The sequence below is a fragment of the Halichoeres trimaculatus genome, unplaced genomic scaffold, assembly GCF_033239565.1.
Source record: "Halichoeres trimaculatus isolate MK-OKI-2021-1 unplaced genomic scaffold, fHalTri1.1 fHalTri1_scaffold_7, whole genome shotgun sequence".
Classification (NCBI taxonomy): domain Eukaryota; kingdom Metazoa; phylum Chordata; class Actinopteri; order Labriformes; family Labridae; genus Halichoeres; species Halichoeres trimaculatus.
This window is the reverse complement of record NW_027437185.1, coordinates 12,336,242-12,479,833: the sequence shown is the minus strand read 5'-3', so window position 1 is coordinate 12,479,833 and position 143,592 is coordinate 12,336,242. Positions and strand designations below refer to the sequence as shown.

At 41.1% G+C, this 143,592-nt stretch overlaps 7 protein-coding genes across 9 annotated transcripts in view; 4 read left to right on the top strand and 3 right to left on the bottom strand.

The window, feature by feature from the left end:
* cysltr1 (cysteinyl leukotriene receptor 1) overlaps positions 1-5,872 on the top strand; it is an 11,815-nt gene extending 5,943 nt beyond the window's left edge. The window contains exons 2-3 of the mRNA XM_074674452.1: positions 3,601-3,817; positions 4,795-5,872. Coding sequence (XP_074530553.1) covers positions 4,816-5,853 — 1,038 coding nt within the window. The 5' untranslated portion in view covers positions 3,601-3,817; positions 4,795-4,815 and the 3' untranslated portion in view covers positions 5,854-5,872. The remainder of the gene's footprint in view (positions 1-3,600; positions 3,818-4,794) is intronic.
* A 47,305-nt stretch (positions 5,873-53,177) lies between these two features.
* Positions 53,178-68,901, top strand: LOC141793729 (endothelin receptor type B-like). The gene is made up of 8 exons (XM_074674570.1): positions 53,178-53,346; positions 56,935-57,487; positions 59,744-59,856; positions 59,933-60,137; positions 64,345-64,494; positions 64,579-64,712; positions 64,832-64,940; positions 65,028-68,901. Exons 2-8 carry the CDS (start codon positions 57,101-57,103, stop codon positions 65,166-65,168), a joined length of 1,239 nt encoding a protein of 412 aa, XP_074530671.1. The 5' UTR covers positions 53,178-53,346; positions 56,935-57,100; the 3' UTR covers positions 65,169-68,901.
* Positions 68,902-71,789: 2,888 nt separating this feature from the next.
* On the bottom strand, positions 71,790-77,655 carry polr1d (RNA polymerase I and III subunit D). The gene is made up of 5 exons (XM_074674298.1): positions 77,541-77,655; positions 76,884-76,981; positions 76,538-76,614; positions 75,468-75,550; positions 71,790-72,017 (listed from the first exon to the last, which is right to left on the bottom strand). Exons 1-5 carry the CDS (start codon positions 77,577-77,579, stop codon positions 71,970-71,972), a joined length of 345 nt encoding a protein of 114 aa, XP_074530399.1. The 5' UTR covers positions 77,580-77,655; the 3' UTR covers positions 71,790-71,969.
* Positions 77,656-78,573: 918 nt separating this feature from the next.
* On the top strand, positions 78,574-83,113 carry sybl1 (synaptobrevin-like 1). The gene is made up of 8 exons (XM_074674231.1): positions 78,574-78,712; positions 79,097-79,273; positions 80,399-80,456; positions 80,544-80,681; positions 80,820-80,910; positions 81,221-81,288; positions 81,408-81,500; positions 82,089-83,113. The coding sequence occupies exons 2-8, from the start codon at positions 79,128-79,130 to the stop codon at positions 82,152-82,154; spliced, it is 660 nt and encodes a 219-aa protein (XP_074530332.1). The 5' UTR covers positions 78,574-78,712; positions 79,097-79,127; the 3' UTR covers positions 82,155-83,113.
* Positions 83,114-83,432: 319 nt separating this feature from the next.
* On the top strand, positions 83,433-115,882 carry mtus1a (microtubule associated tumor suppressor 1a). Of its 2 annotated transcripts, none has more exons than XM_074673789.1 (15): positions 83,433-83,563; positions 90,194-92,186; positions 92,279-92,525; positions 94,536-94,769; positions 96,456-96,545; positions 97,059-97,175; positions 103,442-103,662; positions 109,045-109,111; positions 112,063-112,277; positions 112,540-112,645; positions 112,760-112,833; positions 112,962-113,057; positions 113,619-113,735; positions 113,822-113,919; positions 114,483-115,881. In XM_074673789.1, exons 2-15 carry the CDS (start codon positions 90,261-90,263, stop codon positions 114,709-114,711), a joined length of 3,837 nt encoding a protein of 1,278 aa, XP_074529890.1. In that variant the 5' UTR covers positions 83,433-83,563; positions 90,194-90,260; the 3' UTR covers positions 114,712-115,881. The 2 variants fall into 2 exon arrangements, with proteins under 2 accessions (XP_074529890.1, XP_074529891.1); XM_074673790.1 differs by lacking the exon at positions 83,433-83,563 and adding an exon at positions 86,722-87,215 and having other exon boundaries at positions 114,483-115,882.
* Positions 115,883-116,346: 464 nt separating this feature from the next.
* pdgfrl (platelet-derived growth factor receptor-like) lies at positions 116,347-123,334 on the bottom strand. Its single transcript, XM_074673791.1, has 6 exons — positions 123,099-123,334; positions 122,095-122,371; positions 121,855-122,006; positions 119,475-119,768; positions 119,087-119,223; positions 116,347-116,662 (listed from the first exon to the last, which is right to left on the bottom strand). The coding sequence occupies exons 1-6, from the start codon at positions 123,151-123,153 to the stop codon at positions 116,474-116,476; spliced, it is 1,104 nt and encodes a 367-aa protein (XP_074529892.1). The 5' UTR covers positions 123,154-123,334; the 3' UTR covers positions 116,347-116,473.
* Positions 123,335-125,425: 2,091 nt separating this feature from the next.
* slc7a2 (solute carrier family 7 member 2) lies at positions 125,426-139,755 on the bottom strand. 2 transcript variants are annotated; one of them, XM_074674803.1, is made up of 12 exons: positions 139,487-139,755; positions 137,810-138,190; positions 137,582-137,737; positions 135,180-135,345; positions 134,971-135,107; positions 134,663-134,885; positions 132,563-132,702; positions 130,211-130,313; positions 129,545-129,756; positions 129,303-129,469; positions 129,096-129,204; positions 125,426-127,002 (listed from the first exon to the last, which is right to left on the bottom strand). In XM_074674803.1, exons 2-12 carry the CDS (start codon positions 138,177-138,179, stop codon positions 126,833-126,835), a joined length of 1,953 nt encoding a protein of 650 aa, XP_074530904.1. In that variant the 5' UTR covers positions 138,180-138,190; positions 139,487-139,755; the 3' UTR covers positions 125,426-126,832. The 2 variants fall into 2 exon arrangements, with proteins under 2 accessions (XP_074530904.1, XP_074530905.1); XM_074674804.1 differs by having other exon boundaries at positions 137,810-138,187.
* Positions 139,756-143,592: the final 3,837 nt, after the last annotated feature.

Here is a 143,592-nt window from a genome sequence, read left to right as displayed (position 1 = left end):
CAGCAGCAGCAGCAGCAGAGTAGCTTGGTGACAGCTGTGGGAGAGTCACAGTGGTGAGGATTCACTAACAGGTTTCAAGTGTTACTCTATTACATCAGTGCTGCCTTTACTCATCCATTTGACATAAACAGTGATCAGATGATTGTTTCTGATGAAGGAAGACGTCACTTAATTCCACTCAGAGTCATTACCGATTCTGAGTGATTCTCCACTCAAACGTTGGTGTTTCTTTGATCATCGATAAGGTCTGATAACATTCATGGAGCTGTTCTGGTTCATTTTCTCATCTTCCACTAAACTTTTTTCAGCCTGCTGCAGAGAGCTGGTTTCTGTGATGACACATTAACTTTGACTCCAGTTTCTGCACATTGCATTTAATAGACGGTAAACTTGAACACTGCACACTGACTTCATTGTCTCTGTTGTTTGTTCTTTTGCACAGAACCAGAGACAGACTTTGAGTTGTGTTAGCAGTGTTTATTCAAAGCCCTGAGAGGAACTTTTTGTGTGGGTTGTTTTTGTTGCTCCCTGTAGTCAAAGTGATAAGTCTCATCTCTCTGATGTCCTTGTCCAATCTCATCCTGCCTTCTCATGAAGTCAGAAATAGCACTCACTGTGACTATTTGTTGTGGAAGAAATCTAAAAAAAAGTTTTGGCGTGTCAATAACCCTTTGGTCTGATACCAAACCTCTCAGGGCATATACAGGCAGCTAGCATGAACATCACAGTAAGTGGAAATCCTTTTGGAGATGTTTTTTTTTTTTTTTTAGGATATAACAAGGAATCATTGTTGTCATAAGTCTGTTTTATAATCCTTAAAATTGTCCTCACACAGGTGCCATTACTCTCTGTAGCCGCATTTCCACCAAGCAGACCGGTTCAGTTTGTCTCAGCACAGCACGCATTTTGTTTTCCATTGACTTATCCAGGTACAGATCCCCAATAAACGATGAGTCGTCCCACTTTTTGGGGCCTTTTCGCATGGGTGCCAGACTGAACCGGTCTTGGAAGGTGGAGCTACAACACTGCAGACCGTTTATTGGTCAAAAGAATCATCACTTACCCCGACAGCTGCTGCATTGCTCCTGGCGGCACACAGACTTCTCTGAAACAAAGTTTGATTGAACTGTGTATCAAAGAGCTACATGCCAATCACAGAAAGGACTAAATGCTGCATGTCTTCCATCTATGCTCTTTGTTACTGTGTCGCGTTTTTCTTCTTCGTTGGATTTATTAGCGGGGTAAACTGTGTTGCACTGCTACGGCGTCATGCTATTGCTGTGGAAACGCAAACAGGATCAGGCTTAACTGTACCAAACCGTGCCAAACTGCACTGAACCGAACCAGACTGCTTGGTGGAGACGCGGCTTTTGTCCCTCCTCTGTCCAAGGAGCATCCTTTAAAACAACACTCAGCATGGCCTTCGGTAGGCTACCTGTGGTTTGACCAGGGACACAGGAGACTCCAGTCAGGGGCTTTGAAATCCAGGGTTTGTCTGGAGTAACTTAAGCTTAGTTTGAGCAAAGACCACTACAAGGTGGCATTAAGACCTTTTTCAAAAACCAAACATCAGAGACCCCATTCATGCCTCATAGACCTGCTGATGGCTGATCTTTACTTTTCCTCAATCAATAGTTTCACAGGAAACAAACCTATTACCAACAGGATGTAGTCTAAAAATAACTTACTGATTCCAGTGAATTTCATATTAAATTTAGCTTCTGTTGCTCTGAGTTGGGAAACTGGGGGAAGAGATAGAAGAGGTTCAGTCTACTTGACGCAGGCCACACAGGAAGTATGGTGTATGTGACTACACTGAGATCACTTAAACCATTTTTCACAGGTATTCCACTGGAGACAACCTGGAAAACGTTGGTATCAGATACAACCTTAGGTCACCTAATGGAACAATGTGACTAACTCTTTGCCAATATGTTGAAACTGGCCTGTGTCGCCCTTTTGCTCTGTATTATCTTTGTGTTGTAATCTGTGTTTGATTTCCTTTTCCTCTTTGTGGATGAATCTTGTGTTACTCAGCTTTTCGTGTGTGTGGTACCTTGGTACCTGTGCTTGCTTATGTTTCACCTCCTGCTCTTGCATGTTTCCTTCAATTTTTATTCTGTTTTGGGTTATTCTCACCTGGGTCTTGTGTCACATCTGTGTATAAGTCTCTGTAGTTACCTTACCTCTGTGTTCCTCTAATTTTTCCACGGGGATATTCTTTCCAACATGTTTTTTATGTTTGGTAGTGGTTCTCTTCTTAATTTTACTCTTTGTTTTTCTTTAGTCATCCTCCTCTCTTTTGTTTAACACAAAGTAACAGCAAGCAAACTAACTCAATATTGATGCAAAAGAAGCAGATGTGGGTTTCTTTAGTTTTTTTTTTCAATTGTTTGATCAAATAAAACCACAGTCTAGTCTTTACAGATTGCACCAACAAACTCAAGGAGGAAGATGCACTTTCTCTGTTGGCCTTTTCACAATCCACCATGTAATACAGTTTTCAGATCCCCATAGAAACTATCAACAACACCCGCCACCTGCAGATAAGATCGTCACAGCTCATTTCTAGTTTGTTGTTTGGAGTTTTGGTCAATTTCCTAAGATCAAAACCACGGCTCGGTGGATAAAAGCTTAACTCAAACTGCGAAGCTGTGAAATGTACTTTTGAAGTGTGGCTCCAGAAAATACAAGTGCACTAGTAACATCTATTAGAAGTGTCAAAGCACTCTCTGCTCTCTGCCCTCTTGCTCCTCTGTGTGGTACTTTCTGCACCATCGATCTAATTAAGATATCATTCTCTAAGCATGTGGAGTAAGTGGTCTTGATGCTGGCTCATTGCAGACTGAAAGTTTGCATCTACTGCTGCCAAACCACTAAGTGCACTCAATGCACCATCAAGCCAAAAGCAAGTTCCTTTTGTGATCATGTAAAGTAAATGGTGATGACGCAGGCGGCTCCTGAATGCAGAGATTTTGTCTTTGCTGCTGTACAATGACTAAATAAATTACAAAGAAATTATCCAGCCTTTCCGCCACACTGGCCTTTTAACTGCAGATATATAAAAAAGGCCATTTCCACTGCAGCATTAGCTCTCAATTAACTCAGTGTGAATCAGACTCATTAGAAGCAAACAAAGGAAATGCAGAGACATGAAGAGGAGTGAAGAGGAGTCGACTCTTCTCCCTGTGTCTCTGCCTCATCACCTCTCGTTTCTACAAACTCAACAAATTACTTTACAAAGCTGTGACATGATGACACGTTGAGTGCTGGGAATCAACAAGTCTGACCCTGTAGAAAGTTGATCTGAGTTACGTAAAGACTTTCATTTGTAAACATGTCAACCGCTACAAGATCCCTGAGGAGGTTTTGGCAGAGCGCAACAGGTCAGGCGAGGTAATACATGAAAGTTGTGCGTGTAGGGAAGAAAATACATGTTTCAGCACAATTTCTTTGGAAAATCAAGATTCTGCCAAGATAAAAACACAGAGAGGATGGATCCAACGTGGTGAATGAAGACAACCAAATAACAAAAGCACAACTTCCTGTGTTAATGAACCCATTTATTGACTGCATTTTCTTTGATTCACCATAATTCAGCATAAATTAGGGTTGATGATATTGGACTGGATGCTGTATGTAGAAGAGAAAACCAGTCCCACTTCCAGATAACTGAGGGCGTGAAGAAGAAACCACCTGCAGCTCATTCTCCTCCCACTGCCTTGAGTATCTGGCAGACGAGAGTCAGAGGAGGCACACAGTGAGGCAGCGCCACCAGGGAAGGAGACTGACCATAACGGCAGACAGGAATTCAACAGTAAGGAAAACTTTATGGAGATTTTATTACAACCAGATACTAACGGTTTGAAGTGAAAACATAATGTTAAATTTTAGATATAGTTCCTGTAATTTCAGCACCCATTTTTGTAAGCAGGGTTTATCCATTTTTCTCAACCATTAAGAAAGTAAAGAAGTTAGTGATGTTCATTAATATAAACTTATGTCACACAATGCAGAGTGTGATAGATACAACTCAGCTTCTGATGCAAACAAGATCAGAGTGAAATGAGAGGTCATGTTGACTGGGAAATCCAAAATTGAATGCATGCATTTTAGTAAGAAAACTGATCTTTTTTATTATTATTATTATTCTGGCAGTCATTGCATGTAAGTTATTTTTTTATCACCATTTTGCACATGGATGTATGATCACAGGTTCTAGCTTTCAAAAGTTATCCTTTTAAGGACAGTCTGCCAAATCTGCAGAACTGTTCATCATAGACAATACAGCCGCATTGTTTAGAGGTTGTTTTTAACTGCATTCCCGTGTTAACCTCTTGGAGCCTTTTCCTGCAGATCAAATATGTGATACAATGAGGAGTACAAAAGTAAACTGATCTCTAAATGGTCTTTCAGCGGATAAAATGTTAAAAAATAAAAGTGAATTCTGGATGTCCTTCCATGCATAATGCAATAACCAGCCATCCTTGGTTGCTCTCAAATGTATCAAACATGCTTAAGTGTCCTTCTGGTAATTTGACCTGTTAATATTGATCTGTCTTAAATTTGAGTCCATGCAGATTAGAAGGAGTTCTTCTATGAGGGTTTTATGCAGGAAGCAGAGTGCATTTCATGTTTTCATAGTTTTCGCAAATACATCAGTTTTCTTATCTGAGTTTTGGGTTTTCTGCAAAGCCGACAAAGCTCAAAGTAATCTCAGAGACTATCTGCCATGTGATTCTGCAAACCTTTTTTCTTGTTAAGTGATGTTATCTGTGTTTCACATATCTGCAGCAGCTCCGGGCGCCACCACAAATGGACCAAGTGAATCTGACAGATGGCGTAGAGAGCAACTCTACTGAATGTGCATCCATCGATGACTTCCGTAACCAGGTGTACTCCACCTCCTACTCCATCATCACCGTGTTGGGCCTGGCTGGAAACGGCTTCGCCCTGGTGGTCCTGATCAAAACCTACCGCCACAGGACACCGTTTCACATCTACATGCTGAACCTGGCTGTGTCTGACCTGCTGTGTGTCATGACGCTGCCTCTGCGAGTCCTCTACTATGTGAACAAAGGCCAGTGGAACCTGGGAGATTTCCTGTGTCGCGTCAGCTCATACGCACTCTATGTTAACCTCTACTGCAGCATCTACTTCATGGCTGCTATGTCTTTCACACGCTTCTTGGCCATCGTGTACCCCGTCCAGAACCTGCAGCTGGTGACAGAGAACCGTGCTCGTCTGGTGTGTGCTGGTGTCTGGGTGTTCATCTGTCTCCTATCTTCACCCTTCCTGATATCTGGCCAGGAGTTTGACCCCATCACAAACAAAACAAAGTGCTTTGAGCCTCCACAAGGCCAGGATGTGAGTAAACTAGTCATTCTGAACTATCTGTCTCTGATGGCGGGTTTCGTCCTGCCCTTTCTGGTCATACTAGTTTGCTATGCAGGCATAGTTCGCACCCTGCTGTTGCGTACCCATGCTGCCAGACGCCAGCAGGACACGGGTGCCAGAGCCATCCGAATGATCGTCATCGTCCTGCTGACATTCCTCGTGTGCTTCATGCCATACCACGTGCAGCGCTCCATTCACATCACCTTTCTGGCCCGTAGAGACACCACCTGCTCAGAGAAGATTTCCATGCAGAAGTCTGTTGTGGTGACGCTGTGCCTGGCTGCTGCCAACTCGTGTTTTGACCCACTGCTTTATTTTTTCTCCGGCGAGGGTTTCCGCAGGCGTTTGTCCACCATGCGCAAGCCAGGGAAGGGCAGCACCGTGCACCGGCTGGACAGAGTAAAAGCTACGACAGACTCTGAGGCCAAAGAAGTCTGCCAGATGAAGGAAGGGTAATCTGGATGTGATGAAGAGAAAAGTACGGTGGCTGGTGGGTGTTAGACACCAACAGCTACAACACAGTGTTAGTACAGCCACAACGAAAGTTTAAAAAGTTAGTTATCCCAACCAACACAGAAAAGTTGCTACAGTAAGTAAATGATAATCTTTTTTTAACTGCATCTGTGATACATAAAGCTCCATAGTGGTCTCAAAAATACTTGTCTTATATAGTGTTTGCACTGACATCACAACTTGGGTAGTTAGCCAGATGTGCGGCCATATTGGAGGTAAACAAACGTGAATATTGAATGGACGGAGATAGAAGTGTGCAGTAAAATACGATTTGAAGATGTCTTGGTAGCACTTTATTTTGATAGTCCACCTGTTAACACTCAACAAGCTATCAGTAGATATGCAGTTGAATATCAACTGTGTGTCAGCTGATATTCAACAAGACTGTTCAACAGACAGTCAACTAACTTGACAATCAACAGAGAGTCAACTACTAGTTAATATCTTATCTTTTGATAGTCAATTCATCTAATCAGTAGTTGACAACCAACAGAGTATCAACAGACTCAGTCATTTAATGAGTGAGAAACCTTGGATATGTTGACATCATACTTTCAACTGACCAATTGATTCAGAGTAGTTGAGTGTCAACCTACAAGAAGTTGTCAAACCACAGATAATTTCATGTCAATTAATAACCTGTTTAAGACAACAAGCGAGTTTGAAGACACTTTTTGTAAAATGTTGTAACACCCTGAGATAAATCTTTATGGCCTACTAATAGTTAGTTGAATGTATGTTACTTGCCTTCTGGCGAGTCTCGTTAAATATCTACTAATAGCTTCTTGAGTGTTAACAGACAGACTATCAAATTAAAGTGTTACCGGTGACTTATCTCCCAACTAATGTGGAAAACCTAAAGTAAAACCTACAGTGAAAGACTCAGCCAGCATAAAAAGAGAGATTGTGAAAAATTACACCTAATAAGCGGGAGAGAGCCATACAAGGAGCTAGTATCTTTATCAACATTTACCTAAAGGTATGAAAACAAAGATGTTACTACTGTATTTTTTATGGGAGAGGAGGTCCAAAGAATTGATTCAGTTCTTCTGGGAGAGACTCACTTTCTGGCACTTGAAATAAAACATTGAAAAACGCTGATTTTTACTAATAAACTATTTATTTCCATGTATAACCACTCATTCAAAGTTACGCTATCATAATATGTTTACTTTTACTAAAGTGTGTTTTTAAGATGCTATTGCCTCTGGATAGTGAACGTCACCTACCTGACATGAAAAGCTGTGAACAGACTCAAATGTTGAGATTAATGACAGATTATTACCTTGGAAATCCTTTTGGAGCTTAGCTAGCCACAATATTCTACCTTCTTCAGGCAACTGGTTGCACCCCTCACCACCATCTGCAATGGTAACTTACCATTTTGTGGGACAATAATCCCATGAGGTAAATTCCATTCTGTTTGGGATGTGCTGTGAGAGTGCCTCCAAAATGGTCGACCTCCAACTGATTACATCATGTGAAAACACTCTTTAGCTTTGTTGGAGTCTCACTTTGTACTATCTTTCATAATACTTATCTATTTTTATCTTATATTTAGCTTTATAAATTGATAACGTTGGCATTAAAGCTAAATTTAGCATGGCTGAAGGTAAAAAAAAAAAAAAAAAAAAAAAAGAGAAACAATCATTTACTTACTTTCACAACTTTTCTGTGTCCCCTTAACCTCTGTTGTGGCTGCACTTTTGTTGTGCTGCAAGTGTTGCATTTGTGTTGTTTCTTTAGCCAATTAGCTGACAGCTTCCGGCCACCGTAGAAAAGGAAAGACGAGGGTGAAAAAAAATAGAAGATTAAAGCAAAAATCAAAGTCAAAAGATGTAAACTATAAAGGTATATGTTTCATCTCTCAGGATCTTATTATTTATTTATTTCAAAGAGTGCATGTTGTCCAGTAGTTTTACCAAAAAAAATTTGGTAACAAAATACCAATAAAGATATCCAATAATCAGTATGTGAAGGCAATGTTGTGATGTTAATTGTTTTTCTTCTGTGTTGCCTTTAAGCACTTCAAGTGCTTTGTTGGACAACCTGCATGTACATTTTTTTACAAAATAGTTTTTTTTTTCCCAATCTTTGCTACTTTTAAATGTTGTGGCATTATTAATGTTTTTATTGATATTTTTGATTGTGATATATTTTAACTGTTATTATCAATAATATGTTTTCCTGTTTTTTTTCATCAGTTATCTGGCATGCCTGATATGATCTCTGCATTATAGTCTTGACGTACATTTCCAGTGTTTGTTGTCAATGTTTTCTTTTCCCAATCTTGTCAATAATGATGATGATGATGATCTTTTGCCTTAAACCTAAAAAATACATGTTCTGTATTTTTGCACTGAGGTCCAAAACCACAAACATTTGTTGGAAGAACATTCTGGGATTGAGAAGTCTGCTTTCACTGAACAAAGTAAATGTGAATCTGAGCATAACGAGGTTAGCTTAGCCCAAACAATGTAAATACACAGTATTTAAAAAAAAAAGAGAAACTGCAAGCTGTAAAGATAACAAACGATCTCTTTTTGTATCAGCTGTTTGTTTTGTGCTGTTTGCTCATGTTGTGATGGGAAGCTAAGATGACTTTGTTGCAGGAGTTTTAGTTTCATATTGACTGAGGTTTGAGTTTCCTTATCTTCTCTGTGCAAGTAGGACAAGATAACCCTGTGAAAGTGTGCTGCTGAATTTGTGCTGTTGCAAACAATATGCCATGATATGCATGATGACTGAATAAATGAATGATTGAAGGGATTCTGAATGTTCAGTCTGTCTGTGTGAAGTTACACACTCTGTCCACTAGGTGTCATACAAACACACATGTTGTTGGTGTAACTTTGTCTTAAAATTTCCCTAAAAATGAGACTCAGTTTTGCCAAGGTGGGAAGAAAAAATGGATATAAACAAAAAAAACTGTTTTATCTTTGTGTCGGAAGCATACTTGCTGTTTTAGTGAACCAACCCATGACCTGAACCTAAAGGCCGTGTCAAGTTTAAAGTTCATTTCCAATTTTATCTCTTAAATCACAGTTATGTACGCTCAGTTTCAGTGAGTGGTTTTTTAAAACACACCCAAGCATTTCTCTTCTCTGCATGAATAATGAGCTTTATTGGGTGATTCAGCACTCAAAATGTTGTTAGTTCATTTATTTCCTGGACTTTTTTCATAATCACACACTACTCAGAGCAGATCTCTTTCTCTTTTTAGGCCATAAACTCATTAAGACATTACTTCAGTGTTCCTGTTAATCAGAAATAAAAAAAAAACAACGGTTAGAGAGCAGACATCCGCTGCTGACCCTGCTGCGTGGAGCATAGTAGGCCACTGTATTGCCGCTTCATAAACAGATTATATCAAGCACATGATGCCTCCTCTGTTTGCACAAAAAGATGTTTGTTTCAGTCAGCAGAGCAGGATAATCCTCAAGATGAAGATTCTCAGTGTCAGTGAACCTCACAGCAGAGAAACCAGTACAAGAAGAAAGGAAAGTCCCTCTGCAGCTCCATCTGATTTGTTGTACACCCCGTTTCGCACAACATGGTCTCGGGGCTGTGTCCCAGTTTTTACTCCTCTGTAAGTGACTTCATTTAACAGTGATTTGTGTTTGGGAAATGTTCAGACTTAAACATGTTTGCCTTCAAGGGGGAGCGGACTTGGTTTTGTAGTGTTAATGCCCTCCATGTGAGTTAAGAGCCTGAGCTGCTTTTAGTGTGGTCCGGATCAGCCTCTCTGTCACGCTTTCCTACCCATGCTCCTTCACACGGTGTTTCATTTAATCTAAATGGATGTCTCTCTTAGGCAACTCAGATTCTTACATTAACAGGAAACACTTGAAGGGCACTTTCAAGGCCTTTGATACATGTTATCAATCATAGCTTTATACTTAAAGCTATGGTGTACGATTTGGAAGCTTTGTACATCTTAATAACACCATTTATAGGGCTGTTATGGTCCTATGGTCCAATCTTCACAATATAAAGACCAAAAAGAACAAAAAAAAATCCATTCAGTATATCTGCTGCAAAGCTGCAATCTAGTTGCGTGGTTCGGATTGGTCTGTGAGTCCATCCAATCCCCTGTCTCTCCTGTTCCGCACCGTCCTGCCCATGGTCCCACCTCATCCTTCCCCACTACCCCTCTCACGTCAGCTAGCTGCTCAGCTACCAAAGCGTCATGGAGGCGAAGAAGACAGAAACCAGGAAGCTGTTACTGTTACCCTCCACAGGGAAGAAAACGAAAAAGTTTCAAGGAAAAGGCTGAAGCAAGGAAGAATTATGAGCAATGCATGTGCCAATAGAGACTGCATATTGGAAAAATGTACGACCAGTGGAAAAAGCTGCAGAGGGATTTGGGACTGAAGACTGACGCGAGACAGCTGAGTTTCTGTTGAACAGGTAATGACTTTGTTTACCACAGTGGGAGATGTCAGCTGAATAACTCTGGTTAGTCTGTGCCTGTACTGGCTAATGACTGAACGCTGCTGGTTGGAACGGGTCGGCTCTGTCAATAGATTTTTGCATAAGTTAGCCACACATCTTTAGCATTGTAAACTGAGCTGATGAAGAAAGGTAAAGCCTCGCCCACAGTCGGCTCTGCTCTGATCAGCTGGCAGTGGTGTTGTGCCAAGGTAACTACCCCCCACCAGGATTCCTGTTATTCCATGACTGTCTTGTTTCTTACATTTTCTGCCGGCCGGCTTCTTGCTCTGTTGGAGGGGGCGTGTTGTTAGGAGGCGAAGAAGGGCCATACGAGCTGGGGGGCGGGATCTTGGAACACAGAGGGGAGGGGTGAGTGAGGCTTTGTTTTACAAATGTGTCTCATCAGCCAAACTGGGGTTTAGATTGTAGACCATAGCTTTAACGATCAAATCATTTATCGTTAAAGACACATCTCAACATTTTAACCCTCAATTTATTACAGTTTTAAGACATGAGAGGCAAATTACAAACGGTTCAAGTCAGTCGTGTGCCATGGACTGACTTCAAAATGCTTGATTTGTTTGTTTGCACTTGTGAGCCGAGGGAAACCTGTAGACACAAACCAGACATTTAACCACAGCGAGCTGTTGATATTGTGCATAGTAACGAGCAGCTGTGTCGTAAAACATCCAACAGACACAAAACCAATTAAGCATCTATTTGAGTTCCAGTATTCACTCTGTTCTTCATCTTCTATTTGATCTCCGACAGCAGCCGATGAAAATGTCTGGTGCTTTAACTGCTTTTTAGGATCACAGTATTTAGACCAGCTGCTTTTTAGTTCTGTCTGTCAGCCTGTTGGTTTTGTTCAGATCATATGGCAAGCTACAAATGAAAGTAATTAGAGCGTTAAGCGGACACCATAATGTTTAAAGCAGCTAAAGCATAAAAACAAAACAATGTGGTGCCTAAACTCTCTGTGATGCTGGGAGAAAGTGCACAGGGATGATTGTGTTTTTGTTTCCTCACTTTAGAAAAATGGCTCACCAGCTGTTGTAAAACAGCTTTGAAGGTCCCATATTCTGCTCCTTTTCTGCAGTTTAATATGGATCATTGATGTCTTCGTGAAATGGTAGTAACATGTTTTGGTCCAAAAAGCCAATAAATCAAGCACAGCAGCATTGTTTCCAGGCTCTCATAGCTCCTCTGTTCAGAACGGTCTGATTTAGTGGGCTTGACCTTCATATGTAAATGAGCCACCACTGACACCGCCCTGCTCTTCTGCGTCACTGAGAGCGGCACCACGAGCTCCGAGTGCACATTGATTAGAAAACAGCAAAGCTCGTTTACCGTAACATTACAGGCTAAAACAACAGGCTAACCGCAGCTGAAGTTAGCATCATGAAGCTAACAGAGGGACAGGGGGACACTGAGGAAAAGCTCTTACATCTGCTCCACAGCACACAGCATTTAAAATACTCACATTTCAAGGGTCAGAGGTTTGTTGGTGGATGGTTGGTAATGTGCCTGAAATCAGGACCAGTCTATTCGCTAGCCCTCTGTTGTACTGTCCAAAGTTGGAAAAGCAGTCGGCCGTGAAGTGACTAGCACACATGCACAGTTTTACTGAGTGTAGCTGGCACATTCCATTGATAAATGAACTCTAGCCACTTAGTCTTGTCTTCTTCTGAGATGGGAAGCTTGTGCATGGAACTATGTGGCTGTTTACAGCCCAAAAACAAAGCAGTGATGGCCCTCTAACATCAGCAGGGCGGGCAGGGGTATCTGCCCCGGTGGTCAAAAAAGGGAATCACTGACGTCGGCAAATCCCCCAAACCCAAACAGCTCGTTTTAGGTCAGGATTTTACATTCACAAGCACTACTAAGTACAGGTTTTGTTATTAAATATCACATTTTTGTGGGCTGGGAGGAAATCCAAAGACCCACAAATTTCACTAAAAGACTTAATAAAGTGATTTTGGCTTAACATAGGACCTTTAACACCAATACAGGTTGAGTCGAAGGGAACAGAGGAAACTGAAGAATGCTGGACCTTGTTTCTTCCTCACGCTTGTCACAGTCAAGCTCAGCTGCAAGCCTGATATTTGGTGTAACCACGCTTCAGCCAACGCACTTTGGCTGCTCGTGTGTTTGAGGGAAACAGCAAACAAACCATGAATTCAATTTCCAGGCAAGGTCTGAAACAAGTTTGCTGATGTCAGAAACATCCAAATTTTCAACAGAAAGAATGTTGAGTATTTGATGTTTAGTCTGCTCTTCTTCAAGCTGAATGTAGACAGCAGGAAAAAAAAGACTGTAATTCATCTTATTAGTTCACTGACATCACCTCACATGATTCAGCTACCGACGCATAACATTTAGAAAATGTGTGAAGTCACCTGCAGCTTAACGTACACAGAGTCCGTGTGTGTGTGTGTGAGTGTGTGTGTGTGTGTGTGTGTGTGTGTGTGTGTGTGTGTGTGTGTGTGTGTGTGTGTGTGCATTCCTACATGAGATTTCTACACATCCAGAGAAGCTGCTCAGACCACATCAAAGGCCTCGTGCAGTTTTGTGGTGTGTTTGGTTTCATTATGTAGGAGTGGAGGTTGAGGGACATGCTGGTGGGTCATGGTCATGGTTGAGTTCAAGTGGGGAGAAAGTGAAGCAGGCTAAGAGCTCACAGACACTTAACTAGAAACTATGGAGCCTGAAGAGCAGCTGGAGTCAAACTATGTTAGACTATTACAAGTCTCTTATTGAAAACAGACAACAACACCCGTCATGCTGCCCAATCTATCACATAATGTGTCACTAAACACACCAGCTCCCTGCTGTTTTATCCTGACCTTGACCTTATGAACCAGAGCTCTCTTCTGGCTGTGTTTTCTTTACACTTTGTCATTTCTTTAAGGAGAAGCTTGTTGAGAGAGAGCGTGTTGTCAATTCAAAGTGTTTATTTCGAGAAGTCATTGTAGGCCTGTAATTATCTGCGCTGTGACGCACACACAGAGAAAGGCCCCTCAGTTTTCTCAACTTTTAAAATGTTATCTGTACATCACTGCTCTAAATTGTGTGAAGCCTTCGGTCATTTGGATAAAAATACGTGTTTTTGATTAGCTAAATGTGAAGGCGTCTTCCAAATATGCATGCAGCTTTTTTTTATTTTTTTAGTACAATCACTTTGAAGATTTGGTTTGTTATGTGACTGGAATAAAAACTTCAGTTGCGCAAAAAACAAATATAGACACCAACAGTATTTCAAAGTTTTGTCTCTTACTGGCATCCAAAGACAACAAAAGCCACTATGCAAGAAAATTATTTCTGTTCCTTTTTTGACAGGGATTACTAAAACACAATCATAAAGCAATAAGTTTATGTGTTTGAGAAAACAGCTGCAAAAGTTTGCAATCCAAATTTCAGGAAATATCCCACCAACTTCTGGACTCACACAAGCTTCCAATCAAATCGTTGCATGGTGGGTTACCAATATATCCTGCAGACGTGTTCTTCTCCTTGTTGTGTTAGTGGACTCCATGTTGATTTAAAACAACTAATCTGATGAATTAGGGCTTCATACTACAGTATCAGCGCCAAAATGCAATCTTTTGAGTCCTGATTTTTTATTATGAATACTCATGTGTAAAAAAAATTGTACCTTAAAAAAGTTGCACTGTTTTGACAGAGGAAGCCTATCTGACAGGTCATGACATATTTCAGTCCAAGTCTTGGACAGGAAAAAAAAAGGAGCGCAACAAATGAAAGATGAGGAAGAGGATAAGCTCCATTGTTCCCTGAGGGGAATTTACCTTGAACCACACAAGGCTGCACTCACAATCTATACGTCCATCAGACTCTTGAACAAGCCCAATCCAACAATAAACAAAGAGCCGAGGAACCCTGGTGTTTAAAACAGTGAAGACTTTTTAGAAAATATTTCATATGGTTGGAGAGATAATTGAAGCTTTTTTTTAAATTCATTTTTGTTGTATTTAACCCCTTGATGACGGTTGTTTTGAATGAATAACGTACTGCGTCAGGTCTTGATGCAGCTGACATGGTCTTTGTTTCCCATTACCGCCTATTGATTCATATTCTACACATAACAAGGAATATATTGAATGCACTATGTCACAATACATTGGTCAGGGGGTGAACGTATTACTCCTTTATCTTTAATTTAACTTATCTATATCTATTGTACTTGTTCCCAGTCAGGGTTGGACTCTGCCAGGACTGCCCTTAGTCACCGGTTCTGGTCATTACTTCCATGGACAGGATTTCTAGGCACAGTCAAGTGATGGGGAAGTCAGGTTCAGGGGTCTCAGGATCCATCTCTGCTTTTTGCAGACGATGTGGTCCTGTTGGCCTCATCGAATACTGACCTCCAGCTCAGGCTGGGGCGGTTGGGTGCCCACTCCAGGTCAGTAGAAAGTCTTTACCCCAAGTTGAGTAGCTGAAGCATAACGGTGTCTTGTTCACCAGTGAGGGGAAAATGGAGCAAGAGATAGACAGACGGATTGGGGCATTGACAGTGATGCTGCTCTGTTGTGGTGAAGAGAGCTGGGCCAGAACACAAGGCTCTCAATTTACCGGTCAATCTACGTTCCAACCCTCTCCTATGGCCACGAGCTGTGGGTCGTGACCAAAAGAACAAGATGGCGGATACAAGCGAATGAAATGAGTTTCCTCCACAGGGTGTCTGGGCTCAGCTTTGGGGATAGGGTTCGTAGCTTGGACAACCGGGAGAGGCTCAGAGTAGAGCTGCTGCCCCTCCACATCGAGAGGAGCCAGATGAGGTGGTTCGGGCATCTGGTGAGGATGTCTCCCTCGGGAGGTGTTTTGGGCATGTCCAACGGGGAGGAGACCCCTGGGTTGACCCAGGATATGATGGAGGGATTATATCTCTCCACCATGTCCTGGGAACTACTCAGTATCCCCCCAGAGGAGCTGGTGGAAGTGGCCAGGGACAGGGGCCATTGGTCTTTGCTGATGGCACTGCTGCCCTCGCAACCCGGACCAGGATAAGCGGAAGAAAATGAGATGATATTAGATATGTGCTATATTCAAATTAAAACTCCACTCGCACTTAAGCATCTGTAAGAATGCAAAAAACTTTTTTTTTAGTAATCATAAATAAATTCCGGGGTTATTCAGGGGCAAGGGATTAAATTGTTTGACGTTGATCTGAAAGCTGCAAAGTGAAATCTGACAATTTGGACCTGTTCCTCCAGTCTGCACCCATGTACAGCAGCTAACATCACCACATACAAAATTAAACCAGCACCAATCAAAAACTACACAAAATCCAGATCTCCAAAAAGGACTGTAACAATAAAAAATCACAAACTCAGTGAAGATGTGTAAAGAAATACTCTGCATATCCAGTCATCACACCGGAGGTCTGCTTCAGGAACAAGGAGTGGACTGTTTCTGTCGGAGAAAATCACAACTCCCTGTCTTTGGTGGTTTTAAGCCTCAAACCGTCTCCATTAAGTCTCACTCAAAGATCAGATAACTTCCTAAAAACAGTTTTCCTGTCAGTGAGGTACAAAGACAGCGTCTCTCGTCACTGTTTTATTTTTCATTCAGCCGCCCAAGCCAGTTTGATCCAGCTGTTTTCATTAAATAAGAATTTATAGGTGTGATGTTAATCTTTTCAGGTACTGATGTCAAAGAAGAAGAGGAAAATGGGTATTTGCCAAAATTTCAGTTTGGGGATGAGCCGTTCAGAGGAAAAGAAACGCCAAGCAGCTGCAGATCTGAGTGTTTAAATAACAAACAGAGGAAGAGCACTTGTTTTTAAACCACTGAGGTTTCAATTTAGGGTTGCCAAAGTGGGAATTAAGGAGATGAACGCTGATTTAAAAAAAAAATCCCTAACACCTTAACTTGCCGTGTTCAGAGCAGTCAAACTGGGTCAGTCTGATAAAGCCTGTCAGGCTGGGTCAGCTCCTCGTCTCGGGGGCACTCCTCGCTGCCTGCAGTGAAATGAACTTCAGTTCATTTGAAGCCTGAGCTTGTCCCTTAGTAAAGTGGTTAAGGAGCCGAGCATACACACAGTGTTTGAGCAGGCTGTTACAGTTTGTACAGACCAAACAGACTTCTGTCCACAAATATTGGCTCCTGAGGGAATTTAACTGAGGTTTGACTCTGAAAAGTGCCACCACATGGCGAAAAAATAAAACAGAACAAGCTCACTGTAAACATTGGGAGGCACAATTTGCCTTCATGCTGAGTGGATTCCTACTTAAACCAGTTTTTTCAGGATATTTTTCCTTTGTGTATGATGAATAAATCTGAGTTATGTGCCATTTGAAAATTGAAGCATGAGTTTCCAGTTAAATTTTGCTCGTCAAAGAAAAGCAGCCTTGTTTAGAGCCCTGTGGCCGGCCCAGGCACATGTAGCGCTGTGTGTTTTTGGTCATTAAAGTGTTTTAATACCAGTCAGCTTATTGACTCCTGCCAGCCTCCCAGTCTGCAAACAATCACAGTTCAACACTGTCATTACCTCTACTTCATTTGTCCTGTGTGTCTCTTCCACACACTTTTGCTTGTTTAAGAGTAAAAACAGTTCAGGGGACCGTCAGAAGATGAACTAAAACATTTCTACAAGAGCACTGTGGGGACTGATATGAACGTTAGACAGGCCGTGCAGTTGATGGCTTTGAGCCAGATTTGGGGCCTGATTTACCTTCCTCAGTGATCATGAGACCTGACCCATTTCTAGGTTTGTCGTAACCAAATATTTGTCCAAATAATCTTCAAGTCTGTGATTTCAATGCAACTCTTTATCCCTCTGGCCCACATCAAACATGTTTCATAGTTTTGGTTCCTGATCAGTCGGCCTCTGACCTGCCATAACTAATCAGAGGAGCAGAGTGTGAAGTGTTATCAACCACATCTTACAGCTCACAAGCATGGTAGTGATAGTAAACAAAACGTTACAGAGCTTGATAGAGAAAACAAGCTTGTAGTATTTTTCACTCACAGTCTCATGGAATCGTTCGGTGTGTTTGATCCGAGATTGTCGTGTTAAAAACAGTTCATAACTGTCCTCATGTCTGCTCTCTCCCAAGATTTTAAATTAAAGAGACGTAAGGCGGTCAGCAGATGCTAGCACTTATCAGCATTTACCGGTCTGTGGCTGATGTGAGCCTCCAGTGTTAGCACACCCTTCAATCTTCTTGTCAGGTCTGCTTTGGTTGTTGTGATCAGCTGTTGTTCCACTGTACCTCTTACTACAGCGTTACACCACTGTGTGGTCGATGTCCAGTGTCACAAGCTGACAGGAAACACTTCCAGAGATTTTAAAGTCACATTAACATGAAATAAAGCACAGGCTTCATTGTCTGTACATCAGTGTTTTTCTCAATCTTTGACCAATCTAAAAGCTTTTATTGACATAACTGTTTCTTTGCCAGTGTTTCCCATGAGGTGTAAAAATTGAAAACAGTGAACCAGGAGAGGAATCACGACAGATATTTACAAAACGCAAAAAAGATTACTGCATGTGTTGATAAGAAGTTGGAGCTATTTGACTCAAGCTGGGTGAAAACTGGATGAATTATATAAAGCTGCTCAGGCCAGATGCTATTTTATTTTTTTAATTTTTGATTTTCCTGTTAAAGACATGATCTTTCCCCACCTTTTGTTTCCTTTGTTCTATCTATTGTTTTTGTGTCTTTTAAGTTTTTTAAAAAAGAAAAATTAATGTGACATTTAAGACAAGTGAATAGATGACGTTTATATGTGTTTGTTTACAAGTGTCAATAAAAAGTTTGTTTTTTTAAAAAGAAAGAAAAACTGACCGGACTCATGTCTTTAAAGTCTCTCTTGTGCTCCAGCAGACACCTGGACCGTGTTTTCAGTCAGCTGTGTTGCTGTCGGGTTTCCTGTCCACAGCCCTGCTTGCACTGGATCCTAATCCTCATCAAAACAGAAACCAGTTCTGGTTTCTGTCAGCTGTCCTTCCCAAAGTGCTGCTGGAGGACCTGTCAGGATTCTCCCCACAAATCCTGCATGAAGTCAGCTCTTTTTGCTGTGGCCTGGACTTGGCCTGAGCCTGCTTCTCAGCACAAACTCTCTGACACGCTGTAAACTCTGCCAGTTGTTGAAAATCTGCCTACAAAAACATTTTTATTCCCTTTTCAAACCACAGCGTTCCCTTCTTTCTGGGCCTTCGTTGTCCTGAGCTATGGTAGACATAAAGTCCTCTGTTAAATTGATCTTACTTTCCTCAAGTGCAGCGGCTGAATTTTCTCTTTCTGCGTTGGTCTCCTGTTCCTCCTGTGAAGATCTTCTGTTCCCGCACTGCAGATATAAAATCTACCTGAGCCTTCAATCACTGAGTTTGACCTGCAGCACTCAGCCACTCCTATCTTTCATGAGCTGTTTACATCTGTATGATTTCAGAAAGAGTCAGAGTGAGACGATGTGAAAACACAGCAGGAAAAGTCATCACGTGTGAGTGAGCTATGGTTATGAAATTCATTTCATGTGGACTGATGTGGACCCTGAGGGCGAAGGCAGAAAGACACTTTTAAGTATGAAGCTATGAAGACGTCAACACAACAGCCTGTTTACACATACTGTTGACTTACAGTACATGCAAAAACCACCACTACAGTGTAGGTCCCCGCTGTTTGAGCAGCCATCATGTTTTAAACATTACACTGTGGCTTTTGTGGTGGGCTTTTGATGTCATGTTCTGCCTACTGAGACTCAACCCTCTGCCCACCACCCACTCCTCTGAGAGGGAGACGTCACGTTGTGTGGGACATGTTTGATTTTTGTTTTAATAATCCTGCTCATCCTCTTTTATTCCTGCCAATGGTTCTCTAAAATCATGTGGGAAACTGGATTCTTGTTTACTCTTTGTAAAGTTGTGGTTTTGGAGATAAAAAAAGCTTCTACCTGATGTAGTTAATGTAGTTAAAAGAGGCTCCAGTTTGCCTCAGTTTTCTCCGGATCCATCAGCTCACAAGCCGGCCTCCAGCCCTGTATCCTGACTGCCAGCTCCTGCTCAGCATCTTTCTTAGTGAAATTGACAAACTCATTTGGCATTTCTGGCTCTGGTGTGCTGCTCAGTTTCTTTGCCCAGATCCAGACATGTACCACCCACAAAGCAGAAACCCAAATCTGACAATCAGCCAGCACAGCTCCATTCTCATAGTCATTCTCCTTTCCTGTCTCTGAGACTGTTTCCCCATCAACAACATCTTGTGGCCTGCTCCCCTAACACATCCCCAAGAAACACCACGCCACTTTGCACTTTGTGTTATTGGCAGATGCAACATTTGTGTTTTTGCTTCCAGGATGCCATCTCCAGTGATGTTGCCTTTTGCTTGGGCCCTTTTCATTTTGTATTATATGACTGTGGAGTAGCAAAGGATTGGTTATCTGATCAAAATGTGTCACTGCAATGAAAGTCAGTTGGTTATGCTTCCTTCAATCTCCACTCTGGTATCTTGAAAACAGGTGTGGTGTATTATGGAAAAATTGTCATACCCTTTCCCAGTTTGTCTTCATTTCAAGGGCTGTGCAGCTCTCCCTCTCAACTAACAGAGAACTGGGACACCCCTTCACTAAGCGTGAGCACACAAACCCAATGTTTAAAGAGTAAAAATGGTACTTGCTGTAACGGTGAGGTCATCACATAAAGATCCCCCAACTGGTTTATGACACAATGGAGGGACGGGCAAGACTAGGGCTGGCCAATCAGAGGGAAAGGGGGTTTGTGGATATGGAGCCTCAAAGAGACAGAAGCTAAATCAGAGTGTTTCAGACAGAGGCTGAAAGAAGGGTTTCCTAAAACATTGGGGTTAAAAAAATAGGAGTTCTTTTGAAACTGAAAATCATGTGAAGTTACTACACAAGTACCTGAGGGACAGAGTAAAGACAAGAAAAAGTCCCTCTTTAAAGGTACAGGTTGGTTTACAGTTGGCTGGAGGTGTCAAAAGTATTCACCTTCATTACTCAAGTAGAAGTATAGATATTAGGATTTACTGGACACTGACGGGCAAACTTCAATTGCATTGAGAGAAGCACACTGCACGGACATAAATACTCGAGAAGTTATTTGACTTTGACCTGGAAGAAAAGCTAAGTCCCGTCTTTCACTGTAACTCCATCTATTCCACTTACTGAAGCCTTTATTTAGCATAAATCCATCCATTGATCAGCTTAGCAAAGAGGTACGTGCTGACAAGCGGAGGCGTGTCCAGAACCGCTTATCCTGTTCAGGGTCGTGGGTGGCTGGAGCCTGTCCCAGCTGTTATTGGGCGAGAGGCGGGGTACACCCTGGACTGGTCGCCAGTTTTAACACAAAATAATGATAATAATAATAATAATAATAATAATAATAATAATAAATATAATAATAAATATAATGATTTACTTGACGCTGCACACTTTTCAATATAATAATATTATTCCCTACAATTACTAACAATGATTTACACAACAATGGTGGTAGGAAAAGAAATATATTTGAAAATGCAACATTTATTTATCTGTTCCAACTAGTGCTGCACAATTTGGCAAACCAGTAGCCCTTTGTATCCCTCAGTTTCCTTCAGGTATCCCTCAGTTTCCAAAAGGTTGGTGACCCCTGCTCTTAACCCATGCACGAAAACAGGGCCTTCAGTGTTAACCTTGTAAAGTGAACAAATTTTTTATTTATTTATTATTTTTTTTTTTTAGAAAAAGGAGCACATTTTAAGTTTGCTATGAAAAAGCACATTTTCTGTCAACTTTGTAAACAATACTGTTTTCAGCCGAATACATGGATAATTTACAATTAGTAGGTGTACTGCCTGAATTTGCTTTTTGGTTTTAATTTTACTTTTTTAAAATGTGGTATATGGACATTATTTCAGTCTACGTGTTCAACTGAAACAGCATTTCCTGTCTGCAGTGTAAAAGGAGATTTTATCGTTCTATGTTTCTCTGAAAACACACCAAGCAGATGACACATCTTTTATACCCCTTTGTCTTTATGTGCATGTTTTGCATTAAAGTGATCAAAAAGTAACTAAAAGAAATCAGTTACATGACTTTAACTTTGTGAAACTTAGAGTAAGTTACTGATTACATTTTTTTTTTGGATCACATTTTTAAAGTAACCACCCCAGTCCTAAAAGTAAAAGTAACTCAAATGAGGGGAAATGCCATTAATGTCAAAAGCTGGTGCCTGAGTGTCTGACACGGACATCTTCATACTATGCTTCATACATCTGTTACGTCCTTCCCAAAGCGTGGCCTGATTTGTTACATGTACAGCTGTGATAAATCTCATGTAAACCAGCAGGGTGTTGGAATGGTTTTACGTTTATACATCTCTTCAAACCCCCAATCAAATTGACTCTTTCCAGATGACGCAATTTCAGCAATTTTAGGATAGGTTTTTTACTTATTTTGGTGTGTGTCTGTTTCAACAATGACATGCTGAAATTAAACAGGAGTAGTGCGGCTATTTTTAAAATGTGCGGAGTAGAAAGTACAGATATTTGCCTGAGAATGAAAGGAGTAGAAGTAAAAAGTCAGCAAAAAAATAATTACTCAAGTAACACCGCCTTGTAGCACTCGTCCTGAGAACTCTGAAGATAAATATCTGGATCTTTGAGTGCTTGGGGCCCTGTGGGGTTGGGATGTGGGTCTGGAGGTTTACTTTAGTTTAAACTGAGTGTGTGTGGACTTCTGAGATCCTAAACAAGCTACTTACACGTAAACTTAATTTCATACGTCTTCCTCAATAAACTTCACTCATTCTTTTTCCTCTCTTCTGAGCAGCTCAAGGCGACTTAACAGAGAGGAAACCACAGCTTAAACAACTCACTAACACGTAAATACAGTTTTAAAGCTATAAACATCCAAAATCCATTTCAATTGTTCTGCCCACAGACTTGTGTGGACACCAAGAAGTATGGAATTACCTTCCCGCTGTGTGTTTACTGCTGTCAGGATTTGGAGTGATGAATAAAAAAGCTGCTTGTTTCTGTTTGTGTTAAATGTGGGCTTCTTCTAAACCCTCCACAGCAGGCGAAAGAAATCACACAAAAACAAATTTACCATCTTTGCTTCATAATGAAGTCAGAAATGAAAAACACAAACCAAAGAGGAAATCTCTAGGACGCAATCCAAAGTAAAACTGACAAAACTTTAACAGGACAACACCAATTTAAGGAGGAATGTGACACACAATAACAAAATATCCCCTTCTCTCCCACTGATGTTTTCTGTGCTGCTGGCTTTTATTTCTCTGTGTTGGGCTGTTGGATCATGGAAAAACACAGGACAGGTTCCCATGAAACTGGGCTCAAGGCTGAAGAATTAAACTCTGGACTCAATCCTGTGAGCTAACGAGTGAATTATTGGTTCTGACTCACAAACAAGCCATAAAAATGAGAAACGGTTCAAGAATAGTTCTCAGTTTCTTCCTCATGAATCCACATCTGAGTTCTTTTTTCCTGTTCATGATGTTATTATGATCAGAGCACTCATGTTCATGTTAATTCAGTACATGTGTGAGTTAGTGCTTTCTAGCTCTCTCAAATATGTTAGGGATGTGAAGAATTTCTAGATCAGACTCATAGAATAAAAATATGGCTGAGGTGATGACGTTAACACAACCTGGCATGAAGAGATGTAGAAATGAAGTCAGACACATAAACACATCAAAGAAGAATGCACTATTTGTGGATTTAAACTGAAGTATGCATGAATGTATCCTCCAGTGAATGAACTACTTTTTGTACATAAATGTAACGCAACAGAAATGTTTCCGTTATATCTATATCTATCTTGATTGCAAACTGACTTCATACATAAAGGCTCTTGATCTAACCTTTTCTTTTGGCACCTTGGGTTGCTTTACAGAGCTAGTTTCAGAAAACTCCATACCACTGAATTAATGTTGGACGTACATCATGTTCAGGGAATATGGTGTTGTTTGTCACTGTATTTGTTGTGTCTTTTGGATTGTATTACATGTTTTGTTGGCCCTCCTCTTAAAAGCTTTTGGATTTTTTTTAAGAGCGCCCTTTTCACGTCTTTGTTTTATCATTTAGTTTGATTTGGAGTTGATATGTCTTTTTCAACGTATGTAATGTGACGTGAGCAGAAAGAATGTAAAAGTTGTGTGGACACCAGACACCAGCCTGAGCTAATGAGAGAATTTCTTTTGATCATAAGATAATACTGCATGCTCACAGAAAAACTTCTAATGTGCACACCATAATATGATGTGCAAGCAAAGCTGTAATGTCTGTATAATGGAGTCCAAGGTTGAAATACAGCTTAAAGCCATGGTCTACGATTTGGAAGCTTTGTACATCTTAATTATACCATTTATAGGGCTGTAATGGTCCTATGGTCCAATCTACACAATATAAAGCTCAAAAGAACGAAAAAAAATCCATTCCGTATATCCGCTGCAAAGCTGCATACTAGTTGACCAATCCGAACCATGCATGACATGGGTGGTTCGGATTGGTACGTGAGTCCATCCAATCCATCTCCCTCGCTTCGCACCGTCATGCCCATGGTCCCACCTCATCCTTCCCCACTACCCCTCTCACGTCAGCTAACTGCTCAGCTACCGAAGCGTCATGGAGCTGGAGAAGACCGAAACCAGGAAGCTGTTACTGATACCCTCCACAGGGAAGGGGAGAAAACGAAAAAGTTTAAAGGAAAAGGCTGAAGCAAGGAAGAATTATGAGCCATACAGGTGCCAACAGAGACTTAATATTGGAGAAATGGATGATTGGTGGAAAAAGCTGCAGAGGGATTTGGAACTGACGACGCAGAGACAGCTGAGTTTCTGTTGAACAGTGAAACACTCAGTTTGACCCTGCTCTGGTGAGTGCCTCCTTAAAAACCACAGAAATCTTAGACGGAGTTTGGCTGTGTGTTGTGCGCGTCACATATCAGCTGGCAAACAGCTGTTCACCGCAACAGGTAATGACTTTGTTTACCACAGTGGGAGATGTCAGGAGAATAACTGGTTAGTCTGAGCCTATACTGGCTAATGACTGAACGCTGCTGGTCGGAATGGGTCGGCTCTGTCAATAGATTTTAGCATAAGTTAGCCACACATCTTTAGCATTGTAAACTGAGCTAGTGAATCCACGCTGAGAAAGGTAAAGCCCCGCCCACAGTCGGCTCTGCTCTGATCAGCTGGCAGTGGCAACGCCAGACCTGCTTCGCCGGCTAATTCATGGTTTTGATCGCACCGGTCCAATTGAAAAAGCTACCACTGTGTGTTACAAGAAGGGTGACTGTCTTGTTTGTTACATTTTCTGCCGGCCGGCTTCTTGCTCTGTTGGAGGGGGCGTGTTGTTAGGAGGCGAAGAAGGGCGATACGAGCTGGGGGGCGGGATCTTGGAACACAGAGGGGAGGGGTGAGTGAGGCTGCGTTTTTCAAATGTGTTTCATCAGCCAAACTGGGTTTCAGATCATAGACCATAGCTTTAACTAAATCCTCTACGGTCATATTTAGATCAGAAAGATAAGCAGTTAAGGTAGTGGTTGGTCTCAGGTTTGCACCTGGTAGACTGTCTAGTGTACAGGGAAAAATCTCTAGTGGGAATGAGAATCTTTCCTTTGTGTAAGAGAAACTTTCTCATGCATGAAAATCTTGTGGTCATCAGAAATTTTCATATGAGCATGGTTTGGTATTTGGTGCACACTGGAAGCCAGAACTTTTTTCTATCCATGTCACTTGAGGGACTCTGTAGTTTTTTTTTTTGTTGTTGTTGTTTTTTTGACATATAAAGAAATGGATATCCTGTGCAAGCTATTGGCCTAGTTATTGCTTTTACTATGATACACAGCTTAAGGCCTCAGATAAAAAATTTTTTCACATATAATTAGTCCATTGAGTAATACATCTGACTCCTGGGAAATCAGGATTACATATTTCTGTAGAAAATATTTACAGCAGTAATCATCCATCCAAAGCAGAGACAGAAAACCATTCACTTACACTCACACCAACAGGATATTTTGGGTGAAGCTGATTAGAAATGGGCTCGAGAAGCTACACAGAGAGGAGTCACAAACACACAGGGAAAACATGTCAACTCCAACTAGAAAGACACCTTTCCCACTGAGGAACCAAACCAGGAATCTTCTTGCTTAAAGGTAACAGCACCAACCACAGCAATGCACTGGAGACTGTACAGAGTCATTCAATCAACGGTACAGGAGATGACACCTTGTCCACAGTGGGGCTAAAATTGACACAAAAGATCATCACAGGAGCTTTATGTCAGAGGACTTACCATCCAGTTTCCATCCATCCATCTACCACTGCTTGTTCAATGCAGCAATGTCATCAGCCAAGACCAATGACCTCTGACCCCCGACCCAACACCAAGGGGACGGCGTTTTCGGTGGAAACGCTGACGTGAGATGTGCATCTGTTGCTCCACTTCTACACTTAGTATTTGCCAATAAACCAGGGGCCAGTTGTTCAAAGAATTTAATCGGGATGAAATTGATCTGGATTTGGAAATCCCGTTTCTTGCTATCCAGGATCAGGTAATCCATTTTAGTTTCATGCTGGTTTTTCGAAGCAACATTGGGTTGGATCGCCCTGATCCAGATACACAGTTTTGAAGATCACAAAATCTGGATTACTAGTGCTCCAAATGGGACAACATGTCATAATGTGGGCTGCCAGCTTTGTAAAGAACAACAAGTAAAGGGCCAACATGGGGTGATAATAGGTATTTTTTTGTTATTATTATTTTGAGAGAAAACAAAAATAACATAAACAGCCACTTCCATTTTTAATGTTTTTTATGGCCCCTTATCTAAGCCACAACAAATAAATAACAAATATACATTAAAAAAATAAAAAGTGGATATTTTGAAAATGTCTGAAATGTTTAAAATATAAAGAGGCTAAATGTTAAATAGTAACCAAATTAAAAAAAAAAAAAAAAAAAAAGTTTCAGGTTCTTCTTCATCCGTGAACGATGTGACGTAGAATCCAGCATTTTTAAGCTCTGCTTTCAAAAGGAGGCTCTAAATTTTTTCTCTGGTTTGCTGCAGTTTGGTCAGCTTGACTTGTTTCTCTGTCAGGAGTCTCTCTGCTTCTGCTTTTTCAGTTTCTCTTTGTTTTTACTCTACGATACTGAAAGGCTTCAAAGGAAGTCTAAGTTAACTTTATCTACTTTATCACTGTAATAGTTAAACAAGTCAAGTGCAAAATACAAATTAAAAGTATCAACTCTAAATTGTAAAAGTATTGTATTATTTGACCAATTTTAAAGTTTTACGACATCTTCTTCCCGAAACCCACCTTGAAATCCTACCCCCCGTTGGGATCAGGATAATCCTGTTTTTGGGGATCAAAGTTCTGAATAGCACAAACTGAAGGTTTGATACAGATTAAAACTTGGATTGGGTTACGTTATCTAATCCGATTTTGAAATCCTTCTTTCCCTTTTGAGCAACCCCTTTTCAGGATTTTATCCAATCCGATAACCAAAATCTGGTTGGATTACCTACCAACAACTGGCCCCAGATGATCAGCTCAACTTTCCTTCAGTGGAGATCTTCCAAAAGCGGCTTTTGGACAAGACATTTATAGCGCCACCTACAGGCCTGGTATGCTTGCTTTTCAGTCCCTCAGAGTTTCAGTGTAAACGCAGATTTTTTTCACTGCGTTCTAGCGTTTTCTGATGCAACGTTGTTGTGTATACGGGCTTAAGAGGGCAGACTGACCGGTAAATTCAGAGCCCAGCCTTCTGGCTCAGCTCTCTCTCTGGATCAGTCCAACGTTCCCATCACCGCCAACGCCACCTCGATCCATCTGTGAATCTTTTGCTCCGTTTTCCCACAACTCATGAGCAAGACCCTGAGATATTTAAGTGCTTTTGCTTGGGGCAAAGACTCAAAGACTCTGTCCTGACCCAGAGTAGGCAGTCCACCCTATTCAGGCTTAGAACCATGGCCTCAGACTTAGAGGTGCTGATCTTCATCCTGACTGCTTCACACTCTGCTGTAAATCACCTCAGTGTTTGATGAGCCAGTAAGACCACATCATCAGCAAAAAGCAGAGATGGGATCCTAGACCCCTAAACCTAACTCCCTTCACCACTTGGCTGAGCCCAGAGATCCTGTTCATACAAGTGATGAACAGAACGGGTCACAAAGTCCAACCCTAATCAAATTTCCTCACAATCAAGTAGCCAGCAGGTCGTTTCCTACACCAAACTTTGTTCTGATCAAATTTTGAGACTTGCTGAACAAAGTATGTTGACAAGTCCTTCATCTGTTTTCAGGTCACTGGATTTTGATTCCTCTGCAGAACAAATGCTGTGCTGGCTTGTTTTGTTTTTATTCAACCAGGAAAACCTCAGTGAGATTCAAAGTTTTATTTACAAAGTGACCTGGCCAAGAAATACAGAAGGCATTGTTCAAAAAAAAAACACAGGATTTAAGAAGTACAGATGAAACCACAGCATAACCAAACATTCTCATGCACAGAAATCTCTATCTGTAAATTTAAAGGAAAGCCAAAGTTTCTCCAGTACCTAACATGTCAAAAAGCGTTTTGTAAGGTTTGCATATCTTACTTTTCATGAACTTACCAAATCTTCATTGAGAATGATATTAAAGGGATAAAGACCTCGTTAAAGAAATGCTGAAGATGTGGTTACACGGCCTAATAGGGGATTAAAGCAAGTTGTTAATGAGAATGTGATTACTCTGTCGTTCTGAGGGTCAGGCTGGTGTTCTCCGTGCTCGGTGGGGTGTAAATGGAATGTCAACACTGCAGACCTAAAGAAAAAGGTCATTTTATGGCTGTAGAGAGCTTCATTAGAAACGTGTGACTGTGTCGGTGGGTCAGGGGTCACTGCAGAGACCAGATGCAGAAGATACAAACAGGGATTCATGTTGCTTACTTTCTCCTTCAAGTGGCCATTGTGTCCGCTTCCACCCATCACATGACACCTGGTCACAGTCCCCTAATCAGGGTTGACCACGAACCTCCACTTCCACCACCACACACACACTCGCACACAAACACACACACTTGCACACAGTCATGCTCCCAGGGAGACACAATGGGTCACTTGTTGTCCTCTTGGAGTGTACAGGAAGCCTTCCTTCCAGAAATGAGTTGACTAAAGAATGCTCCAAACATGGGGCTGGCATGGTCCTGCATGAGACCCCGGTGTGCCTTGTTTCATCAGCAGCACAGACATTTCATTCAGCACTCATTTCCGATGATTAATTGATAACATCGCCTCATCCCCATCCCTCTCGTCAAACCAGGCAAAACTGAAAGTAAACAGTAATTTGACAACAGAGTCACAACAAGCCAGTTGCCTCTGCTGACCTTTTCTTCTGTATACTGGAGAGATTAATCTGTACCCACTTCTGCTGCAACATGACAAACAACTGTTTGGCTTTGGTTGAGAGCTTCCATCAATAAAGTACCATAAAAGAGCAGATTAAACTCAGGAAGTACCAGGCTTTAAAAATTCAGTCCAGTTTTCAAGGTTCAGTGTCCCTTGTTGAACTCTTGTCAATTGATTCAACTGGTGTCTAACAAAACCTTAGTAGCTGCTCAACAATATCATAAATAGTGCTCCCGGTGTGACATCTAATTAAAACACATCAATTTTTATTAAACCACAGCATAACATGTCACTTTGAGCTACTATGTGCCCTTTTTTTTCTACAGTGAAAAAACTGAAATCCAAGGGAGTGTTTCAGGGGGCTATCCGGAAAAGCTAGAGTTTTTCCAGAATATAGACTTTGTTTCCCATGAACACTTGCACCCACTGTTATGACTCTTACCAAGAGCCACATTTATTTAATAAAAAAAACGTATTGCAAGATATTGAACGACAAGAAAGACATCTGAATTCACTTCTCAACTTACTTATAATCTGAATAATGTCTTAATAAAAGAAATAAACAGAGTACATTTATAAGCCCATTATGAGCAATGTAGGCATCATTTTTTGTCTTTTGATACTTTGAATTCAGACATTTTTCTCGGCATGTCCAGTGAATGTGGCTCATTAAAGGTGCCGTAGGCAGGATTTAGCGAGTCAATGCTAACTTTTTTGTGTTTTCTTTGGATTTAATGTTAGAGTATCCATTGATAACCCTTTATGAGTGTAGTATATTTGCACTACCGTGAGGTCGCAGCATTTCCATCTGTCTGTGTTAAAGGCTGACAAGGATTCTCGACCACTCCAGGTATCTTTGACCAATCAGAAGAGCCCCTGAGGCTCTATCCTGATTGGTCGAGGGGCGGTGCTTTGTCCTTCATCGCGATTGGTTGTAAAGCTCTTCGTTCTAGTGGACGCCCATGAGGAAGTCCTGGCTCGCATATTTACCTGCCTTGCCGGACTTCCAACCCCCAAAACACCAAGGAGTTAAACAAGGACAGCACGAAGAAGAAGAAGAGGGAGAAGAAGAAGAAGAAGAGCAAAAAGAAGAACCATACCGGCAGGTATTGTGTCGCGTTCGCGCACATTCTTGTGGGAGGGGCTAAACATGCATAAGGGCGTGATGTCAGAGAACACAGGACGGGAGGGGCTGTGCTGGGTTTTTTTAAATCGCCATCTTACCTGGGTAATCTTGCCTATGGCACTTTTAAGTCTGAAAACAGAATTTCTACTGTAAGTAAGACATTAGTTTTTGCTTGGATTTCAGGTTCTGAAGTCACCAGCTGCAGGTGAGCATATTTTGCTGGAATGAAACTCTAACATATCAAACTGGAAAATCCCTCAGAGAGCGCAGACCTCTGCCAAGCAACCCTTTAGTCTTACTTTAATGTTATACTCCCTTTCAGCAGACTGTCTGCTACAATTTGGTGTTAGTTGAAGGTTTGTACGATAATTTTTCTCCTGACAGTGTTGAAAATTATGATGACCCAGCACATGTTTCATATCCCAGATCTTAGTATCCAGAATATTGCCAGGATCTGGATTGTACTTTTAAATCTGTCAGAAATTATGATGACCTTTTCTTGTATTTTTGCAAAGCAATCCGACCATTTATCGTGGAGTTATATACACATATGGTGAAAACGGCCCTATCTCACAATGATAAAGAATCCTTTAAAGAAAATCCTGGATCCAGACGGTGATCTAGATCACCTCCAAATTTTAATCACTTCTTCCTTATCCCATTTTGAACATTACCTGAAAATTTCATCAAGATCTGTTCGTTACTTTTTGAGTTATGCTGTTCACAGAGAAACAGACAAACTCTCCCAAACTCCTTGGCGGAGGTAATAATAATAATGTTGTCATAACCTGGCTCAAGGGCAATGACAAAAACTGAAAGTACTCTAGAGTTAAATGAAATAATCATAATTTCTTGTGCAGAAAACAAGATCGAAAGAAGTAGCTTGAAATATGTGCTGTGTTAGTCAGTGGTGTAAATGTGGGTGTGCGAGGCGATGGAGTTTGGAGTGCTGTCACGCAAAGGGAAGAAAAAGTTACAGCTGATAGCAGGGGGTTGATCTGACTCCAGCATCTCTGAGCAAAGAGGAATGAGTCAGTGAAGTCCAACAGAGACTGTTGCAATGTTCTTCACAAAATGAGTATAAGATTTATGTTACTTTTGCTGCTCAGACTATCAGTACAAAGCAGGTATTAGCTTTCGATACCAGATACTGATTTAATTCAAATGTAACCAAACAACTCAGCAGTAAAATAAACTTGTGACAGATGTGAGGTCTTAGATTTTGGAAATAAAACAAAAAAATAAACAAATAAATAAATAAAAACCATGAGATTTGGAGAAAAATTTCAGACCTGGAGACAGAGAGTCTGAAAGTTTATGACATCTTAATGTTGTTGCTTCAGCAAAATGCCCCACAGCAGTGAGCTCTTTGTTAGTGTCGAATCAGAAGACTTCTGATCTACGGGAGGATCTTTCCGTCCAAGAGGTCAAGACGTTTAACTTATATCATAAAAATTTTGTCAGCTAATGAGGACCAAATTGAATCATTCACTATATTAATTTAAAAATCCTGTGAGAAGTAGGCATATGATTTATGCCTGGCCCTTCCGGGTCGCCTCCTCCTCCTCTGACAGCCCTGGTGATGGATCTGATGCTTCACACTGTTTTGACAGACCTTCAGTCAGCTGAGCGGGGGAGACAGAAACTCAAAGCAGATGTCGATCTTGGTAAGCACATCCAGAAAACCAGACCGCAGCAGCCACATTGACGAGTGAGAACATAAATTTTACAGACATGTTGCAGGTCTGCTGGCAGCCGAGGAGGACAGGGATGTTGTAACCATATTTTCACACATGGAGCGGTCAAAGCACTTCACTCATGGCAGATATTTCTCAAGCTCCCACCTGAGTCCAGGAGGTTCTCTACTCTGCGGACAAATGAACATCCTGGGACAACTTCTTGACTGGCCTTTGGGTGAATGAGTAATCAGATGAGACATGAGTTAACCAGACTCAGATGTGCAAAGACACATTCTTCTGTAATTTCTCCTCTTCTTTCCTTCTGCCCTTCTTGTGGTATCAAACAATCACTCTCTATAAGATGTCCTTGTTGGTTCTGCTTAACCTATACTTATGTGGCTGAACAACAACAGGCAGCTTTGTGTCCCCAATTACGCCGTCTGCCAAGCAGTAATGGGACACATGACACAGACGGTGAGCTCCTCTGCTGCTGGAACAACTCACAGATTTGCATTTGTACACAAACACTCTGCAAACACACTTGAAAGCCACCACAAGACCAACCACTTCTGTGTGGATAGATGCTCCACATTCCTGCGAGGCTATCACACACGAGCATTTACACACCAGTGTGACCTTTTGTCCAAAGGGCAGATGACTCTGATGCGTCTTTGTTGCAGAGAATGTCCCTGAGCGACACATCTGTCCTCTGATAGAGCTGTGCGTGCTGTCTGATAGCGTTCCCACACTCCGATGTCTGTGTGGAGGGGGTGTGGGGCACATAGGAGCTCAGAAAAATCTCTACGTTTGTCACATATACCAGGACAAAGGGAGTCTTTGAAGAACACTTCAGTGTTTTAGTCTCATCCTCATGAGTTGGGCTACTTAAAGAGTTGGATTTATGCTTTTTTGTATCTATCTTGTATCTTATATTAGCAGATATTTTTTTTAACTCTTATTTGAAGAAAGTTATAGAGCTCTGTTTCAAAATGACTGCTGGCCATAGCCTCATTAAGTGCCCTTTTGGATTAGATCAAATGCGGTAGATAATGCATTAAAACATCTCCCACTGATGCTCTTCTAGGGAGAAAAACAAAGAAAATTATTATTGTAGCTGCTCTCAGTGGATAATATTTTGAACTCTTCCCTCTGAATGCCCTTTCTGTGAATTAACAGTGAAGAAGATCCATCTGGATGCCTCACTGTTAGATAAAGTCCTGAAGAAAAAAAAAAAGTGGTATCTGGGTGCTCTTTATTGAGAATATAAAATATGAATCAGTGCCGTTTGGGTGACTAATTCTTTATTTACTTGTTTGGTTGTCATGCAAGGTTTGTAAGGTCGATTTATCATCCCACAAAGAGGTTTTCATGTAGTGTTCAATAAGGTTACTTAGCTGTTCCATTCATGATGAACAAATCACTTTTAAAGTAATTCTGTGAAATAAAACAGAAATCTGACAAGAACTTAAATTTCATGCAGGGAGATATATTAATTTGATTTTTTTTGATTATGTATCGTAAAATTCATTCATTTATTCATTTTCTTAACCGCTTGTCCCGCTCAGGGTCACGGGTGGCTGGAGCCTATCTCAGCTGTCATTGGGTAAGAGGCTGGGTACACCCTGGACTCGTCGCCAGTCAATCACAGGGCTGACACACAGAGACAGACAACCATTCACACACACACTCACAACTAGGGACAATTTAGAGTGTTCAGTTAACCTGATGAGCACGTTTTTGGACTGTGGGAGGAAGCCGATTACCTGGAGAGAACCCACACATGCATGGGGAGAACATGCAAACTCCACACAGAAAGGCCCATCGGCCAAGCTGGGAATCAAACCAGTGACCTTCTTGCTGTGAGGCTGCAGCGCTAACTGTTGCACCACTGTGCAGCCCGTATCATAAAATTGATTTCCCATTCTGAATGGTCAAAGGGATTCACCAAAATGCAGTGAACTCAAACTCCTGACCCCCTCTTCTTTACTTTGTCTCAGTTTGTTTGAAGCAGCCCTTAAACTCTGAGTTCTGGGGACTTTAAGAGGAAGTGCCCTTTTTATTGTTTTTCGCCAGGGCCCCCAAGCAGCTTGAGCTCCTCGCTGGCCATGATCACACAGCTAATTTATGAATTTAACCAAGCAAAAAAAAAGTTACCTAAATCAGATCAGCAGTATAATGGCTATAATTTTGGTTTTAAAGAGGGGATATTCAGCTGTACAATGTTCTCAAACATGGAAGTAAAGTAACAGTACTGGATGTCTTTACTAATCAACTGAACTATCATCCAGATGTAACACTTCTCAGTTTGAGAAATTGTCAAAAGGAGGTGTTGATGTTTAGTCTCAGGTTTTACAAATGCTCGGATAGATTTATAAATAAGAACTAAAGCGACTCTTACCAAGTTAAGCAGGTACCAAAGCTGAGTGTGTCTAAAAATACAGAAATGGGACCAATCACAAGTCTACAGGATGTCATAGTTTAAGCAGAAGAAATCATGATTAAGAAATGTTTTACTCCAGACTGAAATCAACACAGATGCATTTTAAAATTACAAAAAGACCAACATGTTGAGCGCGAATGCACGTCAAAATGCATGACAGATTTAATGTTTAAACTCCCTTTTGGTCCACTGAATCAGTTTTGCTGAGAGATGAATTTATTTGTTGTTTGTGAATCAGTATGAATAAAACAGATTGTTCAAGTGGCCAAATGGCTTGTGTTCAAATCACATGCCGAGTATAGAGCATGTGCAAATAGAATAGAATAGAATAGAATAGAATATTCTTTATTGATCCCCCATGGGGGAAATTTTCTTGTCACAGCAGCTCACGGACAAAGTGCAAAAATGCAATAATAAAAATAAAAGTAATAAGAAGAATACAAAATTAGAAATTCAAAGAAATATAGAAAAGTAGAAAAAAAAAGTATTACTATTTACACAACTGTATATCTTATCTCTATATTATTTTATTCATGTTGTATCTTTTTCAATATGTTCCCTGTTTCACTTTGCTACCAGTTATTTCTATCCTATGGCAGGGTTTTATTCACTGTACAGTCATCTCTTATGTGGTCTCACAGGGGTCTTTTGTGGGTCCCCTCTGACTCACTGTTCCCTTAGAGCAGGTCCTGTGTAGACAGTACAGACTTCAGCTGATAGTCAGATGACCCTCTGCTCTTTGCCCACTGAAGCCTGGCAGCCCTGATGACTCCCATCTTTTGTGCTGTCTCACTGAAATCAAACTTGGATTTCTGGAAATTTCTGATGATTCATAATCTGGAGTTGGTGTCATTTCTCCGCTCTGTTCTCAGTTTGTTAGCTACTCTCCAGCCTGGGTGCCCTAGTTCTGTAATTCTGTTCACGACGATGCCTTGAATATAGGAGTTGTTTTGGACTCCAACCTGTCCAATGAGACTCAGGGGATCAAAGTTAGGCAGTCTTGTTTTGCTCAGCTGAAAGAAAGGTAAAATCAGTGCCTTCTCTTCTCGTGTCCACTTCACTTATGATTCAAACATATAATGGGCTGTCATAAAACACCCAAAGATAAATGCACACATGCCTCACTGCTTCCTGTGGATATGAGTAGGTTTTTGAATTGGTTTAAAGATTTTACTGATTGTTTTGTTAAGATCCTGACATGGTCTGGCCCTGGTTTATATCTGTGACTTGTTAACTCTCTTTGAACCTGAGGTCTCCCAGCAGGACCCTTCCCATGATTCCTCATTATTCACGAAAGATAATTCAGCATTTGTAGTTTGGGCTTTCCAGCTGAGCAACCCCCGGCCTGTGGCTGTGGCAGACAAACTCAGAGTCCTCCTTAAATCTCTTTTCAAAAACACTTCTTTCGTTTGCCTTTGAACTTATTTAGTTGCTATTTGTTTTGGATGTTATTTACATGTTGCCTATTGTTGTTTAAAGTGTGTTTTTGTTGTTGTTGTTGTTTTGTTTTTTGTTGTTTTTTGTTTGTTTTTTATCGATTTGTTTTTGTTATTTTATTGTATGATTTATTTATTTATTTATTTATTTTTACAAAAGGCATCTTGTAACTTGCTTTTAAAAATTGCCGTGAGATTAAAGTTTGATATTAAAAAAAAATAAATAAATAACAAACAAAAAAAATACTCAACAAACATGTGAAATTATGAATTTGAACAGTACAGATCATTTGTACTTCTGATAATATCCTTCTGAAATGACATTCAGGGAGCATCGTTGCTCTGCTAAACTTACTAGTTGTAGTCTGTAGAAGGGGACATTTGTTAAACAATGGCCTTAAAGGGACTTGGAGGTTGTGACCTGAATTTTTCATTTCAGATGTATCCTGATTTGTCATCTGGCTCTGCACTCTTCTCCTGTTCACAGATACTTGTTGAAATTCTGTTGCATAACTCAGAGAAAATTATCTTTTCAGCCTTTTTAGGAATCATTTCTGAAAAAGTTACATTGAGTTACTTCCTGAATAAGCCAGTAGAGCTGTTTCTCGACGCTTGTGTGGCCGAAAACAAACAATTTGAAGCTATACTGAATGAAAGAGGGGAAAGAGTCTTGTGGTTTGACGCCAGCAAGAGTACTTTTCTTGAATCTCACCAGAGGGGAAAAAATAAAAAAGAGGCAAGCTTCATCAAACAATTCTTCCACTTATGAAGAAACAGAGAAAGAACTCATCTCTGTGAGACCGTAGGGCGTAAAGTGTGGAGTATGTAGAAGATAATTACGACTACTCCACAGAATGTGGTCCATTGAGGAGATAATTACGACTACTCCACAGAATGTGGTCCATTGAGGAGAGCCAGCAGTCGACTGAGAAAGGTAATGAATAAAGATTAAATGATGAATAGGCGAGCCAGGTGCTCACAGTTGGACTGAAACAGTCTCCTCTGGAGGAGCGCGCAAAATAAAACCCCGGGCCAGACCCAGACTGAGCCAGGGTGCTGCCACAAACACTCTCTTTGTTTACTTTAAGTTGGACCAGAAAACAAGCTTTTGATGTAGAAATGAAGTTTGTTTGGAAAGTCTCAGGGGGCTCCTGCTTCCTGCCCTGTTATGTAGTATGTGGTTTTACTGGAGGTACTGAAAACTTAGAAGCTCATTCATTAGAATTATCACAAGATTTAAGGGATTTTCTTTTCAGACATCACCAGCAACTCCTCCATACGTTTGTATTTACAACAACATAAACAAAGCTTTCTATGATTCACAGAACATTCAATGCAGTGACAGTGTTATGGTCCATAGATCACTTTGGTAAACATATTTCTGAGTCAGGAAAACTTCAGCAGGGCTCAATCAGAGTAAAGCTTTTAACACAAACCAGAGCAGTCCCTGACTGAAGAAGATGGATGGATGTAGAAAGCCTGCTGGTGAATGCATGATTTGCAGTGAAAACAGAAATATGAGGATGTCTGGCTGCAGGACATCTTGGATTGAAATGAATGAAGCTGTGGAATGACTTTGTGGGAAGAAAAGGAGTGAATTCATAGAAAAGTGAGCAAAAATTAATCTTAACATCAGTTTTACACAAATACAACATCTAATGATTCTTCACAGTTAAAAAGCTGATAATGGGACTGAAAGCTGCTTACATGTTCAGTGGACTGTGAGGTTTCACCTTCCTCCCCTCTCCCTCCCAGCCACCCATGCTGCGGTCTTTGTGTGTCGGGGGTTTTCCTGCACAGAGGAAGTACCCACCTATCCTCACTGTTGCTCTTTCGGTCTTTTACTTCCATATTCTGAACTGAGAAAAAAGACCCTTTGCCCTCATTTCAACATTGTGCTCTGTGCAAACTCTGCTCAGCTAATAATAAACTGGATGTATGCTGCAGGTTTCCCAGTTGTTGATGTCAGCTAGGAGTCACAGTTCCTGTTCTCAGGGTAGAACCGGGTGGGAATTGTCACGGTGTCAAGGGGGTTGAAGTGTGAGTGTATATGTGTGTGTGTTTGGTGCTCATATGTTTGAAGGATATGTGTCACGGGGTTATCACAGGACAGATAAAAGCCTGTCAAAGAAGTCACAATGTGGGGTCACTTTCTTTCTGCATCCCTGAGAATGGAGCCCCTCAGCAGGCAGCAAACCTGAAAACACTTCTTCAACATAAGCAGAGGAAAAAAAAAAAGGATGGGCAGACTCATTTTCAGCATCCTGTTAAGTGCTCTTTTTGTTCTACAGTTGAGTAATGCTGCCAAGAAAACTGAAACAACAAGTAAATGCAACATCTGCCTCTCTCTGGGTCTCACACAAACATATACATAAAACCCATATATACAGAAGACGGAGCCAGTCATGAGATTGCTTCAAGATGCAGTGAAGGATAATTTTACGGCATTATTCAGTTATCCTGGACTGCAGCTCTGATAAACATTCAAACAGACATACCATTCACTAACTTTTTTCCATACTGGAAGGAGAGCAAAAGGGCAACCCTGAACCTGCGTCAGTCCTATAATAAGATGCATCCATGTGTACATCAAAAGATAACATTTAAAGGCCCCTGGTTGGCATCTGCCCTGGTGAAAAACTCAAAATAACTGTCACATTGTAACTCTTCTTCACTGAGGACCGTAGAGCTTCTGGAGACAGTGTATTAAGCCTTCCTTCATGACACAACACAGGAAGACCAGGATATGCTGTTTTAAAGGTTAGCACTGAATGAGACACTTGTGTCTTTCATACCCAGCAGCAAAGTCCTGAGAGAGTTCAACAATGCTGAAAAACAAGAACCTCCTGATGTCATCTGATTCAATTCACTCTGTTTGATAGGGAAAAATGAAGAGCTTACCTCACGACACAGCGTGGCAGGATACCAGGATCTGCTGAACAATCTGACAAATGCTACACATCATCTCTGAAGTCTCATAACAAATCTGAGTGAAGTATGAAACGAGGGGACATGTCATTGATATAAATGGCTGATGTCACAGATATTGAGTGATAATGTGTGTGTGTGACATCACCCATTTACTTCTGATGCAGAGTTTTGAAGACAGTCATTGATCTGGGCCTGATAGAGATGCTGAACTTAACCTAGTTTTGTCTGAGTTTGATTGAGCCTCTTTGCAGACCATTACAGCAGGGGCGGCCAACCTGAGCCACAGTCATTTTTATGGCGCTTGATCTCTGACTGGTTGGCCACCCCTGCACTACAGGGTTCTTGTCAGTCAACCCAGCTAAGCTCATATATGGGCAAAACTCATTATGAAGTAATGAATCCCACCCCACCCCCCACAGTGTGCACCAATACAGAGATAAGCTATTTGGACCCAGACTGGTTTTTGAACTAGGCTGTAGTTTACTTTTGACTTGGTGTGTTTCTGATGGTTTCTAGTGATTTCTTGTGGTCCTGCAGCCAGCCTCAAGTGGACCCTTGAAGAACTGCACTTTTGTTGTACTTCTGCATGGGCTTTCATACTTTCAAGTCCAAGGTTGACTTGTGTCCCAATACCATTGGTAGATTTCTCACTTCCCTCAAAGTTAGTCAGCTCAGCTCTGATCAGAGAGGCCAGTTATAGTCAGACCTTTCTACCTCTGTGGATAAATTAATGCTAACATTGAGCATGCTAATGCTGTATTTTGAGGAAATCATAAAAATCATGAACTGGATTGTTAGTGTAGTTCACTCCAGAGACTAGAAACCACTGTTCACATCCAGAAACAAAGTCAAGAGTCATCGGGCGTTGTGTTTTACAGCAGCCAAATAACCAGGAAGGATCCAATAGACTAAAAACTTGCATGGTTTTAGACAGGTGGACTTTTTTTGAGGTCATATGTATTTATTCAGAGTTACCTTTTTTATTTGAGGAACTGTCATTCAAGAGGCTCATGTGTGTTTGGGTGTAAATATGGGAATCCTCAGCCAAATATTCAGCCAACAAATTATACTCATGTGTGTCTTTCCACATTGTCAAAGCTGCAGATTTTCAGATGTTTTATTTGGATTTCCTTGTATTTTAAACTTGATATTGAAAGTTATTCTTTTAGTTTCAGGAATGCTTGTAGTTGTGGTCTGGGGACAAAGGCGGACTGGCCATCGGGAGCACCGGGAGGTTTCCCGGTGGACCGCTACCTCAGTGGGCTGGTACGGCCACAGTGGGCTGGTACGGCCACAGTGGGCTGGTACGGCCACAGTGGGCTGGTACGGCCACAGTGGGCTGGTACGGCCACAGTGGGCTGGTACGGCCACAGTGGGCTGGTACGGCCAAGACTGAGGAAAAGAAAAGGACTCCACCGCTGGTTTACCATTTCTCTAGTGTCTGTCTAATCAACATTGGCCCACATGGTGTATCAATCACCATGTGGGCTAATCACAGCCAAAGGCAGAGGGCCGTGGCCCCTCCTCCCTCTGCATGTGTCAATCAATCAATCTGCAAACATGGATAAGAAAAGGAAAGGTGGAGCAATGAAGAAGAGGGAGAAAAAGAGACAGGTGCTACAAGCAGATGCTGCCAAGAACAAAAAAATGGCGAATATATTCGTTAGTACTGCTGCAGCAGGACCGTCAACATTTACAGCAGCACCTGCAGCTCTCGAGGCGGTGGCATCGCCAATGACGTTTGGAGGAGGAGGACACCATGACCGGGGGGATGCTAGTGAGCAGGGGAGGACTGGCCATTTGGACGTTATGGAGAAGTCCAGAACGCAAAGAAAAATGCATGACAACAGCGTCCCATTGTTATGGGCTGGGCCGAGTTAAACTCCAGGGCTGTTTTTCAGTCCCAGTCCACCACTGTCTGGGGACTTAAGTATAGCAGACTCTAGTACAATAGAGTAATGCAGCTTTTTTTTAAGTGACCTGATTATAAACTTTAAAACTAAAAACTTTAAACATGAGCTGCTTCATTTAAATCAGCTTCTTAACTTCAGGCTTGCCCACTTTTAATATGAACTTGCACAACACTGCAGTATTCATGCTTCATCATGTTTCTCTTGGGGTTAAATCCCTGAGAGTTTACGCCTCACAGGTCATTTATCATCTGTGGACAATGATCACAGTAATATGTCTGAAGTTAGCTAAAGATAAGTCATGTTGGGTCACAGGCTACTGGCAGTCCGCCATATGTGAATCTCTACAGCAATAGAGAGAGCTATGACAGAAGAGAAAGAAGGAGTGCTAACAAACGTGTATAGTTTTGACTCCTCAGCCCACATGCAGTGAAGGACTGTCCAGAGAAACGGCCCCACACAGGCTTTCTGAAGCATTGAACCACAGCTATTGTTGAGAGCTGGCCTGCTCACAATGCCTCCACAGTCCAATTGTTCAAATGTTTGTTTCTTCTTCATGGTTTGAAGTCCAGCAGGATGAAAAAGTGAGTTCATTTCCAGTTGACCTACGTAGTGCTGCACCTCAGCTTCAACAAATCATGGGTGGATATCCTCGAGATGTCCCCAGTGCATGAGGCGTTATATGCCAAACCTTTTTTCTATCTTTTTTCTATGTCTCATGATTTAACACATGAAGCCCCTAGCTTGTACCTGGCCTTGCCTGTGCATTGACTAAGAACTGTAAAAAGATCAAAAACATCCATAACATCTGTGATATATCAAAGCTCCCTGCTGCCAAAGGGAATGCGCCTGGAACATGGAGGCAAATATCCAGTTTTATGATAGAGAGCAAATACCTTTGGTGAACCACTGTTGAAAGCTCATGTAGCAAAATTTTGCAAAATGGTCCATGCACAATTTCTTCATTTCATGGGAACAGATGCAGAGGAGGTTTCAGCTGTTTTCTTGGGCACTTGAAAGTAGGCATAAGGAGCATCAGGGCTCAAGTGAGGCATGGACCATCTCCTGGGAGTGTAATGTCTCTGGTTTGGTACCATGTCAGGAACATGAGCTGCATGACATTTGCCCTTTTTTTACTCTAGAGGGGAGTTACAAAAGCACAAAAAAAGTAAAAAAAAAAAAAAAAAAAAAAAAAAATGAAAGACATACTTCAATTTTAACCTTTTGTCCTGAGAAGGACTGATTTAATAATTTGATAATTTATTTTTTAACGAGAAAGCCCCTTGAGATTAATCATCTTGTTAAGCGGTCCAAAGCTTGTTGAAGAATGGTTTATTAAAGAGGGTGTATTGTGCTTTTTTAGATTTTATTCTGTCCCCCTGGTTCCTTAGTTGTAGCTTCACATGATTTCCTGCTACAAAAAAAATCCCTGTTTTTCCTCAAGATTGTGTCTCAGAAAACTTTTATTTCAGCCTCTGCCAGAGGGACCCTTTAAGGCTCCCTGCTCCACAAACACTAAATTCAAAAGCATCTTTGAGAGCAGAAGTTTGCTGCTGTGACTACCTTTGTACCATTTCACTAAAACGCCTTTCCACATATCCTGCTGAAAGAGGCATCTCTTTGAACTGTATCTTTTTTATTTGCCGATCGATCAGATAAAAGCCTCCTCTATGTATTCACCATCAGCAAATGGTTTTCCATGCTTGTCCGTGAGAAGTGGTATAACTTCCCTCTGTTGCCTGGCTTTTAACAGTGCAGAACGTTTTGAACGCACTGCTCTGTTTAGCATACTTTGCTAACACTGTTTTTACTTACTCCAGATCCATCTGTCTCATCTCTGGAGTTTTTTTCATGTTTGGTCTCAAAAAGACGCAGCACACTTGATGTCCCACATACCACACTTTCATAGCAAAGGGTGCATATTGGCTGATCTCCTCTGGCTATAAATTCATATTACCTTGTCCAACCATGTTGGAAAATGTTTGCCATGTTACACCAATAAATGGACGCCAACGGGATCTAGTGGACTGAACTCCCAAAAGATTTGTGGTAATGCATTTTGCAAGCCACATTTTTGCGCCATGATTTGGATGTATTTTTTGATGTTGTTTGTCAAATTTTTATGTGAGAACATTTATAGTGTGCTCCGTTTCTTGTGAAGTGTTGAACAGGATACCATATAATATTTTTGTTTTCATTTATTTATTTATTTATTTATTTATTTATTTATTTTGTCCTCTGCCTTATTGTAATTATTTTTGGTGTGACAACATAAATACCCTCACATGCCAGCTATGGCACCTGCCCTAGGTTGCCTACCCCTGATGTAGAGGTTTGAAAATTTTCATCAATTTAGTTTAAACATCCAGCACTCTTGCTTTATGTCCACACTACAAATATGGTAGATCAAAATCCCCCTCTTTAAGTGTGTATCCAAGTCTTGTTAAGGTGCCACCAGAAGCTTGCTTTCCCCAGTCACAGTCTAATCACAACAATCAGCAGCAGGAAAACATTACACCTACTAAAATTCATCAGTATACACACTCACTAAGAAAAAGTATTGAGGACAATCACCTGCTCTGTTCACTATGCAGCTAAATTAGATCTGACAGAATCCATGTAATGTGTTGTGCAAACCGAACAGACATTAGTTTTCACATGCAGCCTCTGGCTAATATCTGGACATGTTCTGGACAACAGATCAAAAGACATCCTCTGTCTTCGCCCTTGGCTTGAACGAGCTGTCATTACTTTCACTTTGTGATCAAACTGTCCAGTCACGGAATAATCAATGCTTCAGGTCACTGAAGCTCTAGAAAGTTGTCTATGGTGGAGCAGGTTTGGTTATAACTATGGTCCGTAGACACACTGAGTCCGTGTTTGTGTGTGTAGTGCACAACTGGAATCTATCAGGTATTTCTGTTCAAAGTCAGAAAGAGAAAGGGCAGGCCAGGTTTTCAGCTCCCGTTTCACCATCTGCTTCATCTACACAGAGAAACAAAGAAGATGGGACAACTTAAAGGAGATTGGATAAAGCAGAAGGGACTGAAGAGAACACTGTGTCTTTCAGTGACGGCCACAGTTGAGGGAGGTTTGGGGGCTGGAAAGTGTACAAACACTTAAACAGCTTCATACTGTTAGTTGTAGAAATCCTTGAATCTGTAAACTGTTTATAATGGTCCATTCTGAAAGTGGCACAAGATCTTCACAAGACTTAATGAGAACATGAAGTCGTCACATAAGGATCTCCTAACTGGTTCATGACAGGCTGGAGGGCCTCAAACACCGAGCTCTGTCTATAGAGGACTGGCCGATCAGAGTGAAGGGGGTTTGTAGAGTGGGGCGTCTACTCTCTAAATCATGTGAAGCTACTGTGTGAGTATCAGAAGAACAGAGTCTAGAAAGCACAGTACCTCCTCTTGAATGACTGCAGTTCCATGGTGTTTATTTTAACACATGCTGCTCACTGTGGTTAGTTGTTTGTGCAGGACCAGCCTTTGAAACCCTGAAATACTCTGGTTTCTTTTGATGGTGGCTACAGCATGTCTTAGGTATACAGTGGGAAAAATAAGTGATGAACGTGTCAACTTTTTTCTCATCGCATTTATTTCCAAAGGCAATCCAAACAAAATGTTTACCAGACATTGGTATTAACTCAAATAATCCACACATGAAAAGAAATCATAATGTTCATGTCCATAAATAATGATTATGTGGAATTAAGTGCGAAAACACAGGAAAAAAGTATTGAACACACTAACTGAGACTCATCTAATACTTAGTGGAGAAGCCTTTGTTTGCAATGACAGCTTCCAGACGCTTCTTGTATGTTTTAACTAATGGCCCACACTGCTCAGGTGTGATTCTGGTGAACCCTTTTCTTTAGTTCTTTTCACAAATGTTCAATTGGATTTAAGTCAGGTAATTGATTAGGCCATTTTCTTTTTTTGAAACCATTTGAGAGTCAACTTTGCCGTGTGCTTTGGATCGTTGTCCTGCTGGAAGGTCCAGCCACGTCTCATCTTCATCATCCTGGTGGATGGCAGCAGATTCATATCAAGAACTTCCCCATACATGGCTCCGTTCATTGCTCCATCAATTATATGCAGTTTGCTAATACCATGAGATGAGAAACAACCACATGCCATGATGCTTCCACCTCCAAACTTCACTGTTGGTTTAGTGTTTTTGGGTGATGTGCAGTGCCATTTCTCCTTCAAACATGGTATGTAGAATGACAGCCGAAAAATTCAATTTTGGTCTCATCTGACCAGACAACATTCTCCCAGTATTCTACAGGCTTGTCAAGATGTTGTTTAGCAAACTTTAAACCAGCTTCAACATGCCTTTTCTTGAGGAATGGAGTCTTGCGGGCTGAGCGTCCATTAAGACCATGGCGGAGGAGTGCATTGCCTATTGTTTTCTCTGTAACAATTACACCTGCTGCCTCCAAGTCTTTCTGGAGCACTTTAAGGGTGGTCCTTGTCTCGTTAAGTACTCTTCTGACTATCTTTCTGACTCCCTGGTCAGAAATCTTCAAGGAGCTCCTGTGTGTGGCCTGTTGATGGTAAGGTGGTGCTTCTTCCACTTGCGAATGATGGCCCCAACGGTGCTGACTAGAATATTCAGGTGTTTTGATATAAGTCTGTAACCAGTTCCATTCTGATGTTGAGCAACAGTCAGGTTGTGAATGTCTTCAGAGAGCTCTTTGCCTTTATCCATCATGAGGTGTGTCATATTTAACTGCTTGGTGAAAAAAATGACCTTTTTCATATGACCATCAATTTGCTCTAGCCCAGCTGATGTTGGTTTGCACTGATTCGTTTCGACGTTCAAGTAATAATTACTGACAGATTTCAGGTGGTGTGGTGCATTTCCTTGCTGAAGTATACAGCCTTTCCATGGTGTGTTAAATACTTTTTCCTGTGTTATCGCACTTAATTCCACATATTCATTATTTCTCTACTTGAATGTCTCTTTTCATGTGTGGATTATCTGAGTTAATACCAATCGTTTGAATTGCAGTTTAGGAAATAAATGTAATGTGAAAAAAAGTTGACTCATTCAATACTTATTCCCCCCACTATATGAACCCTCAACATCTTGTCCCTTGCCCACTCATGTGGTTAATGTTTCTGACCATTCCATGCTTCCCTATCACTGTGGCTTATCCTAACTTCACTTAAGAACAGGCATAGAGATAGAGAAAACAAATACAGCTGTTTGGGCTCACACATGCAGCTGAGTGGAAAAGGCTTCCCAAACCTGAGCAGATACCCATGCTTTAATGTTAAACATGATAGTTTAAAATAGAGTCAAAGTTATGATGAAAAATGAATCACTCATCTAGTCTTCACGACATCAGAAGGTAAGCATAGCGAGATCAACACACAGGGACTCCTGTGGGGCTGCTCAGTGTACTTCCACCTGTGCCTTTAGTCTGACAGAGGAGAAGTCTGCCCACTCCTCAAAGAGAGCTGATCAGGATGTTGTATCCAAGATTTCTCCCTCAGTGCTGATTTTAGCTAGGAGACAGGATGTTTTAATCAGCTGTGCCAACTTCCAAACCCGGAAAAAAGTCACCACACAGAGAAAGAGAGGAGGGACAGGAGGATTCAGGAAGTCTTTCAGAAGACCTGCTGTTGTAAAAACACTCCCCTACCATCCCACAGGAAACCAGTTGGTCAGCGTCTGCATCGCTTAAGATGGTAGAGAGTAAAAGTGGCCTCAACATATCTTTATGATGCTGCTTGTTAAATATGACATGTCGTAAAAAAAATAAAATAAAGTGACGCTGCAGGGTCATGTTTTAGTACCCATGCATGTGGTTGGTTAACAGTCCCTTTTTAAACAACATTAAACAGTTCATATTGAAAGCGGCATGTTACAACTTCCAGACTTTATCCTGAGGGATCTCCAGAGGAAAAAAAACATCCACATCTGCAGAGTGTGTGTTTGGCGTGTGTTGCATGAGACAACTTAATAACTGTTTCCCCGCTGTGTTGAGTCCTCTGTTTTCAGAGTTCATGACTTGTGCTACAAAAACTAACAGGAGATCTTTGTGTTTGTGAGCTAATAAAGCTTTGTCTCATTAACAGAATGTATATTTGAGATTAACTTGAACCCCACAGTTCTTTATCGTTCAGATTACAGTTAAATTAAGGCACTTATCTTCTGTGACTTTTCGACCACAGAATTAGGACATGCTCAACCATCCTTGCAAAAAATGTCCACGTATCTGTAACCCTCTCGTTAAAACGTTTGTGCATACCGAGGTGACAGCCTAAGTTATTGGTTCGATAGTGTGTGATGTGCAGCCAACATGAATAATGTCCTCAGATTTATTTTAGAGAGACAGAAAGACATCTTCATCCGGTGCAGCTCATCTGAATTATGTCCATGTTTGCATTTTAGTGTCTGATTTAGTGTTGGCCTACTTCTGCAGACACACCCAGTCTGCAGTATCTGATGACCAGTGATTTGTTGAACATCTCTTTCATTCCACACCTCAAGGCTGCACTTCATAATCCTTTGCTTAAGGTTTTTTTTTTTTTTTTGTTAAATGTTTATTTTATTATCCTGGACTCACTAAGACCAAAGGGTGCCCTACAGCAACACATCTTAAAAGCAGAATCCAAACTTTACAGATTCATTAACACAGTCCTACTCCTCCACTTTTCATGTTTTAAAACAGTTACAATCACTTTCTTTTGTTTGATCGTACTCAAGCTCTGCAGTAGCAATTCTAAAAGTGGTGATCCCTCATCCTGTTCAAAACCTTGATATGTTTATAAGGTAGCATGAAATCTGCTTGTTTGGCTCAAAACATTTAAAGACGAGAGACCATTAGTGTGACTGGTTAACAGTTTACAGAGCGATGTATGTCACAACGTTTAAAGTTGTTACACATGATGAAGCAAAGAGCTCTGTGAGAAATGGCATCAAACTCCCCATCTTTTCCTCTTTTTTATCCTGTTATGTCAGCACTTCTCCTAAAGAAAACTAAAACAAACTCTTAGATTTTCAGTTACACTTGAAATGTTGGACCTAAAAGCCAGATACCCAAGTACTTAAATAGTTCAATGTGGGTTAGTTTTCAACAAAGAGTAACAGACTTCTTTATTCTTTATGCCTATGTTCAGTCAAAATGAAACAAGTATGTTGCATGTAAATCAGCCCCTGTACCACCCACCATAAAGCATTTAAAGTCGTATTTCAAAGGCTCCCGATGAGCCTTTAAATACATCAAAAGCATACAGTTTTCCATATGGTATGCTGCACAGTGTGGTCTGGTGGGTTTGAGACTGAAACAAGATTCTCATTAATTCAGAGAATTATAATTATTATCATTTTATTTTTTTATTTATTTTTTTATTTTTAAAAACAATAACGGCAGCAGGAGACAACTAAACAAATACACATCCCGAAAATCATAACATATCACAAATACGAAAAAAGCAAACAACAAAAATCAAACAAAAAAAGTAAGCATGACAGGTAGACAACACTAAAATCGATATTCAGCCATGAAGCAGCCCGTGATGTATAGCTAGCAGAGGTAGTGTAACACACCCACTTTATCAAAAGATATCTATCAAATTGAAACATACTACTTTGTCATACTTTTCCCCAAGAGGAGTAAAATAGGTTTTGACAAATATGCACCAAAACGAAAAAAGGAAATTAATACACAAAAATAGTAAACAGGAGAGTTAAATGGTAAGTTCACATATTTTGAGAGAATTATATCAGTGCATAAATGAGCTGATGCTGCTTCTTTTTTTTTTTAAAGGGCTTTGAGGCCTGGATGGAAAAGCAGATGTCTTTCTGGGATGAAGACTCCATTTCCCATGAGCACGTGCACTAACTGTCGTAAGAACTTGATAAAACATGCTTATGAGCCTGGGAGCTATTTAATAAACTTATGTTTAAAGGTATTTGAATGAAGTTAAGTGTTGGGGTTGATCTTGTTCAAAATTTTGACACAAATATTTTCACTTTGACTGCAAATCAATATCAACTACAAATAATAGGAAAAATCCATATTGGTCTATCTCTGGTATCTATACGTGAGACTTTTTCAAGATCACTTTGAAAGTCCTCACAGGGAATTTACTAATTTCTATATTTTATGATAGACAATGAAATGATTTAGTTGAACTTCCACCTGATACAAACAGCTGCTGTAACTACTGCTTTGGGTATAGAGATTAAAGTAATGGCTTGATTATAACTTCTGTGTTAAAAAAATAAAATAAAAAATAACAAAGAGCTCGAGAAAATATAGGACAACACATACAGTTACAGTAGTGGTCTGATAAAAGAAATACTAGAAGGTAAGTATTTACAGCAACGATCTCATTAAACTGTTGGTGATCATTATAAATTTGTTAAAAACACTCACATCTGATGTTTCTTAGGCCACATTTTACCACTTTTGTTAAACATGGTGATCCAGCTGTGTATTTTATTTCTGTTAGCAGTCTGTTTCACATCTAAGAAGCTTTTCTGGAATAAGCTGACTGCCCCAGGGAAGCCTGTCGTGAGACTTTATAACCGCTATTAGTACACAACTAAGAAAACTGCATGGTCCACTTTACTGGGTTCAGAAAAGATGTCCTAGTTATTTATTTTTTTAGGAAGCCTTCACCTCACCAAGAAGCTCTCACCAGCTATAGGTCAAACACACACACACACACACACACACACACACACACACACACACACACACACACACACACACACACACACACACACACACACACACATCTGACAGGCTGAAAGGAAATGAAAATGGTATATTATGTGATGTGTAACATAGAGACTAAAATATGATATATTGTATTGATCATATCACACACATACACAAAGGACACAAAGACAAATGTGTTTTGAGCTGGTGCCAGTCTGCCCTGATGTGTCTGAAGGTTGTGTTGTCTCCTGAAGCATCACGTGTTTGATAAAGCTAACGCTGTGCTGCATGAATGAGTGTTTTTTAGGAACACCCTTATTATGAAAGGATTCCAAACAGCAAGAAAACATTAGTCGAAAAACTTTAAATGTGAAATGTCACAAAATGTTCAAGTGTTTCAAATCAGTGACATAGAGCAGCTTTTGTCTTAATGTGATGAAGTGTTGATGTAGTTTCTAAAATGAAGCAGCAGAGAAGTTCAAGAGGTCTCCCTGGTTTGGCACATGAAAGATTCTGTCTGTGTCTTGAACAGTGACTTGATTGAAAGAAAAAAATCATGGTGCACTCATTTGTATGACTGAATTGTGTGCTCATATGTTGTCCTGAAAAAAACAGCCCTGATGGGTAAGTCCCGGAGAAAGAAGCTAATTGACAGAAAAGTTCAGATAATGTCAGCCCTTTAGAAAGCATTCCAAGAAAAACTTCAGCGTTTCACACAACCACAATGAGGGCCTCATGATAAGTTAAGGACACGTTTGTATGTGTTCAGTGTCCCTGAGGCAGAGAGACACACTCTTTTAAAAGTGTTAGATAGATAATCTAATAGATGAAGCCCTGTCTTGTTTTGCAGCAATAAATCTGAATTAAATATAAATAAAGGGACAACTTTTGCACTTCTCCTCTTGCTGTCTCTAGCCTCTGTACAAGCCACTCTTTTGGGTACCAAAAAACGAAAATCTTCACTTCCACACTTAATAAAGACCAGCAGTGCAAGATGGGAAGTTCAAAGTGAGCTAGTTTCCTTCAAAAGAGGATGATGAGTGTTTACAGATCGTGATGAGGTTTATATCAGCTATCCAAGTGTGTCTCTCTGCCAAGGTCACTCAGACTACAGAGGGACAGGGACATCGGCACGTCCTCTCGCAATATGCACATGTTCACAAACACATGCACTCACACACACAAGTGCAGGGCAACGCAGTGTTTTGTTGGGTGGACATGATGTGCATTGCCATGTGTATAATGGTGATAATGTCTGTTAATGGTTTAATGATGTGACTATGCTAATGGCAATAATGATGCACCGAGAATAGTCGGCTCCTAAAATAGGGACGAGGATGGATGTCATTAAACTCCAAAGAAAAGACCTTTGTTTGTGTGTTTTGTGTGTGTGTGTGTGTGTGTGTGTGTGTGTGTGCGTGTGTGTGCGTGTGTGTGTGTGTGTGTGTGTGTGTGTGTGTACACCCACTGCCTTAATAGCAGCAGGGTGATGAAGATGGTATGAGGGGGTTTTAAGGATCACTTCTGTTTCCGTGTTTGGTGTCTTTGTTTGAACATGTGCTCGCCAGTGTGTGTGTGTGTGTGTGTGTGTGTGTGTGTGTGTGTGTGTGTGTGTGTGTGTGTGTGTGTGTGTGGTGTGAGTGTGTGCATGTGTTTGTCACAAGTACTGAGAGCTTGTGAGACTTGATTTTTTTTCTATTTTATGATGTTTTCATCTATGTTAAAAATGTTGTTGTCTTGTGTTTAATGACCAACTGATCTGAGGTCTCAGCAGATCGATATTAAAGTTTTTCTCAGTTGCTTTGGTACATTTCTCGAATCATCCTCGCCATTTGCAAAACATTAAGTGTATTTCTCAGAACAGTTTGTACAAATGGCAAAACACTATGGATTACCTGCTAAATCCAGTCTCTCTCTCAAAATCCTTAGTTCATCCCTCAAAAGGAAGTATCTGTGTCAGTGAATGTGTCAGTGCGTCAGAATGACGAGTCCTGGTGTCAGTGTGTATGGATAGGACAGTCAAAGTGCTGAGTCATGTTGTCAGTAAAACAGTTTACTCTAAAAGGACGTTCTGATGTTAACTTTGGCAAAAGTTTTGATGACAGTTATTGTAAATAATAAGTTACGTCTTAGTGTATGTGGGAGATTGATTACAAGAGACTGGACAAAAATCACATTTTATCTTTAACTGTTTGTGCTGTAATTTGTTGACTAACCCCGTCATTACGATACAGAATGGAGAAGAAGGGGCTGCATAGCAGAGTTGACACAGTTGTTTTCCCAGCTTCTGGATGCATCCTTCAACCAACCTGGGCCATTGTGAGCTGATGATTGAGAACATGGTCCACAGGTGTGATAGATGTTTCCACTGTCTGTACAGAGGAAAGTACACACACATACTTACCAGTTGATGGTTCATGAGATGAACCTTTGAGCTGTTTCAGTAAACTGGTTGATCATTGGTTGATCTGATGCCTCACACATTTCCATTTGTTAGAGAAAGTCCAGATTGACCAGGGAGCAATTTAACAATCCAGACAGATTTAGAAAAACAGTCTAATGGGATTGTGTGGAAAGATGTTTGACATGTTATGATAACTTTTTCGACCTTTTTGCACGTAAAGACTTGTGCGATGAACTCATGACAAAATGTTGTGGGGGGTGAGACTCCTTAACAGAGACCCATGATAATCCATTTTGATCAACATGAACAGCCGATAATGTAGGAAACAGCAGAGGATTGTACACAATCATTTGCATGGATGTCCCAAACTATCTGCAACTTGTTCAAAAAAAATGAGAAACTGCTTTTTTGATGTGCACAAGTGACACAATGATGTGAAGATTAAACAAATAGTTTTGAGCATTTCAATTCTGATCTGAGAAGTGAACCAAAGCAACTGAGAAAAACTGTAACATGAGTCTGGTCTTGTCTGAGGTTTCTGCCTGTTAAAGAAAGATTGTTACATATGTAACTTAAATGCTGTAAAGGACTGTACTCATTCCAGGTTAGGATCAGACTCCCTAACTTGTCTTGATGTGGGGTCTTTGTTAGTGATATAACATTGGCAGGTCAAGGCCTGCAGATAGATAGATAGATAGATAGATAGATAGATAGATAGATAGATAGATAGATAGATAGATAGATAGATAGATAGATAGATAGATAGATAGAAAGCATTTGTTTTTTAGCAAAGTAAATCCATTGGACATTTATGATTTTAAACCTCATCTTAAACTTCAAGATAAAAACTGCCTTAAGTCATCTTAATGCAATGGTGCTGTACTGTCTCCATGGGTACGCAGGCTAACGCAGTGTTTTACAAGTTACAAAAAGCTAATTTAGGTTTATTTTCTGCTGTTTAAAATCATAGCAGGTTTGACTCTTAAGCAAAATTAGGGTTGTATGAGAAAGAAAGTGATCAAACATAAACTACTTGAGGCAGACATGTTCAGCACTACAGCTCAACAAAGTAAGCTCATTCAGCATCAACTCATAAAAGTGTCAAAAATAGCTTTTCTGCACTAAAAACAACCTGCCCATAAGAGTACCTTCTTCTCCTGGAGAAGAATGAGGTGGCTTGTTGTAAGAGGTGGTATAATTGTGATTTAACACACGAGGCAAACATTTGATTTCCAGCAAAGTGGCTCCATAATCGCCGTTAAATCTGAAGGAGTGGATGACAAATCTCACAGCAGGGTTTTATAATTCTTCTGCTCACATACTCACGTCACATCCACAGGAGGCAGTTCGGGGTCAAGTGTCTTGCCAGAGGTTTCATGGGCATGGGGACAGTTGGATCAAACTTGCGACCATCCAGTTGAAAGAAAACTGAGTCTACCACAGAGCCACAGCCTTTCCTTACACAAGCCTCTGTGTGTGCAGTGGGAGCTGCAGGGAGAGCCTGGAGGCTGAACCATTCTCATGACAGCAGTGCTTTTATTGAAGTTATACAGTTCGTTAGAGGGAACAACTCCTCTTTCATCTCTTGATAGTACCTACACTGTGTGTGCGTCAGCAGATAAAAAAAAATCAAGGGTGATTAAACGGGTGGAAGAGCTGGAAAACCTGAAATTAGCACATTTCAGGAAACGTAATTCAAAAGTTCGTGCGCGCGAGTTTGGACGGGTGCTTCGTGACAGCGCGAGGGAGATGCTTGGTGTGTGATTGGTTGACTGCGCAGCCTCCTGGCTCGTGCTTATAAAGGCTGCTCCGTCCTGTAGAGAGTCAGAGCGCGATCAGAGGAGGGACCGGAGGACCCTGACTCACAGCGGGACACACCGTTCACACGGTGCACCTTAACTGCTGCAAGACACAGAGATTAGTTAGGAGGACAACGGGTATATGGTGGAGCCCAGCTGGATTATTGTACGGAAAACTTTGGCCTGGACCACAACACAACTCTGCGGTCAGGTAGGTCTGAAGTGATAACTTCATCGCCTGTAAGCTAATTAAATAACGAGTGTGAGCCAATTGTGGTTTTATCATGTGCACTTCAGGTTAACCACAAAGACATGCTGTCTGCTCTTTGTGCTACTTATTATACCAAGGTGCTGGCAGAATGAAAAAAACTTCTTTCTTTCTTTCTTTCGTTCTTTATTTATTTATTTATTCATTTATTTATTTCCGGTAGAAAGGCTTGGATGATAAAATTGTTATTTTACCTCTTGACACTGCTTATAGATTCAGACTTGTTGGAGTTTTGATATTCTACACCATGACAGCACTGTCATCACGGGTCATAGATGTGAGGAGATCGACTTGCTTTCTTGTAGTGTCACAGTCTGACAGTGCTGATTTATTGGTGTAATCAGTCACAGGATTATCACACTTTGATTCCCTGACCTGCACATGTGCTGCTGGCTTCTTGCTGCGCTCTGACGGCTTTGTACGGTCTGGCACATGATGGATGTGTATCGCTGCCCTCATAATGTTCAAATCAAGAGAATAAGGCTGTGCACAGTTCACAGACTCTCCTGCTGTCTTGGATTTATTGGATCTTTTTAAGTGAGGAGACCGATAAACTCCAGGGATCTGGCAGTAAAACGATTTTCCTCACCTTGAGAAAGATTGGAAACAAGTCCATAAACCCTATCACATTTGTGTATTTAGATAGGGTGGAGCAAAAAAAAATCAGCTTTTCTTCATTTGGAGTAATTTTCCAGTCTCATATTGGAAAACCAGCTCACCGGACATGTGCAACGATGTTTGCATTTTCACACGCATGCGGCATTCCTGTTATGCTGTTTGAGCAACGTCTGCTAATTCAAAGTGGACAGAACTACGGGAAACGAAATAAAAACATCAACATCAAAAAAATAATCACATAATTAAATCAACAGCTCTGTGATGCAGATTCACCAGACACATTGTAAACTCCTAAGTGAGGCTGCTTTGAAGTCCATGGCTGTTTGTGCATTTTGTTGTGGTCTGCAGTCCTTCAATGCACCAGATGAATACTTATTGTGTTTTTTAAGGGGATAATAAGTGGTAAAAATGTGTTTTCTATTGCATTTTTTGCCATTGCAGTGAAATTTGAGGAGCAATCAACAAATGAAAAATCTTTCCTAAATTCCAAATAAATTCATCTAATCAGTAAATGGCTAAGTGAGAAAGCTTTGATTGTTTTCAGTAAATAACAGTGTAATCAAGTCAGACTTTGACAGTCTGTGTATTTTACATAGTCATACAGTCACCTTCTTTGCTGTAGTTAGCTAAGAAGTACAGTCACTTTTATCTATTTTGTCTTAAACTACTTTTTCCTCCTCAGTCCAGTGTGATGAAATAGAGTGCAAAAAAGTAAAGTACTGTTTGCATCTCCTTCCTCTTGCTCCCATTCAGTACACCCTGGCCTCATTGATTTATTGTGTGACCCTTTGGATTTGCTAACCATTGTGTGAAAACATCTGGACTGAGCAGATCAACTGAATATGAAGTACTCCAAATAAGCTCCTCCTCCTGCAGCGACTGAACTCTACTCACACATTCATGCATCAGTTGCTAACACTGTGATCGTAAACTGTAACCTATTCTCCACATTTATGTCATAATACATAAACTATCCATATTCTGAGTGTAGTTTCCTGGTGGTGTGTCTTTAACCCACAGCTGCAACCAAAAAAAGCAATATGTGAAACTTTTCAACACAAAGGATTTGCTCCGTAAAATATGTGATTTTATAGCCAGCTTGATTTATTAAAGCTGACTTAAGACAATAAGCATTCATATTGAGAAATTCCACTCAACAAAATGAGGATTAAATACATATTTTTAATGATATGTAGTGTTCAGTTCATTTGAAAGGTCATTGTTTGAGAAATAATTTTTGCACTGTATTTTATCATCCCTCCCCTCTCCTTCCTGTTATCTCTGTGTTTTACTGCCTCATCTTCCTCCAGGTCACTCTCGTGACTTATCAGGCATTGTGCATCAGCTCTCACTGTTTCCTCTCGCCTGGCTTTGCCTTTTAAGTTTGTTTTGTTTTTCACTCCCTTTGTTCCTCAAAGAGGAGCAGTAAACTTTTACTTATCTCTGTCTTTTTTATTGCAATCCTGTTCCGGTATTTCTAGGACGCTCCTGCCTCTGCTTCTCCTGCTTTTTCCCCCCACCCATCCTGGCCTCTCCTCACATCTCGTCTCAGACTCAAACACTCTATGTCTGACTGTTGTGAATACTCCGATCAGACAGTGTGACCGTCTGAGCCAACTTTCCACATCCGTCCTTCGAGGATGTGAGGCGCACAGAGATAACCGCCTCAGGTGGTTTCCAAAGCAAAATGTATTAGATTAAGAGGATCAGCCCAATTAAAAGGCAGAATTCTGATCAGGTCTTTCAGATAGACCCGCTTTAACGTGGACTAATGAGGTTCTGACCATGTTACAGCACAAAGACATGATTCATGTAACGGACAGAGCATGTATGGACCTCGGCCAAATTTTTCAAAATGGATTCTTGTGACAAGTCTGTGAGTTCATCCATGTGATCCTGTTTCTTTGTGTGGAGACAGGACAAGCCTCTGGTGAAGCCTGATGAGCATGGATGTGTGTGCTATTTAAGCCCAATTATGATTCTATATGTGGTGCCATGAAAGACCATAATCTTTTGCTTTTCATGGTGCTTGGCACATGTACTGTGTGTGTGTGTGTGTGTGTGTGTGTGTGTGTGTGTGTGTGTGTGTGTGTGTGTGTGTGTGTGTGTGTGTGTGTGTGTGTGTGTGTGTGTGCCCTGTTAGCATGTCTGTGCAGATATTGCAGAGTTTATCAATAAGCCCTTTTATCCCAAGAGATGCCCCAGGGCATTCTGGGGAGCACACATGACTCTCAAGAGGCCCAGGGACGAGCTTGTGTCCTCTGTGAGAGCCGTAAAACATCTCTGACACACACACACACACACACACATACGAAGGACAGCTCTTTTCCTTATCTAACCTCGGGTGTTGTCTGTTTTACACTCCACTGCTCTCCTCTCCTTTCATCTTGAACATGCTTCCATTAAATGCTGGATTAAATTTAATTTATTTTTAGAAACTATAAACCAATTCAATTTTGAATACTTCTCAGTCACCGATTCTTTGCACTGCCTTTCCACTCCAAGCTTTAATGTGGCTGCCTTACAAAAAGCAGGATTGCTGCTGATGCTGATGAGAGTGTGATTTATTTTTTAGATCAACTATCAGACCTGATGAGGTCTTGTTTTGAAGCAAAAAATGAAGATGGGTTCACAGACTGTCATCAAAGACAAGATGAGGGATCACTTTAAGTCACTATAATCTATCCTCTTTCAGATGTTATTGTCACAGCTTGAATCATTTTTCACAAAATAAGGAAAACTAAGACCAACTAGTGTACAGTTAAAATCTTAGACTGAAGTCCTGAAGGTTCATCCTTAAGGGACAATGAATTTCTGAAACACTGCAAACTTTTCCCTCAGGTAGTTGTTGGAACACACTAGCTGTTATTTTTGCACTGGCATGTTTTTGATGGTTGTTTTCTCTCTTTGCAGGGCAAGCACTTTGGACTCAAACAGACACTGCCAAGGCCAGAGCCAGTCCCTCTGTGCGGACGTGTGTGAGTGTGTGAATATGTCTGTCTGAGCGCCGACAAGTGTGCATTGCTACACTGCTGGGTGCTTTACCTGAGAGAGTACATCTTGCTGTGTGAGTGAAAGGATGAGGGCCATCGCTCTGCTGTGTCTCCTGATGCTCGTGGGGGTCAGAGCCTCTCGGTTCGCCCGTGACTCCCAGAGTAACCCCGAACCTTCAGAACTCTCCAAGAACAACGGGTCGGCCCCGCTCCCACCCCTGCAGCCTGCACGGCCGAGGGGGCCCTACCCTCCCATGTGCATAAAGCCCACAGAGATCAAACACGCCTTCAAGTATGTGAACACCATCGTTTCCTGTCTGATCTTTGTGGTGGGTATCATCGGCAACTCTTCGCTGCTCAGGATCATTTATAAGAACAAGTGCATGAGGAACGGGCCGAACGTCTTGATCGGCAGCTTGGCTCTGGGGGACCTGCTGTATATCATCATCGCTATCCCTATCAACGTGTTTAAGGTGACCACACAGCTTTTCTGCCTGTTTCTGAGCTTCTTCTGATTGTTATTATGAAGTCTGCCTATCCTATGATACTTGACTTGTTTGATTCCTGTTAAATGATTTATTTCAAGCTTGTATGAAGCCATTACATCAGCTTAAACGTTAGAGAGTATGCAACAACAACAAAGTAATAGTAATTTAGCGTAATACCTTTGTTCTCAGTTTTCTTGTTTGAGTTTTGTCTGTTCTGACTTGAATCTGTTTGCCTGCTTTGTTCTGCCCCATGCTTCGTGCACACAGTTTGAAACGTTTTTCTTGGCACTGCTCGAGTGTCTGTGGTGTTTTTCTAACAAGTTTACCACTGCGGGTATCCTTTTTAATCCAGTATACCCTTTGTGGTTTCCTTCATCTCCTTTTATAAGACTTTTATAAGAACAAATTGTTGAAGCTCAGTCACCGGTGTAACAAGATATAATTTACATCAAACAAATTCATTAAAAGCAGTTGTGAGGGATAATGTGGAACTCCAGCCTGGGATTTTTAAGAACAACTATTGTTATTGTTTCCCAAACTTGTCCCATGAGCTAGCCATAAAAAATCCAAAATAAAGCTTCTTCCAAACCTGAAACCCAGCCCGTCACAGCAACCTCATGTCAACAAGGAAAAATTAAAAACAGTATGTGAAGCTTGCCTGTTTCCCAAATCTGATAACAAAATAAACCGGACTGTTGCATTTCATCACGGCCAAATAAAGCAATCATCTCCCTGATTCATATCTCCCTGCTTCAAACAGACTTCAGATCTTTGTGACAACAACACGCTGTAATCAAAGACACAACGAGATGATGGGATACAAAGAAAAATAATAAAACATAATGAGTAACAGCATGTGCTGTATTGATGACAGGCATTGTTTTGACAACTGGAACTTCACAGCACCTGGCATTGATAACAACAGAGTCACACTTTCCCAAGAGTGGATGATCATCATCAAACACTCCTTTTTCAAATTTGTTGTCAGTTTTATTGTTGGATTCATAAAGTTGAGCTCAGATGATAGCTGGGAGCTGGAGTGTGGGGGGATATGGATTATATTTATGCTAGTGCTGTCAGGCGATTCAAAAAAATTAATCTAATTAATTACAGGATTTGTAATTAATTAATCTAATTAATCCCATTTTAATCTCATATCTGCTTAAGGTCCCAAAATAAAGAATTTGAATTCCAGGACATTAAAATTACATTAAAAGACATTAAAAAAACATTTAAAAATAAGGTGGGAATAAATACAACACATTTTAAGGTACCCTGAGGCATAAGGAAGAAATGAAAAACGTGTTATGGTTCTATCTTTACAAAATCTACACAGTCCTGCACCTAAGATAAGCTAATTTGATTTTTAGGACGGTTTTTGCTTCTGTTCACATTTTTACTCGATGTGGACTCAATTTTCACTGCAATATGAACTTCTATACTTCTATGAGGTCAGGAGAACCAGGGCTAAAGGCTAAAAACTGTGAGGAACTATGTACAAAACACTTTATTCAAGTCTTGGATCAAAGAAAAGTGAAGTATTTTCAGTTTAACATGCTCTGAACACACAAACTGTTGCTCATTGGTGCAGAGCAGCCCCAAGCTGAAACATGACACCAGGAAGATGGAAGCAAATTTTTAAAGAATTCTTTAGATTTAAATACAGGACATTTATCGATCATTCAGGGCTTGTTTGATGCAGTAAAGAGTGTAGAATTATCTGTTTTTTACAGAATTGAGCTAGAGCAAACGGTTGATTTTCTGTAGATTTTCAAAAAGGACGTGTGAATAAACGAGATGTGGATGGCAGTCCCCGTGACAGAGCTCTCTCTTCTCCCCGGTTCAAAGCATGTTGCTGACGTCAGGTGTGATATGAATGTGAATGATCATTCAGGGACCGTCGGAAATTTGAAAATCTGACGAGAGCACCACTTTTTCCATGTAGGACAAACGGTTTGTAAATGCTAGACATTTGAAAATAAGTGCGTCTTCGAACGCCTCGCAGGTTTGGGATCCAGATCAATCTGCGTTAATTTTTGTGACGCGTTAATTTGCGGTGTAATTAATTAATCGAATTAACGCGTTAAAATGACAGCCCTAATTTATGCTGTACTTGATGCAGTGATAATAAAACAACCTTGTGGGAGTCAAACAGGGCTGACTTTAAAGCTCGACAGTTGATGCATCCTGTCGTCCTCTCAGTGGAAAAAACTTTCCTCTTGGTTTTCCTCTTCTCTGTAGCTTATCGCTGAAGACTGGCCGTTTGGCGTGTACATCTGCAAGTTGTTTCCATTCATCCAGAAAGCGTCTGTGGGAATCACCGTCCTCAGCCTGTGCGCTCTCAGTATTGACCGGTAAGTGGACGCTTCTCCTAAAGATGTGACGAGCACACGCTCTGAAAGCTGCTAACATTAGCGTGTGTTTGTGCAGCTATCACGCAGTGACGTCATGGAGCAGGGTGAAGGGCATGGGGATCCCTCTGTGGAAAGCAGTGGAGGTGACTCTGATCTGGCTGGTTGCTGTGGTGCTGGCGGTCCCTGAGGCGCTGGCATTCGACATGTTGGAGATACCGTACAGAGGCAACAAGCTGCGTGTCTGTATGCTTCCTCCACAACAGACCCCCGGGTTTATGCAGGTACAAATTAAATTATAACATCACTATGCAAAACATTCTTTACCTATTAAATGTATTGGTTCATGATTTTAACAAACTGATTAGGGCTGCAACTGACGATTATTTTAGAGATCGATTACTCTGACTATTATATATACAACTAATCGATGAATCAGGGAAAAAAAGGATGAGAATGCATAACAATGCAGGAACCCTCAGTATGGGCAAAATAACAGAAAATATATTATGTCATCAGATTAAGAACTTAGTGGGCCAAAAAGGCAAATAAATAAAAATGTGTCCTCGATCTTTTCACCTGCAGGTCAAACAATTCACCCCTTCTGCCTTACCACTCTCTGTAGCAGCTAATGCTAATGCTAACGTTGGTTTAGTGAACTCCTTGTGGTTTTCAAACGGGGTGAGAATTTAATAAAAAGACAAAACGAGTCCTAAGAGACATCCCATGCATTTCACAACATATTAAAGGAGTGTATGTGGGATTTTGTAGCTTCTCACCTCGCTGTGAGCTCCCTGGCTCATCATCAATGAGCTTAACATGTTTGCGTTCTAAGCAGTCGTACTGCCGTGACATCCAAGGTCATTTTTGCAAACGTTGCAATTAACAGGCTGTGTGCTTTTACTCAGCGTGAATTACTCCCAAACTCTGAAACTTTTTGGACAAACTGCTTTCTCCTGCTCTGCCATCATTTGCGTTTCCCTTACCTGCCAGCTGGGTTTCTCCTCCTCCGTGCTGATCAGTTTACATGTGATGCATTCAGCCCCCGCATCCCAGGTAATCTACACTCCAGTCAAGTAGGTGGCGTTAATGCACCTTCAGCTAGTTTCCAACTACTAAATAATCCCACAAAAAAAGGAAGAAGACAAACTAATACAGTAATGGTGCAGCACAGTGCATTGATTATGGAAAAACATTGTCAACGCTTGTTCTGATCGATTTTTACCGATTTTATTGATTCGTCATCGCAGCCCTAAACTGATGTGTGCTGGGAACTTTTCAGCTCTCCTTCCTCAACATTACAGCCAACCACAGACTGTTCGTTCCCATGCTACTTAAAGTGGTTTGATGTTGCTGTCATCAGGGTGAAAGCACTAATGAGCCAATATAAAACAGATATTATGGCAACATTAAAAAAGTAAAACAGATGCATTGTTTGGTAATTCTAACAGGGCTAGAGGCAGAATACAAGTTATCTTCACCAGTGAGTGTGTGAAACTATGAGGACTTAATTTGGCTGGTCTGAAGAAAATAAGCCTGCACCTGCACATGTGTCTGTTTTTCCAGTGCTTTGTAAATTAACCTGCAGCACCTTTTTATTCCTGTTCATTCATGGAAAAAAACTGGAATGTGTTGTTCCCTTAAAGGTGGTAAGGGAAAAGAAAGTACAGCAAAAAAAATATTAACCCATGATAAGAAGAAAATAAACTTAGTCTAAGCTCAGGAAAATAGTTTTCAAACTGAAATTCAAAACAGCTTAAAAAGGAAGCCAGACTACCACCAAAAAAATAATTTAAAAAAAAAACAGTTTATTAAACCACCTTACGTTACTTGTTCCTCTGTCCTGCTCATATAGTTCCTCCTGATTGGTGCAGGTGTGCCAAATAACCTGCTGCAGTAAAGCAGCTGCTTCTGTAAAACTCACAGGGGAATGGAGGGGGGGTACAAACTATAGCATAAAACAAAATTATTATTTATAGAATATGTAGTTTTAAATTGTGAAAACATTTGGCTGCTGTTACAATGCCTGTAGTGACCTCCTGGAGGGTCCCCACCCCCACTTTGGGAACCGCTTCCCTTGGTGGTTGAGTTAATTTGGTTAAGATTGTCATCAACTTTGGAGCTACACGTAGCTCAGCTTCTGGCTGAAACACCAGGACAAACAAGCTTTATTTTAAAGAAAAGATTGAGTCTAACGTCAGAGATCAACAACACCATTCCTCCATCAGAACGCAGAATAACAGATCATAAATCTAAACATTTAGGAAGATAAAGATGCTTGAAATTCCAATGGTGGCACGTGGAGTATATCAACAAACCTAATGACGAACAGCTTTACAAATTTTCACAGCTGAATACTTTCATGTTCCTCCCAGGAAAACATGATCAAACAGTGATCTTGGCATCGACTGCAGTCATATATCAGTTCAGTATGTCTAATGTGGATTACATGTAGCATTAGTGCATTCTCATATGGTCAAAGTATCTTACACAACAGGCCTTTATATAAAGATCCCATCAGGCTGATGGACGTTGTTCATCCTGTACCTGGTTTTATTTTCAACATTGTTTGGATGTTTGGCTGTAAAACTCAAGACCTCAACATGTTGTTTCTTTAATGAGGATCACATTTTTTCCCTGTGAAAATGTGCAAAAAGTAACCACTGATTCCAAATCATCTCAACACATCTGCATATCATATTTTTGATATACAGCTGCACAGCAAGACTGCAATTCAAAGAGAAAACTTCAGATTTTGGAACAAATGAGCTTAATGGCATCACTAACAGACTAAACCAGAGGTAGTGGACTGCTCTGAGAATAATTTAAAAGTTATTCATAAAAGTTCTTGATTCTTCAGAAACCAAATCACACTTGCAAACTCTTCCCTTCACAAACTAAATGAGTTTTTGGGGGCATTAGTCACAGGAAGGCACAGCATCACTTCTTGTGTATTTCTTATAAGGGTCAGTAAGTGGATTGTTGTTGGCTCTAGAGGGCCATCTAAGAGTGGGGCTTCACACGGCTTACACACACCTGATGGAAATTTTACACCAGTTGAAATATTGCTCAAATTTACACGTTGCAGTGTTAAATCTTAAGAAGGTTCGAAGTACAATTTCAAAATGCAAAAAGGAGAAATGGGAGTCAGACAAATAAAAAAATAACTGAGTAAGCAATTTATTGCAAATAATCAAAGTGAAACAGGCATCAGCTGATCAGAGGTTTAATACCACAGCCTTCAAAGGACAAAATATGCAAAAAAAAAAAGTGGATTCAATGTCCTCTCCTGTCAGGTATTCACACTTTCATGACCTCCTGGTAGCAAAGGCAAAAAGTCTTTCTCTCTTTGAACATGGTCAGATTGTTGAGCTGCACAAGCAAGGCCTCTCCTGAGGTGTCATCACTGAGGGTTAGAGATCCTGAGGGTTATGGAACAACAAAGTCATGTGGTAGACCCCAAAAATTTCATGGAACCAGGGGATCTGTTTGGCTGTCCGTTAAGACCTTGATCCTTGACCTCTTACTGCCATTACTGGTGCTGACTGCTGCCCAATAACCATCCGACGGCCTCTGAGAGAGAAGAGCTATAAGAATAAAACACGTCTTCAAAGGCCTCGTCTCCTTCAACGCCACAAAGCTGAACACTTTGACTTTACAGAGAGCACCAAACATGGGACACTGAAAGGTGGAGGAAAGTTTGATTCTCTGATGAGGAAAATCTTAACCTAGATGGTCCTGATGGCTTCAACATTAAAGACATGACAAGGAGATCACAGCAGCACAGTGGAGGAGGTGCCATCATGATCTGGGGCTTTTTCCTTCAATGGAGCAATGGAGCTTCAGGTTGGTCGGCGTCACACTGCGGTGGAGATGTTACAGGGGGCCTCCTTCATGACTGAGGGCCCTGGTCTGTGTGGTAATTACTGGGTTTTACAATAGGACAATGCTGCAGGTCACAATGGACTGACAAAGGACTTCTTCTAGAGTAAAAACCGCACTCTTTGGACCATCCTGCATGTTCCCCTGATTTAAATCACACTGAGAACATTTGGGGATGGATGGAGAGGGAAGTTTATAAAAATAGACATCAGTTCTAGACCGTGAATGATCCTCATCGAAGACATCTTCACCACTTGGAGCAATGTTCCCACTACCCTCCTGGAAACACTCACATCAAGCTTGAAACAAGATTTTGAAGTGATCAGCAACAACAGTGGAGCTCTTCATTACTGAGTCCTTTTTTGAAGCTTTTATTTTTATTCCTATTTTAGGGGGGGGTTCAGCTTTTTAACCCTACTTTAAAACTTTCTAGGATTCCAAAAGTCCGAAACGTAAAACTCTTGGAGTTTTTAAACTGGTCTTAAAATTTTGATCAGGTGTGTACCGTACATGTTCTGACAGAAACGTTTGTGTTGATCACTGTACCATGAATTTTTATAACTCTGTTTATTGTTTCAGTTTCTCTGACTGAGTCATTTTCTCTTCCAGTTTTACCACGATGTGAAAGACTGGTGGCTGTTTGGCTTCTACTTCTGTCTGCCGCTGGCCTGTACAGGAATCTTCTACACACTCATGTCCTGTGAGATGCTCAGTCGCAAAAAAGGCATGCGCATCGCGCTCAACGACCACATGAAGCAGGTACACAGCTGGATGACTGGAGTGCTTTTTGAAATAATAACCAGGAGCACAAACAGTGATGTGAATTTTTCTCTGTGTGTGCAGAGGAGGGAAGTAGCAAAGACGGTGTTCTGCCTGGTGTTGATATTTGCTCTCTGCTGGCTGCCACTTCATCTTAGCCGAATTCTGAAGAAAACAATCTACGACGAGTACGACCCTAACCGCTGTGAACTGCTCAGGTAGGCACATGGACGTAGCAAACGACGCAAATGAACTGCATACGTCATGAGGACCCATTGTTCTCCGAGCTGTGACTTCCTGTAGTCTTCACTACAAACTTTGCCCTTTTCCCTGCCAGCTTCCTGTTAGTGATGGATTACATCGGCATCAACATGGCCTCACTTAACTCCTGCATCAACCCGATTGCCCTCTACTTTGTCAGCCAGAAGTTTAAAAACTGCTTCCAGGTAAGGGGGCACAATCTGTCAGAAACAGCAAAGAGTTGATAGCAGAGCACAAACAATAACTATGTGTGTGTGTTTTTGGTTTCTCAGTCTTGCCTGTGCTGCTGGTGCTACAGAACATCTCCCCTGGATGGACCAGGTTCAGGGGGACGCTGGAAAGGCTCCTGTCATGGCAACGGACTAGATCGCTCCAGCTCCCGCTCCAGTCAGAAATACACAAGCTCTTCATAAACACACAGACACATTCACATCACACTCATCTTCTGCCAAAACTCATGTTCTCAACAGTTTCCGACATGGATAAACGGCTGTGTCACTGCCAAATAAATGCTGACGAGACCAGGGGGGGAATGGAAAGTCTCATGTGAAGGATGCAGAGCAGACTGACAGAGCAAACCTGATCAATACACACAGATAAATGAAAGAACAGGACTGCCTCTGGACACTTACTGAAAACAGCACAAAGCTACGGAAATGTGTTGATATTCTGGCTCTGAAGCCGACGCAGAGAGAACTGAGGGTCTGCCACGGTCAATGCATTTATGAGGAATGTTAATCAAAGCCACAAGAAAACATATTGATTAGTAGAGCTATGGTCATAATCTGAGTGCTTGGTGTGTGGGAACAGATGATAGCTGATTAATTGGCTGCATGATGTCATCAAGCCCCTTCCCGTCCTCTGGTGACATCATATCAGGGTAAAATGGGCCTCACTGTGTCTAACAGCCATAAGAGAGGCAAACATCGCACATCTGTTGTCTGGAAATCGTTGCTGCTCCAAGTGGTCACATGGAGGGCAGCTGTTGTCCAAAAAAGCAGAAAGACACCAGATGATTCCCATCATCCAACAGAAAAGGTCATTATTAGAAATTGCACTATTGCAGTGTTGATGCTGTCATGAGTGGTCTCTGTTTCCACTTTCTGTGACGACGTAGCTTCTATTTTTCTACAGAAAATATCACATAACACTTAAAAAGTCTGTTTGCTCTTCCAACATGAGGTATCTATTTGTGATTCCCAAACATTTCACCTCTACAGCTCCGTGGTTCTGTTTCTGTGGCAGGAAATTACTCTAAAATGACTCCCAAGAGCTGCTTAAGGAATATATTTTCTAAAACAGATTCACAGAAAAGCTTTAAGACAGGAAGGAAGGCAAAATCCTGTACAGGTGGTTGTTTTTAAGAGAGTTGAATGTTTTTACTGGAGATTTTAAGAAAATCCTTTTTCTACCATAATAGAAATTATTGGGATATATTTTTTTGTTTTGAATATAGTATATGATCTTTTGCTAATAATGTGTTTAAGCAGCATTTGTGAATAAGTCAGGATTTCATACTGACTAAACAAATAAAACATGTAGAGTGAAAACACTTGGAAACATGCTCCCAGTACTTTTTTGAAAACTAGGATTTTGAGGTCTGCAGCTGTAGTTAGCTGCAAGTCAACAGCTCATTCATCATGTACTTGTGACAAATCTTGTGATACCACTACAACGAAACAGCTTTTACTGTTCCCGGCCCTATAAAAGGCCTATGAGGAGAAACTGCTGGTCTGGGCCTGATAGGAAGTGTGTGGGTGTAACATCATAAGACAGAAAACTCATATAATGTGATATTTGTTTCATCTGGCTGGAAAAATTCGCATTCACTGGCTGTGGGGTGAAGAAATGAAATTCACATTTTCTTGTAAAACCAGGCAAATGTGAGGCTCCAGATCTGAGTTGGAGAGTATGATGAGGCATGTCATGTGGTTTGAAAGCAGTTCATTAAAACACTTATTTCTTTGATGGTGCAGCACGCAGACTGAGCGCTTGTGAAGGCTGCAGCAGATGAGGTCTCTCGAGGAAAAGGGTCAACTTTACTCAGCCAATACTAGGGATGGGTGTCGATAAGATTGTATCAATACTAATGCTCTAATGCTCTAATCAATTCTGCTTATCAATCTGATTCCTTATCGATTGTGTCAATTCCTCCTGTTCATTTTCTGTGCACAAAAATTAGGCTTTACAGGTTTTTCTGTGTCAACGTTTTAGCAAGTTTTGAAGTACATAGATGCATAGACAAATGTTTTGAGATGTTAGTGGTGTCGCCACCCTTGCATGATATTATAGTATTGGGAAAATTGCACTTTGCGTTGTAGGTATTCTTTTTGATAACTTGGAGACAAGCTTTTGACCGCCTCCATCTCTCCGCCTCTGTCTCTTAGGGGCCGTTTAATACGACAACGGTTTTCGGCTGTAACGCAAAATTTTTGTTGCGTTTCAGCCTCTCATTCACATGGAAACAGCGTGTTAGCCAACCTAACCTTTTGAAAAGTGAGATTTTTCTGGAATGCTGCCGACACCGTTGCCGTGTTTTCAGTGGAAACGCTAACGTCACATTCCGCTTCACGCAAGCGCATACAGCAGGACGACAGTACCGTTGATACGATCGTCGCGAACTACCATGTTGTGCTTGCGCTGGTCATAGACTGTAAAAAAAATGGACGTCTGCTTGCTCTGCTCAAAGTGAGGTCTCCACAAAAACTGCTCCCCCTGGTGGCTGGCTGCAGTATAGGTTAAAAAATCTGGCTTTCCAGTCATTCCAGATGGGCTGTGGTCAGACTTTAAAAAATTATTACACCTCGTAGAAATATTTCTCACGTCTGATTGTTGTGGTGATTTGAAGACATCATTTGGCTGGCTTGTATCCAAGTCCTTTTTTTTCTGAAAAGTTTTGTTTACATTAGTTCTATGAGGTTAAAAACAAGGCTTTACGTAAGGTTAACGATGATTGACAGCTGCCGTTCTCGTGAATTTTTTTCGGGATTATAAAATATGTCAGGAGGTAGAGTCATGGAGTGATTAGACTCTTGAAAGAAAAAAAAAATATTATTTTTGTCACCCACTGCGCTCTACTGCACAGAATCTGGCTGCAAACTGCTACAATGGTGGCGCCTGTGACGGGGGAAGTTTGCTTCAAAACTGTACGATGATAAATGGCGGAGCCACGCTGTCCACTCTATATACAGTCTATGGTGCTGCTCAACCTGCTGAATCTGCTGACTTTCTTTCAACAAAATTGGCATCTGTTACTCCACTTTTGCACTTAGTATTCCCCAATACACCAGATGATCGGCTCATCTCTACTTCAGTGGAGATCTCCCAAACGTGGCTTTCGGACAAGGCAGTTATAGCGCCGACTACAGACCTGGCATGCTTACTACAGCGTTTTCAGTCCCTCAGCGTTTCTGTGTAAATGCTGATTTGTTTTACTGCATTTACACGGCGTTCTACCATTTTCAAATGAAACGTCTTGTTAACGGGGCCTGAATGTGATTGACGTAAGGCACATCACATGATGTCTACGTAAGATCCAGCCACTCCGACGTGATACAAAGAATTGACAAGAGAATGGTTAAGCATTAAGGCTAATGCAGTCAGTGGATTGAACATTTATAACCGATTCTTAACAGGAAGTGGTTATCGATACCCATCCCGAGCACATTCCCCATTAACAAGGTCAAACTATCTTTTACTGTGTAGCAGTTATTGTTTACTGTCTTTACAGTCTAGGTTTCTGGATTGCCTCAGCCTCTTCAGCTGCCAGCTCTCACTACCCATGTATACAAAGTCTCCTCAAAGATAATAACTCACTACTACACACTAGGAAACCAGAAACAGAAATGACGCAAAAAACTTACTGACAACTCACACACCATCAGTCCCTGTGTGTCATCATCAGAGGCCTTTTTAAGTAGCTGTGTGTACTGAAAGGTGCAGGCAGCTTTGTGCCTTTATAAGATCTGAAATGAATTTTAATGTGAACATTGAATCTGATTTTTTAAATCACATACTATACTGTACTTTGTGGGAGTATGGATTAATAAATATTATTTTGTAGCATTTGTTTGAGAAGTCTGCATATAGTCAATGTATTTAGGGTCATTTCTGGCCTCTAACAATGTATTCTTATAGTTGCTGACAAAATATCTACTTTTGTACAATAAATCTGTATATATTAGACAATCCTTGTTCAGGTTTTTATTATGTCTTCTTCACATGGCTGAATACTAATGTGAACGTGATGTAGCAGCCTCTGCTATTTGTGCTTGAATGTGGAGTAAATGAGTGAACTGACGTCATATTGGAGCACTTTGAGGGTTCACAAACAAGATAAAGTGTTTTTCCATGCAGTAACGTCCAAATGTATCCAGAAGTGCAGAAAAATTAAGGATGGACATTTTTGTGTTAGAACGTTAAAAATAATATAAATGGATGATTTCCCGGGATTGTAAAAGGAGACTTTTCATGCAAACGGTTCATAGTCTACTTGGAATTTTTTTATCACTTTTGAGATTCCCTTTACAAATTCTCAAAACTCCTTTGACAGCCCTTAAAATCAGAAAACATCTGAGGTATGAAAGAGGAAAAAATTGACAGCAGAGACTTTAAACAATCTTTTGTTATTTACAGAAGCCAACTATGATATCACATACATCATGTCTCCACTATTTTTCAGAGCAAAGGTTGTATTTGGATAGCATCTCATTTCATGGAAAGATTTGTAAAAGGAGCACACATGATATGACGATTTCACAAGAGTTTTCCTGTTTCAAATGACCTCCAAGACACCGTTTGTTTCCAGAGCCAGTTCCAAGAAGTGAGTTTCCAGAATAACTGTAGGTGAATTATCAGAAAGATCTTTAACATTGATTACCGTGAAAATTTTTGAAAACCTCTTTTGGTTTCTCTCCTTTACTGGGTAACTTGTTTCCTGGAAGTGGCCTCGAGTCTCACAGGGTGGAGGAACTCTCACAAAGTGGCAACTTTATTTTCTCAACTGGTTTCAGAGTGACTCAGAGAGGCCTGCTTCTGAGATTCTCGCCAATGGTTCAGACCATTAGCACTGCCAGAGACAGCCATGTGTAGTTTTTTTTTTTTTTTTTAAACAACTCATAAACCACATAAACTGGCTGCAATCAATCTGCACAGTGGTCCTGGGGTCAAACGTACGCTGCATCAGAGCCGCTGTGGGGGGGTTTTCAGCTGGTTATGAAACAGTCTAAGTTTATTACAGGCGACTGGAAATTACCCTTAAAAACAATTTCAAGCATCAGCAGAAGGTCTGATATTTATGTATGGTTATGTCAAATGCCTGTCACTAGAGTCATCAGACCAAATCCAGCTGAGAGCAGTTACACTCTCTTGGAAAACATGCAGATTTCCACCAAGAGGAGAACATGAGCTGGTCAAAGGGAAGCAGAGGAGGAGTGTGCTTCACATGTACTAAAGCAGAGGTTTTCAACAGGGGGTCAGCGGCCCCTAGGGGGTCAGCGGAGGTACTGCTGGGGGTCCATTACATTTTCGGTTGATTGGGCAATTTTTTGTCTTTTCAAGTAACTATTCCTAAATATTTCAATTTTTACGCATGTTGTCTTTGGGTCAAAGATTTTATCTTTCCGTCAGAAATTAACATGTTCATCCACAGCAGCTCTCTCAAACTGCACACAGGTTCACTCAGCATTCACTTCTAGCTCCTCAGGACAGAGGAAGACTCACCTCTGGAGTTGCTCTGACGATCACACACAATCCCTCAGCTCAGTCAGGTTCCCCAGAACAGCTTAATACATGTGTACTTTATTCATAGTACTGAGCCCAGTTTAATATAACATACAGGATAATCAAATTTGTTAACAGGTATGACACAGACACACATCCAATGAAAAGTAGCTTTAAAGTATTTTTACTAAAAACTAAAAACTGATGCATGATTTTGATGAAACAATGACATTGACAACAGTTGTTACGTACTAAAATGAAAAATTCTGCAGAAAAGGAAAAACTTTTTGAAACTCACTAATTGATTTTTCCTTCAACTTAGGGAACCAAACATACAATTAAGAGTTATCATGTGTTTCAAATAAACTATTATGAGCTAGTACTTAATCATTCACAAAATAAACTCTGTGCTTCACGGCAGGGGACCATTTGGAAAACAAACATCAGGCATGGCGCAATACTCAAAATTATCCCTGGTTAATTTAATCGCAGTGGGGCTTCAGTTTCTCTGCCACTGTGGATAAATCACTTTCTGCACACAAGTATTTAAACCTTGTGCTTTCAGATTTTGTTTTCCTCAAAAGATCACAATGTCTCCCTTTCTTCAGACACTGAAAGTAAACATGGCAGCTCCTTTGGAAACATGTTGCTGTGCTTGGGATGATCTGATTTCTCTGAGCCTCTGCCACACGTACCTTTATGAGGTTCACTACTCCCAATAAGCCCCCAATTAAAACCAAGCAACCAGTTTCATAGCACACAAAAGCCTCTTTTTGCACTCTTGAAGAAACCCTATTAGCCGTAATGAACCCATTCTGTAGTTAGTTAAATTAGAGTGAAGGTAAAGGTCTGTTTCTTTCCAACACTGTGCTCATAATCACTGACGTGGCAAAGCAGGAGCATGTGACTGACAGAGAGACGACTGACCTCAAATAACTTGAACCTCATTATTTACACTTGACTCCCCTCATCTTTCCTCTCCATCTTCCTGGCACTGTACGAAGCCCCTCACACCACATTCCTCCGCTAATAAAGACTTTCTAGATTACACTCCTTTCTTCTTTTAATCTTCAAGTGCAGCTTGAGATGACAGATGAGAGCAATTTGGTGCTTGAGAGTGATCTCCTTAGGTTTGGACATCCTTCAAACAAAGTTATAGGAGTTGTTGTAGGAATAAAGGCAGTGCGTTTTCTCTAGAAGTCTTCCAATGACATTAAAAAAGGAGAAGGAAATGAAAGTTGTGTTTGCCAAGCTGAATGTCTTGAATGTCTGTTACTTATCTTTTCAGAGATTTGGGAATGATCAACACAGGACTGGTTCACATTGTATACACACTTTAATGAAACATCAATTTAACACAAAACAATAAAAAACTGTACAAATCCCGCCAACGAGTGTATATCCATGAAGTGAGATATTTCTCTCATGTTTTCACAGCTGGTGTTTGGAAACTGTGTCTCAACGGCCTCACTGGCACACATACGTCCTGCTCTTCATTCCATGGGTTGCTCTTGCCCCTCTTTGTATTCACCAACTCTCGCCTGGAACAAAATAAAAGGACGTGTAGTTAGAAGTAGAGTTGTGACAGTGTGGGAACTATAAATTAAATCAATGCTGGATGATTTCCCTTTCGGCAGGGTGCTCATATCGTCAGCCAAGCAGCGAATCCAAGGTTCTTCCTGTCCCACAGGGAAATAAAATCCTTGTGTGGAAATTATGGTTGCTTGCTTTTCCTACTCGTGGGACTTTTTAGAATGGCAAAGCTGCTGACAGCTGGCAAAAGACTATGCCTTGCTCACAACTGAGACGTTCGCTACTGCCAAGGATCTGTTCGAGTTTAAAAGGTTAATTTAACAGAAAATATGGATTTGTGAGCTGCCTGTAAAAGGGACAAATTTGACTAGGGATGTGTGACCCATGTGTACCACTTTATGAGTGCTGCAATGATTAGTTGACATAATCGATGATGTGAACTATGAAAATTCATAAATCCAGAACTAAAATAGTCGACGCATCATGTTATCAATTGTTTTCTATTGTTGTTGTCACAGTAAAATCAAATGCCAGGCGGTAAATACTCATCATAACTTCAGTTCACTGCATGAGGTGCTGTGTCATTCGATACTCTTATGGAAAAATATTGATAAATTCATACATGTGGATCATTAATGAGGAATTATCTCTGAGGCACCGACAGCACTGTGCACTGATGGAGGCACTGCATCTCTAGCTTGGACAGCCTGACAGCTCCCAGGGCCTTTACTACTACCTAAGGAGGATTAACATATACAGGATCTCTCTCTGTTCTCTGGATTGACTTAACCAGACATTCACAATCCTGATAAGCAACACTTCAAAGCTGGATATCAACTCAGCAAGTGGATCCGGGGTTTTCCAGACTTGATCAGTGCAAGCTCACATAAAAAGGGTGGTACTTGCAGCAGCTGAACAATCACAAACATGGAGAAACAGGGGACACCCTGCTTTACCCTGAATGAGCAGTGATACTTCAAAAATACAAAGCATTCAAACTCGTCATCCAGGCCAAAAGCAACACTGCTGCAGCAAGAGCCAGGAAGGAATGCTGCCAGAAAACTGCTGAATCTGTAAATGTGTAAATCTGTGAGATTGTACAATCTTAATTCATCGGACAATATAAACAGAGAACATCAAAACAACTCAGTTTCACTTTATTGTGGCACAGTGCCTCCTCAGGCACCTCAGTGCCCTTCCTTTGGTTTATATTTTCCACTGAGAGGTTTTGATGCTCAGACCCCCCTGTGTGAGTGCTTTTAGTGTTGGAATATTAATTCCTCAGCCCAAAGGCACGAGTAGTTGTGCCTTCCACAAATTCATGTTTCTGCAGTTGTGCCATTTTCCTACAAGATGTCATCAGGGGCATCAGGGACAAAATGATTGAATCTTACTCTAAAAACACTTTTTTGTTGAAGCGCTCCTCATGATCCAGACACCAGTGCTGGCAGGACCTTCAAAGCAGGGGAAGGGGAATTAAAAGAGAGGTGACTGGTCAGGAGTTGGTGCTTTTATACTCCATCTCTTATCCAAAACCTAACCTGCTCCAGAGCAGGTTAGCCACTCAGCACATGTCACCATGGTGATTTATCTCGGTAGGAAGTGAACTAGCGTTGTAGGACAGGAAATCCTGGGTGACGCCTGAAGTTACTTGATAATAGAAAATTTAGCCTGTAGCACAGGCCTCTGGTGTTTAGTGCCTGATAACATGATTTAGAGAAAGAGAATTTCCCTCGCCTCTTCCTTGCTCTCCGTTGTAAACAGTTCTTCAGAATTTGAGTCACAAACTAGTGTCAAAACTTTTTTAAAAGAGAGGTCATGTATCAGTGGAACTCACTGAACTCACACTGCACCAGTTTAACAAAAACTGCACTTCCTTGTTACCTGCTCACATGACACAGAGATGACCAATCAGAGGCCAGAACCTACATCAAACTCGATTCAATGAAAACTAGGAAAGCACATTTAACAGATGTTGGCCACAGATATGTGGTCTTGTAGGAAAAAATATTTAAACCTAATCAGAGAAACACAGATCAGAGTTAGATGTATATAGTTCTCTCTGGAAATACCGTCAATATAGTTTAACTAAAGTGTACGACTTAACCCAAATATATTAACTGACTTTACTGCTAAAGCTCTTACATAGAACAGCAACTATGGGAAGTAAAGCATTAATACCCTGTGGAGTATTTATACTCAGTTATTGACCATTTTGTGTTTTAAACAACCAACAATAATTGATAAACTTATCATGTTGGTCTTCAGGTTAAATCTCATGGGCATGCACTCTTTAACAACTGAGGTAAAATGCCGTCCAAACTAGGTATATACACAAAATAATCGTGATTAATAGACTAATCTGAAAAATAATTGGTAGATTCGTCAACATCAAAAATAATCATCATTCGCAGCCCTACACTTAACACATCATGTCAAGTTTTCACACAGACTCTTTTCAGAGAAGTCCTTTCTTCTTTTTCGAATGCAGGACTATAAGTAAATATGACATCAAACGCATGGGGCTTGATTCAAGGTAACACTTTTAGTTTCTTCTTTTATTAGGAGACTTCCTTAGTTAAAAAACAGGTTTATTCAAACTAGTCTGTAACTATTTACATTGAAAACCTGTTTTTTTAATTAGATCAGAGGAAAAGTCCAAAGCTCAGGGCTTAACATTAGGAGTTAAGTATGTTTATGTTTGGGGTGTCACTGGTGCGCTTCAGTCACAGCAGAACATACTCAAATGGCCAAGTGCTTTATCATGGTTACTTTCCCACCCATTGGAAACATACTGGAGCTTTTTCGTCTTCGACACATTGTCTAACCAAACAAACAACTTAGTGACCAAAAGTGATAGTTGTTGTTTTTGCATTTGACACATTTATTCGATTAACGGTAAGATGGAGTTTCAGCGCTGTTTCCAAATGGTCACAATGACACATCTTTTTCATTTAAGAGCACACCACAGAAATAAATACTTACCATGTTGAACCAAAACTGGGGATTTTTTGTACTTGAAATGAACTACAATACCCATCAGGGATTGAAGGGGTGCATGATGGGGCAGTTATTGATATGGCATTTTTAAACCATTAAGACTGAATTGTGACATCCTGTTTAGACATCAGAAAACACTCTCTGCCTCTGACTCACAATTTGACATGATTAATGCAGCAGTTTGCTCAGTAGCTACCTGAGTGGGCCTCTAAACTTCAAATTCTGACATTTTAATATTTCTCAGATTCATAAGTTTTCAACAAACTAGGTGAAAGTCTTTCTCTTTCATTCTACTTCTACTGAGTGTGTTTTGAGTAGTGACTCCAATCCTGCTGAGATCTGTCTGTCTTAATGAACTCGTGAAAAGGTTGGCCAGACATCAATACTGAACCATCACTGCTTTATTGTAGTTATTAGGAGACCAGAGGTAAGTGAATCAAAGAGATGGTGAGTTTTACCTGGAAGGTGTTGAGCACATGCTGACAAACATCCATGAGCTCATTCAGGCCCCTCCGCAGCGGCTCTGTTGCTGGAAGTCCATCTAAAACCAAGGAACAGGCACAGAGCATCTGAAACAATATGTCCTGAGCTATCAGCCTGTATTACTCCAGCATCATCACTCATGATGTTAGTGGCTCTGAGAGGGCTCACAGGGTAACAAGAGGACAGCAAAATGCAATAAAGACTTCTGGACATCTTCAAATTATCTGTTAAATTGTTTCCATTTTCTCTGGATCACAGATCAAAGAAGCAAATTATTTTAAACCCTCACAGAAGAATGCAATAAGACAGAATGTCCCCAAAAACAACATCTTATATTTCAACCCACAAAGAACTTTTATGAGAAACATTTCTGGTTTGATGAAAAAGGATCAATCAATTTAAGTGATATCAGAACATCTAAGATCTGTCTGACATTCATTCAACAAATCATTGATCATAACCACATCTATATTTGAGCATCTATATTAATAAAAAATGCAATACTAATTACATATGAATTCAAATGATTGTTCGTTTAATCTCTTTTCCCTATGGACATGAATTTACACTTTCGTCATGGAAGTATACATAAACTACAAAGACAAAAATAAAGCCCAACATGTGAAAACACAGTTGAAACCAGGGATTTTCCTGGTGCCTCAAAGGTAATTTTGTCTTACTGCAATAAAACTATGATGAAAAATCCTACTGGCAGCTAAAACTAAGTTTAAACAACAAAAACAAGTTGTTTTCTCAGTCTTTCACGTGATGTAGCTGCTGGTCTTTGAAAACTAATTTTGCAAAGCTGATAACAGATTGTTGTGAGCCTTTTCTGTCAACATAGCAAAGAGGAGATGTTGCAAGTGAAAATGAGTGACCCACAGTCACCAGCTTTTCTTCTTTTTGATTGGATAAATTAAAATCACCCGACTCCAATCAGCATGTTTTTTTCCTTCAAATAACTTTCCCAGAATGTGCACTCTGCTGCTGCTTAAATGCATGAATACACAGATGAACTAAGTTAGATTCAAACAGCGCCTCTCACCTCGGGTCTGAATGCGAAAGTTGATCTTACTCTCAGAGGGATGGGTGATGGTGTAGCCGCAGAACTCCACATCACCGCTGATGGAAACAGAAGAATGAAAGCAACATCTGAGACCAATGTTTAGACTAAACGGGTGGAGATGTGTTAGCATTAGTACGCTTTTCAATCTCAACCGGTCCCTGCAGACATTTACAGATGGAGAAGGAAAACACTAGGAGAGGAATGAGCTTAGGGCTGAGCGGCCTTTTTGGACATGATTATTGAAACTGTAGGAAATGTATTAAAGAGCCTTGAGGAAAAGATGGTCTGCTCCTTCTGAGGTTTATGGAGACAACATAGCACTGACCTCTTCATAATCATGTATCTGAGGGAGTTGCCCAGTGTATGGTCTTCATCATTCAGCACAAATGTCACACATCCCTCATCAGCACCATCTGCCTGGACCTAAAACACAATGCACGCAGATATCAAACACCACATCAAGTCTTCAAAGAGACTTCATTTAAAAAAAAAAAAAAAATTAAAAAAAAGATCAGTAAGAGAGGTCTGATTTACTTTGAGAGGAAACTGTTTTACTGCCAACACTTTATATGCTTCTTTCTCAGAGATAGGGTGAGCAACAGTTAGACATCTTTATCAGCACACGACAACACTCCTGTCTGCCTGAATGCTGCTGCCCTCATGTGTTGATGGTAAAACCATCAAGCAACTGCATAGAGTAAATCAGGTGAATGAATCCGACTATGGTGTTCACCTCAGCTTTCTATCAGGCCTTTCATGAGTTCATCAACCAGATTACAACAGAGAGTAGAGCTCGTTAATTGAATTGAGTTTCACGTGGAACAGTGTTGTGCTAGCCGGTGAGGCTAAGCTACCTTCACGAGGGACTAATATGTGGTCAAAAAGCTATCACTACCCTGAATATGTTTTTAACAAACAACCTAAACAATGATGAATATATGACGCTCTAAACTGCATTAGCACAAACCATTTAAAAACTCACCATTTCCAAGACAGCTTTCTTTTCTCCTTCTCCGGCCATGCTTCACATTCTCAGTGTCCGTCAATATGGAACACAGGGTTCAGTGCTTCCTCGACGCTGTCTGACAGGCAAAAGGGCTAGCCCATCCACGTTTTATTTTAACTTTAACTCGGAAGTATTCAAATCGACTGTACTTCTAGCCATTTCAGTCAGTGAATATTCTTTAAAAAATTGGCCACAGACCTCAATGGCTTATTTTTCATCACAACCACATTTTTTTTATTCATTTAAAAGAAATTTAAAAGATTCTAAGGCTGCTCTTGATTCACTGACTTCCAGGTTTTCCCTTAGCTTTTTATTTCATCAATAGATAAATAAATAAATTAAATAATAATAATAATAATAATCTGGAAAGCATATGAAATGCCAATAGAGCCTATAGCACATTACAAATGACAACAAATTACCCAGAGACATGCTTATATATATATATATATAAATATATATATATATATATATATATATATATATATATATATATATATATATATATATATATATATATATATATATATATATATATATATATATATATATATATGCAGCATGTCATCGCAGTTTGGCATGGGAAAAGACATGTTTTGATTTTCGAATTTTTGAATTTATTTTCGAAAAGGGAGAATTAATTGTATTTATAACGTGCATCAAGCAGCTTGGCAGGATGATAAACACTGTTCATAATAAATAATCATCAAATAATTCTTTTGTTTTGGATGGTAAAGGGAAATGTAAGATACATTGTTCTTGACTTTTTCAACTGATTTTCAAATGTGTGAAATATCATTTATGTTTCTTCTGTTACCTGCAAGACACACATGTGGGCTACATTCCTCAGTGCTCCGCCGCTTTACCATGACGTATGGAAACCTGACAAAAACATGTGACGAAAACACTAAATGACAGGAAGTTAAAAAATGTAGTTCAAAATGAAACATTACACATAGGCGCCAACGCGAGGGACTGTGTTAAGAACTACATTACCCAGAGAGCAAGTGAATTTATTTCCGGTCTTGGGTTATTTGCAAAGCAGAAGTCACTCGAAAAGGATTAGCTAGCTTGCTAGCAGAGGGAATCTCTTCAGATGTTGGAATTTGTGCCAAATGAGCTACTTTGAGCACCGCTGACACACCGAGGTATTTAAATTTATTTCGTAAATAACCTTTTTTCCCATAACTGCGTTGCTTAAGATAATAAATTAAATTTTAACGAAACGTCAGCCCGTACATTAACAACTCTCGTTGTTGTGAAATTTGGTTAACAACATTATTAGCCTACAAGCTAGCCTGCTGTACAGCAACCGTTAATCTGGCTTCGTTTTCACGTCCCGTGACAACTGGGTGTTTTTACCAGAGACCGTTATGCTGTATGTGTGGATACTATTGGAACATCCTCACCGCATTATTCGAATCGAGCCAGACGTACCATCATCTGCCAATGTAGTCTGTCATGTTCAAGCGTCTTTGTCATATCATAAGCTCTGTCAGTGACATGTTTTTGTCTTCTCTGTGGGTTTTCAGTGAGTGAAAAGCTAAAACATCTGCTGTTGCTATGGCAATTCTTTTTGCTGTGGTGGCTCGTGGGACCACCATCCTGGCAAAGCATGCGTGGTGTGGCGGCAACTTCCTGGAGGTCACTGAACAGATTCTGGCCAAAATCCCATCAGAAAACAACAAACTGACCTACAGCCATGGAAGGCAAGTCTCTCTCTCCCTCACACACACACACACACACACACACACACACACACACACACACACACACACACACACACACACACACACACACACATTTGGGTCAGTGTCAACCACCCCTGGCTGCATGGGTCTGCATGACCGACCTAGATTAAAAATAGGGCACACTTTACTACTTAATACAAGTGATTATTGTATTCAGCATCACAACCCAAAACATGAACAAGAGTAGAGTGAAAAGGTGATATATTACCTTTTCACTCAGAGAAATATATTTGTCTGGTTTATTGAAAGCTGAGACAGACTTGTGCCTATTGATTATCATGTCTTTTTTTTTGGTTCAGAATATAAATGTGTTCTTATGTTTTAGTTTAATTTTTTAGAAACAATCATCTCATATGCCGAATGTTAAAGTTTTCCACTTCACCCTGTGAAGTGGTGCAATAGTTTAGACTAAGAGCAATTACTTGTGTGTAGATCAGCCCAACTAAAAAAACAGAACTTTACTTGTCCAGGAGCATTACATTTTTTAGTGAAAAGTCACATCAAAACAATAAACTCTTTTGATTTTCTTGGCTTATAATCCACAAACTCAAAGCTTTAGATGGTCAAGCAGATTTGCAGCTTTTTCAACTTACTTGCTTTTAAATTGTTTGTTTTAAAGAACTAGATACTCTCAAACAAAAACACTTCAAAACATAAAAAAACAATCTTTTTAAGTTTGCCGTATTTTCCCATAGAAAACACATTTATTTATGGGATTTTTATGTATAAAAGATCAAGTTATTCTTAAGATGCATTCAAGACTTTATGACTCCTCTTATAATGAATATTTCAGATAAGTACACAGAATTGGCTCCACTTGACGTAAAGTTCAGACTAACAATGTAACCTTATACCATGAAGAGGTGTCACATGCCAAAAGGCACAAGACAATGTGTCCTAGTTCAAAGATCTCAGCAGTAAACAAGTGAGAGGGTCATAGTGTCACAGAATGAAAGCCCATTAAACTGCATTTTATATGTTGTTAATTCATCTATAAACATTTCCTTTACATGTTGTGTGCTCTATGATACTGTATGCTTTCCACCTGGATTGAATAGTAGTTTTTTTTTTCTTCTCTTTCAGCTATCTTTTTCATTACATCTGCCACGACAGAATCATATACCTGTGTATCACGGATGATGTAAGTGTTTAAGCAGCTGTTTTTGGTTTATTTGTCATACTGGGACCGAGGGATTGACACTCAAAACTTCTTTTTCCTTCTGTTAAGGACTTCGAGAGGTCCCGTGCATTCAGCTTCCTCAGTGAAGTCAAGAAGCGCTTCCAGACAACATATGGGTCCCGAGCGCAAACAGCCCTGCCTTACGCCATGAACAGTGAGTTCTCCTCTACACTGGCTGCTCAGATGGTGAGTCCTATATGATTATGAGCAACACTTACATGTGAAGGCTCTGTGTATTTTTCAACTTTAAATCAGGCTCACACACTGCTTTAGTTATCACCACATACAATAATTCCTTTTGATTTCTTCTTTTTCTCTTTGTAGAAACATCACTCAGACCCACGAGGGTCAGATCGTGTCACTGAGACGCAGATGCAGGTGGATGACCTGAAGGGCATCATGGTCCGTAACATAGGTGAGTTTGTCATGACTTAACTCATAGAGGCTAGTTATGCTCCATTTGACCTCCTTTAGATACAGAGCTTTGAGATGGAGGTGCATCTAAATTTCCATTTAATTAAATCAAAAGTGTGTGGAGTTAATTGAATGCAGTATGTTATGGTTGCTGCTACTTTCACGTTATGTTGTTCCTGGTCAATGGCCATTTTTTTTCAGAGCTGGTATAAAATGAATGAAAGTCTCACAAAATCAATCAAGGAATATTGCGATATTTGAGTTTTTGTGTCTCAGGAGTTAACTTTGACTTTCTTTGTGTTATGTGACAGACTTGGTTGCTCAGAGAGGAGAGAAACTAGAGTTACTGATTGACAAGACAGAAAATCTGGTTGATTCTGTGAGTATTCATAGCATGATGTATGATCTTTGGAACATTACATGCTTTGGAAATTGATTTAGTAAGTTTTTTTTAATATTATGCCTCTGACATAACAACTGTATTTTTTCCATATTTAGTCGGTCACATTTAAGACTACAAGTCGTAACCTGGCACGAGCTATGTGTATGAAAAACCTCAAGCTGACCTTCCTCATTGCACTGGTTTGCCTGGTAAGTAAAGGCACACAACAGTGTAACTATGCAACAGCACCAGAATGAAGTTTCAACATCATTGTGCATTTCTACATGCACATTGCATCTTAAATGGTGTAACATGGATGTCCTAGTTTGTCATTTCACATCACATCACAGCACTGTGAAAGCACAAGAGGTACGGCTTGTATATACACACTGGGAGCACCACTGCCTCACACCTCTGTGTTAAACACATTGTACTCAAGTAACAACGGAGTTGTAAATATCCTTCCTTGACATTGTAGTATGTAGAAGCCAATAATTTTGTAATTTTAGTGAATTTGGTGTAATGGGGGGGGTTCCTTGGTTTAAAAAAGTCCTTTTCACATTTACACTGGAAGCACATGACCACTAATGCTTAGACACAGCCATCCTGTAAAACCTGAGTAACTTACACATAGTTTTCTACATTTTCGATGTTTTCTTTTTCTGAAAAAAAAATTCCCAGGATTTTTGAGACATTGTCACTATCATGTGAATATTGACATGTTCAATGTGTTGCACCAGTGAGTCTCATTGTGACAGTGTTACAGGAAGTGAACTTTGTTTCTGTGCTCTATCCAGGTGGTCCTTTACATTATTGTCTCTGCTGCCTGTGGGGGTCTCAGCTGGCCCTCTTGTGTCAAGTAACGGGAGCAGAACGCCGATGAGAAAGAAGAGATAAAGGATTAGAGGAAGAGGAGGAGAAGAGCATGTATAAATCTGCCTGCCAATGGATCCAAAAGGAAACAAAACTTTTCTTTATGTCTGCAGCTTCTACATCCCCAGACACATGCTGCTGCTCCTCCTACCTCCTTCCTCATCCCCCTCTTTGATAGTGTGCACATTGACTTGCCTTTTGGAAAGGGAGCCCCATCTCATACCCACACTTAATGGACTGCAGCCCTGTGGCCTAAAAACAGACGTGGAAGAGTAATCTTGTCTTATACTAGTCTGGTACATCCATCCTGTCTCACACACTCAGTGGCCTGATGTATCAGTTTGTGATACTGTCCTGCACCTATTTGTGTAATTGATCTGTTAAGACTAATACCTGGAACCACAAAACAAAGGTTGTTTTCTTACTGTCTTGTTTCCCTTTTGATGTGAACAAACACATAGAACTTACTAGCTTGGTAACATTGACTGTGTGTTGGTCCACCAAATAAGGACCCACACATACCATTTCTGCCTGTTTCTTAACAAACTAATTTCTGAAGGTAAGGATGATATAGTATGCAGTATGTGTTCAAGATGTCTCATGAATGAGGACAAATTTCCAACATTTTTTCACAGCAAGCACAGACGTATATAAAATGGATGATGTAAAATGCCAAACAAAATCATACAAGTATATATTGTGAGTCTGGTGATATTACTGATTGAAAACACCTAACGGTGAAATGAAGCCTGATCATTAAGACATTATCTCTCAGCCACTGACTCTTGAGGAGGTATTCTTTCACCTATTTCCTCATCTGGGAAATCAAATGTGCCCATATGTTCTGTCTGTTAACACCATGCACTTTTTTACATTGTATATATATTTGCTTCCCTGCATCATATGACTTCAAATCATGTAACTATTTAATTATTGTACATTAAGATTTGAAATAATAAAATCTGATGGTCTCAAGTAGTTGGTCTAAAGACAGATTTTACTTTAGTTAATTTGTTCAGAACTAGTAACACATCTGTTTACAAAATCTTGATCATCAACCTACTGCCAACTCATCATCGTGTCAAAGTTCATGCAAACACTTCTGCATCACTCGGCGGAGATTATGTGGTTGTGGCTAAACCATTTGAACTCTGGCCGTTCCCGTCAGGTATTTATTTTTGTTTAACAGGGCCACTCGTCGTATGAGGTTGAGTATTTCTGGAAACTTCCAGAGAAAACGTCCAGGTTTGACCAATTGCTCATTAGGACCTCCCGAGGTCGCGTGCTCCCACAGGTGATTGCTCACGTGACAGGTTGTCAAGGCTGTGTTAATTTTTAATCTTTAACGTTACGTGACTAAGTGCGTCTTACAAACGGGTGTACACGCTTTTAACGGGCGGTAAGTCAGTCTTTTTCTTTGTTTTTCCACACACATAACATGTACTTTGAAAATTGAAGGAAGTTGTAGCGAATCTGTTGTAGACTTTAATATTTCTGAATGCTATAGCTGCTAGTCTGACAGCTAGTTCATATTAGCCCTGCTGTTCTGTTCGTTTGACATCCGCCGTTAATGCTTTTAATTGCCTTCAACCAAACTATTTTTTATCTTAGTAAGCAGTTGGCTCACTGTACACCTCAAATGGTTTAGGGGACTGCGTCTTAAACCATTTAGCTGCATACTATGTTTACTCCTGATCTAATTATAGACCTGACAGGTTCGTGGAGGCCGCTCACAGAGATAATCTGTCAATCAGGTGTAGCTGTCCAGCCAGTTGTTTTCATCACTAAACGCTGAATAACCCCATGTGTACACACCCAGCAGGATTGATACATGACCTTTATGCTTTAAAATCAAACTCTTACTACTTAACAATGAAAAAACTTTCTTCTGACATAACTATAAAATATTATTAAACCTTTAGAATTATACTTCAGTATTTTGATTTTTGGCCTTGTTGGCTGTTGTTCTGGTCCTCCCTCTGTAGCTGTGTCTCTAGTCTGACTGTTGAGGTCTGGTTTAAGGCCCCAGCATTTGATGAACAGAGTGAAAAGCAGTTTTACATTCAGCTGTGGGTTCGTCTGACTCTTTAGCCCCTCTGTTTTACACCAGATGGCATTGAGCTCCAGCTTTGTTCTGAAAGCTTTTTCATTTTGCAAGTATTCTGTCTGTTGAAAGACAGCACTCTTCTTCTGACTCAGTCTATTGGCGTTTTTCCACTGTCCTTTACAGAAGACAGCCTTGTCCCAGTGGTATTCTGGGTGGGATCCCCCCCAAGCTTGACCTGCTGCCCTGCTCGTTTCTGTGCCAGGGCTTTTGAAGGCTGCCCCTGATACTCATAGCTGCTCATTAGATGATATTGATATGTCCAGCCACACTTGCAAAGAAAAGGCCATTTGAGGATTTCTAGGCTGCCTGAGGGGCCACAGATATACAGCTTTAAATTAAGGATCCAGTTTAAGGGCTTTCATGTCATGTAGGTGTTGTCAGAGCAAAAACATAAAATGGAGAACTTAGTAAGATCTTTATGGATATACATATTGGCATTTTAAGCATTAGCTTTGTAGGTTGAAGCAGGCTTTCCTTTAACAGCTGCTGTAAATCTCAAAGGTTCTTTTTTAATACCCTGCTGAAACTGCACATTGTGTTCATGTTCATAACAGTACTTAAAGACCACTGCCGATGTGCTTTGTACGAAAGCGTATTGCATTCACTTGAAGAAAAAAAAACAACTCAGCTTTTTCAGAGTAATTTATTCTTCGGTTTGTTTTTTGTGGCAATCAATTTTGTTTTTCTGATTAATATTTTTTTTAATTAGTTTGTTTTTTGTTATAATTATTATATCGGTTTGTTTTTTGTAATAATTATTATATTGGGTTTTTTTTGTTATAATTATTTCTGTTTTTATGAGTAATTTTTTTGTGGTAATTAATTTTGTTTTTCTGATTAATATTTTTTTATTGGTTTGTTTTTTGTTATAATTATTATATTGGGTTTTTTTGTTATAATTATTTCTGTTTTTATGAGTAATTTTTGTGGTAGTTAATTTTGTTTTTCTGATTAATATTTCTTTATTGGTTTGTTTTTTGTTATGATTATTTCTGTTTTTATGAGTAATTTTTTTTCTGTTTTCAGATTACTTTTGTCCTGTTTTTCGGAGTAATTTTTTCCTGAAGTATTGAGATACTTAGAAATCCCACAAGAACCTCAACCTGCTGTTTTTCATGGTATTTTTTTCCTCCTGTTTTTAGGAGTAATTTTTTTTTCCTGAAGTATCGAGATACTTAGAAATCCCACAAGAACCTCCAACCTGCAGACAACTCCCGTGGATGTGTGGTGGCTCCTGTGTCCTGCACAGATCAAAGATCCTGTTCGGCACATATATGCCTTATCCTTAACTTTGTAACGACTTTCCAATGTTGAAGCAATGCATTTTTTTAATGCCACATCTTTGTCTATTCCTTAAGTATTACTTTTAACAATAGGCTTATTTAAAATATAAGGATAAAGTCGAAAACATAACAAGGGTATCATACCCTGTGTGTGGCTAATACCTTACCTTTATTGACCCGGTACAGACCGGTAGCAAGAAAAAAAATTACTCCTAAAACCAGGAGGAAAAAATTACCACGAAAAACAGCAGGTTGAGGTTGTCACAGGATTTTTAAGTATCTCGATACTTCAGGAAAAAATTACTCTGAAAAACAGGAAAAAAGTAATCTGAAAACAGAAAAAAATACTCATAATAACAGAAATAATTATAACAAAAAACAAACCAATAAAAAAATATTAATCAGATAAACAAAATTAATTACCACAAAAAACAAGCCGAAGAATAAATTACTCTGAAAAACCTGAGTTGTTTTTTTTTTTCTTCAAGTGAATGCAATACGTTTCCATAGCTTTGACTGCATAACTTCTTCCAGTAAAGAAGATTTCACTGAACTCTAGACCTATACTTGTGAGGATATAATAAGCCCACTCTTTACCATGATTTACATCTTGTCTAAAGTTAAGATTAGGCTGGACGTCCCAGGGTCAGAAGCCTTGTTTAGATTAAGCAGAAATAGCACGGGACTTAGGGGTCTTAGACTTCAGTGTCACTTCACTGCTGTGGAGTTGGGATCAGGTGTCAGGTTGTTGTTTTCTATCCGTGTTCAATATGAGGCTGTATCACCAGACAGTGACGCTGTAACTGGATGACTCTGGAGAAGTTATCAGCTGTAATAACCAGTATTATGAAGTACGTCACCCTCCAGGAGAGCGTGAGTGTCTCTGTAGATTCCTGTTCAGAGCAACCATTCAAAACACTCATACTGCAACATTCTCCTGCACCTAGGCCTCCTGCCATTCTGCTCCCCTTGCACTTATCCCTGACTAAAAAGCCGCCTGATCCATTCCCTCATAAAAGAGGGACTTTGGCTGCTTAGCAACAGTGAATGCCAACCCAGCCTGGCAGGCCGTGGCCACTCCCCCGCACAGGGATCGGCATGGATAAGGTAACATGTTGCTTTTTTCCCTGCACTTGCTTGCTCTGCAAACTTTGTGCTAGAGCTCTGTACTGAGCAGAGCTGGACCTCAATGTCTGCATTGAGAGGCAGTGTGCAGCCAAGTCCCTGACAGTCAGACACACTGACTGTTTTGAGACTGCTGATCCACTGCTGCAGTCGGCCTGCTGGACTTAGTCACGTTACCTTGGAAAGGGGAGGGGAGAACAGAGCCCAGGCTGCACAGAGGCACACTCATTCAGCCTGGGATGTGACTGATGCAGGGTTGACTCTAAACTCGCAGAGGAGGGAGGAGTGGTTGGACTGTGGCCCTGACTGGCTGGAGAATGCTTGAACACCTCTGCCTGGCTGGATTTAGCTGTAGAAGAAAGGCCGTAATGGGATTGTCTCTGAGAGGGTAGAAAAAAAGAGCACGCAAAAACGCAGTGATCTCTGGCTTGATCCAGCGGGCAAAACAGCTGACCATGGAGGCATTTTCTCTGCGCACATGTCATGGAGTATTACTCTGTCTCTTCACATTATAGCTGGTTATTGTTCAGAGGGAGGTAAGTGTTTTGACATATGTTGAGCTGACTTTTTTGATAGCTGTGTGACTTAGACTGCATGGCTTTGATTTTACTGAAGCACTGTCAGGTCATGGTTTGTCTTTGGAGCAGTTGTTCTTGTACATAAGCTTTATATTAAATCACTGCTACACAGTTCTTCATGGTATTTTGTCAGACACTGTAAAAAGCAGACATGTATTCTGGGCGGATACTGCAGTGGCATTAAAGGGCCTTACCAAAGTTCAATGTGCACTGTGGGTGGCTCAGGCAGGTTAATAAATTTTACTGCTCCGGTTGTGATTTACAGTCTGTGGCTGTTAGGAAAACATGACATTTATTCAAGATTTGTTTTAAAGATTTATTGATTTATTATCTTCATTGATTCAAAGATTTATTATTTTTTCAGTCTTGGAAAGAAAAAGAGCTGCTCCCATATCTTATGAGTAGTTTTTTTGGACTCATAGCCTCTTTGAATCTTACATCTTTGCATCAGCTGCATATTTACATCATTTTTAGACCACTTCTTAAATGTGAGGTATTTTTAAAACCTCCTTCACAGCCACAAACAAACTGAGCGTGAGATTTTTTTAAATGACCAGTAAACGGTCTGCATTTTGCCGTGTGTATCTTGGTTTCACTGATCCTGCTCTTCTCTTCTTAGATACCCTCAGTCTCATTTTAACTGGACAAACATGCAGCAGACTGAACGTTATTTTCTCCTAACATTCGTGACTTATGTTAAAACAGTCATTTTTTGTGGTTTTGTCTAAGAACTCTAAGCTGGGGATCAGTCAATCCTCATCAGTTTTCCTCAGAGTTCACTTTTCTTTTGTGGACAGGGATTGTGGGGTCAGTGTACTGGAACGTTTTCAGGCCGTTGGCTACTTGATATCTTACTTCGCTGGTGGTGCACACTACAATGGTTCTTTTGTCACAGTAATGGCCGGCAGGTTTAGCAGTCCAGTCGGCTTAAATAAACACTGAACAGCAAGGTTAAGACTGCAGTGTAAGTCTCGATACCAAACCCATTGTTAGCAGTAACATAAATCATTACTTTTACTCATTATAATTTTATTAAACAATGATCAGGAAATAGCAGCCTCAGGAAATGTAGCATGTTTACTGAAGTTGCATTCAAAGTACTGTCTTCCAATCCAATCCAATCCATTTTATTTGTATAGCACATTTTACCAACACAAGGTCCCCAAAGTGCTGCACAGAGTAATAGCACAAATAAAAACAGACAACCAACAGCAATACAAAAGAAATGAATGACAAATACTAATATTAAGAAAAAAAAACATTACTAAAAAAGGAATTAAAAACATAATTAAAACAGATAAATAAAAATAAAAACAGTCAGAGGACCACACAATTTCATGCCAGGTTAAACGCAAGTGAATAAAAATGTGTTTTTAAACGAGACTTAAAAGCATCAACAGAGGGCGCCATTCTAATGTGTGGTGGAAGGTTATTCCACAGCTTGGTCCGACAACAGAAAATGCTGGTCGCCCCGACTTTAAAGCCTTGTCTTAAGAACGACAAGCTGGAGCTGGCTCTCAGACCTCAGCAAGCATGCGGGGTTGTAAAGTGCAATGAGGTCTGAGATGTACGCGGGTGCCAGTCCATGCAGGGCCTTAAAAACAAACAATATAATCTTAAAATCAACTCTTAAATGAACAGGGAGCCAGTGCAGTGGAGATAAAATCGGTGTGATGTGTTCTTTATGTTGTGTGCCGGTTAAAAGACGAGCAGCAGAATTTTGGACTAACTGTAAGCGTGCCAGGTTTGCTTGGCTAATCCCCGTGTACAATGCATTAAAGTAATCAAGACGTGTAGAGATAAAAGCATGAATCACTCGCTACAAATCATTCAAAGACAAAACTGGTTTTAAACAAGATAAAAGCTGAATATGATAAAAAACTGGATTTAACCACGGCATTTATCTGCTTATCAAGTTTAAAGTCTCCATCGACTATGACGCCAAGGCTGGTGGCTGTAGATTTATGAAACTCTTGAAGAGAACACACAATCAGAATTGAAAACAAAAGAAGAGTTGGGTTTAAAAATGACAATTTCTGTCTTGGATTCATTTAAGTTAAAAAAATTAATAGCCAACCAAACCTTGACGTCGCGCATGCGGTTTAGTAGGGGTACCAGGGAGCTGTTTTTCTTCAGCGGGACATATATTTGTGAGTCATCTGCATAAAAATGGTACAACATTTAAAAATCTGTCCTAAAGGCAAAAGGTATAAAAAAAACAAGATAGGCCCAAGAATAGATCCTGGGGGTACTCCACAGCATAACGTGGTCGGTGGGGAAATGGAGTCCCCAACCTTAACACAATAGGACCGATCTGACAGATAGGACCTGAACCAATCCAATGCTGTCCCCCTGAAACCCACACTATGCTCTAAGCGAGATAAAAGAATTGTGTGGTCCACAGTGTCAAATGCAGCTGTCAGATCTAAAAGCAATAGAACACCTGCAGCTCCAGAATCAGTTATTAAAAGCAAATCATTAAAAGTCCTTAAAAGTGCTGTCTCTGTGCTATGAAAAGATTTATAGCCAGACTGAAACATATCCATGACATTGTGTTGTTGCAAAAAAGACTGCAATTGTAAAAACACAGTCTTGTAGCACATATCTGAAGAAAGTTAAATGATTGTAATAATTTTTGAAGAGCTTTCCTGAAATTACGTCTCAGGGCAAACACTTGGTGATAGTTTGGAGGACCTGCTCTCCAGTGTTCACAAAGACTGATCCTGGTGACGTTTGGGGTTTTCATATAACAAAGTCATAAATAATTAAACATCCAGCTCCTGTTTCTTCTCAGTGACAGATGATAGAAAGACTTTCTGTTTACTTCCATGTGTACAAGACCAGGGGACAGTTCGCTGTTGTCTTTTTTTTGACTTGTTAGAGATTTTTTTTTCTTGAAATTGTTATAAAATTTGACGTTTTCATCTTCTTTGTAGATGCTCATGCCTGACAAAGGAACTGGATGCTGACTGAAAGTAGAGCATTAAGTCAAAGACCTTCAAAATGTCTAATAAGACATTCAACGTGTCAGCCGAGCAGGTAGAGTGCACAGCTCCTCTTCCACACAGAGACCTTTTATTGAGCCTCTCCCCTGAGAGTCATTATAGCAGTTCATCGCTGTCCCCGTCACCGGACTCTAACAGCTCCAAATCTAACCTGAGTGACAGAGAAGCCGGTAGCTCTCCTGACATCAACATGCTGGAGTGCTGCCTCAGCGATGTCTCCACTTTGGACAACCTCTGTGACACCACCGTACCACCAGCCATGGCATTCTGTGATGGATCCACCAACCTGAACCAGACTTTTATAGCAACACCTCTCAACTGCAGCGCAAATTTCTGGAATGAAAACTTGAGTCTGATGAACAACCACCAAAAGGGTCCAGTGAGGAACCATACTTTTAACGAGAACTCAATGGAAGGAGGGGATCCGGTGACGTCTCCAGACTCCGCTGGGAGGGAAAGCCACCTGGGCTCATGTGAGACCTCTCGTAGAGGATCCACTGAAAATGACTGCTGCTCCCTCAGCTCAGGGGAAATGGTGATCAGGAGTAACAGCTTTTATCTGGAGGGCCAGTCACACCTGATAGTCTCTTCACTGGACGAGTCAGCAATCCCTCAGGTTGTTGGTGTGTCAGCAATACCTGCTGAGTCTTACCTGCTGTCAGCCACTCTACCTGATGTCTGTGACATTCTCTCAGAGAGGGTGAGAAAAGAGGAAACAGGCCATCCATGTCTTGGAAAGACTTTTATTCAGGCAGAGCCCCCAGCTGAAGAAAATAATACTTCAACATCCAGCTCCTTAATAGCTCTGCCAGATGAGAACGAGGGAGTGTTTTTTATGACTTTTCTTTGTGAAAAATCTCCAGATCAGGAAAAAGAGGCCCAGTTTCCTGCTGCAGCTGCGGCTGAGGCAGAGGTGCTTATTTGCCCGGTACAAGTGGCACCTGGACAAAGCAAGGCCTGTGGGTCCACTCTGTCAGTAGCAAAAGACATTGATAAAAATAATAAGACTTCCACTCCAATTCATACCACTGGAAGCAAAAAAACTGCCCGTCCCTCGTTTTCAGAGTCTCCCTGCGTCCCAGGAACCCTGCCCAAGAAATGGAAGCAAGTGTCTGGAAGTCCTCTTCAGCCTTTGGTTGCAGGGCTGCATTTAGCCAGTAAAGTGAAGACAAGGGAAATCAAAAAGTTTCCCAAATCAGACTTTAGCAAAATCAAATCTAAAGTTATGACTCGAAATGTGCATCAAATGCCTGGAGCAGGAGATGCTTCAAAGCACCCACCGTCTCAAGGAAACATCAGCAAACCTGCTGAATCGCACAGAGGAGCTGCAGCCAGAGGAAGTCCTGCCAAGGAAAGGAGCAGAGCTGCATCGGTCTCTGCTGATTCCAAATTGTCAAATGACGCACCAAGACCAGTGGGTTCAGCAGTAGATGGACACCCCTCTTGGGCAAATCCACACGCTGTGGCGGTCAAATGCACCACGACAGAACTCGCAGCTTCAAGCCAGTTGGCTGACACAGTATCGGAGCATGCTGGCAACGAGACCTTCTGCTTCTCATCCTTGGAAAAATCCCCAGATGAGTCTCGCAAACCAATTTCCAAACCAACTCCTAAGAAAGGCGTCTCGAAGAAAATTGAGGTCAGGTCAGGCTCAGCAGTGGGTCAGGACAACCCCCCTGCCCTCAAGCCCAGGCCTCGTTGTGCCTCAGAGAGTTTATCAACGGCTTCTTCTCTAACTAGGGAACAGAAACTAACTCATAGATTCTCAACTAGCTTAACCATCCCCAGAGATGACAACAACCTGGGCAAAACGAGACCAGGGAGCATGAACTGCTCTGACATGAATAAACAAGCAGTACAGTCTGAGTCCACGAACAGAGAAGCTGAAAAATCCAAAACAGAAGTCAAGAGGATCAGCCTAGTGGTGAGTATCAACTAACAACACATCAACACCACTTCCTTGGTGATTTTCTATTTTCAGCCAGACTTCTGACTGGGAATTTGCTCCTGTTGCAGGTGGAGCCCAGAGTCCCGTCCAAATCCACAGGGGCCTCCCTGAATGATGGTAAAAGCAGGTTTCGAGGAGGAGCAGAGCCTTCCCCCAGGCTCGCCAGACGTACGCCACTTTTGCAGCCTCCAGCTTCAAGTCCAAGACCAGCCACACAGTCAGCCAGGCAGAGGCAGGCGACTGTGGGAAGAGATGACTGCAAGACCTCTAAAGGTGCAGAGATGGCACAGTTAAAGCAGAGGAGCAATAATCCAGGTAAGAGACCTGTCGACTCAACAACACAGGACTGGACTCATTATGTATCGTTTTTATAAAGTTCTGCTTGTCTAGGAAAGTTTTCAAGTTTTCCTTTTACATACTTTAAAACAGCAGTTCAACCAATTTTTCAGACAGGCTTTCGCTCACCCACTTATAAAGAATATGTAAGAGAAATGTGTGTATCAGAAGGTATATAATGCCAAAAATATCTTTAGAAAAACAAACAACTGCAACTTATCAATCATGAAGCACAGCCAAATAGAAACTGGCAGAATAAACACTGACAAAGACTTTGAAGCACACCAAGCTAGATGATGGCGATGATATGGTATGAACACACACACACACACACACACACACACACACACACCCTGTTAGCATGCATTAAGAATTTAAGCTATTCGAACACATAAAAATTGTTAGCAGGATTTCCCTCACCGTTATGTTGGAGCAGCATCATCCGGCCAAGTTAATTTAATTTTTTCTATAGCATCAGATCACAGCAGAAGTATTTCAAGGTTCCTCTCTCATAGATCAGGTGTGTATCTTGTTTTTCAAATTGAAAGACTAAGAGGACTTATCTTATTTACATGATGTGATGTCATATCCATCACAAGGCTTTAAGTTCTTCCACCACCCACCCCCAAACAGAAGTGACAGCGCCCCCCTCAGCTCCTTTTCCTATCTATTCTTTCATTTCCTCTGCGTGATGTAAATTATTATGCTTTGACAAAAAAACCTAGAGTGTTTCACATGCCAATTTTTCTGTGTTGTAAACAGAATGAGATCAGTAGATTGACTTTTAAGGTGAGAACAAAAACAGAGCTGGTTGAGAAAGTGTGGAAGCTGAGGCTACAAGTACAAGATAAAAAGAAATAAAAGCAGCACCAGGGGTTTCTTTTGTTTAATGAGACTGTCATTTAAAGACATAAAACACCAAGTGTTGATTGACCCAAGCACTATAGACCCATTTCAAAGGGAATGAAATTGATGAAACATGTAATGGGTGCATGGTATTTGCAAAGTCGGCTCCTAAATAATAACAGAAAAAGGACTCTAGAGAGGAGAAAAAAGATGAAAACAACAAAAGCAGAATTTTTTTTTAAGGTGAAAAGCTGTTAAACAGAGTAACTCAATATTTTAATTTTATGGTGGCCCTTAAGATAAGTCAAAGGATGAAAAAATGTGTTTTAAAAGCATTTAAATGGTTTAGGTTTTGTTTACCCAGGTCCTAAAAGTTTAATCTCAGGTAATCTTTGAAAACAAAAGGAAGGAAAGATTTACTTACATTTCCTGTGATTTACTTTGACTCGCTCTGCTGCACTTTAACTTCCCCCTCTAAACTGTTGTTGCAGTACAGCCATCTCTCCTTCAGAGGGTGGCATTTAGCAGTTCCTCTGAAGAATTATCTCCTTTCTTCCTGATGAGCTCACGTATGTTCAACAGGAACATTTCGGATGTAACCTCCGGTCTCTCGTCTTGGGAGTTAACAGTCAACACCCTCCTCTCTGTTGCTTCTCGTACAAGAGAAGTGCAGGGACTCTTCCTCTGATAGGAAGCCATCTGCTCAAGTGGAAAAAGCAGAGGAAGGAAAGGGAGGATTTGAGCTCACCACTTTTGTTAAAGTGAAAAAAAGAAAAGTAAAGTTTGAAATAAAAACCCTGAGTGCAGCAACAAACAGAAAACGTGTGTTGCTCTGGCTGAAGGCACACTACAGGGATGCCTTACTCTGCATTAATGACCTAGTTCTTCAGTTTGGTTTTGTTTTGTCATATTTGTCATGTTCACTGTGATGAGTGAGAGGGGTAAGTTTTGATATCAAATCATTTTTTACATAACTCCAATGAAAGGTCTCTGATTTTAATCTCTGTGATTTAACAGATTTACCTTAAAAATCCTATTCCACCTGCCTGGTGGCTCTCTGAGTAATTTTTATTTGTCTGTAACCAGTACGACAGTGTGCTCCTCTGACGATCCTCTGTTTGTTTTTGCTTGGCTGCCTCCTAGGCACTCAGAGGATACAGGCGACAGGAGGGTCAATCCTTGGATCTGCTTCAACAGCGAGTAATAAACCCCAACCGTTTAGAGGCCCACCTCCTCAGACTCCTACTCGCTCTTCTCTTATGGGTCCTCCGCGTACTCCTGCATCCAGACTACCACGTAAAACCCTGGGGCCTTGTAAAAGCCTTGGTGAGGCCAGTGTTTCCTCTGAGCTGAGTGAAGGTGCCAGGGATACACAAGGTGAGTCCGCAGAGGTTTGATATTGTTCTATCAATGCAGGATTGTCTCTACAAGCGATGAAACAAAATATAACATGTAATAATCCAGATGTGTGAGGACACATCTGGACATAGGAGGGGAGGTGCTTCTGTTTCAAGTGGTGACCCACTTCAGGGCTGAGTTCAGATGTTAATCCACTCTGGGTACAGCTCTGTCTGTTGAGACACCTCCACATCTGCCAAGTCCAAGAGCTGGGCATCTTAAAAGCAAACTGACAGTTTTCCTCACATTTCTTTTTTTAAATTTTCAAATGTTTTTTGAAGCTGTGCCAGATGTCAGGTCATACTCGGAAGCTATGAAAAAGTATTTTCTGGATGAGGTGATGTGGAGTCCAGTAGCAGCACATGGGTCTGTTACTCTGCAGAGCTTTGTTCTGCTGTCAGCTCTTTCTGTCTTTTGTATTGAGCAAATAAAATCAGACAGTGGTCTCTTTTCCACCCAGCATCCTCAACAGCATGCTGGTCAGTGATTGGCTCAGAGGACCTGTGTTCCAATCGGGGACCCCCCCTCCTTGAGTGGTTGTTATAGCAACGGGTTCTATTCCACTCCAGTTCACACACAGTGTTGCCCGGAGGAAAACAAGCAGACATGCACTGATGCTGTCTGAGGTGCAGGTTTTCTTTCTCTGTAAATAAAAACCCATGGCTGGTTACACGGGACTGCGAAGCTGCACTTGGACTGAATTACCATCTCACGTTTTCAACAACTCTTCTTTAATGGCACAGAGAAGCACAGCATCCAACTGTGATCTCACCCTCCTAACATGTCTGCTCATTGGATCATATCGCTTCTGTATCATCCCTTTGATAGCACTGTGCAGTGGAAAACATAGGAAGCTGTGGAGAAGTAAGTAAGACTGGAGGTTTATTAATGGTTTGCATAAAATTCTGATTGGTTGTTGATTGATTCACGTGTTTTTAACTGTCATACAGTATGTTTTTGTGTCTTTAAGGATAGAGCTTGTTGTGTTGCCATTGTTTTCGGGCCATCACCGTTTTATTTCTTTGTGTTGTATTCAAGGGATTTCACAATGTCTTAAGAAGTTGAATATAATATTGTTGGTATCACACATGAGGTTGTGTTGTGATACTAAAGGTAAGATGTTCACCTGCTCTTTATACGCAAGGATAAAAAAAAAAAGACTACTGCACCTGCCATGAATACTTGACTGTCTTCTTCATGCTTTCTCAAAAGCCTGCAGAAATACCTGAATTATGACGAGCACTGACATTGATATGCAAATATTTTCTGGAGACAAAACTTGTTTATCCAGCCCATAAATTGTGTTATGTTGTCTTTATTCATTCATTCCATTGAATTAACAATAATTATTTTGAATCAGTCATCGGTGAAAAAAGAAAACATTTTCACTGTGTATTTTTGTCGTGGCTGGATATTTTTTCCTCTGCTTGTTGTTTTCTGGATGCCATTAAAGTTGATTCTGGCCTTGGTTCTACCTCCGTGGCTCTCAGCTGATGGGTCGGGGCCCCTAAAAACAAGTTGTGTTGAGCTGTTGGGGATAAATAAAGACTTGGTGGCTACAGTCTTTTCTGGGAGCAGTTGTATATTTACAGCAGTAACATTTTGATTTCACTCTGGGGTTTAAAGGTCTCAAAAATAACTGGCTCTTCTCCACTTGTTGAACAGTTTCTGGTGGAGCTGCACAGAAACAAACACCGTTCAAAGCTGCAGTGCTGAGAGCAAGGCTCATCGCGAGCCCAAAGAGAAATACACAAGGTGAGTTCATGTTTTAATTCACACCCTTGCACATTTTTACATTTTTCCCTCAGGTATTTCTCTCGCTCTTATGTTTTTTTCAAAGCCAGAGAACTTAATGTTGCAGCAGAACTCAATATCAATACCCAGTACTTTTAATGTGTTTTTTCAAAGAGTCAGAGAGACAGCACTGACTTCTCTGCCTCTTGTAAAAATGCTCCCAAGCCTCCTGTTATTTAACCTTTGGTGAAAGTGATGAGACCCCCCTGAAACACTCAACTACAAACAAAAGCTAATGTGACTTCCTAATCTTATTAGTATTGTATGGTAACTACCTTAGATTAGTGCTCTTTGATCTTGATTAGGTTAAGTTACTCATACATTTGTTGTTTAGTGTTAATCACACCTTGAGGCCTGTGTGTAGCATAAAAAGGCGTCTGTGGATGTGCTCTGTTAGTCTCTTGTATTCCTGCTGCATTATGGGTCAGTTTAACTCATGCCTCGTGTCTCACCTCAACCTTTTGTCTTACACAGCTGTGGCCCCAACATGTAAACCTGCTGCTCCTTCAATCAAAGGACCTCAAAGCTCCACTGTCAGTCCACTGAAGAGGACTGTTTCTGCAAGACTTCGCCTGAATCCAAGTCAGCCTGGTGAGTTTCCTTTCCCTCTTTGTTTGTGACAGCTTGTGTTCTAAGTTTTACCAATCCAATGTTTAGTGTCATGCTAATCATGGTACAAAATTTCCACCACTGGTAAAGTAATTATCATACTTGATACAGACCTTGTGGAGAAGAATTTTCATATGATCTCTTAAATACAAGAGCCTTGTCCATTACAGTCTTGTTTTCTCTGGTTTAGCTCTTTTTGTTTGAACCGTAACTGTGAATGATGTCTTGAGGCCCTGGGCCCTCAAAGAAAGTTACTAAAGTAGGTAAGTGTTTTTAAACCTGAAGGCCCTGGTGTCTTATCAGGGTGTTAATGAGCTCATCATCTTTGTATCAGACAGTTCCCATTAAGGACTTTCAGTATGGCACAGATGCATCCAGATGCCAGAGTGTGCAGAACAAAAAAACTACTTCAATTCCAAGTCCCCACAGCTCAGAAGCCCAGTGTACACAGCACACATACACACACACACACACACACACACACACACACACACACACACACACACACACACACACACACACACACACACACACACACACACACACACACACACACACACAGAGCATGCGTAGTTCATCATAGCAGCCTGGATAAACAAGAAGCTAGAGCTTGAAGACCCTCGTATCAATTGTTTCTGTCAAACATCACCATGTATCGTACACTCAGTACATGAACATGATTGAGATGCAGATGCGTCTTCATTCATATCACATTTTTGGTTCATGTTTCTAAGGAGGAAAGAGCATTAACAAACAGCATCAAGGTTTAAATCACAACAGGTTTACCATCATACTTGGTTTTTGTTGAACTCTGGGTTTAAACACACATTGAAGCTAGCTGGGTCTCCATCATGGACTGTATAAACTATGGACATAGTCTCAGCTACGTCATCCGTCTGTTCCTGATGCAGTGTATTGAAGCCACACATGACACAGGCTTGAGCTTCCTCTGTAACAGCTATAGGGCGCCTCTCAGTCACGTGAGCTGAGCTGTGTCTTTGATTGGACAAACTCACCCATGTACAGTGTGTGCTGATAGTAAAATTCCTGAATTCACACCCAAGCCATTTTTTAAATAAGCTGTAAATATGTTTTTTAGCGCCATTATGCAATTTTTTATCTTGGCATGTATGTGGTTTCTGGTCTTTCTGCAGCCAGCCCCAAGCAGATTCTCGATGAACAGCAACTCTAGCACTTCGGCATAGACGTTTCTTTTTAAATCAGATGTTTCCCTCTGGTCTCTTTTTAAAAAAATTCTTTCTTTTCTGTATGTCAGTCATTAAGTTATACCTCTGTATCCCTCCATGAACATGCTGTTGTGCACAATTTGACCTCAAGATGCTGTAGCACTCACGGCTGTTATATGGACACACAGAGCTACAGGCGGGTTATTGAAGTTGATCATGTGCCTAAAATGTATTTTAAAAAAGGGTTTGGAGTTGGTGCTTTGCTCAGCTTTATGAAAGATACTAGGCGTTTTTAAGAAGTAAATATTTAAAATTGTGCAAAATACTTACATTTTTAGATACCTTGTTGGTAGTAGCTAGTTTTATCATTTTTTCTATTTTTTACAATTATTACATTTTTCATTATATTTCATTTAGAGTGAAAAAATGTTTTCTGTGACCATAGTTTTAAAGCTGGTTAATGTCCTCTCTTTGTATTGGTATTTTCACCCTATGCTGCTCACGCTTTGTGTCTGCTGCACATTTTCTTTGGGCGTCATTTACAGTCGTCTCAGAGTCCAACCCAGCTGAGTTTTGCAGAAAATCGGGGTTAAAATGCAGCATAACACCTTTATGAGATGACTCTGCACAGTGATCTGGGTCCTGGCATTTTTCCCCTCATAGCTGCAGACATGTTTTTATGATGAGCTGTGCCAGCCAAGCTCTTTACAGCTCATCATACTGAGCCATGCAAGCCAAAGCAAATCTCTCATCCCCTCCATCCTTCTGCTGGTGACACAGGAAGGGAGAGTATCGAGAGGAAGAGCGGGGGTGTATTAAATTCCCATAGGCTAGTGTGCTGTTGTTGGCTCCTCCCACTCCTTTTTTGGCTCTCCCCACCCCCCTCTGCTGTCTTCCGAGCATCCTGGCTCTGCTACAGCACCGCCATCGTCAAGCCTGGAGATGCAGCTTTGCCCTGATTTGTGTGTTTTGTGAATAGATGAAGCCTGGATTTACCAAGAGGATTAAGGGATTTTTACTTTATTTTTCTCCTGCCTGGTTCACATTTATGAGGCTGTGCCACGATCCACTGGTCAGCCTTTAACCTTCGCTGCATCTTCCAGCCCTCACAGCTCGGTATTGGAGTTTTAGTGGGAGACCTGCCATGCTGAACTGGGTGCTTTCACTTTTTCCAAAGCTGTTACCGTGGTTTAGCTCTTTTTATTTACTCTTCTTTTATTTCCCTCTGCCTATCAGTGCTTCAGCCTGAGATATGATACACTGAGAGGCACCATGACATGTGGTTCATAGCCAGCGATCAGCGCCTACATTTGGACCCTTTTTTACAATATTGTCTGCTTTAAACTGCAGCTTTCTTGCTTTTTCTTTGAGAGATGTTATGGTCTCCGAAGCTTTCCCTGACCAACATCCACGTGCGTCTGACAGCTAAAGGTTTACTCCGAAACATTCAGCTGCTGTCAGGATGCAAGAGGAACACGGTGGTTTTCCAAGCAGGTCTGTAGCTTGTTTCAGAGATAACATTTTCTGCTCATATCTTCATGGTTTTGTCATGGTTCTGTATCCAAACCTGTTTATCTGTGCCTCATGCTAAGACCTGTGCAGTTAGCTGACTGAAATCTATTTTTAGAAAGGCTATTTGCTCGCAGCAAAACAGGAGGTTCATCTTTCATTTACCTACCTTGGTCACTAAAACATGTAACACTTGGAAGAAGTATTTAAGGATACAAATATTGGATTTAAGAACATTTTACTCCAAATAGCCTTCAGTGTCCCGTGAAGCTAATATTAAAAATTTGAGGACAGATTGTACGACTGTCATAATGTTTTTCTCTCCTGCTCGCCAAGACTGTGTTCTGAGCTGTACACTCTGAGATGCACCAAGGTTATTTTGGTTCTTGGTCACTAGGTTGAAACGTAGGAACCTTGTAGTGTTTGTTGAAACAGACTGAGAGTGCTCGCCATATTTTTTCTAAGCAGTCTTATCCTGTTTTTTTTTTTTTAACCAAATTAGGTAACTCTGCTTCTTATTCTTGAAGGTTTTGGGGAGTTGTAGGGGTTGGTACTTTCAAATTTGAAATAATATGGTACTCAACTGTACCAATTTTCAATACTTTTGTGTGTTATGACATAATGGTTATTTTAGTCAGACAACTCACGTTTGAATTGTAAGTTTTTTAATGGTAAAATCTTAATTTTTTCAAATTAACATATTTATTTCCCAATATATAAACTTACAATGCTGTGTTCATGTCCAGCATGGAAAATCGCCCACTCTTCCCACTCGCCCACTTGCCCACCATTTGATTTTACGTGAATCAGTACTCGGTACTACAGACAGATTTTGGTCGGTAGCTACAAAAGGACCTCATTTGGTACCACTCCTTAGTGAGTAGTTAGAATAATTCCTGCTAAACACACGTATTTTTGTGGCTCTGGTTGAAACAAATAACCATTGAATGTCACACTGAGAATGATTGTCTTGTATTGTGTCATCTCAACGCTGAAACAAGTGAGTGATTGTGAGTGATCTCATCGTCCGTCAGGCTTTGTGCTTCAGTGCTGCCTCTTTCCAGAGCAGAACTCTTGATGTGGAGTCACTAACTCAGTATGTTGTGATGAAAATTTTATTATTCAGACAGATTTCATAAAAACAAAGAGAGCAACATGTGTGAAAGACTCAGTTTGGACGCTTTGATGAAACGACTGCAGATCCTCCTGTGTGAGAGAAAAGCAGAGGAATGCAGAAAGATTAGAGACCTCTGTGAAATCAGCTTAATCAAGACATAAGTCAGGTCATGTTCGGACACAGCAAATCTACCAGTTTTTTTTTTCTTCTTTTCTTCATCTTTACATTTAAATCCATAAATTTTTACAGTTTCTTTAAATTACTCAGGTCTGAAACCTTGTTATGTCTTTTTACTAGTTTGATTATTTTAAAGCATTTGTGTTTTTGATTAGAAAAAATCTGTTGCCTAATGTCTATGCCTGACCCCGAACCTAGTGACAAGTGTTATATCTAGAGGGTCAGATAAGTAAATGTTTCTTTATTCCTGTATCAGAATAAAGGATTTTTTTTGTTACATCTGTCAACAAGGCGATGATTCCTCTCTATCTTCTTCAAATGTGTGTCAAAAACCAATGAACAGAAATCTACAAAAGAAATCTATTTGATATTACAACACAGAGGGAAAGGTTTTTGCGCATTTATTTGCTGCCACTTCTTTTTGTACTCATGCTGGTCACATCATCACAGGGACAAACCGTATATTAAACGATTCTGTTCAGAGCTCCGTGTCAATCACTGCGCTGAGACTTACTCTCCATGCAGTCATGTCTGTGGATGTTGTCTGCATGGTAACATGAGCTGGTGTGTCTTTGTGCTCTTTGCAAAACCAGCAGAGGGCGCCCTCTCTTAAAGGAAACTCCCTCACATGCAGCAAACTGCAACATCAGCACAATAACTGAAAGCTGAGCTGTGCAGCTCAAATCTTTGTTTTCATCCACGTCTCAAGCTGCTTTCTTTAATTTCTTTAAAGGCCTGTTGTGCACTCAGTGGAGCCAAAAGATCATAACCAAACATGAAATGTAAGCTCTGAATATCTTAAGAGTTACTCTGAAGTACAAGCTTATGAAACAAACTAAATGAGGACTGTTGCGTGAGCAGCCAGAGTCTCCTTACTTTAACTTAAAGGGTGAAGCTGAAGAGTGCTTCTTGTTATCTCAGCTGTACCATCCATTCAGGTGTGGCATTAATTAATCCTTTGTTGATCTTAAAGGCGCTGCCGTCTTTTTGCTAACTGTTTACACTGGCTGTGAAACACGGAGACGCGTCTGAGAAACTAGTTTTAAGTTGAACTGTACTCCAGGATGTAGAGCTGTATAAACGCCTGTCAGCTTGTGGCCAGTATCCTGCTAAGTTGTAATTATTACGAAATCATTCGAACATTTTGATTTAGGTATTGATTGTAACTTACACAACACTAATTTGGTTGCTATTTCAATAAAATCAGTGTTTATTAGACCTTATTTTCTTTTTCTGTATCATGTTTCTCCTGTTAGACTGTCTGATCAACCCTCTGCAGTAGTTAGGAAACACTTCCCCTCATTAATTGTTATTTCTCCACCAATAGAAACTGCACAGCAATTTTTTTTCATCCCTCACTTATAAGCTATTTAATGATATGATATTCATGAATGATGCCCTGCTGAGAGTGTGTAAATTTAACTTTGAGCGTGCTTCAGGTTTTAAAGGGCATGATTATAAATACTTCATGAGCTGAAATTGCGCCTGCATGGCTTTAAGGATGTTTATACTTAGCAGGAATTAACCACAGGGGTTTAAAAGCAGATTCATTATGGTTCTACTTTATCACATTCACTGGCAGCTATCTATATCAATATCTATTTTCTGCTCATGAATCTTAATTGGCTCCAACAGTTGTTGTCTAAAGCAGCAGAGAGAGTATTCCCACAGGCAACTGGTGCTTCAGTGGATCCCACTCACTGGTATTCCTGATATTTCTCAGGGTACTCTCTCTGCTCTGTTACATAACACTCGTGATAGTCGTCTCATAAACAAACTGCTCTCTGAAAAATATTTTCTATTAATTTTCAGCATCAAAGAGAGGTCTCTTTTTGTCTTTCCCTCACTTGAACACTCTGGCGGTCTTGAGTTTGTTGCATTTAAATCTTTGTTTTGTTGCAGAATAATCGAGGTGTTAGTATGTTTGATGCTGGCTGTTGAATGTTGGTGACGTATTTATAACGCTGATGTAAATCAGATCTGCAGTAACATGGCCTTGTTAGAAAAAGTCGTCCCCCTGTGACCAGTGTCTGCAGAGCGGTGGATTAAATTAGGAAATGGAAAAATGATTGCATCCTGAGGACCCATTTGTATGTCTGTGCTGTCAGGGCAGCGGCACAGGGATTCATCAGACAGAACAGTTCTGGTCTTGGACTCGGCCAAATGCTTGTGACAGGAGCTTAAAGATGCATCTATTATGGAGGGGGACATGATGGTGATCAGCGTTGTCACAACACTAAACACATGTTCTTTTTCAGTGGACAAGAGCAAATCCAAGACCAGCTCCCGCCCACAACAGCCCCAGCAGCAGCAAGCACCCCGACCTAACCAGAGTACCGGTCCTCAAGACTATGTCCCCGCGGGTGCACCTGAGGGTGGAGCGAGGAACCAGAGCACTGAGAAGCTCAGAGGACTCCTGGCAGCTTGTGACCGCAGATTTCAGGCAATCGCCATCGTCTTACAGCAAACTCTGTCTGAGGTACTAACTTTTTTGCAACTTTTGATGTAGCTAAGTTGAAAACACTGCAGTAGTAACTGACCACACATGGACTATAGATCTTGTCCTGTTTTTAAGTGTTTCTTCGAGTCGGTGTGAGATTCACATTAACACGTAAAAACAGGAGTTTCCAAGCAGCGATGGTAAACTCTTATGAAGGTAACCTTGTAGTCTACATTCCTCATCGTCTTTACCCCTTGAGGTTTGGTGGTATATCTTCATCTGAAGGAGATCGTGCTTTTACTGAATTTCAAAAAGAGTGAGTCATTGTTTGAGGGCATCACGAGGAGCTGTCTTTTCATGGCTACCTAGAGAACAAAGTCAAAACATAATTCAGCATTTGCTCTGAATTTTAGATGTAAAGCAGGGAACGACTAGTGATCTATGAAATGAAAGCCCAGGAAAGGTGATATAATATATGTTTTGTAAATAAAATATACTGATGTTTTTCCCTCTGTTAAAATATAACCTCTTTTTTAGGCTGTAGTTCAGAAAAAGTCTGTAATTATCTTTAAATTGGTCTTGTTATAATTCTTAGACTTATTGGGAAAAATTGATCCTGTGCTTAATTCAAGGTAAACTAAATCACTGTATCTACAACTTCAATGAGAGTCGTGGGAGGGTACAGAGAGCCACACACATACACACACACACACACACACACACACATGGTAGTGAATAGTTTTTGCTCTCTTCCAACAACCCAGAGGCTCACATGTGTGCCAGCTTTAAAGCCATGTAACTCACAATGGTTAGTTTGTCATTCAGGCAGGCAAGCTTTACCCTAAGAGCCTTTTTACAATTGAATGCTTCGGCTTCTGTTTGTCTCAGATATGTTTTAATACCATAGCATGTGATTGGCTTGTAGACATTGTACGTCTGTTTTTTCTGGATTATTCTTCACTCAACACAGGATTATCCTATCAGCCGCCCATCAGACTCTGACTTTGGTATTTCTCAAAACAAATTTATCACATGGTGCTTGGACACTAAAGTATACTTACATCACTTATTCACCGCGCACTGTGAAACAGATCGACATTTGGTTTATGTGGCTTAATGTAGAGATTAAAAAGCATCACTTGTGTTGTTGTTGTTTTTTTAAATCTGGAGGGAGGTGGAACCACGTCTTTGCCTCCTTCTTAACATTTTGACTCTATTTGATAGAGTTGACAAGTCTTATTTGAGTGACTGGGGTCGTTCATGTTGCTCTCAAAGATTACAGTCTATTCTTTATGTTTTACACTTTTATTTCCAGATCAAAATGAGGGTACCAGTTACTGGATGTTGTCTTTTAGTGAAAACAATGAAAGTTGTTCTGATGACCTCAGGAGATTAATGACATTTTAGCTTATCCTCTATCTTTATTCCTGTCAGGCTATAAGTGCATGTTGTGTGGATTGTTTGTCAAACATGAGCAGTATTTAACCAGCACAAAGAGATTTAAGGCAATAGTTATGTAAAAAGTCTCAGCTCAGTAAACTTTAGCTGTTGTTCCTCATGTTTTTTCTCAGTTTACAACTTTTTGGTCGTTCTTTGTACTCATTTTGCACTTTATCAGTGGTTGTTAAAAGTCTTTATGGTGAAAGGAGCAGTACCTGTGCTGATCAGAGGACTCCTTCTTTAAGCACGTTGTGGTAAAAGTTTTTGCTGCTTCTTTGCTGAACTTGATGTTTCTACAAATAAGAATATTGGATTAGGAAAATGAAGCAGAGTAAAAGTTCAGAAATAACTCGTTCATTAGTTCCCTGAAGCCTCAGACACACCCTTCACTGTTGCCTCACTGCAGTTTGACACAAACAGATTCCTTGTGGCAGAGCTCTGGGTAGCTGCGACAGTGACAGAGTTCATATCAGTTAAGTTTTAGCCTCCAGGAGCAACTGCTGCTCGTTCCTTTCTGCTGCTCGTGGCTCTGTCTTACTGATCAAAGTTAAAACAACTCTCTGTCAGTTTCTGAGGCTGTTCTTGAGAGAATTAGCAGATAGATTTAATCAGACAGACAAAAGGAGGATAGGTTGTAATGAGTTTAAAAAGATTAGATATCACCATAAATGAAACCTGTGTTAATGTCACAGTTTGTCATCTCCAAACACTGACTCATATCCAACTGTTTAAGTGTCAGGGTTGTGAAACTGATGACTTCAACAAGTCTTAAACACAGGATGTTTGTTCCTCTTTGACTTAAAAAAGCAGCCGTCTCAGGCTGTCTGGCTCTGCTGTACACACAGTGTGGCATAACACACCCATTCACTTCACACTGATACTGACCGCGTCTTTCACACAACATAAGCACAACTCTCCTCACACAAATCAAAGGTTTATGAGTCCACTGCATGATGGGGAAAGTCACTGTTGTACATTGTGTTCTGTGAAACCTGGTGGCCACTCATGAGCCCTAAAATAGGAAGCAGGTCTTTACCATCACTGTGTGAGAATGTCCCAGCTGTTGCCTTGATATGGCTATGAACAACAGCCAGACACTGAGCCAGGACTGCCAGGCACTGCCTCTTATCTGTGCTGAAGTGTGAGCGCCTGCACTGTGAGGCCGGTTTTATTTCTCAACACTAATGGTTAGAAATGAAGGTTTTAACTCTGCTTTTCTCTATTCTCATTACCATACACATAATAATTCCAGGAAAGTGTCATCTGACCTGCAGTAACAGGTTATTGATCTCAGTCTACCATCGAGTGTTATTCTACACCTGACATGGTATCATATTGATGGACTCTGGGGACATGCCGCCTCCCAACACACTCATAGATTTCCCTACATGGGCCATACAGACTGAGAAACAGATCTTTAAAGCTAAAATGTGCCCAACCAGATGCAGCAGGCTGTAGTTCCTGCTATTATAGAGCAAATGCATCATTTAGGAAAAGACCGGAGCAAGGTTATAATAGTTAACTAAAACAAAACTAAAAATGAAATCTGAAATTTAAAATACATTGCAGTTAACTCAAACTAATAAAAACTAGAAAAGAAAACAAAAACGATAAGTAAATTAAAACTATATCTTGTGTTCACAAAACTAACTGAAACTAACTAAAATTATAGACAAAATCTCCTTCGTTATCATTTTTGACAATATTAATAACCTTTAGGATTTAAATTAATCCGACACATTTTCCCAACCAATTTTACGACAGTTTTCGGCAGTTGTCAGTGCCGTACGGCACCATCATAGTGACGTACTGGGACGTGCTTGTTTACTGCACTGACTGGCTGTGCACTGTGCTGCGACAAAATGTAGTGGAGCAATGAATCAGAGCATCTGTAATAGTTTAACTGTTACAGAGTCTGACTTAAATTTTATTTGAGTCTGCCTTTATTGTTACAGAGTCCAAGTTTCTAATTATTAAAGCTCATGTTATATTTTTTGATAAAATTTATATTATTTTTATTTCATTTATGTTTATATTTTTTATATCAAGTTTATATTATTTTCTTGTGTTTAAGGCAGCAGCCAACAGTTCGGTATCAGCATTGACTGAGCAGTGAGCACTATGTTGGACTTTAAGATAAACAGTATGACAAAATATTTACTCTGATCTTTTTGAATCCTGCACCTGGTTAATAAGGTATGAAAAAACTAAATTTAAACTAAAACTAAGCCTTGTTGCAAAAATCAAAACTAAATAAAAACTAGAATGCTACTATTATACTTTAATACTATTATAACCTTGGACCGGAGTCCTCCTGCCTGCATGTCAAATGACACTTCATAGAGCTTGAAACTGCCTCCAGAGGACAGCGCAGTGCTTTGGGTTACCAGAAGACAACAAAGGTGCAAAGTCATTCTGATCATTTTACCACCCATCAAATATTCATTGTTGACTGATATGATCCAGGTTTTCAGTAAGGTTGTTTCTGAGTGTAAGACTGCAGGATGAGAGTTGATTTTTTAAATTAGATTAAGAGGCTGATAAAAGCACATGTCTGTGATTGATCAGTTATCTGTGGGGAGCATGTTATCGGATCTCAGTTGTGGTTCAAATATAAATAAACCCTTTCCCAGGGAGATTTTCTGTGAAATCTGAGAAATATTAAGCTGTACCTTTCATGCCAAGTCAACAAGTGACATTCTCCCTGAGTCCATGCATTGACCGTACAGACATGTGCTCACCCAGAAACAGTAAATGTGATCCGCCTCAGCATTAAGTCATCTTGTAATGGAGGGATAGTGCCCGTGCAGCATACTGTAAGGTAATAGTGGTGCAGAGGGCTGGGGGGATGATTTAATGTAGGTATGGATGAGCGGTGGGGGGATGGGGGGGTAATAAAGCCTCCCCATGAATCCCAGGGGAAGGTCACTGCTCTGCACAAGTCCTGCTCCATCAGCCCGATGTCAGACAGCGCTGCACACTTTGTCTGTTTGCTCCACCTCAGCTCTCTTAAAGTGACCTCAGCACTCTGGTGAGAAGGCTGTGCTTGTGCGCGCTGCAGCCTGCCCCCCTTTTTTAGGTGTACTACGGTAATGCACTCTGCAGTCACTTACTTCAGCCAGTGAAGCGGCTTTTTCAGTCCTGCCCTAGATGTAGTCAGAGCAGTCTGGGAGGAGGCGTGTGGAGGTGGTGTGTCCACCTGGACCACTGTTTGTTCTGGAGGGGGAGACTCCAGCGTGCGAGCCTCCAGGCTGAGGCTGGATCATGGGCTGTTCTGGCAGCAAAGCGTGCCTTAGTGCTCCCTGCGCTGCAGCGAGGGTAATTGGCTCCTACATGGTTCTGCTCTGCAGTAAGGATGTAGATTTGTGTCTCTTGTAAACAAGTGGAGGATGTTTGCTTTGTTAGCCTGTCACTGAATTTATGTTGAGCTTGTGTTGCTAAGCCTTTTGATCTTCAGTTCATGATTTCATCAGACAGCCTGTTTGATTCACTGTGTTGTGTCAGATTGTTTTTGTAAAGCGGTGTCTAAGAGAGGTTTTAGATTATCAATGCGTCAGTCTGAAGTTTGGAGCCCTGCAGCTGCAGCACAGCCCCTCTCCTCTGCAAGGCTGAGTCAGAAGGAGAAGTGGAGGAATTAGTCCGTCAGAAAGCATGTGCTAAGACTGAAAACACGAGTGGGATGTCAAGTTTTCCTAATCCCTCTCCCCTTTCTTAGAGCTCAGCAGTAACAAACACAGAAACATTTCTCAGTGTGGGAAGATTTGGTCATCACATGGTGTCCTGTTTATAGAGAGACTGTGTTCATTAGACGGATTCATGTGAGGATGTTGCCCTGACGTAACCTTTCCCTGTGAATACAGTTAACTTTAAAATGCTGAAGTCTCTTTAGTCATTGTGACTGAGATGCTTTCTGCTGTTTGTCTGATCATAGATTCAGAGCTTTATGAACATTCATGACTGTTTACGTTTTTTTCTCTGCAGCGTGATGAAGCCACGAAGCACTGCAGGGAGCTTTCCCAGGAGCTGGTCAACCTCAGAGGAGAGCTGGGTAAGTCAGGTCACCTTCATACACAGTCCTGGTCCAGGATATGCTTTAAACACTCAGTCTGATGTGGTTTGGGCCTGTTGTAATGTAATTTGTCTAATGCAGCTATTCATTTGAGTTTTTGGTGTTTTGATTTTGAAATTCATCTGTTGAGTGTGATTGCACAGCACGCTGTAAAAATGCCTCTTGACAAAGAGTTGTGCAGTCTAATGTAAGAGCTATTAGTGTCATATTTATTGGGTAATAACTGCAGAGTTCAGAGCTGGACCTCACAGAGGTTTGTGCTCCTCTCTGATGAAACTGGTGTGTCACAATTTCTCGATAGATCACATGTGGCCACCCCTGGTTGCAGAGGGAGGTCTTATCCTTGTTTGCCTCTGCCCTCCCTCAGAGAAAACCCCCTGTGGGTCTTCTCTTCCCGTAATTGCTTTTTGTCCTTCGAAGAAAAAACCAGGCGTGTCACGGCGCGTGTGTTTTAGTGCTGTTGAGTGGAGAGGTGTCAGGAGAGGCAGGCTGACCTCTGACCCCAGATAGGAGGGAGCGGGGGTGGGGGGGCTCTCAGTAGAGGAATGCTACACCACCTGAGGTCTTGAAGGTTCAGGGACAATGACCACGTTTCATGTCCAGTCTCAGTGTTTTGACACAGGAGAGCCTGACACGTTCAACCTCTCAGACTGCTGCCCTCGGCCTCGAGACTTCCACATGACTGCTCTTACATGCTGAGCGCTGATATCTGTGCTTAACACATTCTTTACTTCAGTGAGCCGCTCAGATTAACTCTCACCTCAAAGAGGCCGTTTGTGTTTTGTAGAGGAACAGATGTTTGTGAATCTCCACTCTGTGCCTCTGTCTGCTTCCTCACTCCTCTGTCTGCTTCCTTGCTCCTCCGTCTGCTTCCTCGCTCCTCCGTCTGCCTCCTCACTCCTCACAACTGTAAATTTAAGCCTTGGGCCACAGCCAAGCTTACGATGCAGCCACACCCGGTGTGCTAACATTCTTCCCACATGAAGTTACATCAAAGATGGATCTGCACTTTTCACCAGCTGCATTATCAAACTTCATCATCCTGTTGAGCGTGCGCCAATATGCAGCTAACTTTAGATGAGCTGGACCCTCCTCCTCCTCCTCCTCCCTGTAGGAACCATGAGATGTTTTTGTCGGGTGGATTTTGGCAGGAAAGGCTCATATGACCAGATCTCTGTTACACATGGTTGTGGAGGGCTGGCCTCAGTTTGTTGAGCTCTACATGCCAGAGTCTGATAGATGGTCCCTGTATGAGCCTGGCCTCTGTTCCTGGATCTGTTGCTGTTTTTCCACCCTTGGTAAGGTGGATCTTGAAGCTCCTGTTCAGCAGTGTTATTCCTTCATACTGATCGCAAAAACAAAGAGTCTTTGTTTGCATCAGGAAAACAGCATGAACAACAAGTTTTGATGAAATTTGACCTTTTTTTCCAACAGGAAGTGAGTTCAAACTCTCAACACAGTTAAAGCATCATATGCTGCATACATGACCAGCAGAGAAATGATCTGATGATGAAAACCTTAATGTTGTCCAAAGCAGCATATATCATGGTCATATTCCTACATTTATCAAAATACAGATTACTTTTATTAAAACAGTAAAAGTATATTTATACTTTTATCTTTCCAAGGACTATCATTTTATTTTATTTCATTTTTCAAGAGCAGAATAACATCTGGGTTCAGTATTACTTCCACCCACCACTGATTTACACACATCTTCTGAGTAGGAGTTTCTGTGTTTGAGCCTTTTATAAAATAACGCCTCCTTTATGACAGCACATGTTTTGACTTCACATCACCAGACAACACCCTCTGCATACCAGCAGGCTGGCTTTGTGCACACAGACACCCTGACAGGAGACAGGACATGTTGGAGTTTTCTGTCACCCTCTCCAGAAATAACCTCAGCACTCGATAATGGAGATAGCTGTGAAGTAGGAACACTTAAGAGGGCAAAAACAAAAGCCCCCGACTACGCAAACCTAGTCTGAGTGAGAGAAGGAAGGACAGAAGAGTCTGGTTCATGAAACTTTGACCGTGTCACTGATTTCAAAATGATGTCAAAGAGTTTAGAGACTTGTTGTGGTTTCTTCACCGGCCTGTAGCTGGCAGAGGGACGTCTCTCCTTAAGTCAGTTTTTCCATTTAGTGACACACAGGCTCTCAGTGGACAAGCAGACTACTCGTGTCTAACTAGGGAAAGGTATTGATAAGCGTTTATTAAAATCAATGGCATAGTTGATTCTGCTTATCTTTATCAATTCCTCCTGTGAATTTTCTGTGTCGACATTCAAAGTTTATAATCAAATAAATATGAAACTGGTCACGGGATTTGAACATCTCTGGACATACATAAATAAAAATAATTTCTTTACAGTGTTCACAGTCACCAGATCCCAGATTTCTGGACAAAAATAAATGTTTCAGTACAAAGTCAACAGTTAGTGTTTAAAAATATAAGCATATTTAATTTCTCAGGAAGGATCCTTGATCTTTCAGGGCTGATAGTACCTCCGGTCGTTGAAAAACCCTCTCAGTTGGGTTGAAGATGCTTGAACTCAAATAGGTGAAAGCTGAAAGTGCAGTGTGTCCTGTTTCCACCAGAGAGCAGGGTTAGCAAACACAGATCCTATTGATGGACTTGATCTCTCTGCTATTGTTTTGTAAATTCTGCTCCTGACTGACATGAGGCATGACACGTCACATGATGGGGACGTAAGCTCTGGTTGCTCTGGTGTAATGTAAAGAATCGACAATACAGGCTAATGATGTTGATGGATTGAACCATTTCTAACCAATTCTTACAGGAAGTGTTCATCAATACCCATCCCTAACACATTTATGAGAAGAGGCAGAGGAAACTTTGATCACTCTCTGCACGGCGTCAAGTCTTTCATCTAGATAAGCATCAGCTGTCTCTTTACTTTCCAGTTTCCTCCGCCCACTCATCCGAGCGTCTGGAGAAGGAGAAGGATGAGCTGCGTGCTGCTCTGGAGGATGCGCTGCACAAACTGCAGGAGCAGCACCAGAAGGACTTGGCTGAGATGGAGCAGAGACTCCAGACCTTCTACCAGGGCGAGTGGGATAAGGTCCACCTCACCTACCAGGAGGAGGCTGACAAGTGCAAGGCTGTCATGCAGGAGCAGGTCTGTGCTTACAGCTTTACATTCAGCTTCAGCTTCTCTCTCATTATTACATGTTTTTCATTTTGAGCTGTTCTTTGAAACAGCTGAGAGGTGAGCCAGTAGAAGAGGTCTTTACAATGAGGGAAACTTTTTTAATCTAGTTGGAGTAATTTTACTTCCTGATTAAGAAAAGTGACACATGTTAATTCTATGTTGTATGAAGCTCTGAAACCAGTGATGTTGTGGTTGTTAAGTAAGTTTATTATCGTCTGTCATTTGAAAGATTGGAGAGCTGAAAGCCGATCATGAAGCCGTTCAGCTGGAGCTCGAGAACAGCCATGCTCAGCATCTGCAGAGTGTTAAAGAGCAGTACGACATGTCACTGGAAGGTGAGTGATGATTGCTGGACATGGAGAAACAAAACATGTTTCTTTTTTTTTTTAGCTTGGATGAGCCATTTTTTCTGTCTAAGAAATATTCTTGTACACTTGTGTCCTCCTCAGAGCTTAGGAAGCTCCACGACCAGGAGCTGCAGGCTCTGGACAAAACTCTGAAAGACACAGGCGCAGCTTTAACTGTGAGTCTTATTTAATTCACTTTGATTTTAAACCTTAAAGTCTCATCCAATAATACGATCACGTATTAATGGATGAATGAGTGTGTAAAGGACTCCACTCTAACTTTTTGTGTTGTGTACACCTGCAGGGAAAGATAGAGGCGCTGACGGCGGAGAACAATGCTCTTCTTGAGAAGCTAACAGCGGAGGAGAACAGGAGGAAAGAGCTGGCCGACAAGTGTCAGGTACTCTTATCTGTGTGCTTATTATAGCTGAGCCTCTCTGTGGGAACATCTCATGACACCAGGGTTTCTCTGCTCTAAGAATAAAAGACAAAGCTCCATAGAAAGACACATTAGCTTAGAAACACAATCAATATGACCGCTCTCTAAAACCAGAGAGCTCCTCATAGCGCAGACTTTAATTTCCCTGAGTGGGCAGCCACAGTGAGGCCGGCTCCTCTCATCAGTGTTAAGTGGTCGCTGCAGGTGCCAAGAATTCTGCTCTGGCACCGCTCCGAGTAATAAGGTTGCTCCCTCAGATTACACAGAAACTACAGGTCTGCTTTACCAGTCTGATAACCAACACAGTAATGGTTATTTTATGTTATACAATAAGAATTAAGAAGTTTTGTCTTAGCTCAAAGTAAAAAGTTAACCAGATGAAGGCAGAGGACTTGGCAGACTCTGAGCTGTGAGGGCTTCGTGAGCATTGCATGGCGCCCTCTTGTGTATTCCGGCTCTGCTGTCATCATTTTAAGGTCTTGAGCACTGTAAACATCTCAGCACATTTTGTTTGTCCTGCAGAAGGACTCCCACACCCTGTACCTGGAGCAGGAGCTGGAAAGCCTCAAAGTGGTGCTGGACATCAAAAACGAGCAGCTGCACCAGCAAGAGAAGAAACTGATGGAGGTCGAAAAACTGGTGAGATGATGAAAATCATCGCTTGCTGTCAGGAGAAGGAATGCTTTGTATACAAAAGAAAAGTTACTCCTTTATTTCCCTTCCAGAAAGAGAAAAATGTGAAGCTGGACGAGGGCCTGAAGAAGGTCCAGCAGGAGAATGAGGACCTGAAAGCTCGCATGGATCGGCACGTTGCTCTGTCGAGGTGAGAGCTCAGAGATGGTAATGGAAACCACACAATGAAGCTCAGGACCAACAGTCCGCTGTGACGCTTACGTCATTCTCAACTTCTGAACAACTTTATTCAAACAGCAGTAGGCCTGTGTGCCACTGGACCACGATTATTTTCCAAAAACTATTAATCCTCGGGCCAAACCCTCGCACAGTGTGACTCCTTCATTCCTTCACTCCAGTTGACAAAATACAGCAGCAGCAGCAGCAGCAGCCAGCTGTAACCAGTTTTTAATTACACTGTCGCATCTGATATCAACAAAAAGGCTTAGGAAGCGTGAAAAGGTTTACTAATTATTTACATTTTTAAAAATAGTCCTCAAACTTTTGTGATAGTTAATCAAAATTGCTGTAATCATGATAATAAGTTTATAAATTAGTTTATTCAGGTGTATTTAAATGCTCTCAGATAGATTTAGTGTCATGAAGTTACTTGTTTAAACCCATCAAGTTGTGTCATATGAGAGCATCACAATACTTCAGTGACTGGTCCCCATCATCATATCTGATTTTCCATCTTCTGTTTCCACGTTACAGACAGCTGTCGTCAGAGCAGGCACTGCTGCACGAAAACCTCCAGAAGGAGTCCAATGTCAACAAGCGTTTGTCGATGGAGAACGAGGAGCTGCTGTGGAAACTTCACAACGGAGACCTCAGCAGCCCTCGCAAGCTGTCCCCCGGCGCCACCTCGCCCTCGCACTCCTTCAACCTCCAGTCCCCTCGCAGCTCCGGCCTGTTCTCCAGCCCGCCCGTCTCTCCCAGATAACGATGGGCCCCTGCTTCCAGGAAGCAGACCCTCTCCTTGGAGTTATCCCTCTGGAATTTAGAGCCATGTTTGTTTCCTTTTAGCTTAGCATCGCAGCAGCCTGGCTGTGGCTCCTTCAGGATTGGATGAACTCTGAAACTCTGTGCAGAGAGATGCTGCAGACTGTAAAAAGAAAAAAAAACGATGCACAGAAGCACTTAAGAAGCACGGTGACCTTGTTCTTTGCCTTTAGTCTCCTTCTATGGATGGGAAAAAGGAAATCTCAGGACTTGTATGAAATGATGACACTATTTTTGTTACTTGTTTGTGTTAGCAGAGGCTTAATGCACACACACACACACACACACACACATATCATACATGCAGTAAAAACCCACACTAACACAGAGAGAGGGCTCTTTAGTGTCTGTGATGATCGCAGCCATGAAGTCAGCTGGTTGGCCTTCTCAGGATGTATTATATTTAAATCACACTCTCCTGCACCATTTCCTCTGCTGTGTGTGCAAAGAGGACGGTCTACCTGAGGAACTGCTCAGCTTCATGTTCCCACAGCAGCACTATGGAGACCCCAGCGTATGTCAACACTGTACTGAACTGACGTTTGGTCAAAGGAAAGTGTCTTTTATACCTAGATTAGCAATCTGTGCATCAGCTGTGGCCTCTAATATACCTTTCACATGTGTTTGTTCGACCACGGGACCAATCCAAGTCTTTGTGCATGTTTCAGTTCTGTTATCACCCTCACCTATCCCTCTCCACCACACCTCACCAAGCCCTCCAAACGCAGCTTTAAAGTCTTTGCAAAGAGGTGACCAGGAAAAGCTTTACCGTACTTGTACATTTCAGAGACACTGCCTCTTGAAACCGTCTCAAAAAGAGTATTTTGTGTTGGTGTTGTTGGTGTGTTTACCCTGTTTTGAGATATGCAATTAATAAAGTCTTGTATGAAACCCTTTGAACCGGGATCCCAACACTTTAACCAGACCACATCAGGTGACGCACATTGAGAGGTCTCCAGTTTCTGGTCTTAGAGTCAGCTGCGGTCCACCTTTCAAGGTGACGGTTGTTTTTAAGGGAAATATTCTGAAGTCATTTCTGGACACGAACATTCATTCCCTGATTTAAAGCCTACTCCTCCTAACACGTAACAACAGGCAGATATTCAGCAAAGTGGAAACAGCAGCAAGTGTTGTGTTGGACCAGAATAAGTTCTGGGCCTGCAGAGAGCATTCCACATAAGGAGAGCATTAAGAAGCCAGCCTGGCACTCAGCTCCAGTTTGAGACCGAGTCCTCTCTTCACAACGAGCTACAAGGTCTGAGCAGGCCTCAGATGGCAGCACCTCTCGTTTCATTTAAATGTGCCAAAATGGTTCATTATAGTTACTCAGTGACGTCATGCTGGCACAGAGGACTTCAGATCTGACTTCACTTCATGTTTATGAAGAGTTTCTGTTACAGTTGAGTTCACAGAGATTTAAAAACAGAGTAAGTAAAGTTAAAAAGTAAAGTACCCTGAAAACAGTTTCTGTGTTTGAAAAGCAGCATGTGTGTAGCTGCAGGGATTTTTGTTCACTTCCCAAAGGTTCCTGCTTTAAAATGGGTCTTCAACAGAAGCTGTAGTAAATCTTTATTATGTACCACATTTAAAACTTAAAGATACAATCTTCAGGTATATACACTTAAATGTAATCCGGTTACACTTACATTTCATCACACACTATACTCCTATTTATCATAACAACTGCCGCTGCTTTGCTGGGGCTAATTGGAGATGATGTTGGTCACCACTATCGTCTCACCATGTGGGTTCTTGGCTTTACAGACGTAGTTTCCAAAGTCTATGGTCTCCAGGTCCTCCACAGTCATGATGCTCTGGGAGACCCTCGTGGTGTGGCTCAGGCCTCTGTTCACCAGCCTCCAGGAGTTGCTGATGTGAACTGGACGGTGGCCCTGTCCAACCAACGGGAGAGTGAAACAAAGAGGGAAAGGTTTGATCAGTCACAGAGGTTAGCTCATGGGTAGGGGGTAAAAAAAGAGAAAAGAGAGCTTATCCATTCTTATTTTATTTGGGCTAATGTAAAAAAATAAATAAATAATGGCTCAGAACTAGAGAAAAGAAAATAAGAGCCAGTAGTCGGAGCATGTTTTCTGTGTTGATCTGAGAGGGGTCTTTACCTGGGTCTTTGCAACACATGCAGCATCATCTTGTCAAAATCTTAACCAGTGGGTAAATGGTAAACAGACCAGTACTTATATAGAGCTTTTCTGGTCTCTTTAACCACTCAAAGCGCTTTACACTGCTACTGCTAGTCAAAGCTCGCCACTGTCTCCACAACGCCCACTGGGGTCAGATTATTAACATTACTGTTAACGTTTACAAACGTCAGTTGAGAACGCCACATTTAAGTTTTCTCTAAATAAAGAGGGAATATAATAAACTTGTTTCTAACTTTAACTTTGAGTATCCACTTTTGACTCTTACACTAGTCTCATTTACCCAATCACACTACATTCACTCACTGATGGCGGGCACTGATGCGTTGATGACGGTAAACTGGTGCACCAGATTATCTGTCACATTCACACCCATTCAAACACCACTGACCAACAGTGGGAGCTATTTGGGGTTTCAGTGTCTTGCTCAAGGACACTTCAGCATGTGACTGCAGGGGCTGGAATTGAACCATCAACCTTCAGACGACTCCACCACAGAGTCACAACCGGCTCAGCAGTATAATGCCAGTGTTCCAGTGCAGTTCTTTAATGCAAATATTATGGTCTGAAGAACAATCTGAGCAAAACCCAGATATTTTAGAGAATTTTACAAAATACCCCTAAAGATAATTTCTATATAGATACACTCTTAGATAATTTCTAAGCTGACATCGGACGCTGGCGCCACATTGGAGGAGCTTTGCCTGCTGTGAGCAGACAAGATCCAGGAGAAAGAGACTGAACAGACTTCTGGGGAGGCTCAGTCCTGGACCCTGTGGAGGTGGAGACTGGCTGGGCTGGAGAGTGGTGGACGAGTGGTGGACGGGATGTCGTCATCTAATTTCTTATGGACTTTTTTGCACTTTCTATACTCTTTCTTACTTTTGTTTTCTTAAATGCTGCGGTGACTCCTGAATTTCCCCTCGGGGATAAATAAAGTATTTTCTATTCTATTCTATTCTATTCTATTCTATTCTATTCTATTCTATTCTATGACCAAAAAGGACATCCCTTCCGAAAGAAAAATATATTGCAGCATATTGGAAAATATCATGTCATATATTAGGTAATATATTCCCATATATGAGATTTAGTATTTATATTTTGCAATATATTGCAATATATAGAAAGCAGAAATCATTTGTATATTTTGCAATATATTGCAATATATTTCATGAATATATAATATATTGTATAGGTGCCCTCAATATATTATTCCATGTATATCATAATATATCAATAATATATTACAATACATTTAAAAAAATATATTGGTACATATATTTTTCTTTCGTAAGGGATGTCAGGGTAAAAGCCGACATATGGTCACCCTAATTTAGATGTTCTGTGAGTAACACTTTATCCTCTTTGGACAACACTTTGTTAAATGAGTCTCTGACTCTGACTGCAGCCCACAGACATATGTATAATTACTTTTCAAAGGCACACTGCTGCCATGTCTTACACTCTGAGGGCCTCATCACTTTCTCCATCTCCTCAGCTGGAACAGAATCACGTTATGAGGTCATTTCTAACTCTCAGGAAGTCAAGCACTCTGGTTTGACTCCTCTTGAGGATTTCAATTTGCTTTAAAACAAAAAAATAGGATAAAAATCTTCATTTTGTGATTCCTGTTTTACTTTTTATTGAACTGATCCTGCATCTCCATTTTCAACTCTATGTTGTTTTTGCTGCTGTTGAACTGAATCGAGTATCTCCCGAAGTTTGAGCAGTGACACTTTTATTATGGGGAGGGCTGTGCAGGGAAAACATCAGGGGCTTGTTGGAGCCTAAAATGTAAAAACAACCCATAATGTAGCAACTTTTTGTCAAAAATTTAAGAACTTGTTACATTATCGACCAGCCATTACATTTCGGGTTTATTTCATTTTTTGTAATTACATTAAGGGTTGTTGTTACATTCCAGGCTCTAAAAGGGCTTGCCCCAAACTTAGAGGGATTATTTCCACTGATCTACTGAGATCACAACCTAAATGACTGATTTCTATGTGAGTGCCACCTCTGACGATCATGTTTTAGCTCCGCCCCCGGGAATGAGACGCATGTCGATCAGATTACTTGTCTAAATAAAGGTTAAAAAGATAACTGAATTAAAAGGAAACCAAGGCTCTGGCTGTTGCTGCTAAGTAATCCTCTTACCTGACCGGGATAAGACCAGGTGAAGCTCACATCCACCTCTGGCTCCCCCAGCACGGTGCAGGTTACGTTGACGTTGTCCCCCCCTCTCACAGAGTCTGGAGAGGCTTCAAGGCTCACAAAGGGGGGGCCGCTGGGAACTGTTCACAAGAGACAGCAAGACTGATTAACATATCGACGACAAACATTATATATGTATACCATACTGTCTATGGTGAGCGGGGATGGGTTTCAGACAGGTCTGTGTGCTCCCTCTGCCCGTCCTGCCACTGCAGCTTTATTCAGACTCAGGGACACATCAGTAAGATGTCAAACATTCTGGAGTTAGAGACAGAGGAAAGCGTCTCTGTAGATGTTACTATGTATCTGGTGATGATAAAGTGATGTTTACCTTCCACATAGAGCAGCTGGTATTTGGTGGAGATCTGGGGGGTGCCTTTGGCCACAGCCTTGCAGTAGAAGACCCCCTGAAGCTCCAGGCTGGGGCTCTGCAGGAGGAACCCCTTGGTGGGGTCATAGGTCACGAGTGTCCCGTTGGATGGGATCTCCTCTGGAGGGACCTCTCGGTGCAGGGACACAGTGGCCTGTGGGTCAGTCACTCGACAGGGCACCACGGCGGGCCTGTCCGGGCGCAGGTACACGATCTCAAAGTGGATGGCGGAGGGAACGAAGAGGTTGTCTTTGTCTGTTTGGAGACAGGTGTGTGCCATCAGACTTTCTCTATGACAGTAGATCTGTTCTCTATTGAGCTGTCGTCAGATGGACATCACGTCTCACCCCCCAGAGGACTTTTTACCTCTATGTTATCACTATGTGCACATTATTTGCTTATGTATTAATTCTTTTCATATTTCTTATAGTTAAAAAGTCCTGTACAAAATTTTTACTAGGTTATATTATTATATTGTTCTATTTGATATATTCTTATTGTAAGGTTTGCACTGTACACTGTCTTGTGTGTTACATTCAGTAAATTCCCTGTTGTGGGGTGAAAAAAGGATAATATGTATGGTATGGACCAGTCCAGGGTGTACCCTGCCTCTCGCCCAATGACAGCTGGGAAAGGCTCCAGCCACCCGCAACCCTGAATATGATAAGTGGTATAGAGAATGAATGAATGTATGGTATGGTATGGTATGGTATGGTATGGTATGGTATGGTATGGTATGGTATGGTATGGTATGGTATGGTATGGTATGGTAACATAACATAACATAACATAACATAACATAACATAACATAACATAACATAACATAACATAACATAACATAACATATCTTGTCTGAGTTAGGAAATACAACTTGAAGAAAGGTGGTCAAGTGCACATACTTTCACCGTACAAAATCACAGTTGCACACACTTAGTGCCAATCAGTCACATTCTCAAAGGTTGATCATGTTGTCAAATCCAGTAATTAGAGAAGTTGTCATATAAACAGTAACTATATCTAGAGCTTTAAAAATCAATTGGTATGAGCCTGCTCAGACTTTGACATGGGCAGGAGTGATAAGACTGTGTGTGGCACTTTGATGTTTTCTTCCTGTCTGGGTCCCTGCCTGTCACTCTCTGATTATATCGCTTTAGACAAAAGCTAAATTAAATTGTTGGTTTGTAAGATTATTATCTCTGTCATCACAATTTGCTTTAACTTCACATAAATTCTCTTGGGTAAAATATTTTTAGTTCTTCCTTTTCTTTTCTCTTTTTAATTCTTTTTTTCTTTTCTTTTCTTGATGCAGCTGAGATTACCTTTGCCTATTGATTTACATTCACTCATCAAGGATCGTACCAAATGCACTTAATCTAAATATATTGGTCAGAGGGTGAACTTTCATTATACCTATATAAATAAATATATGGGTAAATAGGATTTATTATACCTATATAAATCATGCAACGTATTTAGAACTATTTAAAGTGCTATATTTAATTTACAATCTTTGTTTAATTTAAAACAATAAATTAAAGGCAGTAGAGGGTTAAACTCTTTTTATTCCTCTCCACATAAATCTTAAGTAAAAGGAAAAAGATTCATATGATCTGAAGACACATAAGAGTATACCTGGTTAAATCTCCAAAAAAAAAAAAAAAAAGGTTAAAAAGATGTTTGTCCACGTTCACAATTTGAGAAACTGGTCTAACAGACATGTGCTACACTGAAATGCAAAGACAGCAACAAATCTGGTCAGAAAAAAAAAAAGATTCTTACTGAAGTCAAATCTTCCAACACAAACCACAGTGATGACATAAATATATAACAACCAGATTTGACTTTGTGAAAAAAAAAAAAAAAAAAAAAAAAAAGGACGACATGACAGCTCTCAAAAAGTAAAGGAGGCCTCTTCCATTTGAGCAGATGGACATTGGTGATATATTTTTAAGTTAATGAAATTTCATAAGGTTTTTTTCCTGCATGTTTTCTGTCGCTCAATTAGTTCATATCATGCTTATTATGCCGAGTTTCAAGTTTTACAGCAGAGATTAGTTTTGACAAGTTATTTGATAATAAAATGCCCGGTCATTAGCTCCTACAGTTGTGTGAAAAACACATGAGTTTATGAACGTTGATGTCTATTAAACGTCTGCTTCAAATCAATTCTAGAGATTGTTGTATGATAGGAAACTTCAAATGTTTTTATGGGAACTTAAATGTTGAGTGTTATCTAGAGCAGATAAAAAGAGGACAGTCCATAAAGGACACTAAAAACAGCTTATCAGACATAATTAATTTCTGACTCTTGGTGAATTCATGGTTGATTGTGTGTATTACCTGTGAAATAGATGTATGAGACGTGTGCTCGATCATTGTCCTTCTCACACTCTGTGCCGTCACACACTATGACCCAGCAGCTGTAAGGCCCAGTGTCAGCAGCAGAGGGCGACGTCAGGATCAGCTGGCTGTATTTGTCGCTCTGCTTGATGCTGGAGGCAAGAAACAAACAAAAAAAAAAGAATTTCACTCCAACATCAACACAAAGCATGAAGGACAGAAGAGGTTTGGTTCCAGCACCTGAGGCGGGAGTCGTTGAAGGTGTCCAGGTAAGTCGGGTAAGACCATCCAATAGAGTTTCCTTTGCAGCGGAGCTCCACATTCCTCCCTGGGGTCAAGGTTGTGGTCTGGCCTAAGCGCAAGAAGCGGCCTTTGTCTAACACCTGGGTCAGGAGGGACTGACCTTTTCCTCCTGCTCCTTCTTTCAGTTTGGGGTGTCGTAGCTTCACCCGTTTCCCTCCTGGCCGGATGCGGTTTTCTCCCACATCTTTCCTCCGCTTGACTTGTTGGCAGTCCCCTGGAAACACAGAGGCACACAGGAGGGAGGGAGGGAGGGAGGGTGAGACAGAGGGGGGAGAAAGGGGAGCAACAATAACAAAGACAACAGAGATGAAGTCACAAAACAATCTGATGCTGATTCTTTTGAGAAAGAGTGGTCGGTGTGGTTCCCACAGCTGTGACAACAGAGTGACAGGAAATGTCAAAGCTTAGCTCTGGCACGAACTGTCCACAGACAAACTTTCCCCCTTTCAGCTGAAGGCTCTGAGCTTCTAAACCAGCAGAGGAGACTCAAACAGAGTGCTTCCTCTGAGGTGTAGACTATCATGCTTTTACTTTTAGTCTTCTCCACAGTGTTATTGAGATTCCAGGCACCAGGGGAAGGTCAGCAGTGAAAGTCTGTTAATGAGAAACGCCTGTCGCATGCCTCGGCTGCAGCTGGTTTGAGTCGCTCTGCAGAAATACTCAGCAAAAACTCACACAGCTTCATGCAACTCCTGAGCAAACAGTTATGATAAGACACAGTACGTATAATCCAGTGACAGCAGATCATTGTGCTTTGTTTTAATGAATCACACATGAATGAAGAGATCACCTCTGTATGTGGAACAGATCTACACCATCAGATTATCTAATTCTCCAACAACTCCCAGGTTACACTCACAGCTCTGGTAAAGAAATAATCCATCATTTCCCCTCACTCGTAAATCCTTTGAAACAGATGTGGAGCTGTGGATCGTACTCACCGTTTTGGAGCACCACCCAGAGCAAAGCAAAGCTGAGCAGAACCCAGAGCTTCATGGTGCTGTGATCAGAGGGCTGTGGAGGTCAGAGAGGCTTGATTCAGAGCTCAGGAGGAAGTAAGGTCAGGCTCGGAGCTTCCCTGGAACTCTGCAGGGTCCAGACACCCTGCCTATGTTTCCAGCTTCATCCTCCTCACAGACCGAGAGGAAAGGGGAAAATAACTTTAGCACCCCTCTTTTTTTCCCCTGTCCTCCTGACTCAGGAGCAGAAGTGTGGACTTTAGGGCCCTCTGCTGGACTCTCAACCAAAGTTACCAGGTCCTGTATTTTTTTTCATTTTTGTGTTTATTGGGCTTCACTTGAATATTTCCAACACAAAGTAAATCAATGTTCTTTTTACTCATGTTCATGTTTAGTGGATCATTACTTTGTACGGCTCATTGTTGGTCATGGACACCAAACTTCTTGTGTCTTCAGTGATATTTTTGCTACTTTTTCTCCTGTGTTTGTCTGAAGATCCTACATGTAACCATGGCTGCACTGTTTACGTGAACTCAGCTGTTAGCAGCCTGTAGCATGTCAATGCTAACTGGTGTAAGGCCTGATGTCTTCCCACAAGGTGAGGAGAAGGAGGTGAGGACGACGTGCTGGTTCTCAGGTGTGAGCTAAGAAGTGAGGACATGGACCTGTCCTTCCATCCATCGTTATTGGGAACGTAAGATCTATCTCTAATAAGATGGGCGAGCTAGCTGTGCTAACCCAGCAACAGAGGGAATACCAGAGGGTAGAGTGGCATCATGCTATTCACAGACATGGCTAACAGAGCTAACATCAGACACCAACGCCATGTTGTCAGAGCTTCGCCTGCTGTGGGCAGACAGGATCCAGGAGGCAGAGATGGAGCATGACTGAAGAAGCTCAGTCCTGGACCCTGTGGAGGTGGAGGCTGGCTGAACTGGAGAATGATGGACAAGCTGTCATCATCTATTTTCTTATGGACCTTTTTGCACTTTCTGTTCATTTTCTTACTTTTGTTTTCTTGATTGCTGCTGTGACTTCAATTTCGTTGTACTTGTTACAATGACCATACATTTCTATTCTATTCTTAAATTCTCTGAAATTCACATATTTTAAAGCTGTAGTGACCACTGGAGATTTTCTAGGTGTTGCGGTCTTTAGTATTAAAAACTGTAGCCCCAAAAATGTCCACAGTATAAAAAAGGACACACATGTAAAGATTGAACCCCTAAATTTGTTTGAAGAATCCAAAATAAAGGTAAAAGAGACAAACTGAACGAAGGACTAACCCTGGAGGCTGTATGTTTTGACAGGTTGATAGAAAGCTTTCCTTTCAACACCACATCACGCAGTTCACTGAAACTTCATTCTTATCCACTCATCCATGCATTCATCACATCCTGTTTAGATTACTGTAACATCATCCAAAGTCCCTTACAAACTGCTGAGACCACGTCACCCCCTTCCTCCAACATCTTCCCCATCCTCCCTGTCCCATACTGTGTTTAAAATTCTCCTCCTCACCCACAAAGCCCTCCAACAGCAGGCCCCTCCTCTCACTGACCTCCTACCATCACACACCTTCCCCTGATCTGTGTTCCTCACACACAAACCTCCTGTCTCCTCCTCACAGAACCAAGCACTGAGCCTGGGGGACGGAGTCACCTTTCTGAGTCATTGTTGTTTTGTTTTGTATGATTTATGTGTATTTTCACATTTCTTGTTTGGTATTAATTTAAACAACTGTGCCATGTGTTGAGTTTTAAAAATCACCATAAATGAAATATATCATAATTAATTTTTTTCAGATGCCTAAGAAGCATTAAATAGTTAATCTTGACTGAAAATGATAAATTATCTACCATAAATAACAATAATGAATTTATGTTCCTCCTAAACTCTTTAAATGATGCCTCAGGTTTATTTTCTGAAAGACCTTAAACCTCATGTTGACAATACAGACCATAACTCAGCAGTATCAGTTTGACTAAATGAGTATTTTGATTGACTGTGGCACTCAAACTTATCTGTTTCTGCACTGTGTGATTGATTTTGACTTGTCTGTACTGTTAAAAAGAAAAATGCTTCCATGTGTATTCACTCTAACAGCCACATGGTGGAGCCATCTTCAATTCTTTGACCTTAACAAATTAATCTGAGGTCTTGAGGTTTTTCAGATACAAGCAGATGACAAGCGGGTAATAATAATAATAATAATAATAATAATAATAATAATAATAATAATAATAATACAGTTATAAAAAATTAAATGGAAGCATTTTTTTTCTGAAAACACATTTATTGTTTCCGTCAGGGCAGTTAGTAACAAGTGAACATCAGAAAGGACATAAAGGTGACTTCTTCCTGTTTTATCAACCTGACAGGAAGTCTCTACAGTATTAATTTACAGGTTCAGTGTGTGGTAAACACACATGAGACACCATACTGAATTTGTTCCACTGTCATTACACACCTGTACACACCTGTACACACCTGTACACATCTGTACATCTCACATGATGAGAAAGTTTGCTCCCCATTGTGTAAATAATTAGGTGTGAGGTGACAAACCGGACAGGAAGCTGTTTTTTTAACTAAACACTGCAGCCCACTGAGTCTGACAGTCAATGACAAAAAGAGATGATCCTGAAAAACCCTGGAGGAAAGAACACACGGCACAAACTCCTCATGTCGTTTAGCACAGAAGCTCTTTTAAAAAAAGTTTTTTGGCAACACTGAGCACAGGGAGTAAACCTGCCAAGGTTACCTAAACTGTGAGGCTTTAAAGACTTTTTTTAATGCTTTATCTTTGTGCTCCTGGTTGGGAAACAGGGACCATTCTGAAAAAAAGGTTCATTTTATGCAGTCGTTTCAAAGCATGTTTAAGAAAACAGCACAAAATATCAGACACAAGGGATAGACACTAAAAGAAGTCCACATTTTGAGTTCTGTATCAAATAACACTCTTCATATTTGGATCATGACGGTCCACAGATTTGACACACATAAAAAAACCTGTAATGAATAAGACTTTCATGACTGACACCTCCTCACTGAAGACGGATACGATCTGTTACATAAAGACTAGAAACATTCAGACATCAGCTGAGTCATGACGTGTTAAGTGCCTACAAACTATCTGATACACGCACATGGGTCTAAATATGGCAGAACTTCTATAATTCTTTTATACAGTCATCACAGACTCTCATTAATGCATATAAATATGCATTAAATGTTTTAAAAATATACCTAAAGGTGGTCCTCTCTCAAACATGTTAAAGATGTGTAAGAACTCGTAACACCTGCACATCATGAGAGGATTCAAATCCCATAATATCCCTTCAATACCTTCTCGTATGTAAGGTTATAACTAAAGAATCACTTTGAAAAGTTTGATTCAAATGTATAAAATAAGAGACAGAATGTGTGTCATGTAATAAAAACAACAGGTCACCAGAATGAGACAGGAAACGTCTTCTTTCTGAAAGGAAAATGATCGTCCCTCTCCAGTGTGCGTGTTACCTGTCCTTAAATCTGCCTCTGTGCTGTCCAGAAATCTCAACATGGGTCCACAGAAGTGACAGAGCAGCTCCTCTTCAGGCGGATGATACAAAATACTGATGGTGCCTCGCAGACAGGTGCACCAAGGCAGAGCTGCTGTGTGCTTTTATTATGCACCTGTGTCCTCACTGAGTCTGTGGGTGAGCTGGTGGATTTTAACACTGACTGGTCTTATCTGGATGGATGAAACGCTCCTGGTCCTTCTCAACTGCATCCACACCAGTCTGCTGCTCCCAGCTGCTCTTTTTGTCTTCTGTCGTGCTCTGGAGTTGTCGCTGACGCTCAAGGCTGTGCCACATGCCGTAGCCAAAGTAGATCAGGAAGCCTGAGAAGAAACAATGGGTGAGAAAAGAACAAACAAAAAAGTTTGATGCTTGAGAAAACGCTCTATTAAAAAGAGTTTGAGTAAATGTATACTTCTGTCTATCTGTGGTATGAAAGAATGAGGCACTGGTTTGGCTTGGCGGTTGTACACACGCTGTGTGTGCTGAAGTCTGAGCAGCTGTCTTATTTTGGGTTGGAAATGTCATATTAGTCATCCTGGTCGTGGAACACAGGATCAGGTCTATACCCTTGCAACTCTGCCAGGGGGGCATGGGAGTTTACCCAACCAGTCCACATGCGCTTTGTGGATCTGGAAAAGGCTTCTGACCGTGTCCCCCGAGGTATCTCGTGGTATCTTGTGCTCTGGGAATATGAAGTCATGGCCTATTGTGACAGGCTAACTGATCTCTGTGTTCTTAAAACAAAAGTTCGTATTGCCAGTAAGTCCAATCATTCCCAGTCAGGGTAGGAATTCTCCAGAGCTACCCTTTGTCACTGACTCTTTTCATTACTTTTATGGACAGGATTTCTGGGTGCAGACAAGTGATGGGGGAGTGAAGTTCAGGGGTCTTAAGATCCCATCTCTGCTCTTTCCAGATGATGTGGTCCTGTTGGCCTCATCAAACACTGACCTCCAGCTTGCACTGAGACAGTTTGCAGCTGAGTGTGAAGCAACCAGGATGAAGATCAGCACCTTTAAGTCTGAGGCCATGGTTCTTAATGGACCAAGATAGTGGTGTGGATGCTAACCTGGTCCACTGTGGTGAAGAGAGAGCTGAGCCAGAAGGCAAGGCTCAATCTACGGTCCAACCCTCAACTATGGCTATGGGCTGTGGGTAGTGACAAAAAAAGAAGATTGCTGATCCAAGCAGCTGAAATGAGCTTTCTCCACAGGGTGTCTGTGCTCAGTCTTAGAGGTAGAGTTCAGAGCCCATCATCTGGGAGAGGCTCGGAGTGGAGCAGGTGCTCCTCATCAAGAGGAGACAGATGAAGTGGTTCAGGCGTCTTGTGAATATGCCTCCTTGACACCTCCCTGGGGAGGCATGCCCAGCTGGGAGGAGACCCAGGACATGATATCTCTGGGCTCACCAGTAACACCTTGGCTCAGAGGAGCTGGTGGAAGTGGAGACAGAGGTTATTGGTCATCACTGTTGACCCAACTGTCCCCGTTACCCAGACTTGGATATGTGATGGAAGATGGATGGATGGATGGATGGATGGATGGATGGATGGATGGATGGATGGATGGATGGATGGATGGATGGATGGATGGATGGATGGATGGATGGATGGATGGATGGATGTCATATCACAATAAATATGAGCCACACTTCTCTTTCAAGTCTTGAAAAATGTCAAACCATAAAATATTAAAAGGTGAAAATGAAAACTGAATTGCTTAACAGAGTTGTGCAATGAAGTATGAAAAATGTGCTCATTAAGTTTCTAAAAATACACGTAAGTTCTTCATACAAGAGAGGATAATTTTTTTTCTCTCCCTATCTAAACATGTTGTTACTCTTGACAAGTTATTTAGGCATTGCTTTACTCTTTTAATATCCTGAAATAGTCTTTCCTGATCTTAACACGTGATTGTAGCTTATATTATGTCTAACAGACCATTTTTACTAAAACTAAGATGGTTTCAGTCTTTGCAGGGCATTTTTCACAAGCTCCTTTTCCATCCTCTGTCCTGTCTGGATAAAGAAATCGAAACTGAAAATAAGTTGTGAAACAGAAAAACTTATAGCATAAGTACAACTGTAAACATCTAACTTGCTTTTTTCCTAATGCCAGAAAAGAGTCTAACTTATTAAAACTAAAATTATCAACTTGAAGCCTTCACTGGACACCTGCCACAGCAATTCACTCACCCCAGCCACGTCGACAGAAAAAAAAGAAAATGAAATAAAAAAGAAATAGTTGCATGTTGTCTCTAGATTTTATGCAACACCAGGATATGATCAAGCTGAAGACTTAAACACGAGAGAGGTGTTCAATCCAACGCCATGCTAATAGAGGCCTGATGTATTTAGGGATGTAATTCCTTTATGATGTTACGATTGTCATGAATGCAGACATGCTGACACTCACCGACAGCCATCCACACAGAGAAACGTATCCATGTGTCTCCACTCAGCTGGACCATGAGGTAAATGTTGACAAATATACTCAGAATGGGCAGAAAAGGCAGGAGGGGAACCTGAGAAGAGAAAGACAGAAACAGAGGACTGGTGTCAGTGTGATCATATCGGCCTTGGTGTGGAGACAAACACAACCACATGTCCAGCTGCTACACACCATGAAGGAGACCCTCTTGCTGGTCTGAGGCTGTCTGCAGATCATGAAGATGCAGCCGCTGAACATGAGGAGAAACAGAGACAGCAGGGCCAGGATCCACACCTCCATGTGGAGGATGCAGTGGATGTGGTACGTGGTCAGATAGCTGATCACACACACCAGCAGCACTGTGAGGGGAAACACACATTTAATCATCACATCTCTGATGACTCAGAAAGAAAAGATGAGCCTGGTCTGCTCACCCAGCACACTGATGCTCATGTTGACCACGCTGGAGGAGTCCTCAGAGGGGCAGGGAGGAGGGTGGAGAACAGCCTGAAGGGTGGAGCTGCCACCCTTTAACATGTGAAGGTGAGACTCTGACTCCGTCAGCTCAGACTCTGGCTCCTCAGAGGACAGGAAGTCCTTCTCTCCGGGGCCTGATCGCTGCTGCAGAGCTCCATCAGGCTGATATCTGGAGGAAAGGAGAATGGATTAAAGGTTACATTTTACTGAAGGTTAGAGCCCAAACACACAAACAGCTGCTCCTTGTTCAAATATTTAGACTTTCAGCTCTGAACGATCCACCTCTCGTGGTGAAACATCTAATGTGTTTGTTTTTAATGCATTTTAAATCCGGCTCAAACCAAACACTGCTTCTGTGTTTACTGCCTCTGTGGAGCAGGGACACCTGAGTGCAAACAGCAGAGGTGTACACAGTTTAGCAAGAACACAAAAACTTAAGTCAACATCTTTCACTCAAGCAGCCACTTCACATTCGTACAATAGGAGCATTCACAGGCCTTACATCACCGCTGTGATGCAATAACACAAGGCGTGGGCTGCACCACATACTCACCATACCTGTGGAGAGGGTTTTTTAAGGGAGCAGCTCCACAAACAAGATTGGGATTTGTACAAGTACACACCTGAGAATGAGCACGCACACAGCAACCAGAGAGTAGGCCAGCAGGGTCCCAATGGACATCATGTCCACCAGCGCTTTGAGGTCAAACAGGAAGGCCATGATGGCTGCGTTCAGCGAAAGAAAAAACTGTTACTACAAAAACTTCATCTTGAAAAAACATTCATCAAAACTCAGAAGTGCATCATACAAGTTAAAGCAGCTATGAATTGAACAGCTTTTGTACAAAACATCCAAAATAATAACATAACATCACCAGATGCAAATTTCATTCATGCAGCACGTTTTCACAGTACAAAAGAAAGAAAAGATCAAAATGTTTCCCCGGGCCAACAGCTGCAATCATCTCCACACCGAGTGTTGTTTGATGTAAGACAAACTGTGGGGTTTCTCACATGTGTCTCAGCACCAGCCTCTAGTATGGAGCTGATCACAGCGGTGAAGTTCAAACACAGAGCACCACCACATTCACTGCTCCTCACAGCATCACATTAAAACAAGAATAACAAAGGAGGCTTCCTGCTCTGCTCAGTACACCGTCTGTCTGTGACTTCATCGAGGAGCCTGCACACAGCGAGCAGAGTCAGACCAGGTGCTGAAGCTCGGAAAGCTTTGAGAGGAGACATTTCTCACATGGTGGGATCACCACAGCTTTCCCCAGAATATCACAATTATTTAGCAATTTAAGAGATTAAGATTTGATTGAAAATAAATCATCTAATCCAGACTGATTCATGGGCAGGCTGAAAAAAGTGATTTATAGCTCAAAGCTATAGCTCTCAAAATAAACGCTTTAATTCTGCTTCAGTGGGGACCAGCATGCAGGATTACAATCTGTGCAACTTAAACCCCAACAAACAGGTTCTACTGAGTTCTGACTCACACAGGTCAGCATTAAACATCAAGATGAAGTCTTCACAATCATCAACTGTAAAGTAAATGTCTCTGAAAAGTATGGTACTTCCAAAAGCAACTTTTAAAAAAAGTAGTTGCAGAATACCTAAGTTTTATCCAGCACTATCCTGGTTTATTGATGCTCTTGTGTGTAGTGACCATTCTCCACAATTTAAAGAGTGTTTTTACATTTGCTATTTACTACAGTCTTTGACTGAAAGTACAGGCTTTCTGTAACTCTAAAAACTCTTTATGCACAATTAAATAAAAGAAAATTTAAGAGGTTACTCTTATTGCTTTCTTGGCTGTCAATGAGACATGCACCTGGCATCAGGCAGTGCTCCAGGCAAGAACACACAGAATATAAGCCCTGGTTAACCATATTAGTTTTCTTTTTGCCATTGTCAATATTCGTATGACTTTTCAAAAAGTGCAAAAAAACAGTTCTAAAGTTTCCAAAATTAAAATTTCTTTTCATTTATTAAAGCCTTGATGGTTTCTACCTCTTTTATTCAGTCTCTGTGCTAGAATAAGCAAATTATCAGCCCAAGTTTGATGTTGTGTAATTTTCACATAACCAGGTGGTGCCTCCTCCTGGTGTCACAAGTGTTGAAAAACTTGTGCTAAAGTTTATTACTGGTTGGCAAAACACACTAAAATACAAAAAAAATTGCCCGTATGCTGTACATGTTGGGTTTTTTTTTTTTTTCCTTTTTTTTGTCCCTGCCCTTAAAATGTCTGTGACACCACTGGTTTTCAGTCTATTGCTGCCAAAGGTGGAGACACACAACCAGATAAGAGTGTAAGTAGTTAACTCGCTGTGTTTGGTTTTTGAAACTTGTTATAAAAAAAGGACTGGTGGCGAACACTTGTAAAACAAAACAAAGCAAAAAAAAAAGTCAGAAAAGTCCCATAAACTGATCAGCTTTATGTTTTCACATGCTTCAGGAAACGCCATCACCCCGTTAACATGCAGTCACCACCACCACCACACCATGAGCATTCCCAAACAAGTCCACGTTACAACCCCATGAGAGGCGAGTCCTGGTCTCAGGAGCTTACCCGCGGTGGTACCTGCCGCCATGGTGGCAGCCACAGGCGACTGGCGCTTACTCACTTTGGACATAAATTTGAACAGAATGCCATCTCGCGCCATGGCAAAGAGAATACGTGGCAGAGGGAACATGGAGCCCAACAGGCTAGGAAGAAGAGGGTTCATGGTTACGCTGAGGGCATTCTGGGAAAGAAAACATGACACCTGCACAACTGTGAAAGAACGTCTTGTGTGTTTGGAGGGAAAACCTCTTCAGATGGAAAACTGTGATCTACAGAGTGATTAAAGGTGGATCACATTCAGGTTCAGAGGAACCAGATTATGTGCATGTTAGTCTGAGTCTTTCACAGTTGATTGGTGGAGAAGGATTAGCAGGAGTGATCTCACTCCACTCTCCCCGGCTCTCACCTGCGACTACACCGGAGGTCATAGTGGCAATAAGTGGGGTCTTCGTCTTAGGATTGATTCGTGCTAAGGCTTTGAAAAGCACCCCATCCTCTGCCATAGCATAGATTACACGAGGCATGGGGAAAATGGAGCCCAGCAGACTGCATGAGACAGCAGAGACATGCAAGACCAACACGTTAGTCAAAGCCCCGAAAACACACAACCACATGATTACACTCACAATCACTTCCTTCAATTATCACCGTCTTTCCTTCCTGTAGGTGCTTTTTTCATTGTAAAATCTTAGATCATGCACTTTAAAACTGAGCATCAATCTAGGTTGAATACAGTGGGCAGTGGCTGCTCTTGAAGATGCTGCAAAAGTTGAATAAAAGCAAGCATTCAAGTCTTATTTTTAGTTTAAGAATTAAAATTTTTATTAAACTTAGTCTGAGCCACATTAACCTGATAATCAAAAAAAAATCCTATTTCAGGAAAGAGGGGAAAAACCAGCATAGAGAATAAAAAAAATCTGCCAACAGTGCAATAAAAATGCACTTGCAAAGTTCCTTGAAATACAAATAAAGTTTTACATTTTTCTTACCCCACTGGGAGATTTTTTTTTACCCTTTGCAGCAATTCTGACGTCATTTTTGTCTTTTTTTTCTCTTGAAACAAGATATTTTTCTGGACTTTTCAAAAGGAATTTGGTTTACATTAAGAATTTTTTACTAAAAAATAAGACAAATACTTGCCTTGATTTTAGTTTTTGCAGTTTCTTCAAATATTTATGCTGTAAGGCACCCAAAACTCTAATCAAAATTTTCATTTAAGCTTTTCATGTTTTAAGTTTGACTTAAAAGTAGAGTCTGCAGGATTTTCCTAAAAAAATTGAACATCAATTTTTACAGGAATAAGCCTGATCAATCGTCTCCAACGGACCTCTGTACATGTGTGTCAGTGTCTGTGTCTGCCTCAAACCCTCTTCTCTGCCTGTATGTTGATGTCTAGGTTGTTTTAGGGAGTTTCTGAGAAGAGAGTGAGTATGGTTACCTCACAGTGTGCCCACTGCACAAGTGACTTAAGTGTTAACGGTAAAGGGTGGAAGAAGCTATCCAGAGCGGCTACAATTGTGGACGTGGCACAGATTCGGGAAAACACAACTAGAGTGAAAGAAAACGGCAACAGATCTAGCTCTTTAACGAGCTTGGGTTGAGTTTCACTCACTTTCAGGCCCTAGAGAGCAGCACAGGATGAAGAGAGACGCAAGTTAGCTTTGTGCTAACCAGGTGTGTGTCAAATACCTATGATTAGCTTACGCTAACATGCTAAATCAGGTGCACAGCTCTTGAATCTCCCCCACATAGAAATGTGATGCTGCTGGTGGTTGCTGGGCTGGTGAGTGTGTTCTTGTAGTCACAGTCTGAGGCAGTGGGTGTGTGCTGCTGCTGGCACTGACCCAAGGAGGACGAGCCCAGTTTGAATGTTGAGTTTACAAACAAGTAGCGAAAAATTCCTGCAGACCCTACCTTTATGGTTGGATTTAAAACAAGCCCTTGAGTGATCAGAGAATGTGTTGGAGAATTTTCATTTCTTTTAGTGATAATCAAAACCAGCTGAAGAAGGGTGGACCCCAAAGCAATCAAAATATAATTGTCTCCAGTTAAAATCTGGAATTCTGCTCATGAGGGCAGATCATGGGATATGCTGATGACTGACACTCAGCAGCTTTTCTTGATAGAAAAACAGAAGGGTGACTGATGAGGCAAACCTTCAGGAAGGAAAGACATACTAAGGTCACATCAGTACAATGATTTGAGAAAAGCTTGGCCACCAACTTTAGTATATTTTAAATATATTTAGAATATTTCAAAGCATGCAGGTATTTAAAAATAGAGAGAGTTAAACACTGTGCCCACTGCATAACAGAAGAAAAAAGAATCAATCCTGTGACAAGACGCTGACACAGATATATGCTCAAATGTTTGGCCAGATCTAATTCACCATTATCACCAACTTACAGTAAACACATGGGTGAAACTTAAACACAGTTACTGTCATGTCTCAGTGCTTTTTTCACTGTATGATTTTTAATGATTTGAACTTGAACTCAATGTTTACCTGGTAGAGAGCGCGCATAGTGACCCTGCAGCCACCACATACTTAGCAGGACCCCAGCCCACATATTCAAAGGCCATGGGCAGAGGGCTCTTCTCATCCAGCAGGTAGTAAGGCATCATGAGCGTGAGCGCAGCTGACACGCCAAAGTATGCCAGGAAACACACCGTCAGGGACACCACGATGCCGATGGGAATGGCTCTCTGAGGGTTCTTCACCTCCTCGCCTGTCCCACGCACAAACATACACATCAATACCTTCACATCTCGCTTTTACGGACTTCTATCATCCCTCCTCTCAAAGCAGCTTACCTGTGGTTGCAATGCAGTCAAACCCCACAAAGGCGTAAAAGCAGGTGGCAGCTCCAGCTAAGGTGCCACTGAAGCCATAGGGCATAAAACCTCCAACTCCATAATCACTGCTCACGTTCGCTGTCGCTGAAAGATTCCTGAAACATCAAAACTGTCAGAAAGATCTAGAAACACAAATATACGTGCCCGCTCACAAATGAATCACTGACCTTGTAACGATGGTAACATTAATGAGGGATTCTTCTGATATCTGCCAGTTGAATAAGTCTCCTTTGACAAACCCAGAGATTATGACAAACAAGAGGACCAGCACGTTGATGGAAGTGAAGACTTTGTTGACCCAGGCAGACTCCTTCACGCCAAACGAGAGGAGTCCTGCGTTGAGAGAGAAGAACAATCGTACAAGACTTCCAGGTGAGCAACATTAAACTGAACTGCTCAAAATATAAATACATAAATTGAAAGAATATATAGCCTATGTAAACATGTTTTTTATTAACAACACTATACAGATGTGCTTTTTCCAACTTGGTTGTACACATGTGCTCATTGTTGTTGGTATGTATTGCAGGACACTTGAGGGGGGCAGGGGATTCCTGGGATTTTATGGAGCACCCAGAGTAGAGAGTGACCACAAGTGAAGTTAATGTTTATACCCAATAATAAAAAGAAGTAACTGTGTAACACTAATAATAATAACGCAAGTCAGAAATTACTTTTTTAGAGTCAAGGTGTTTTAGTCAAAGTGACAAAGGTAAATAATTAAAGCAGGAAGGGAGAGATGTGTGTCTAACAGTTTCTCTACAGATAAGTGAAGGGGGGCTGATCACCCACTTGATGAATGCCAGTCACAGACAGAGCCAGAAGACGGCCAGCAGCCAATCAGAGGGGGACAACACCTGGAGAGCCAATAAGAAGACGACTCAACCTACATTCCTTAGAGCGACTCTGTTAGTGACTATATATTGGTGCTGAGAGAGAGAGTCAGGGTCAGTCTCATGAACTGTCTCTGCAACATGTAGGGAACAGGGAAATGAGGCTGCACCAGAGATCTCTGTAAATGCATATTCTTGACCTATTGTTAATAAATTTGTGTTCAACTGAGAACCAGGATGTCTCCTGATCCTTCCCCATCAACAAACTGCGCGGAAAGAGGTGAGAGGAGAATGGAGTCAGATTAATAATTTCAAGGTATTTTGGTCAGATTGATAGCATCACATCTCCAACAAGAAGTAATTTAAGTATTTGAGAAATTTAGAGCTAAGACATCATTTTGAGTGACAAACTATCTGTGAGGTACCCTGTCAGGATTGCAGTGTGGGAAACTTATTGATTGCACAGTAAAAGGTACCCTGTCAGGATAGAATGTGTGGGAACATGACTTAGTGCACGGTTAAATGTACCCTGTAAGGCAGTGTGGAATAGTACCCTGCCAGGATAGCAGTGTGGGAAGATTACTGAGCACCCAGTTAAAGGTACCCTGCAAGGCAGTGTGGGAAAACCGTAGAATTAACACTTAGATGTATGTCATAGGGGCTGCACGGTGGTGCAACGGTTAGCGCTGCAGCCTCACAGCAAGAAGGTCACCGGTTCAAATCCCCACCTCGGCCGGTGGGTCTTTCTGTGTGGAGTTTGCATGTTCTCCCCGTGCATGCGTGGGTTCTCTCCGGGTACTCCGGCTTCCTCCCACAGTCCAAAAACATGCTTACCAGGTTAATTGGTCACACCAAATTGTCCCTAGGTGTGAGTGTGTGCGTGCATGGTTGTCTGTCTATGTGTCAGCCCTGCGATTGACTGGCGACCAGTCCAGGGTGTACCCTGCCTCTCGCCCAATGATTGCTGGGATAGGCTCCAGCCACCCGCGACCCTAAACAGGATAAGCGGTATAGAAAATGGATGGATGGATGTATGTCATACACCTCACCTCATTTCCAACAAAATGAAGATTGATAGATGAGTTTGGGGTAAATTGAGATTTTCATTTGAAGCGTTAAAAATGTAAATACCTGGTGGAAAATATCCAAACATGTAATTTTTTGTAACATGGACAAATTCAGACCAAATTCAAATAAGGAAAAACTGTTGAATTCTTCTGAGATCTAAGATCCTTGAAAACTAAACTCTGGAGGACTGTGCATGGGTCACATTTCTGTAATCTCATCATTGCACTGGCAGACCAGTGGATTAAACACATGACACGTCTCCAGCCTGAGGGCCATGAACCTGGAATTGAACCAAAACATGTCCAGTTATGAAAGCATGAACCATGGTCAAAATGACCACAAGAAATTCATATGAAGCACTCTTCAAATGACCAACATGGACAGTAGATACTAAACTCTGAGCATGAGGGGTTGTAAAGCAAGTATGCTTGTTCTGGAAAGTTCTCAGATTTTATGATATGACTGTGGGAAAGAGAAGCAGGGTGCTGCTGGAAATCACAGGGTGATCAGGGAGTTCATGAAATGAAGGGGGCTCCCTGTGGACTCACATTGTCGTTCTCGATTAAGCTTGACTCGCCTGGATTAGATCCGACTGGCCCTAACTCTTACAAAATCTTTCTTCATTTCTGTTCTTTCTCTGAAACGTCGTGTATTTCATGATGCCTTACCAGAGAGCAGCAGGATCAGACAGACAGCGAAGAAGTCAGGGTATTGAGCCAAGCCTGGAGAGTTCATGCTGAAGTACGTCTTACAGAAAACCTCAATGTGTCCTCCAATCATTTCATCAAATGTGCCACTCCAAGCTCTGGCAACAGAGGAGGTCCCTGTAAGAGAGCAAAGAACAGACCCTCAGTTTTCCTCTCTGAATGATAACGCTAAGTTTTTCCTGAACTCACCGATGACATAGGAGAGGATGAGGTTCCAGCCAGTGATGAAGGCCCAGATCTCTCCTACTGTCACATAGCTGTAAAGATAAGCAGAGCCAGTCTTTGGCACGCGTGCACCAAACTCAGCATAGCACAGACCGGCCATGACAGAGGCCAGGGCAGCGATCAGGAAGGAGATGACGATGCTGGGGCCTGAGTCTCCCTTTGCCACCTCACCAGCCAAGACATAGACACCAGCACCCAGAGTGCTGCCCACTCCAAGGGCAATGAGGTCCAGAGTTCCCAGGCAGCGGCACAGCTTTGAGTCCTCCAGGGTGCTCAGGTCGACCACTTTCCTGCGCACCAAGGAGCGGCCAAAAGATAGAGCCTGCTCCAACATGTTGACACCTGCTGATGGAAGAAGAAGAGAAGAATGAAACAATCCTGAAGCTGTGGTTTTACTGTGTGAAAAAGAGCAGGATTTATGTTGACTTTGACAAACCCTCAGGACATCCCTGCGGTATGAGTGATGGGATCAATCAAACTGTCATAGGGAACAAGTTTGAGTGTGAGCAGCATGAGAGCCTCTTAGGTGAAGACACACACACAGAAAGCCAAAGGAGAAATACTTATCAGAGTTACTTACTAGAAAACCCCACCCAATCAATTTTACCGCTCCTTTACCTAGAATTGTGTAATTTGTACTTTTTAACTCTCAGTGGAGCTGCAGGAGTTAGAAAGACAAAGACTGAGTCTGAAAGCAGAGTTTGCTCTCACCCCACCTGTTTCACATTTTCCTGGAGCATGTTCTCTTTAAGAAAAAATGCTGAAATGTCAGTTGCATAACATATGAGGATGACACAAAGGTGGGTTAGGGTTGTTGAGACGGGTCTTCACCCAACAAACTCTGACATGCATACTAGGAAGGCTGCCAAGTCCTATAGCGTGGTAGAGTTCATACAGTAGCGTCCCATTAAAATCTATTGTCTGAGTACTCAAAGAGCTGCATTCACAAGGGGACCATCAATGCACCACCGTAACACAATGAAGACATTCCACACATGCTGATTACATAAAAAGGACGTAAAAAGACAAACTGCAGGGTCTTCTTTGTTTTCATTGTACCTAAAAACGCCTCTTTTCATTAGCAGGGTTTCTGAGGCCCCTGTCTAACATATTTGCATGGATACATATTGACAAAAGAGGAATGAAATATGCCTGATGGAAAGTTTCTTCACTTGCTTTTGAAGTTAAGCCTGCTTCTTTGAACCAGCTCTGTGATTGTCTTCACCGTAAATTAACGCTGACGACCATTCAGATATGCATTGATCTCTATTCAAGTGTAGACCAAAAGAAATGAGCTTTGGATGTGACAGCTCATTAGCATTACAATATGGGCTGCATTACATCATTTCAAGTGCATACAGTGGATGAAAAGTAAAGCAAAGTATGAAAAATAAAAATGTTTCTTTCTGGAAACTACCATAAAATCAGCTGTCATTCTGAAGCAGCGACACTATTTTTTACATGTCAGTGTTTTTTTATTAACCTTGTACAGCTGGATTAACAGGTCATGTCTTGACATGAACTCCTTGGATTATTTTAGAAACAACTCGTCCAGCTGCAAACATAGCATCAGTCATTTAAAACACAGTCACATGTAGCAAACACCTCATTTTTACTCCTTCATTAAAGATTTGCACTCACCTGTTGACACTCTGAACTACACTGAGTATGAACACAGGAAAGCAAACGCTGTTCGTAAGGTCGGTGTGTTTCCTTCCACACTGTTCTGCAGAGTGCAGCAGACCAGCTGCACGAGAAGCACAGGTAAAAGTCAAATTACATCCACTGATCCCATGAAGAAGTGGCTGCAGCTCTCTGCTCAGCTCTCAATCATGTGCTGGCCTGTACTCAGCGCAGCAGTGCATTCACGCCTCCCTCTGTCCCCAGAGTTTCTTCATAGGATCTGCCCCTGCCTCACCCCTCTGACTCCCAGTCCCGCCACAGCCAGGGGAGTGACGTCCCTGGAACAGGGAGACCAGAGGGAGGAGGCAACCCTAGGGAACTGAGGAGGGGGGACTTCACCTCCCTGCTTGAGTTTTGGGGGAGTTAAACTGTGGAAACAACACTGCACCATTAGGATGGCACAGCAGGACGAAGAAGAATGAAACGTCTTGTTGTCAGAGTTGGTGATTTCTAATGCACACTCAGGATAAATAGATCCCAGCTGCCCACATGCATACTGACTACTGATAAATGGTTAGGCAACTGACGTTGACAAACATTGAGGCAGACACTTGTGTTTGCCCAGCGCAGCCCACTGGAGTGCTGCTAAAAGCATGGGTGCTGATTGGTCAATGAAGGGTGGACGCGCTACACTGTGAGGTTAAGTCCTCCTAATGGAAGACAAGTATTGCTCAATGTTCCCTGAGCTATTAGACCCATACACATTACAAAATCAATAGCACAGCTCACTGTGGTATACCAAACAACTGGCACCTCCACAGCAATGTTAGTTATAAGTTTCAGCTCTTTTACAGGGAGAAAGTCACATTTTTCCACAAAACACTGCCAAACATGTCCTTACAGCTCAGGTTGAGTGTGCAGTGGAGGCAATAAAGTGCCAAGACCAGCTCAAACCAGCTTGAGAGCTCAGTGGGAAGGTGGCAGCTGGAGGCACGGTCTGCAAGCAGCAAAGCAGAGACTCTGTGGCATTAAACAGCTAGCTCTCTCTGAGTTTGTCCAACCAGCCAAGCAGCCAAATATCATGGCCCCTGGCACACTAAACCTTGGCTGCAGGGGCTGATTATCTGACCTGCATGCTGATTGGAAAGCCAGTGATTTCCTGGTGGTGGGCAGGCTGAAGACAAGACACTTAATTCCTCTGGCTTGTCTCAAACAACACATTCATCCTCTAAATGGGCTGTAATTAAATTCTGATTGGGCACGGATACAGACATGAGTTTTCCGTGGAAAAGAATGAACTCTCTGTACATCTACCCTCTGTCATCATGCATATGTCACTAAAATATGGGTCAATAAACAAAAATAAAAGAAACTTTTACCTAGTGTCACTTTTTCACATCCAGGTAGCTGGTGTAACCATGGAGAGGATGAAAAGGGCACACTGTCTCACTGTTGACATGCACTAATTCTGTGAAGCCAATTGAATGCATTTGCCCCCCAATGGCTGAGTGACCCAGCTTCAAAAAGGTGGATATGGTCAACAGATTGAGTGGTGTTTGCCTTGCAGGCAGCGGGACTGCTCGCTCCAGTTAACTCCAGTGTCTCCAGAGAGCGTTAGAGAGAAGAATTAGCGCAAAGGCGGACTCATAAACACCTCAGAGAAGAAACCCAAGGCAGGAGAGATCCCACGGTTACTAGAAGTACATGAGAAAAGTCAATACACGACCTGAGCTAGGTGAAGTTAAGATCAAAGACAGATGAATCTTTTGCATCGACATGCATAAATGTAATGAATTCCATCTGGGCCTGTGTATCTAAATGAGAACGGTGAAGATAAAGTATAGAAGTAGGTCAGAAATTTGTGTAGGAGATGATTACCAGCCATGGTTCATATTCTGAATTGAACGCAGCGGGACAAAGCCTCTTCATATTACATTTTAAGAACAGTCTGGAGACTGAAGCCTGAAGACATTACCTGTTCTTAGTTTGACTTAATACTCTTTTTATTAGGTTGGAGGAAGTATTATGTATGGATGTATCTATCTTTAGTTAAGTCTCACTCTTTCTCTTCTGCTAAAAGTGATTTCCTGTCCCTGCAGGTCACAGTATGTCATACACAGTTTATATTTACAGCCCTTACCTCTGCAGTTGTTTGGATTTTAAAATGAGGAATCATGACTTTTTATGGCATAGAAAAGTACTCCAGACAAATATTTGGATATGAATTTCTGTGAAGTATGCAGGGAATTGAACGCTGATGATATTTTGATCCAACGCTTGAGGCAACATTAACAAATCTGTTAAATTTGATGCCTGATGACTCATGTTTTGTATAAGGACACAAGTCAGATCATATTTTCATCAAAGAATCTTTAAGGATGTGGATTGTCTTGAGCTGACTTTGATACAACACCGGATACACTGACTTACAAAAATGTGTTAAAGGCTGCATGGTAGCACAGGTTTTTAACCCTGAATGAATAGTTGCTTTAAAGTCAACCCTCTGCCTTGTAATGCTCATTTCATGTTTGATTGCTGCTTTTCTGTAATTTACCAGACATCAAACTAAAACAAATATTAGTTCATTCATCTAAGGTGGATTGTTTTGATCCTTTTGCATATACTATGATGGTGACAGCAAATTACCTGATTCTGCTTTGTACAGTTTAAGAATTGGACTGTTTTTTTGTTTTGTTTTGTTTTGTTTTGTTTGTTTGTTTTTTTGTTTTTTAATACCTAATAGATGAATGTAGCTCTGTAAGGCAGAGTATACAGCAGAGCTCCCAGGCATCAGTAAGTTAATCACTTCCGCTTAGATTCACTAACTACTTTTATTGTTTTTACTGTCTACTAGCCTGCAACAGATGGCTCTTCTGCTCACTCATGTGCAGTATGCCACAGAGGAAAATTCAGCATAAACTATGGAGATTTCAAATAACACTGACGAATCATAACAGTCTAATGTAAAGAATGCAGATGAAGAAACGTGTTGGCCCATGCATCTTAAATTAATCCTGTGGGATCCATCAGTACACTGGAGAGTTCTCAAAAATAGTTTCATGCTCTGCTTAGCAGTGCAACAATCAGTTAAGCAAACACTTCATATTTTATGCTTCCTGACAGAGTTGTACACAATAAATCTTAGAATAATATTCTGGACTGTCTGCTGGCCTACTTTGTGGAGCATCCCTCAACATCTTGGCCCGCTGGGTCAATATTTCATTTATGATTTTGCTCTCAGAGCACTGTAGAGCAAATAGGCTACAGCTTAAAGGGACACATGGGCTATTTCAAGCCTAATGTAAAGAAAAAACTACATGGGAATGACACTGAGCCTCTCTGTGTTGTTTTTTGTCAATCTACTGGCTGAACATTATTAGAAAAATCCAAGGTATTTTTTTCCCTCTTAAGCAGAAAAGACAGGAAAGAGCAAATATGCAAATTACTCTGAGGTCAGCTGTAGATAAAAGGAATTTAAAATAAATCACTACAAAGGAATTTACGGTAATACAAAACAATCAATCCAACAATGTCAATCCATCCAAAAGTCTCCAAACCTGACCATCTGAATCAGTTTGTTGTTGGAGCAAGAAGTTTAACCCTTGTGACTTCAATAACAACATTTCTAAGACATTATCCATCAGTAAATCAGCAGGTCAATAGTCTAACCACAAGATAAAAAAAAACACTTGTGTGCAGGAAGCACAAAGCTGACTCAACAACATCTGAACAATGTAGAGGTTTTTGTATGGGCAGAGATTTGTGCCACTAGAAAACCTTAATAAAATTACTCAGATATATTTAACACGTTTTTTTTTTTTGTTTTGTTTTGTTTTGTTTCGTTTAATATCTTTATCATAGACTGTATAAAACATATTCATGCAATGAAATACAGCACCACAAAAAAAAAGAAAATTTTATGCTTCAAACTGTTTGGGAATATTTTTGTATTTTTGTATGTTTTTTGTTTTGTACTTGGTTTTTTCTTTTCTTTTCTTTTTTTTTTTTCTCGGTTTGGCCCTTGGTTTCGGCTTTGGGAGAATTCAGGGGGAGAGAGGAAGGAGGACAGGTGTTACTTTACCACTGCTGAATTCCATAATTTTGGGTCTAATAACAATAATAAT

Bases quoted from the DNA above. Each gene is read 5' to 3' on its own strand.
- LOC141793729 (XM_074674570.1), top strand. From the start codon at position 57,101: ATGAGGGCCATCGCTCTGCTGTGTCTCCTGATGCTCGTGGGGGTCAGA. The intron at 57,488-59,743 runs GTGACCACACAG...TCTTCTCTGTAG, and splicing joins TCCCTATCAACGTGTTTAAG to CTTATCGCTGAAGACTGGCC. The intron at 60,138-64,344 runs GTACAAATTAAA...TTTCTCTTCCAG, and splicing joins AGACCCCCGGGTTTATGCAG to TTTTACCACGATGTGAAAGA.
- sybl1 (XM_074674231.1), top strand. From the start codon at position 79,128: ATGGCAATTCTTTTTGCTGTGGTGGCTCGTGGGACCACCATCCTGGCA. The intron at 80,457-80,543 runs GTAAGTGTTTAA...CCTTCTGTTAAG, and splicing joins ACCTGTGTATCACGGATGAT to GACTTCGAGAGGTCCCGTGC. The intron at 80,682-80,819 runs GTGAGTCCTATA...TTCTCTTTGTAG, and splicing joins CTACACTGGCTGCTCAGATG to AAACATCACTCAGACCCACG.
- mtus1a (XM_074673790.1), top strand. From the start codon at position 90,261: ATGTCTAATAAGACATTCAACGTGTCAGCCGAGCAGGTAGAGTGCACA. The intron at 96,546-97,058 runs GTGAGTTCATGT...TGTCTTACACAG, and splicing joins CCCAAAGAGAAATACACAAG to CTGTGGCCCCAACATGTAAA. The intron at 112,646-112,759 runs GTGAGTGATGAT...TGTCCTCCTCAG, and splicing joins GTACGACATGTCACTGGAAG to AGCTTAGGAAGCTCCACGAC.
- slc7a2 (XM_074674803.1), bottom strand. From the start codon at position 138,179: ATGTTGGAGCAGGCTCTATCTTTTGGCCGCTCCTTGGTGCGCAGGAAA. The intron at 130,314-132,562 runs GTGAGAGCCGGG...CGCTGAACGCAG, and splicing joins GACCTCCGGTGTAGTCGCAG to CCATCATGGCCTTCCTGTTT. The intron at 129,757-130,210 runs GTGTGTACTTGT...CCTTTCCTCCAG, and splicing joins GTGTGCGTGCTCATTCTCAG to ATATCAGCCTGATGGAGCTC.
- polr1d (XM_074674298.1), bottom strand. From the start codon at position 77,579: ATGGCCGGAGAAGGAGAAAAGAAAGCTGTCTTGGAAATG. The intron at 76,615-76,883 runs GTCAGTGCTATG...TGTTTCCATCAG, and splicing joins AGATACATGATTATGAAGAG to CGGTGATGTGGAGTTCTGCG. The intron at 75,551-76,537 runs GTGAGAGGCGCT...CCTTGGTTTTAG, and splicing joins CTTTCGCATTCAGACCCGAG to ATGGACTTCCAGCAACAGAG.
- pdgfrl (XM_074673791.1), bottom strand. From the start codon at position 123,153: ATGAAGCTCTGGGTTCTGCTCAGCTTTGCTTTGCTCTGGGTGGTGCTC. The intron at 119,769-121,854 runs GTAATACACACA...GTCTCCAAACAG, and splicing joins CTCATACATCTATTTCACAG to ACAAAGACAACCTCTTCGTT. The intron at 119,224-119,474 runs GTAAACATCACT...TCTTGTGAACAG, and splicing joins CCAGCTGCTCTATGTGGAAG to TTCCCAGCGGCCCCCCCTTT.